Here is a 123,699-nt window from a genome sequence, read left to right as displayed (position 1 = left end):
AGCTGCCTCATCCAAGAAGGCTACTAGTTCCTGTCTCCTCATGTCATATATACCTTTCTCTAACCAGCCATTAAAGGCGTGTGTGCTCCCCAAGTACTGAGATTAAAGGTGTGTGCCACCAGTGTCTGGTTCTGTTTCTCTCCTAGACTGAGTCAATCTTATGGAGTCTGGGGTGATTTTGAACTCACAGAGATCCAGACAGATCTCTGCCACCCAAATTCTAGGATTAAAGGTATGTGCCACCACTAACCGACATCTATGTTTAATCTAGTGGCTTGTTCTGTCCTCTGATCTTCAAGAAAATTTTATTAGAGTACACAATATATCACCACTACATACCATGTTTGTCTTTCTGGGTCTGAGTTACCTCACTCAAGATGATTTTTTTTTTACTAGTGTCATCCATTTGCCTTTCAGATTTCCTGATGTTGTTGTTTTTAAGAGCTGAGTAATACTCCATTGTGTAAATGTACCACATTTTCTTTATCCATTTTTTCCATTGGGGGACATCTTGGTTGCTCCCAGGTTCCTACTATTGCAAATAATGCTGCTTTGAGAGGACAGACTCACAAAGGAGACACAGGAATGAAGACTAGTAGATACATGAGTGAATGAACAAGTGAATGATTAAGTTATGAATATATGGATAGATGGAAAATAATGTAAGAGAGGATGAGTTGCATTACACTTTCATAGATGTCAAATACAGTCAAGTAGATCTATTTCTAAACATTGTTGAAAGCAATAGTAATAATAAAATCCTTCCAACAAGAAAAGACAGGCACACTGATGAATTGTTCTAGACCTAAAAATAATGACTAACATCAATAGTTTTCAAACTACTCAAAATATACAAAGTAAGAGCACACTACCAGACACTTTTTTAGAGCCAATATGGCCATGATACCAAAAACAAATAGAGGCAAATCATGAAAAAGAGGCCATGAACTTGAAAGTAAGCAATGGTAGATACAAGTGAGGGCCTGTACGGAAAAAGAAAAGGAGAGAAATTATGTATTATATTACAACCTCAGAAAATATCTGAAAAAAATCACAAAATTATAAACCAATTTTCCTGATGAGCACAGGGGCATGTAATTTTAATACAATATGTATACACATAATTTAACATACAGTAAAATGATTGTTGACCATGGTTAAGGAATTTTCATGCTAGGGATATAAAGATCATGCATAAAATCTAGATCTATTAGGTATGATAGTAGGTAGAGAAAAGGGACAGAAATGACATTATTATTTTAATAAAGGTGCAGAAACCCTTCTACATGTCACTATCCCTTCATGATAAACACCCTCATAAAACTGGGAAAAATGAATAGACTCAATATAATTAAGGCTAAATATAATAAATATACAGCCACTATTATTCTAGATGGGATTTTTTTTAATTTGAAGGGTATCCATTCTCCTACTCCTATTCACTCTTCTGCTTGAGGTCTTTACTAGGAGTGTAAAACATATTACAATAAAGGGGGAGGAAGAAAGGAAGAAAGCATTCTAATTACCACTATTGCAGATTCCATGATTCTATAATTCAAGAACACAAAAGATACCACCAGAACATGATTACAGTTCAGACAACAGTTTCAAACAATAAAAAGATGTATGTAATAAAAACTCAGTAGGTTTTCTATGTGCCAAAAATGACTTTCACCAGAAAATGTCAGAAAAAAAATTCTACTCACACTGTCTTCCAAAGATGAAACAACATACTTATAAACAAACATGACAGGTCAAAGTCTTCTATATTGAAAACCTTAAAACCAGGAAGGAGTATGTTGAAAGAGACCCTCCAAGATGTACAGAACTCCTATACTGAGTAAGTGACAGAATTAGTATTGTGAGCATGAATATATTACCAAAAATATAGATTCAAATAATTTCCTCCAAAACATCAGTGACATTTTCCCTACTATTGAAAAATACAATCTCAATATTTATATGGAATTATTCAGGATCTTGATGGCCAAGTTAACCTGACAGACCAGATCAATACTATATGAATGTCATACCTAGTTATAATTTAAATTATAGTAATATCAAAAAATAGCAAGACTCTTAATACTCACATATGTCAGGAAATTAGTGAGGGGCCATGTGTAGGGAGGGTTTTGAAATGAAGGAAAATAGAATATAGTGGCATTATGATTTAAAGTGGAATAATGGAACAGGAAAGGTTCAATTGGGGTGAATGATGGGAGGGCAGTATAGAATATGGTATGTGTTGAGGGGTAAGTAACATCAAAGATATTTCAAAAAGTCATTTTGAACCCTACTATTATGTAAACATTCACATGTGTGTATATACATATATAAATTTCCATATATGCATCTATAAAAGTAGTTAGAATGGAGTTATCCTAAAAGGGGATGACAACGTTCCTACTAGATACCACGGCAACAAATCAAAAGCTCAGTGCCAAAAATACAGTGTCTTTTGGAGTTGTTAGCCAGTGAGGTCCCATAGACTGTGAACTGAAAAGGGTATTGCCAGTGTTCTTAGTTATTCTTGAGAACTTGATGATAAAACTCTACTTCTGAGAAGAACATATACTGGGGTCACAGAGGAGAAATCAAACTACGATATTGACCTAGAAACTTCATCACTACTGGCTAGTGTTCATAGTGCTGGAAAGTGCTATGCATGTTACAAGAGAAGAAAAACAGTTATCAGGCATAGTCAGGCATGAAGCTGGTGAGCTATAATAACAGCCTGCCTGGAAAGATTTGTCCATTGGTACAATAATAGCATGAATGTCATGGAGTAACTGACCACCTTTCTTGTTGGATTTAAAGACTACTCCACAAAACAGAACCTGTATCTGGTAGTTATAATAGTTATCAAGGCCCCAAACTTGTGGCTAGACAGGACATAGTTCTAGGGAAGAACTTGCTTGTATTGTTTTGATAATGGAACATAGCATTAAACTGTTGCATTCTCAGATTTGTGCCTCTCTCAGCCCTCATTAGAGAAGTCTATTTTGTGTACAGTAGATGGCAATCAACAGAGAGACCTACAACTGCAGGTACAGATATTAAGTGACGTTTGGGTGTTCAGCTCTAAATGGTGCATCTATAATCACACCCCCATCTCCTAAGGCTCAGTGGTCAATTTGGAAGAGGGGTAGAAAGACTCTATAAAACAGAGGCATTGGCTTACTGGAAGAAAATGGTATTTTCAGCACACAATAGTTGTGACAGAATGAGAAATACTAATAAAATCTCAAGACAAAAACCATGGTATGGAGAGGTGAGGTGGGCATGGACACATTCTTTAAATGTGTAGCTCTTGGTAGGATTAATGTGCCATAGTAGGCACCATAAAACTGAATACATGGGCAACACTAATGGAACTTTGAGGTTTTTTTTTAAAGGAGGAAACAAAGTTGGGTATATATGGAATGGTAGTGGATCTGGGAGGAAATGGTGGCTGAACATAATCAAAACAAAATGTATGAAATTCTCAAAAAAAAAACCTAATAAAAATATTTTAATTGAGCACTGGTTAGTTATCAATTCCTTGATGATTTATTCATACTAACACACACACACACACACACACACACACACACACACACACACACACATATATATATATATAAATTTTAACTTTTCTCAAATTGCCTTCACCAGAAATTTTGAGCTCTTCTTAAATAAGAGTGAGGAAATGAGTATTACCTTTTTCCTGGTTTTAGAAGAAATGTTATCAATTTCTCCCCATTTACTTTAATGTTTGCTGTTGACTTGTCATGTATTGCTTTTATTATTTTTAAGCATATTCCCTGTTTACCTAGATTCCAGGATTTTTACTAGGAAGAGCTGTTGAACATTTCCTGAAGCCCATAACTTTCTTTTGAGATGTTCATGTGATTTGTGACTTTTTATCTATTTGCAAACTGTATTATATTATTTGTTCCCTTCTGTTGATCATTGCGTAATTACAATGACAATCACTTGATCATAGTCAATGATCATTTTACTGTGTTCTTTCGTTCACTTCAGAAGGAGTTTTATTTTCAGGCTATATGCCTTTTTGTTTTTGATATCAGGGTCATGTTGATTTGGTAGAATGAGTTTTATAGTGTTCCCCAACTTTGTAATTTTATGGAAGAGTTAAAGGATCATTAGTGTTAGCTCTGTGTCAGTATTTGGTGGACTCCAGCAGTATACTAGAATCCAGTAATATACTACGAGCACTTCCCCCCCCCCCTCTCTCTCTCTCTCTCTCTCTCTCACTCTCTCGTGTGTGTGTGTGTGTGTGTGTGTGTGCGTGTGTGTGTGTGTGTGTGTGTGTGTGTGTGTGTGTGTGTATAAACGGTTTGTTTGGGCAACCATTAAGAGCAGATCTACTAGGGCAAAAATTTCCTCTTTGATTTATCTGGCCTTTGTTCTAGTCTTCTGCTCTGAAGTCTCTTGGATTTATTCCTTCACAAACTAGTGGCCCACCAATGCCCCAGAGTTTCCCATATCCTTCATTTCTTTGCTTTTTTGCCCTTTCAACTATCTACATTTATTTTATTTTAGAGTGGTATGATGATAGTTGCATATGTTCCTGGGTTTTTTTCTTTTTCTGCTAGTCCCCAATCCAACAACCTAACAAGGCAGATCATGATTTTGTTTTTATTTATGAGTTTAGACATAGAATATTCTTGGGATAGATTGGGCTACTTTCCCACTGTCTCATAGAAAAAATACAAAATTTCAAAATTCATGTGCATCATGCTCTAGAATGTAATGATTATCCTCACTATGTGTTTCTCCATTGTCATCATATAGTGATATATGCACCATAAAATAATAAGTGATGTGAAATATGTGCTTAAAATAGCATAAGTTACTTATTGATATCTTATATTGTCACATAGTCACAAAAAATGTAGCTTCTTTTGTTGGTTATCTGGGATATAAATGCATTATAGATTGTAGATTAATTGATACATATTTGGTGTTTCTCTTTTATCTAAAGGTATTCTATTATACCATCAAAATCATATCTCATGGTCAATCCAATGAATAATTTGGCTGCAAAAATGAACAAAAATACTCCAAACCATGAAGTACAAATGAAGGTAGTTTTCTCACATAGTGAAGGAAGAAAGAGCAGAGACTGGAGGGACCATCGCATTTGGTACAGCTCTTCTACAGATAAAGACACTGATTATAGTGAGTTGTTCAAGTGTGTATTTTAGGAAACCAGTAGTGCACCCCAAGAGAGGCATTTACTACTTCCAAATAATATATTCCGAGCCATAATTAGAAATAAGTCTTTGCTATTGTGTTGTAAGTCACTAATGGCATATTTTTTTCTGTCTTCTAATTTCTAAGTCAAAAAATTCAAAGGAATGCAAAATCCAGGAGGGGGAAAAAACATTGTAGGATCTGTTCACCTCTGCTTTCAACCACTTGAGGGTGACGGAGAAGTACTAAAAAATGTCAGTGTAAACTCAAGTTGATATAAGCCTGGAAAAAACCTGTTCTACCCAGGATGAATCAAACATCTGGAATTGTCTAAGATGATGCTTAGGAGACAAAAATTCAGAGGAACATGGTTGAAGACAGTTGAAGAGAAATTGAGAGCCATTTCTTGCTTGTGTTCTAACACACTTCTGATTACTGAAAATTTTCACAGTACTTACAGACAATGTAAATACATACTACCTGTATTGTCAGTTAGTATACTTCTAAAAGTCCTATAAAGATGGCTTGGCATTCAAAATGAAACTGCCAAATTTATGCTTTTTGATAGATTTTTAGGGACTGTGTAAGAGTCACATTATTTTTTGATTCTAACAATTTTACATATGTAACAATATTCTCGGAGTCTGAAGTAAGTTGTATAATGTATTAGTTAGGTGCTTAACTTCTGTTGTTTCTGAAATATTTTGATTCTGTATGAAATCACCAAAAGAAATTTATACCAATTGACAAAGACTTTAGAACTTCCAAGTAGTTTTTATTTTTAAAGAAGAGAGGGGAAAATTCAAAGGGAGTTTTGCATTATTATCTTATCAGGGGGCATCTCAGAAGTAGATGGCATAAATTTGCTGTTAGCAGTTGTTGTCATGGATGATTTGGTACTTGAGGCCCTCGAGAAAAGTGTTTATTCTGTGGGAATCTTTGAGCAGGCAGCAGAACAGGTTGTAAAAGGTAAAACAGCGAACATCTTCATTGAACAAGCAAGAGAATCCTAAAAGGTGGAAGACATATGGAGAGGCAGTAAATTTGGCAGGTCTGAATGTGCTCTGCTCTGTTTTGGCCCTTAGACAGATGCCAACTCTTCCTAATCGTATGTCTGAGTCCCAGGTGGAACACCCTAAACAGTTCATGGGGCTGCCTGTAGATTATAGGTTTGAAAAAGAAGTAATGATGCCATCCATGCTACTCTACATAGCCAGGTGCTTTGGAAGAAACAACTGATATATGCTTGAGGCTTTATGCTGTGTAACACCAATGCTAAGATGTGATTAGTGTACATGTAGACACAAAATTGGGAAGTGAATTTGTGGTTTCTTGAAACAGGTAATAGTAGGTCTATGGAAATGTTGAGTCCCTGTAAAGCTCCCATTACATAGATCCAATCTCTACACACTTTACTCATTTGGAAGGGAATCTGAAAGGACACAAGCACAGCTTTTAATGAGCTTTTTTAAATGAACTTTTATGAGAGTGTACATACATGAAGGGAAAGGGATTCCTGAGCACCATATGATTATTGAATTAAATCCCTGAGAGCAGGCTGAGTTACCTTCCCCAAGAGACAGTCAGGCTTCTGAGGTCCCTCACACCATTGCTGCAGCTGTATCTCCTTTTGGATGTGTAGCATACCTAATTGGTTGGCCTAAATTCTTTAGGCAGCAAATACTCTGTTTCAACAATATGAGGAAATTTGGTTGGCATTGGGATAGGAGATCCCTCTATGTCGAATGGCTGTCAGAGTCTGGAAGCGACTATGGAGTTGTTTTTTGGAGAATTGTCACCAGTGGTACTATGGCTCAAGTACTAATGCTAGCAGCAAGCATATAAAGCTATACTCATTAGGACAATAGTGGTACAAATGTTTTTTGGTAAATAAATAAACTTCTGATATGATTAAGGCCAATTCCAAAGAAATCAACCATATTTTGTATTTCAAGCCAAAGCACAATCGTTTATTTGAGATGCCATAGACTCTCAAGAGGAGTTAAAGGAGTTCTTCTGTTAAATATATTTGGTGTCTTTCAAAATGACTTCTAAGCATCTAATTTAGGCATGTAGATTACTATAGCTGTCAGTTTAGTTTATAAAGTAGTCAGTGATTACTGGCAGAGATTCATAATAACACTACTAATAATTTACTAATGCTGTGGCATGATGCTCAAATATTGAATAAAGAACCCCTCTTTGTCCATAATCTTTTTGAAAGAGATAATAGAAAGAATGTAAGAGTCTAAGGAGGGGGCAGTAGTCAAGCACAACAATTTCCTCCTGGTCTGGCATGACCATCTGTCATCAGGCAGTCGAGATCAATTCAGAGATATCCAAAATCATTTGGACAAGAATCAACACATAGAAAAGAAGTGACAAAAGCAAGCAAAAGAAAACAAAACAAAACAACCATCCAGACACAGATAAATATGTGGTAATAAAACCGCTATTATTCCCTGAAGATAGACAGACATAGTTCACTCATGAGGGGTTCCGCATGTGACTTCTTGCTGTCCAGTGGCTGTGCATGCCTTGGGGCCATCTGCTAGAATATATAGGAGGAAGAAACTAGCCGAATGTATGACTCCAGTGAGCCAGTTCTCCAGAGACAGCACTCATCCTCTTTGGAAACTTATCAGCAATGGAGCTGCATTTGAGACAACTTTACAGCTGTAAGTACACTCCCCACCCGCCACGTGTCTCTAAGTAAAAATATTCAGTCCTTGAGTTTGCTTTGTTGGAACTCTTTCTTTGGAATCTTTGTTGTTCTATCTGGTATGAAGAGATATTTGTTCATAGTTTTCCAGGGGAAGAATTCAGCATAGACTTTCTACAATCTTTTAAAATTATTTTTCTTGAAGGCAACTGTACAAGGGAAGATGAGACAATTGGATCAGTTATTCTCAACATCCTTTAGCTTGAGACATGCTTGCAATATTCAGGGATAGCCTGTGTTATCTGTATTGAAGGGAGAGAAAAAGTGAAGTGTTACTAGTATCCAATGAGTAGAAACAATGGAGATCATTAAACAACTCCTAATGCACAGGACATCTAGAACAAATATTACAGCTGAAAAGGACAATGTTTCAGAGTTTGAAAAATTGGAAATTATCAAGGATGTAAAGTCAGTGGGTCCAACTCATCTTATCTCAAGGCAGAAGAGACAGAATTTTGCTCCTGGGTATAGTATATGAGTTTTCACGTTGGAATAAATCTGAAGAATCTTTAAGTTCTGAAGCCTGAAATAGACAAATGGCAGCTTGTGTTCTGTACTCTTTTCCAGTGTAGCACAAGCCAAATCACATCACACAAAGAAGAGCAAGGAGTGCTGACCAAGTGCCATATTTTGTAGATGTCATTTGGTAGAAAAAGGGAGATCATAACAAAAAATATTATGTTTGAAATGCAATAGGAAGACATTTTTACATTCCTAAATTTTTTTGAGAATTTCATACATGATGAATATTATATTATTTCACTCCTCCACATCCTCAGAAGCCTTTTCACATGGTCCCTCTAAAGTTCAAGGCGGTTTTTTTCTTTAATTATTATATTTATGTTTATACATACATATAAACAGCCTGCTGGATCCATTTAGTGTTGCTCATATGTCTATGATTTTAGGCTGGACAACTTGGTATTGCATAATCAAAGAGCACTTTCTCTCAACAAACCTTCTGGACCTCTATCTTTTATGTTGATTCTTCTCTTTCTTGTACTGTGTTTCTTCAGCCTTAAGTTTTGGCCTTGTGCTGTACTGCTTAAGGAGTAACAATTTTTAGATTGAAGTCAATCCTAATCATTGTCAAAACGTTTAAGTGTGAGTATTTTTAGACAGCAAAGTAAGTAGATCAAATCAAGCTACTAGAGCTTTCTTATAATGTCTTAGTGACAAAGTTTATTATTTTCAAGGAAGGGCAATGATCTCTAATAAAACTGAGTCTCAGAACTGTGGCTATATTCTCTGTCAGAAAGACGTGTAGTGTGAACCCACGTGTGATCTTTCTACGACTAGGTGAAGGGCAAAGTCCTGATTGTTGGTGTCCCGTTTTCACCATTAGCCAATAATCAGCCATTGGGAAAATCATTTAGCTCCATAAGCCTTTTCCTTCATAAATATATTCAGATTACAATCACGACAAACTAATCTTGTCAGAGAATTATTATGAAGATTAATTTTAAAGAAAATATTCTGAAGTTTTTAATGAATTGTTATTCTATTGACGTTTTATCATAAATTAGCAATTCCAAACTGACATCACTTTTAAGACAACATTCTCCTCATCTTTTGGATTAGTAATCTTCCTGTGTTTATGATCTAAAATACAGAGAAAGCAAACAGATAAACTGTGCTAACCCTGTTAACCAATGCCCAAAATCCTGATATCAGACATGAAGTCAAAAAATTACAAATTCTTCAAGAGTTTGCTATTTGAAAATGAGCTTAAACTCAAAGACACTAAACTGTCTAAAGGGAATGACTTAAAACTACCAGTTGAGAGTTCATTTCACTTCCAGACATTTGTAGAATTCAGAATCATTTCTCAAACAATAAAAAAAAAATGGGAAACTACCTGTTCCTCAAACTATTACACAGAAAAGTGCAATTAATTGCCAAAGTACTCACAGTGGTTTTATCTGCTATTCAAGATACTCAATATAAAGTCATGCAGTGAAGAAATCTTTGGCCCAATGAAACTTTTCTGAAATGGTTGAGCCTTGAAAAACTCAGATTAATGCATCATCCCTAAGTGGCTCTTGTTTCTATTTTGCAGGGACACTCGTGCTGCTGGTGGTGATGAACCTGCTCCTGTGGGAGAAAGCTGCATCAAATCCCGAGTGTCACACCGATGTTTGGGACTGCTGGGAGCCCCTTGTGGAAACCTTTAACAGTGCCATCAACCGAGCTCAAACCATCCATAATCTTGCTGAACAAATCCAGCAAGAGTTTGTATGTCCTTTAACCTTCATGCTAATGTTTGAATTGCACTAGTAAATGAGACACTAAGTGTCACGACCCAAATATCAGAAAATACACTTTCATAGGTAAAGGAAGCACCAACTATTGAAACATGGACAGGGTCAATGGGATAGTTTCATGAAATTTCAAAGAATCTAATGATTTTTCTATGTTTTTCTCTAATTTTATTTTTCTTAAAAAAAAAAAAACTATAGTAGAAACCCTTAAAATGTGGCTAGAGTAAGAACACTCATTTCCTAATATTGCATTCAGGATCACAAATTTCCATTGTTCATCTTTATTTAGCACTGTAGAAGATGTGAATTGTAGTGAACTATATATTTGGAACAGAAATAACCTAATGCATGTGAAGAAGCGAGAGAGAGAGAGAGAGAGAGAGAGAGAGAGAGAGAGAGAGAGAGAGAGAGAGAGAGATCTAGTCTTTCATTTTCAGTGCTACGGTTTGTTCAGTATCAGGGCAAGATTAGAAGTGGGTTGATTTGGTTCATGCTGATTGCTATAAGTCATTTCTCAAGGTCAGAAAACACAAAGGAAGAGAAAATAGGCAAACCTTCAATATGATAGACATCAAGAGAATATGTCTCCGTTTGAAACATGTTGGTGTTTTACTGACTAGATGTTATTTTTTTCCCTTAACATGACTCAGTTCCACAATGAATTCTCTTCTGGACCATTTACGACTATAGTGAGTACTCTGCTTCTTTCTAGTTGCTTCCCTAAAGGAGTCTCATGTCAATGACTTCAACTTAGACAAGAAAGCATTACACTGAATTTTTATTTCCTGTTTTTATGTGACAGTTTCTCTGCATCCTAACCTTCACAAGAGTTCATTAACCTTCCTTGAATTAGCTGATTATTAGAAATAAATAAGAATTCCTAAATTATATATTTAAGTAAATTTAATATTTCATTAATCATACAATGAATAATATGGCACATAAACATTAATAATAATTTTGCATATTTTGCTTCTTCATTGCTTAGTTTTCTAGAAATACTCTATTTTTCATGAGTAATTTTGTCACAATGAACACAATTTCATTCTAAAACTATTATAAATTTTTGTTAAATAGCTATATGTATTCAGTGTTAACTGAATAAATTTGAAATTCTTATGTCTGGGTAAGGAAATGTCAATATTTATTGACAGAAAATAGGAAGATTAATAAATATGTTTGTGACTTTGTGCTGAAACACTAGAGAAAGATGGTAATTAAAACACTTGGTTCTTGATACATTTGTTCCTTTCCCTGTTTGATTTCCAAATAGTAGCTTTTGGAAGAGTGGGAAAACAGGAGAACAAAAGAGGAGTTAAGTTTTTCAGAACTTAGTGAAACCCCAAATTAAGTTGCAAATCCAATAGACACAGAATTAGGTGGTGGGCACTTCCTTAATTCTTTAATTTCTGTTTTTATGAAGTACTTATTGATAAAAATTACATATCCATAAAAATGCATTAATATTCTGCTCATGAACTCATTTGTATAATTTCTGAACTCTAACTAAATTTTTGTTTTTATTTACAGCTTGTACAATTGATGAGGAGTAATCAGACAGTTTACAGGGCAAGAACACACTGCCACGCTAATATCATGAACCCTCCAGTTCATGGAACTGAACACATAAATGTAAGAGTGCTTTTCCATCTTGGGGTTTTAACAAAACACTAGAAGCAATACACTAGATTTGTGGTGCTGCTGGTTATTGCAGCCATTATGATAGATGTGGTAATCATGCATGCAGAAAACAATGGTGGTAAAATATGTTAAAAAATCACATTATATTGTCAATAAACTATAAATAAAATCAAATACCTAATAACAGTTCAACAGATTCTTAAATAGTCCATTTAGAGGATAGCATTTTAGCAATGTCTTGCCACTGAAGTTTCACTCACTATTTTATAGGACACTTTGAGCTTAATTGGCTATTTATGGTTGTAAACTCATATCTACTTAAGTTATGAAAATGTAGCTGTATTTATTATATATTGCTAATGGGTTCTCAATGGTGACATCCTATGTTACTGAGCACTACATCTTCTCTTCTTGATTTTCAAATCTGCCTTAGTTTTATTTCTATTTTTTACCAATCTCTTCCTCTCTCTATGATTCTCTATGCCTTAACTGCAAGGTAGTTGAGCAGAATAGTCTTGTTAGATACAATTATTATTTTCCTTAGGATGCAACAATGTTCCAATTCATAATGAGAAGGTCTACAAATTACAGCAGTTATATTTTATGATTGCAATCATCTCCTCATCTCTCTGTAATAGCATATCTGAATATGGTTTAAATTGAATATTATATGACACCAATAAGGCAAAATTAGGACAGAGATAAAAAGGAAATGTATCTTGAAAGCTACAATATTGCTAAATACATCACAATGCACTGTTTTAGCATTGCTATATTTGAAACTTACAAAAATTTAACAGAAGGTGATATTATTTGAGTAAAAAAGGAAATGGAGGTTTTGAAAAGTTGTATTTACACTTGTATAGATATTAAGAATTCAAGTGTGCACTTTATCCAACCAAAGATCTCAGTTTTATCACATGACATCATTCTCCCATGTATTGCCATTACCATTTGCCTTCTCCCTTCATTAAAACCCTTCACATTTCTATTGTAATTAACAGGCTCCAATCTACTCTCATTTTCATGACCACAGGGGATAGTAACAAACATCAAGTGAGGGTATAATTTAAATCGGATATGAACATTAAATACAGGAGGGGCAAAAGTCTGTTGTGATTCCCATTGATTCTGTTATTAAAGCCAATGTTCTTCATATCTACATAGTGTTTCACCTACACATACCAACAAATATCCTGCTCTCTTAGAGGCAAGGGGAAAGCGCATTAATGAATACCATGCTCTCTTTATTTTATTCTTGTTCTAATGTCTTAAATTCACCTAGAAACCATAAATGAGTTCATTAATGAATGCCATGATTTATTGATGTGTATTAATCCCTGAGGGGAAATTATTTGAGCCACTTGTCCTTAGCTGATGGCATCTATGTTTCCTGAGTATAATCTTATTGGCCTGTATTGAGGTTTACCAATTGATAGGCAAAATAACCAAATAATAAAGATGTCAAAAGGAAGGCATATGTTAGAATTTCATAGGGAAAGCTAACATGGTGACATAACCTCAGAAAAATGCTAATTTATAATCATCCTAATTTGTTTTATTTTGTAGATAATAGACTAATTGTTTCAATTTTACATTGCCACACTATGTAACATCTATACAATGTGTGTGATATATACATGGTAAAAACATGTTTGAGTTCAGCTTTTTCACATAAACATCACAAGCAACTAACCTGCTGTATTGAAATTATTTTTAAATCATTGGTTCTGTTGTGTTTGTATTTTTAGACCAAAAAATATTTAAAAATGTTGATCAATTATGTGGGTGCCTGGAGCAGCCCTCTATTCCATCTAGCGATTGAATTGAGTGCCATGCCAGCTGTCCCTGAAACTATTCTTTCAAAAGCCAATGAGATTGAAAAGAACAACAAAGAACTCCTGGATGACCTTAGGTGGATACTCACTGAGGTAAAAATTTCCTATTAATTATTTTCATTCATAAAAAAGGTGGGTTGTGTAATTTTTTTTAAAAGTATTCTGAAATACTCCTCATTTTGCAGATCATCTTCTCCTAAGACAGTGGTTCTCAACATATAGATTATGAACCCTTTGGGGGTCCAATGACATTTTCACAGGTGTCGCTTAAGACCATTGGAAAATACAGATCATTACATTATGATTCATAACAGTAGCAAAATTACAGTTTGAAGTAGCAACAAAAATAATTTTATGGTTGTGGATCACCATGACATAAACTGTATTAAAGGGTCTCAGCATTAGGAAGGTTGAGAACCACTGCCCTAAGAGGTTGCTGGCAGGTCCACCCTTCCCTGAGATGCTTCTCCTCACCTCCTGCTCCATGGATCAGAATGAAACACATCACTTCCTCATTACACTTAGAGGACACCTTTCCTAGTTGGCGTGAAGGAGCCCAGCTCTTTCACAGTCATCCCTTGGCTCTGCATATTAAGTCACTATGTGATCCCCATCACATGTTAAGTTTTCATACACAAACTGCATGGAGAATAGATTTAATTGAAACATAGGAAAGAATAGTGGTCCATACCAGCTTCTATCAAATATAGAGTACCTGTAAAAGTTTCCTGGGTGAGAAACTGACAGCACCCCTTTCACTGTCTCAAAGTCAAATAACAAACTTCCTACTTTTGCTCTGTTTGCTTCTAAAGGAGAATAATTCATCTGCAATCAATTACATATTAGGGCAGTTACACATGAGTCTTGATCCTAGTTTTTAAAAGACTAACTACCGAAGGTCTCCTGGCCTGCACAAATGAAAATACACACCTTTGATGGAAACAAAATTTCTGAATATATTTCTGTGATTGAACACATAAGAAACAATAAGAAAGGAACATTACTAATATGATCAATAAGTAACTGAGTATCATTTTGATTTTTAGGCCTATCCTACAGCAAAGATAATGGAAAAATTCCCTACCTGGGAACTTCTTCCATTCATAAAATCAAATAATAACAACGATAAATTTTTGGCGATGTTTAACCTTTCCTTCTGCCTACGCACTGGTATATTCCACACTGTAAATCATCTCAAAACATTGAAGTGTCGAATAACTGGGAAAGATTGCTAAGTGCTCATCACCCTGTCAGCTTTGGAGATGGTTCATGACAGTCTATTGCTGAGAAGATTCTTTTTAATTTTATACCTTGTGAATGCATGTGCGGGTAAAATGGGCCACTTTGTAAAAAATGAAAACTCCTCATTAAAGATGCTCAAATCTAAAAACCTATTTGTTTTTTGCTCATTGTATAAAATATATATAATTAAAGTTAGGTTGCACCAATCAAATTCATCACAAATAATAGATATTAAGTTTGCAAAAAAAATAAATCCACAATTTACTTCACAGGTAAGTAATGGAAGTCAAGTAATTACAATCTAAGTGCAAAACTCTCACTTAACTTATCTGTGTATCATAACAAGAAATGCAAATTTTACAGTGCTTCATGAAATCAACACCATCCTTAGGAAATAATGTTCACAGTGAATACATAGCTAAGACAATACAATATTTATGTGACTCCACAGTCTAAACAGGATTTGGGAGGAAGGGAATCAAGGAGTGAATATGATAAAGATACACCAAATTCATGTGTGAAATTTCCAAATCAATTTTTAAAAATTAAAAATTGTTTTAGAATGCAAATGCCAATTGCTCAAGATCTCTTCACTGTGTCGTAAGCCCCGCTATACATCTGCTTCTCCATTACATGGTCATAGATATGTTCTGCATGTTTCTATTTCTCTGTGTTGAACAAGTTATTCTTTATGATCATTTTATTTGAACTGGATACTCTCCTCGTATAATTTGTATATTAAACCATTGTCACTTTAATATGTATATACCCCAGGGATACCTGCCATGGAACTCTGATGAAGCAATCAGTCATCTTTCCTCCCACTTTCTATTGTTAACAATCATTTGTTACTCTCTTTCAACTATACCTTAAATGTTACAACAAGCAGGGCATTGATATTTTTTTTCCTTTTTTTTTATTAAGAGATTTTCCATTCATTTTACATATCAGCCACAGATTCCCCTATCCTCCCTCCTCCTATCTCCCAGCCCTCCCCACAATCAAAACCCGCCTCCCACCCGCCAATGCATGCGGAGTCAGCAGAGCCTGGTACATTCAGTTGAAGCAGGTTCAAGCCCCTCCTCCCTGCACCAAGGCTGATCAAAGTGTCTCACCATAGGCACCAGGCTCCAAAAAGCTGGCTCATGCACTAGGGTTCCTGGTCCCACTGTCTGGAGGTCCCCTAAACAGTTGGAGCCAATCAACTGTGTCACTTGTCCAGAGGGCCTAGTCCAACACCGTAGAGGCTCCTCAGCCATTGGTCCACAGTTCATGCATTTCCACTAGTTTGGCCAGTTGTCTCTGTACCAGCTTTGATATTTTTTGACTCTAGGAACTTTTAAAATTTCCTCTCTGATTTCTTCAGTGACATGCTAAACAGTAAATCCTTCAGTCTCCATGTATTTGTATAGATTATGCAGTTTTCTTGATATTGATTTCTTACTTTATTGTACTATAATCTGAGAAGATACAGGAGGTTATTTTGATTCTTCTGGATTTGGTAAAGACCTGATATTGATTTTGAATATGTTCAATTATAGATTTAGTTTTTGCTGTTGGATGTTCTGTATGACAAATGTGTTAATAAATAAAACACTGACTGGTCAATAGCCAGGCAGGAAGTATAGGTGGGACTATAAGAGAGGAAAATTGAGGGAACAGGAAGGGAAGGGAGAGACTGCCTACAGTGGCTGCCAGGACAATGAAGATGTAAGGTACCAGTAAGCCACAGGCCACATGGCGATGTATAGATTAATAGAAATGGGCTGAATATAAGAATAAGAGCTAGACAATGATAGGCCTGAGATAATGGCCAAGCAGTTTAAATGATACAAGTGTCTGTATGTTTATTTTATAAGTGGGCCAAGGGACTGCCAGGGCTTGGCGGGACCCAAAGAGAAAACTCTCAAGCTACAAATGGCGCCCAAGGGGTTGACAAGAGTTTCCACCTAAGCCCTTAAAAAAGATTCTAAAACAGAGCTAAAAACAGCTTCCTAGTTGTCTCTCTCAAGTTGGCAGGTTCCTGGCATGCACATTTGACTGGCACTATGGCAGGAATGAGGCATCTGCTAGCAGCACATTATGCTGTGTGGTAGATTTAGTCTTTACTAGTATTAAAAAAAAGAGGTTTCTGGGCTACACGCAGCTTTGATAGAAGTATAGACCCACTATTTCTGAGAGTTGATGACTCCCAGAGCTGGCAGAAAATGTACCACAGCCATCTTGGGAAGCTGAAGTGGGCGGAGTCAACAGCCACAGCCCCATTTCAGACTTAGAATGCTGCAGTTTAAAGCAATAGGTTCACAATAAGTCAGATTCAGATAAAATAGTTTACAATGTATGTAGGCTCAAAAGAGAGAGAAAAAGGATTATATACAGTTATATAAACAAATAGATAGTTTTTAAAAATAAAGTCTTTAAAGAGACAGTAAAATTAATATAAAAAATAAGCCATGTAAAGATGGCTATCACACAGAGAATCTGGATCATGTTCTCTTTGATATTTGTAACTGAAGAAAAACATTTGATATTAAAAGCTGTTGAGTTATGCCAAAGTGTAAATTTTAAAGGTACCTTGACTTCAAAATTTGAATATATGGATATGTTGCTTTGGAAGAGGTTCTGCTTTTGTTTCCACAGAAAGCCAGAGGCTATGGGTTTGTTCCAGATTGAGATACATCAGGTTTGACCAGCCAAGACCCCCTAAAAGGTCTTTGACAACACCATGGCCCAGATGATACAACATCCAGAACGGTTTCCAGGCAACTGGCTCAGACAATACAGCCTGATGGACTACCCTATAAGCCTAAAATTTTCTTTGTGTCCCCATAAGATACAGTGCACTCCTCCAGCAGGAAGTAGTAAGAGATGCTACGCCCAAATTCCCAAATACACCAAGCTGATTTGGAGATGAAATTGGTTCACTTCCCCTCTAAACCCAGGCATATTGCTAAAAGAAAAGGTTAAGAGATTCTTGTGTCCCAAATCAGAAGAGCCCTCTGGTGTGTGACAGAGAAAAACCAATATTTTTTATTTAAAATAGTTTGATTATAAATGTGATCGCTTTCTAAAAAAGAAAAGTGGATATAATATAGATATATATGATATAGAGATGATAGGATAAAAGGGTAGATTTATGAACCTACTTTTAAAGAGCAACAACTTGTTTAAAATGTTTTACATTGGTATAGATTTTAGTTTGTTGATACAAGTTTAAACTTAATTTTGTTATATTGTACATATATTTCTATTCTCATTTGAGGTATTATGTTTATGTAACTCATTTAGATTGTAGTGGATAATTAAAAGTACAGATTAATAATTACTCTTCTATGACAGTCAAACTTGTACCATGTTAGTTAAGTTTTCTAGGTATACATAGATATATTTCAGATAGACAGGTAATCTTCAAACACTTCAAAGACCTACAGAATATGTCATTTAAAATATTTTTAAAAATTTAGACTTTCTGGACAATCAGACAGACATGTCTGCTCCTGGCAGCATGACATATCAAATTGAGGCAGGACTAAGCTCCTCCTCTTGTATTAAGTCTGGGTAAGGCAACCCAGCATGAGGAATAGGTTCCCAAAAGCCAGCCAAAGTGTCAACAACAAGCCCTACTCTCATTGCTAGGAGTCCCATAAGCAGAACAAGCTATATAACTGACACACGTATGTAGAGGGCCCAGGTCGACCCCATGCAGGCCCCCTAGCTGTCCAATGTTTGTGAGCTCCTATGAGCCCAGGCTAGTTGTATCTGTGGGTTTCTTGTGATGACCTTGACCCCCTGGCTCATATAATCCTTCTTCCCTCCCTTCAACATAATGTGTGATGTCCTTTTGTAAGCTGTGAATGTGTATTGCTTTTATTGGTTGATGAATAAAGCTGCTTTGGCCTATGACAGGGCAGAATATAGCTAGGCAGGAAAGCCAAACTGAATACAGGCACAAAGAAGGGCAGAGTCAGGAGAAAAGCCAGCTAGCCACCAAAGGAGCAAGGTGCCAGCAGACCTGTAAATGTGGCAATACATAGATTAATTAAAATGGGTTAATTTATGTTGTAAGAGCTAATTAGTAATAAATCTGAGCCATCGGTCAAACATTTTTTTGTTGTTGTTTTTGTTTTTTGAGACAGGGTTTCTCTGTGTAGATTTGTGCATTTCCTGGAACTCACTTTGTAGACTAGGCTGGCCTCGAACTCAAAGAGATCTGCCTGCCTCTGCTTCCTGAGTGCAAGAATTAAAGGCGTGTGCCACCACTGCTCAGCCCAAACATTTATAATTAATATAAGTCTCTGGTTATTTACAAAGGGCCATGTGACAGGGCAGGACAGAAAAGCCTCCATTTACATCAACAGGATTCCCAGAGCTTGGTCCAGTGCTTGGCTGAGGATCTCTTCATCTGCTTCCATCAGTTACCGGATGAAGGCTATATGATAACAATCAGGGTAGTCACCCAACTGATTATAGGAGATGGCCAGTTCAAGCTACCTATCCATTATTGCTAGATGTCTTAGCTAGAGTCATCCTTGCAGGTTCATGGGAGTTTCCCTTGTACCAGGGTTCTACCTGACCCTGAGATGGGCCCCCAATCAAGACATCTCTTTCATTACCCTCCCCCTTAACCTCACCTGCAACCCAATCTGTCATGTTCCCATCACCACCCACCCCCAGTTAACCCAGGAGATCTCTTCTATTTCCCTTTCCTAGAGAAATCCATGCATTGCTCTTTGGGCCCTCATTGTTGGAGAGAAATTGAGAGCCATTTCTTGCTTGTGTTCTAACACACTTCTGATTACTAAAAAATTTCACAGTACTTACAGACAATGCAAATACATACTACCTGTATTCTCAGTTAGTATACTTCTTAAAGTCCTATAAAGATGGCTTGGCATTCAAAATGAAACTGCCAAATTTATGCTTTTTGATAGACTTTAGGGACTGTGTAACAGTCACATTACTTTTTGATTCTAACAATTTTACATATATAACAATATTCTCGGAGTCTGAAGTAAGTTGTATAATGTATTAGTTAGGTGCTTAACTTCTGTTGTTTCTGAAATATTTTGATTTTGTATGAAATCACCGAAAGAAATTTATACCAATTGACAAAGACTTTAGAACTTCCAAGTAGTTTTTATTTTTAAAGAAGAGAGGGGAAAATTCAAAGAGATTTTGCATTATTGTCTTATCAAGGGGCATCTCAGAAGTAGATGGTATAAATTTGCTGTTAGCAGTTGTTTTCATGGATGATTTGGTACTTGAGGACCTCGAGAAAAGTGTTTATTCTGTGGGAATCTTTGAGCAGGCAGCGGAACAAGTTGTAAAAGGTAAAACAGCGAACATCTTCATTGCTTGACTGCAAGGCTGTCAGCCCAGACCAAGCAAGGTAGCTCTCATTAGCTTTTTCTCCAATCTGAACATAATCATCAAAGGGATAGTCATCCAAGTATTAATTATATTTTAGATGCTTATTCATTCTAAATATAGATTTGTGAAAGTACTTATATTATCAAGATTATAAAATAGACACAGATTTTCATGGATATACTTCACTGAACCCCTAATGAATACATTTTCTGGCACATGTGAAATTACTAATAAAATGTTTCTTTCAGGAGTTGTTAGATGGACAGCCAGCAAGTGACTATGCTGTGGGATGTTCTATATGGCAAATGTGTTGCTGATTGGTCAATAAATAAAACACTGATTGGCCATTGGCTAGGCAGGAAGTGTAGGCGGGACAAGGAGGAGAGTAAAGCTGGGAAGTGGAAGGCTGAGTCAGAGAGACACTGCCAGCTGCCAAGATGACAAACAGCATGTGAAGATGCCGGTAAGCCATGAGCCATGTGGCAAGGTATAGATTAATGGAAATGGATTAATATAAGCTGTAAGAACAGTTAGCAAGAAGCCTGCCACGGCCATACAGTTTGTAACCAATATAAGTCTCTGTGTTTACTTGGTCGGGTTTGAGCGGCTGTGGGACTGGCAGGTGAGAGAGATTTGTCCTGACTGTGGGCCAGGCAGGAAAACTCTAGCTACATGGCTACTTAATTTTTGACACAGGTGACAAAGGGGTAATAGAAGAACTAATTTAATTTTTATTATTGAACAAACTGTGTGCCATCACCGTAGACTCAGTCTTTTTTTTTTTTTTCTACCTCACGGAATTTGACATTAAACCAATTTCCCTTCTGATTTTCAACCTAATTAGTTCTCCAAATAATGTGTGTCCAATAGAGCCCAGAACAAATAAGAACTGCTCTGTATGGTCCAAGAGGCAATATTCAAGGGATGACTATGCTAGATATGCTAAGGTAGTTAGGTATCTGTCTTTTTACCCAGGAAAGATACTACAAAGTGAGAAAAATCTGGTTTCTTCTGATACCCCTGGGTAAGAGACTCTGAGTAAAGCATACTTGAGAGTGTAGCGTTGCTAGTATCCCTTTTAACTGTAAGGCTATAACAGATATGAATGCCTACATTTTCTGTTTTCAAGATTTTTCTTGTTTTATTTTTGAGATAATATAATTACACCATTTCTCCCTTCCTTTCCTCCTTCCAAATCCTCTCATATACTATTCCTTGTTATTTTTTAAATTCATGGACTCTTCCTTAATTATCGTTACACGCACATACCTATGTGTACTTACCTATGTATTCCTACATATAACCTGATCAGTCTGTGTAATGTTACTCATATTATGTTTTTAGGGCTTACTGTTTGGTGTTGGAAAACCAACTGATGGACTTTTCCTTGGCAAAGCCTATTTCTCCCACTCTCAACATTCCTTACTTGCCTGAAGTTCTTTGTGTAGGAGTGAGGCCTCACAGACCTTCCCCTGAAGCCCTGACCACTTTGATATGTCTATTGGGGTTGCCCTTGTTCATCTCATGTTTAGGAAGTCATGTTGGTGAACCTCTATGGATGAAGATTCTGACATTCCTAGGAGACACATTCTTACACAAACTCCCTGATCCTATGATTCTTAAATCTTTCCTCCTCATCTTCTTCCATGTTCTTTGAGCCTTAGATGTGTGAATATTTTGCAGATGTATTCATTGGAATTGGACTTCACAACTCTTCATTTTGACTGGTTGTGGTTTTCTGTAAGTCTATATGAACTACATTGCTTTTTAATTTTTTTGCAAAGTAAAACATTTTAAAAATATATTAGTCATTACAAAGAACACCTTATGTAATTATGAAGAAAACAAAGAACAGCCAGCAGATTGCTTACCTCGCTGAGTATTATTTTAATTCCCTCCGTGAGGTCTTCAAATTTTGCCTTCATCTGTCTGGTTTTATAGAGAATAGAATAAGGATCTCCCTGCATGATAGATATTTCATTCACAAGATGATGCAGAGGGTCGGCCCAGGAATACAGTAGATTGTATACCAATTGCAGTAGTACTTCTGGCTAAGTAACCATAATTTAACAATAGTGTTAGAATAAATGAATTGTAATAAATTTCTGTAGCTACTCATATTATTTTATAAATGATATATTTGTATATGTGAAATATGTAGCCATTGACATTTGTTATGAAATTTTGTTGAAGATTACACTCAGAACTGTCAGCAGAGTGCTCTATGAAGTTTCTAGCAAAATAATCCCTCTCAATAAATGAGTTTTGTTGCTCAAACTCCCACTGTTAATGTTTCCTTTATTTTTCTTCATTTATATCATAAATGTTTAAATGAGAATTGAAGATGTACATTAAGTATAATATGTAGGATGGATTGTACTGTGTGGATGTGTAGGGATATATAGTAATGTTTGACTCCACCCTGAGATCAGTTATGGCAAGAAATTGTATATAAGAGATGCTGACAATTGTAAATTGGAGCTGATGTAATATATTGACTTATCATCATACAGAAAGGATGATTTTTAACCTGAGGAATAAAGTACAGTGTTCATTGGACTCTTTTCTCAGATGGTTTCCAGTTACAAAGTAAAAGTAGAACAACCAGTTAGGAATTAACACTTAGTAAAAGAAAAAGGAGCAGAACCAGGAACTACTTAACAGTGAGAAAAGAACAGGTCAGTATCCGCTGTGCTGCCAATTTGGGGTTCATCAGTAACTGTGAGAAATACAACTGTTGTATTGTATTTTGCCTTCATTACGTTAACGAATATTCAACCATGAATGTTAATGTCAATTGAAACTTTCCTACAGACTAATAAGTACAAGTCCAAGGGTTCACAGTGGTAAAAGGATCTTCTCCATGTAAAATTATGGATCATCTAAAATACCACTTAGCATATTTCACTTATAATTTATTAACCATGCTGTATGATTTCTTTATTGCTCATATGATAATCATTGCAGTGCCTTTGATCATCTCCACTATGTGTAGAAATGTTATATTGCTTCAGTTGTTCTGGTAAAGAAATACAAAAGAGTTAAACACTTACATTGCTTTTTAGAACTTGCTCCTTGTTTACTGGAGTTTCAAAAAAATCAGTGGGGCAGATGTCAGGGACCCTATCATTATACCTCTTGCCGTGGGCATACTGGTTATCCTGGAAATGATGAAATATTAAATAAGTTAGAGATTAAAAATTACATGAATGAGCCATTGGCCAAATTCTGTTGCATTTGATAGATATTTAATTTAAACGCAACAGAAGATAATTGACACCTAGTAATGTAAACCTAGCCAACTATTTGTGAATGGAAATGTCATAGAACCTACTACTGCTAGTTCCTAAAAACATATTCTGTAATTATATTCTAAATAAATATCCTTCTACCCACAGATAAGATTAATCTCACCCCTCACCAAAGAAGGTTCTTCTTGAAATAGATGGAGACCATTACAGAGATATACAACTGGTCAAAATGCAGAGAATGAATGACTTTGAGGTTCCCAACCCCAACTAATATATCTTTAATGCAATTCTTAAACCTAAACTCAGAGAAACTCTCAAAGGGGGAGTGGGGTAGAAAGCTTGTAAAAGTCAAAGTCTCGGGAAATGTGCTGATAGATAGCTCCCCTTAGACATGACAGGTAAAGTGAACCCACGAATTTTCAACAATATGACTGACTAAACAAGACCAGCATAGTAATAATACTGGTTGACTTGTTAATGTAAATAGGAGAAATTCCACATAGTTCTATCCTTAGATGAAGAGCTACAGGGGTTTCATGGCTGCTGAGAGAGGGCAAATCAATTCATTCCTGGGATGAATGACCAACAGGTTGTCTAACACTAGGTAGTCAGCCAAATATGCAAAGGAAAATATGAACATATACATGCATACACATACATACATACATACATACATACATATATATATATATATATATACATGTATATTTGACAGCAATAATATGAAGGAAGGACATAGCCCTATCTCTACACCAGAACTCCTTGTTACAAACACATGAATTTGAATGGTTGAAAAATAATTTAATGTGTCGGGCGGTGGTGGTGCATGCCTTTAATCTCAGCACTCAGGAGGCAGAGCCAGGCGGATCTCTGTGAGTTCGAGGCCAGCCTGAGATCCAGGACAGACACCAAAACTACACAGAGAAAGCTCGTCTCGAAAAAACGAAAAAAAAAAAATGATTTAATGCATTTGCAGATTTATAAAGAAAAAAACTGAAAACTTCTCCTAGTGATAACTTACGTCTGTGTAGTCTAATGTTTGCAGCGCCATGGAAAGCAATCCTCCTTTATTGGTTATCTCTATTACCCAAAGTAATGAACACCAGTGGAAGCCAAACTGCTAAACCAGGGGTTCTCAGTCTGTGAGTCTCAACCCCTTCATGGGTCACATATCAGATATCCTGCAGATCAGATAGTAAAATTGCAATTCATAATAGTAGCAAAATTACAGTTGTGAAGGAGCAATGCAATGATTTTATGGTTTGGGGTCAGCACCACATGAGGAACTGTATTAAAGTGTTGAAGCATTAGGAAGGTTGAGAACTACTGCACTAAATAAAGGAATAAAAAAAATCACACCTTTTTCTTAGCCATACATTTCATATGTCACAGGTGTAAATTAAAGTTCAAAATAGAGAAAAATATTATTTCATGTGAGGAAATATCTGACATTTCTTGAGAATATCCTTTTCTCCTGTTAAAGAGTTTAGTAACTGCTGATTTCTTCTCCCTGTGATGGTATATTGATTGAAATTTGGGTCATTATGCTTCCAACTTTAGTCTATATACTACATCCCAACTAGTAGCATGAAGACCCATTTTTGAAAGAAGCCATGAGTCAGAGAGGTACTTACAAATTCAGTAAATATTTCTCCAGCTTGGATATTGATCATCTTAGACATAAAGGTGGCCAATTTAACTAGTCTCTCTACGGACTTCTGGGTATCCAGATCCCTCTTGACACAGGTAGGTGCAGAGGCTGCATTCTCCCACAAGAGCAGGTTGGACACTAGGAACAGGAGTAGTGTCCTTGCTAAACGAGAAGAAAAGCCACTCTGAGATTTCTTTCTCTGAGGTTGTCAACAATCACCCTGTCAATGGAAGCGTTACCTCAGTGGCATCTTTTACACAGTTTGGTAGTTTTAGATGTGCCGAGTAATAAACGTCTTCCACTGTGCAAATTTAGGTAAGTAAATACATTTGCACAGATTTCTATTTTGAAATGTGACTAAGATAATGAATTTTTAGTGTTATTTACAGACATGTTTCTGTTTTTTTTCCTAACATTTGGAGCTTAACATAAATCAAGTCAGGATGATCTAATTATATTTTTCTGATCATTTAAGGTCTTGCAGATTTCTCTTCATTTTGAGTAATAAGACAATTAAAAATTTGTTTCTCATAGTTCAGTGTCTAATACTAGCATATTTGACCCTAATCTGACAAAGGCAACATGCATAGGTTTGCTTTATCTTCATTATTCGTGAAAAATACATTATTTTCCTTTTTATTAACATTGAGGATGAAGAGAATGTTGTCATAAACACGATGCCACTGCCTAATATCATTAACTCAACTCCAAAATGTCATGTATTTCTTTGCAAAATATTTCAGACATTTTCCTCTCAGTTTGATGTTTACAATTAGCCTGTAAATAGGCTTGGCAACATAGTTATAACGAAAAGATAAATAATAAATAAACTGTATTTGTAGCTAGTGTGATTTTTTTTAGTAGTCCCATTATTAGAAATTTTACAAGGCAACACACACACACTGAGGACTTTGCATCTTTTCTAAGGCTTTGTGTTGCCAAGGGTTGTCATTATTACACATAAAGACCTACACATTGTCCTTGGTGACATGTTACTCGCTCCAGGAATTTGATTTTATCTATTTTCTCTGCTCTGTAGAACAGATGCCTTTAAATGTTTTTGCAATGATCAGTGTTGGTTTCGTCAATTTCCTTTACATGTGTCCTTTACATGAAGAACCACGGAACTGTAACACATCAATAGTTTAGAACAGGGTGATACACCATGCACTTACCAAATTAAAAGGCAATCTATTTTGATGGACAAAAGTCTGAGACAAATTATGTTATAAAATGTGACTCTTATGACTATATATTTCAATAGAAACTTTGTTAATAGTAGTGGTAATATCCAACACAACCTTAGAAAATTGATAGGGGGAATTCACAGGAAACATCTACACCCAAATGCTTAAAATGTCTAAATATATCAAAAAGTTGTATAAAATACAGATAACAATCAATTTTATATACAAAGTAAAGATATTGTCAAAAAATTCATATTACCATATATTTTCAAAATACACATGCTTTCCTAAATTTATTTTAAGAGTGATATATATATATATACATTAAAATATGTATATGTACATTCTACCCATTCATCAACTGAAGAATTTTCACAGTCTAAGAAGAAAGGAAGAAGACTCATATTTTGTTTTTTTACTTCATAAAATCAAGTTCATAGTTGTTACCAATTCATTTTTCTTGACATTATATAAAAAACAAAAGTAAGTTAGCATTAGTGTGAGGTTTTACAACATTATTTTACTTGAACCTAATTGTCAAGGTTCTTTAGTACCCACATGTGCTATGCTTGCCTACATTCCTCTCCCGAAGTAACAATTTGGTTACACTCATTCAAGGCAAAGAACTCACAGTCAAGACTCTGGAATCAGACTATGTCACTCTCTTCTTTCCTAAGATATTATTAATTTGACTGATAGAATCTACTGCTCTCATTTCATCTTAATCTGCAATTTTTACTTTTTGAGATGAATCATTTCCTGTTTCAGATATATCTTTTTCATGTAATATTCTAACAAACCTCTGGTTTCTAACCCTTAGACACAGGTAATGCCCCCCCCCCATTTGTACATCGTATCAGTTAAGACAAGAAAAAATGTCTCGGTTGTTTGTCTCAAACTGTTTAGGGCGCACCCAGGCAGGGGGATCGGGATCTGTCCCTGGTGCATGGGTAGGCTTCTGGGAATCCAGTGCCTGTGGTGTACAGCCTTGTGCAGCCTTGGTGCAGTGGGAAGGAGCTTGGACCTACCTAGGCTCAGTGTGCCAGGCTCTGCTGACTCCCTATGGGAGACCTTGATTTGGGGGATGTGGGGAATGTGGGGTGGCTTGGGAGAGAGGGCCAGGGGGGTGGGAGGAGGGAGGAGGGGTATCTGTGGGTGGTATATGGAGTGAGCAGAAAATTTCTTAATAAAGAAAAATGAAAAAAAGAAAAAAAAATGTCTCTAGACATAGCTACATATCTCTACGCTAAGATGACTTCCTTATGAAACCCACTAATCCCAGAATGTATTTTCTTTCTAGAGCAATGACCACAAAGTGTATCTAAAGTCTATGTGGCTTTGCTTCTCCTGGCTTGGTATGAACAAATGACTAATTATCCCAAATAGGGCAACAATTATAGCAATAAATAAACTGCCCAATAACATAATGTTTAAGCATCTATAGAGGAACTCAAATGAGGAGTTACTTACAAGAAAATGTTTGAGTCAAAGAGAATGACATCTCTGAGAAGTCACACCAAAGCTTGTCTGCCAACTCAGGAAATCTGCACCACTGTAGTCCTTCCTTCTGTTAGTTTTCCACCTCCTATATAGCAGAGCAGATTATGCTAGAAGGCAGAAGGAAGTAACACCTGAAATCCAAATCAGGATCCCATGACCTTTCTCTGTTAGGGTCAGGGAGAGCAACCTAGTATTCGTGACCACAGACATAAGTGCATCTCCAGTGTTTATCTTATTTCCAGGTTGTTACTAGTGTCCAAGATATGTTGTACATAGACTCAGCAATCTCTGGTTCATAAATAATGATGGGGTTTTTATACTCAAATGGAAATAGCTATCACCCAGACTTACATTATTTTCTTCAGGTTCTTGTATATTCCTATTACTTCATCTGCAATATTTCCTAAACCACCCAGACATAGCAATAGTATTTATTCTGAACAGTTTATGCCTTGCAAGTCTTTATTAATATTCGGGGAATACTGTACAGAGTTTTACTTGGTAGACAGATAAAGGGTTTAAACACAGTTTAGAAGGCAACTGGTAGGCAACTGGTAGAAACATCCCATCTATTGAACCAAACAACTGCAGAGGTCATCTTATTGGACTATTACCTCCTTAGACACAAACTTTTAAGCTGGATAATAGAAAACATGGGTTCTATGATGCTGAGATGGTCTTAAATCCAATGACAATGTGTTTTGATGACATTATAACAGTTCTACCACTATGGCCCAGTGGTTACATCTTACTTGGCTGAGTGTTCCATTATCATTTTATTGTGCATATCTCACATTGACATTTTTTTCTAGTAACTAGTACGGTTCATGTGGCATGATGAAGGTTGCTTAGTCCTATGGAAATGTCCACTCATTTTCAGCCTAATTTCTTCATAACATGCAGGATGAATATTTAATATCAGCAATAAGTTCTTACCATTTAGTTCTGGCATGCATCAAATTCACTGACAATGCCACTATGGTTTTGATTCCAAGGAGTCTACCCCATTCAGTAACTCAATGGAAGTTAACCAGTCTGTTCTCGAGATTTTTCAACACCCTAATGGGCATCAGTGATATCTGTTTCTACCATGAATTTTTCCTTCTTGCACATTCTCAACTGGTATGAATATGATTCTTTTATATTGTTTTCCAAATACATATGACATTAGGTATTACCATTGTGAATGACTTCCCTATAGATGGTCAGCAGAGCATTTGAAGTTCCACTGCATATGTTGGTATTGGAATTAAGCATGTAAGGCAGTGGTTCTCAACCTGCAGATTATGATACTTTTGGGGGTTTAATGACCCTTTCACAGGGGTTCCATATCCTGCCTGTCAGATATGTGATTCATAACAGTAGCAAAGTTATGGTTATGAAGTAGCAACAAAAATAGTTTCATGGCTGGGGGTTACCACAACATGAGGAACTGTATTAAAGGGTTGCAGCATTAGGAAGGTTGAGAACCACTGATCTAAGGAATCTGTAAAAAAAAAAAAAAAAAAAAACAAACAAAAAACAAAATGAATGGCTCTAACAAATATGAACAGGACTCATCATTTCCCTTTTGTGTGTAAGGAATGATTTGGGTTACAATAAAATAAGGGAAGGTACTAACATATTTAGTTCTCAGTAAGACACTATTTATAGTTAACATGCATTATTAAATTAACTAACCTGGGCTCTTAGGGGCTCACAGAGATTGAAACGACAACCAAGGAATCTGCATGGGACTGACCTAGGCACTGTGCATGTATATTGAAGTTGTATAGTTTGGTCCTCTTGTGAGACTCCTAACAGATGTAACAAAGGCTGTCTCCAACACTTTTACTGGCTTTCAGGAACCTACTCCTCATACTGGGTCACCTCATACTGGTTGTTAATACTCCTCATGATGGGTCTTAATACATGAGGAGGTGCTCAGTCTTACTGCAACTTGATATGCCATATTTTGTTAATATTCATGGGAGACCTGCCCTTTCCTAAATAGAAACAGAAGAAGAGTAGATTAGGGGGTGGGAATAGAAAGGGTAGGAGGCTTGGAAGGAGAGGAGGGGGAGTAAACTGTGGCCAAGGGTTTAAATAAATAAGTTTATAAAAAATATGTAGTAGCTTAACCTTATGTAGAATATCCCATGACATTGTTATCCATAGTCTATATTAGAAGCTTACCACAGAACTTGGAAGCATGGTACAGGTGGCACTGGGTTTGCAGGCATGGAAATACAAGACTATAGGGCTTGTTGACGCTTGCTTCAAAATTCTAGAATGTAAATGACGGAGAGCAACACGTGGTAGGGTCATAGTCCCTTTGAGGTGCCTCTGAAAGGCCATTGTGAAGGAAAACCCTAAGAAGTAGGACAATACCAAGCATATCAGAGATCTGAGGCTCCTGGATTGTCTGCTCGCGAAAATATCAAGCATGGAATAGATCCAGCTGTGACAGAATTCATGTGCATAACAAACATAAGGGATGGTAGGGCAAGGCTAACTACCAAAACCTTTCTGAGCTCAGTTGCTTTTGTTAGATGTCCAAATGCCACTGGCTTTCAGTCTTGGTTTGGTCCTACCATTCCTTGATACAGCCCCCAATACTCCCCTTTGGAGGAGGAGTGTTACTTCTTACCCATGTACATGGGAAGCCTATATCTTGTTTCATTTTGGGATTTTTGTTTTGTTTGGTTTTGTTTTTATTATTTCACAGGCCCTCACTGTTGACCAAGTCTCAGAAGAGATTTTGGATTTTGAACAGTCAGGACTACTAGAGAGTATTGGGACTCTTAGAGGAGTGTTGAATACTTTGAGAGTGAGTGGTGAGATATGATGCCTAAAAAGTTCTATGAATGAGTATCAAATTGACAAGAGTTGATTGATTGTTGATCTAACAGTGCCCGTAATCAGATAATGTAATCCTAGGAGATAGCCAGTTTGAAAGACATAGATTGGGATAACTGAGGTGGGAAAATGTACTCTAGATGTAAGTGGCAACATTCCTTGAGTTGGGATCCAGATCTGACTGAAAAGGCAACAGCAAGGTTAGCACCAGCATTCATCTCTTGCCACTTTCTGACTGTTTGAGGAAATGAAAGCAGCTGCTCAATCTGTCCCATCATGGGAAACTGTGTCTCATTCCAATGCAATACAAAGCTAACTCTTGCTTCTGCAAACTACTTTTGCCAGCTATTTTCTAATATCAGTGATAAAAGTAATTACATATAACTGTAATGCCCTGTGACACATTGGCCGTCCTACCCTGACAGCATGTCCACTAAGGCTACCTTGATGGCTGGATGACAGCTGCTTTGACAGGCCAAGGGTAAGTGGGAAACAAGCCAAGTCTCATCTAAACCACTCTTTCACCTCAGGTTGTTTTCTGTATCTGGCTCCAGGCTGGCTGTAGTTATTGAACTTTTATCAGCCATGTTTGTTTCCTGATTTCACCCAGGGCAGGATGAACAAGATACATACCCAAAGGCTTCCCCATCCCACAAACACATTAGCTCAACTTACATTTGCCACACTGAGGTGATGCTCTGCACTCTGGTCACTTCGTGCTCCACAGAAAGACACCCACCCTGAGCACAGTCCCTTTCATAAGAAAAGGCCACTGTATAAATGTCTGTGGTAGAGGTGACTGGACACGGCTATACGAGCTTAGTCCTTTTCTAGTACATGTTTTTATTTTTTTGTCTCCTTATTCACGGTCTGCTTTTGCTCTCCTTGCTGCATTGAAGAAATCCTGTGAATTCATATTCACTTACCTGTAAGATTTAACAATGCACAATATTGGTGGTTAACGAATGTATAACGTAACAGTGGGTCTTGAGTTAATCTGTTTGACCCTTACCTTCAAGCATCACTGACTATTGCTCAAAGACCTGCCTGAAGTGATTTCTACCCATCTAGATGTTCTTCATCCACAGCAACCTGTCAAAAGCTGCATCCTGTCTTCTCAGAGAACTATCTGATAAGCATTACTTCTTGAAGTCCATAAGCATCACATCTGACTCCTTTTCAATCTTTAATATCAATTATGCTTCAATATTCAAGCCCTCCCTCCAGATGTCTTGTAACATTTTTATTGCTGTGACTTGTTTTCCCATTTTCCCATTCTAGCTATATTGCTTTGGCATTTTATAAGCCCGATTCAATGTGAGTCATCATTACTCAGTTCTACCAAATGCCTTCCTGTTCCTATAGGGGTATGGTCCTGACAGGAGAAAGAATATTCATATCATAACAGTTGGTAATTTGTGTATTCTTAAAACATTTGCATTAGTTCATTGGTAGTTTCAAGTTTTGAACAATCTGTTTTAATCATACTCACCACCCTAGACACCACCTTCCCTATCCACCTAATACATGTCCTTAAAAAAGAAAAGAGTAGGTCAATTCGGACTGTCTCTCAACCATTGCCAGCAGTCTGTTGTGGGGGTATCTTTGTGGATTTCTGTGGGCCTCTCTAGCACTTTGTTTCTTCCTATTCTCATGTGGTCTTCATTTACCATGGTCTCCTATTCCTTGTTCTCCCTCTCTGTTGTTGATCCAGCTGGGATCTCCCACTCACCCAAGCTCTCTTTCCCTCGACCCTCGCCCTTCACTACCCCCACTCATGTCCAGGCTGTTCATGTAGATCTCATTCCATTTCTCTGTCATTGGGCGATCCCTGTGTCTTTCTTGGGGTCCTGTTTTCCAGGTAGCCTGCCTGGTGATGTGAGTAGCAGTCCAGTCATCCTTGTTCCACATCTAGTATCCTGTTATGAGTGAGTACATACCATGTTTGTCTTTCTGAGTCTGGGATACCTCACTCAGGATGATTTTTTCTAGGTCCATCAATTTGTCTGCAAACCTCATGATGTCATTGTTTTTCTCTGCTGAGTAGTATGTGAGGTTGAACTGTTGACCTTGTGTACATCCTAATTCACAAATGAGTCTGTCAGATATGCTAAGCCTATAGGCTGAAGATGATGCCCCAGCACTGCTGAGAAACCTCAGGTGACTGTCCAGGCAGCTGGCTGTTTCTGTCAACTCACAAATTTTTTGGAAGTTGCTTGCATGCACTTTCTGTTTTTATTTTTGTTAGCTAATATTATTTCCTTCTTGGGTCTCTGAGGGAGTTGAAGATTAGTTAGGTATAGTTGAAGTTTAGTTAGTTATAGTTGAAGATTAATTAGGATAGAAAGTGAATTAGATACATTTTGGACTTAACAAAATAGGATAGATAATGAAATTATTTTCTCTGAATTTGTCAAATACAAATGGACTAGACATTGTTTAGACATTTATTACTTGTATATATTGTATATAGTCATTGTACTTTTGTATATAGTTTTTCTTTTGTTAGTTATAACCTTTTTTCTTTTTTTCCTTTTTATTAAAATAGAAAGGGAGAAAAATAAATGTACAGATATGAAAAATAAAAAAAAATAAAAAAATAAAAAAAAAACAAATGGCTGAGAAGTACAGGGTCTACTAATGAGGGATCTCAAGCGACGGCTAGTGGCCTTCCTATATGATCCTCTTATGAGGGAAGAATAGTAGTTAACAAGCCAATTTTTAGAGGTCACTGGAAAGTTGTTATACCTGTTCTGATGAAGATGACAGCTGTATGCTGAAAGTAAAGCATTCTACGTCATATGCTAAGGGCTTTGCATATGATCTCATTTCACTTTCTCAATAACTTGAGATTTCCCACATGTGAGGGACATGGGAGATTAGAAAGACATAGTGTTTTGCCGAAGGTCACACAGCCATTAAAGTCAGAGATTAAATGTCAGTTTGTCAGATTAGAATTTTTATGTATAATTTTTCTAATGTATGAAATACTTTTTAATATTTATTATGTTTTTATTTAAGACTATTTTTAAATTTAAATACATTTTGATCATATTCTTCTTCTCATTCCATTCTTTTTTTTCATTTTGTCTCTATATAATTCTTATGTACTTTAATGTTTGGATTAAATATTAATATACAGTGAAATAAAAGGCCTACAAAATAAAAAAAAAGAGTTTTGAACTATAAAAAAAAGAAAAAAAAGAAAAGAGATTTAAAAAACAGAAAAACAAAACCCTTCAAGAGTAATTTCTGCTACCTAAAGTATTCATGATATTCATGGATATGTAGTTTGCCACTGGAGCACAATCTCCTTACCAGGAGCTACAGTAAGAGAAAAGTGACCAATTAGCAATTAGTCTGCAGCTAGGGATGTAATTTTATGCCTAACTCCTCTCCCTATACTAGGACTTGGTCTAGCTTGGTCTTGCACATGCCTTCTGCATTCTGACACAATTAATGGGAGTTCACTTTGAAGCTCAGCCTCCCTTCTGTCTTCAGAAGATGTTTCCTTACAGTCATCCATCAGCTCTGGTTCCTACACTTGTTTTGTACCCCATCCCTTGTTCAATGATCCCTGAGCCTTAGGTTGTATCTTTATTATATATCCCTTCCAGACTGATCATTTTCTGTCTCTTTTTCTCTGCTCCTTGACCAGTTGTAGGATACTGTGTTAATTACCATCTCCTGCAAATAGAAGCTTCTTAGATGGTGATTGAGAGATACATTAAACTAGGGTTATAAGATAAGTCACCAGGAGTAAGTTTAACACTCTGCCAATTTACCAATATGAAAGTAGCAGGTTTACCACTAGGGACTGTGTCCTGTGTAGTTATAAGTTCTTGCTCTGATAATGGCACCAGATACAGGTTTCATCTAGTGGAGTGGGACTTAAACCATTCAGGAAATAGGAACGCCAATGATATGTTTGCTACTATTGCATCAATGGGCATTTCGGTCTTTGCTACAGCTCGCAAGTTCACAGCTGTGTATAAATGATTACTTTCTTGCTCTGATAACTTCCCTACTGCCTTCCAACACCAGGGAAGCTAGCCAGTAGAGATGAAGCTTCCAGTTTTCTACCAGCTTGTTTTTGCCATGTTCTATGGCACAGACATGTGTTGTGCTCAGTAATAGCCTTATTATTAAGTTCTAGTAGTTAGCCAAGATTAGTGGTTGATCATGTTATTGTAATAGAATTTTCCAAACTTTAATAACTTTTTTTTGCAAAGAACCAGCCATAAATTTCACCATTTTCCATTTTCTATTCTTATTTTCATTGATTGCTACTATTGAGTTTGTTATTTCCTTGTTTCTCTTTTTTCTTACTTTCTTATGAAGGGGTTTTAAACTTTTCCCCTTATTTATGCTATATGCTATTATTTCATTACATCTGGGGATGCATACTGCTAATTTTGAAATAATACATTTTACATTTTACTGGCTTTATCCCCCTTTTTTATCCTTCTTTTTATATTTTGCTCATTGTCAAGGATGTTTTTAGAAGAGGACTGTTTAAGCATTTATGCTTAGGTATACTTTTGTTGTATTTTGTTTATAGAATTTTGCTTCCCTTTCATGACAATGAGAACACCGTCTTTATGTGATTTCATTATGTCCTACATAGACACTTATGATGAACATATTGTTTATTGTTAAGGTTTTCCACGTGTGCTGGGATAGAACATGTCCTTCTACTCACTTCTCAATTTTCTGTTCCAATCACATTCAGTTCAGAGTGTCCATGGCATTGCACAACTACCAAAACTTAATATTTTTCTATTATTTTCTCCAAGTGAAGATGATGTTGTGAAACTAGTCAGATGATCCATTAGTTAATATTTTCAGTGCTTAAATTATTATTCCCTGTATCTTTTATTACCTCTCATGAATTTAATGTATACATTGAAGATAATTGGGCACATACCACCTATGGTACAGTTCATGAACAGCTTCTCTAAACACAGGTTTAATTCCAACTACTGTTTAGACCATTGCTTCTGGCACAGGCCTGAAATCCCAGAATATGAATGGTAGAGGCAGAATCTTTTTTTTTAATTAAGAAATTTTTTATCCATTTTACATACCAATCATAGATCCCCCTCTTCCTTCCTCCCACTCCTCCAGTCTTCCCTCACCCATCCATTCCCCATTCCCTCCTATAAGAAGGTAAGGCCTCCCATGGGGAGTCAGCAGAGCCTGGTCTATTTGGTAGAGGCAGGTCAAAGCCCCTCCCACCCGCCTCAAGGCTGTGAGAGGTGTCCCACTACAGTAGTGGGGTCCAAAAAGACAGCTCATGCACCAGGGATGGATCTTGATCCTACTGTTAGGGGGCCCCTAAAGCAAATTAAGCTATACAACTGTCTTGCTTATGCAGAGGGCCTAGTCCAGTCCCATGGAGGCTCCACAAGAGTTAGTCTAAATTTCATGAGTTCTCATTAGCTTGGTTTGGTTGTCTCTGTAGGTTTCTCCACCATGATATTGATGCCCCTTGCTCATAGAATCCTTCTTCCCTCTCTTCCTCTAGACTCCTGGAGCTCAGCCTGGTGTTTGGCTGTGGATCTCTGCATCTGCTTCCATCAGTTACTGGAAAAAGGCTCTATGATGACAGTTAGGGTATTCACTGATCTAATTACTGGAGTAAGCCAGTTCAGGCACCCTTCCCACTATTGCTAGTAGTCCAAGCTGGGATCATCCTTGTGGATTCCTGGGAACTTCCCTAGCACCTGGTTTCTCCTTATCCCCATGATCAACTTATTTGTACCTTTTTAGAGAGTGAACTCCCAGATAGCCTGCCTAAGGAGACTGTGTCTTCCCAGCACTCGGGAGGTAGAGCCAGGCGGATCATTGTGAGTTCGAGGCCAGCCTGGTCTACAGAGATCCAGGACAGGCACCAAAACTACACAGAGAAATCTTGTCTTGAACCCCCCCCAAAAAAAAATGTGTTTAGGATGGTCTTATTTTGGGTTTGTGCTTTTCACATTAAGTAATATGACCCTGTCTTTTTCTTTTATCTGTAATAATTGTATATGAGTGCCTGTGTATGTGATGAACCTGTATGCATATGTATTACTTTATGTGTATGAATGTGTGTACTTATGCAGGTGGTTGTCACACATCAATTTTCACATTCATGAGGTGCCCCAAATATTGATTTTGAGTGTCTTACTCAATAACTTTTCATCTTATTGACAGACAGGGGTCATTGATATTCCAGGAACTAACCAATTTTGTGAGCGTGAAAGACTGCAAAGGCTAAAGATCCTCTTAATTTTTCTTCTCCTTTGCTCAGTTTAAGGACCTATGACTTCATGTCAGTATTGTGCCTGGGTCCATAGATATGACCCAGATCTTTATGATTCTGTGCAAGCATTTTACCTATTGAACCAGCTTTCTAATAATTTTCTTTGTGATATATTTAATAAAATGCCGATATTGCTTTTTTCTTCTACATGTACAGTTTACCAGTATTGTTTGTTGGTAAGAACAGTTTTTCTATTGGAAATTTGGTATATGTGTTGAAAATTCAGTGGCTCTGTGTGCATGAGTTTCTGTCTGAGTCATTTATATAATTTCATAATCTTTTTACCTATATTTGTACTAGTGCCATGAATGATTTTTTTCTGATTGTTGCTATGACTCTCTCCTATTAGTTATCAATTACAAATAAATTCCCTCTCTATGCCATGATATTCTGTAACTTGAGCTCACAAAGGTCTTATACATGCTGTCATAACTTCTGAAGTTCATTTCTGTAACCACTACATTGTATCAGAAAACAATGATCATTGTAGTCATCCATTTCCTTTGGTTTTCACAATCTTTCTATTCTTTCTTCTGCAATGATGCCTGAGTTTCTGGAGGAAGAAGTTTGGTTTAGGTGTTTATTTTAGTGCTGAATATGCCACAGGACCTTGTTCTTTGCACTTTAACTAGTTAAGGGACTCAGCAGTAAATACCATCTACTGCAAAAAGAAGCTTCTTTGATGATCCTTGAGAGATGTATTCTTCTGTGGGTAGAATAAGTCATTAGAAGTCACTTTAATGCTATGTCCATTTAGCAGTGTGATAATAGTAAATTCTCACCCAGGGCCTATATCTGTCTATCCATAGCATCTTGGCTAAGTAATTATGCTAGGCATGGGTCACTTTTTGTGATTTGGCCCTTAGATCCAGTTGAAAATTGGTTGGTTGTGGATTTCCCAATGGAATTCAATATAGAAACACCACCATTTTTTGTAATTTGTATTTTGGTAATAAAAAAGTTGCCAGTTTTTTTTTTTTAAATGATGATAATGTATTTTGTTAATATTTGAAAAAAATGTATAAGCTGTGGGAGTATGAGTTAGTCTTGGGGGTCAGTTAAGTGTAGAATAATGTCATCTGCAAATAGGAAACTTTGACTTCTGTCTTTCATATTTTTATTTCTTTGTGTATCTTTCCATTCCTTATTGCTATAGGAAGACATCAAACACCAAGTAGAATAAACTTAGAGTGAGTGGATGCTCTTGTTTTCTTACTGATTTTAGAGAAAGTGGTTTTACTTTTCTGTAACTTGTTTCCTTTATCTGACTACCCTAGTACATTTACTGATTTACATATATTCAACAAGGACTGAAGTGACCCTAAGCAGATAATAGTCAATGATCTTTCTGATCTGTCATTCAAGTTTGTTTAAAAGAATTTTATTTAAATATTAGCTTATGTTTGTCTTCAAGGAAATTGTTCTACAATTTTCCTTGTGTTGCATGCTTGTCCACTCTCACTGTTATGGTAATAATGTTTTAAAATAATGGGTTCCTTAGCATTCCCCCACTTTTCACTTATATAATTTAAATGTTAAAGAAAGTAAGTGATTTATAACTTGTTATTACTTGGAAGTAAATTCAGGGATATAAAAATATTAAGTGCACCTATATTGTAAAGAAATTGCATTGCAGTTGTGCAGTGTAGTGTCTCTCTATTATTTTTAATATGTTTTAACAGAAAAGAAATAGTATCACTTTCCCTTCTCCCTTTCTCCCCTCAAGCCCCACCCAGATATAGTCCTTTGAATTATTTCAATGCCCCCAGTCTTAACTTGGTATCATCTTTTTCTTTTATTATCATAGTTATGGGCATATGTGTGTTCATGCACACACACATGCCTATTCTTATCTAGAGTGTTCCATCAAATACAAAACAAGCTTTTTAGTCTAGAGGACTTTCATCTTCCACGGGGTTTTCCTTGCTGTTCTGCAGGCACCCTCCTTCCTTACTCATCGTCACCCATCAGTCTGATCTGAGTAGAAAGGTAGCCACATTGGCACTTCAGACATCTTCAATGGTCTCATGAGTTGGGATATAGATTTTCCACTTATGTATGTTGTTTAATTTCAAATTCTCATCTGCTACATTAATTGTAGATGGTTTTTAGTATTTCAGAGTTTGCAAACGTTAGCATGACATAATGAAAAATTTTAAAGAATGGTTCTGATTATTAAAGGTCCATATCTACCATCTGCATATAAGTGTGATTTGATATTAACATTAAGCACCTAAGAATATTTTTAAATAGTTAAATAAAACTATAATAAAAAAGAATGCATTTTTGTTCAGGTCTTGTTTAGGCAGCAGTGCTGAGGAGACTTTGTAAGTACAGCTTCTCTGACACTTCTAAGAGATGAAACCTGACAGTAACCTTTCTGTTTCTCTGGCTCATAGAACTTTTCTTTTCCCTATTCTCCATTGATTCCTGAGTATTAGGTTCAGCAGCCTGAGAGGGATTAGAACTAAAAAAAGGGGGAGGGGGAGAAGAATACATTTGAAGGAATAATATTTCAGTTTTTATCTGCATGGGAAATAATGAATTTGGACTATAATTGTTACATGTAAACAGAATTATAGCTGAATTCCATGCCTGAATTCCATTCCTCCAATACTTATGTCTATACAAGTATAATACAGTTTACCTTTTTTACTGGAAGATAGATACTAAGTTTGGGTGAGTGTCCTTGTGAGACACATATTATATAACAGAGCAGGAGAATACCACCTTTGAACATAAAACTAATAACAACTTAAGAGTTCATGCAAAATGAGAGACTTTGGGTATAAATATGTTCACCCAGATCTGGGAGTTCCTACATACAGATAAGGGTTGTAAACAGGATGTGGCCACAGGGCAAGCCTGGAACAACCAGACGCAGGAACCAGGTGAAATGACAAAGTTCTAAGGATAATAATGGGCCCACTTACCTTCATTAAGGACAAGCAATAGCAGCTATCAATACAAAGACAGCTGAATAGTAGTAAAGGATGCTCCTCAAGGTGATGAAGACTAATGACTCATGGGTAATGACATTTGTCCATGTTTACTTTCATATCTTTGATAAATCTGATAATATGTTTGTTGTAGAATAGTTTGTTGTGAGATATACTGCAAATGGACACATTTTATCATGGTAAGGAAACTGACAAAGCTGGTCTCAGTGATTTTCCACAATCAGGAAGCAGAGATATATAATGCTTTTGATCTACTTTCTTCATCCTGTATGTTTGGTCTGAGACACAGCCCACAAAATGGTTGATCCCATGTGCAATGTCAGTCTTCTCTCCTAATACAGCCAGTTACAGAATCCCCCACACAGACACACACAGAGCTATTTCTTCTAGATAATTCTAGATGATATCAAATAGCCAATCTTTACTAACCATCATAAATCTAATCCTTCTCATATGATGTGTTGGTTTGAATGAATAATTTCCCTCATAATGCTTCAGTATCTGAATGGTTGTCAGCTTGTGGTGTAGCTTTGCTGAAGAGTGGATCCCTAGGGGTGGACACTGAGACTTAAAGAAGCTTTGCCTACTTCCATTTTTCCCTATATCATGTTTTCTATTATTGTTTTAAACTCACAGATTTCTGTTCCTGCTGCCATACTCCCTACTTGTTGGCATGCCTCCATTCTGTAAACATGGAGTCTTATTCATCTGGAACCATAAGATAAAATGTATCTCCCCTTCCTTATGTTGCCTTTGGTCATGATATTTTACCACAACAACTGAACAGTGACTCATAGAATGGTAGCTGCAGTTTTCTCCGGTCCCGCCCAGGCCCACAGCCACTCTGACCCAAGAAAACACAGAGGCTTATATTAATTATAACTGCATGGCCATGGCTCTAGCCTTTTGATAGTTAGCTCTTATATCTTAAACTAGCCCATAATTACTAATCTATGTATTGATTAAATACGTAGATTTATTTGTGTTCCATGTTCCATGGCTTTACCTGCAACCCATTACATGTTACTCCTTGGGCAGTTCACTGGTGTCTCTCCCAGCCTTCTTCCTATCTCTCTCTTTGAATTTCCTGCCTGCCTCTAAGCTGTCTTGCCATAGGTCAAACAGCTTTATTTATCAACCAATCAGAGCAACACATATTCACAGTGTACAGAAAGACATCCTCCCATCAAGAATGACATACACATATGTCATTTTAAAACAAGACTTTCTACCCCCTTCCTCATAAGCTAAACTTGTCATAACACATAATCCACTTAAGCCATTAATGTATCCCCAAAGTCTTTCATAGTGTCAATATTATTCACCAAGTCCATTGTCTCTTTTGAGACACATGGCAATCTCTTAATTGTAAAATTCAATAAAACTCAACTAAGATATATATTTTCCAATATATAATATCACAAAGAAATCAGTGCAATTGTAACAAAAAAGAATGGGGACATATCAATGGGGGACATACCAAAAACACATTGAATCCTTAGACAACTAAGCATCAAATCCTCCCACTCTAAATGTAGTATCTGTGGTTCATGATGGAATGATTCTGGCTCTAAGGGGCTTGGAGAGCCAAGCCTCTCAATATCCACAGGATACAGTATAAGGCTTTTCCATTAGACTGCTTGCTCTTTATTACTGTAGCATTTCTCAGTGAACAATCAATCCCTCCTCCCAATATCTCAAAAAGCTTAAGGTCCCTATTGCAATTTAGGTTTCACCCCCATCACTTCACAGAATGTCATGCCATGTCCTTCTTTCATGCTCTTTGGTGAGACTGAGATATAGCCTGTCCTTATTGGACTTCGTTTTTCTAGGCTACTTCATAGCAGCCTGGTGATAGTGAACAATATCCATAACAAAGGCATATTGTCTAGAGCTAATGTGTTGAGTAAAAAGGGCTAGTGAAAAAAAAACACCCTGGCCCTGAGATGAGAGCCAAAGAAACACATCCTACCCCTAACCAACTCAGGACTTGAAATCCAGCCAATCCCTGAGCATGAAAACCAACAAATCCCTGAGCATTAAACTCAACCAATCTCTGAGCTTGTTCCAAGCTCAGGATTTGAGATCCTGCCAATGTTCACCCTGAAAATCTTCACCCTGGAAAGCTCCACCCATAAGAAACCCTATATAAGCCCTGTACCTGTTCAGTTTGGGACTGCATTCTTCCACCCTCAAAGAAGCAACCATTCTCCTAGATTCCTCCCTCCCAATAAATATCTTGAGTGAGATTTGTTGTAATTTTGTTCTTTTGCCTTAGTAGAACAGACTTTTACTATAGCAGAGTAGAGCTGTAATGGCTCTCACTGGGGTGGAGTAGAACTGCTACACTTCCTGCAAAGAAACTTTCCCTTAGTAGAACAGAGCTGTAACAACCTTCATCAGAGTGGAGTGGAGCAAAACGGGGCTGGAGCAGAGTAGAACTATAACACTTTGGCTGAGGAAACCTTCCCTTGCTGAAGCAGGGTTGTTACACTCTGGGGGAACTGAGCAGAGTTGGAATACTTCTCTGGAGCTGAGCTGTAAAAATTTCACTGGGGAAACCCTCCGCTGGAGGAGCAGAGTTATTATACTTTCATTAGGTAAACCTTTTCTGGAGCAAGGGCTGTAACACTTTGCTGGGGAAACTGTCCCTTGCTGGAACAAAGATGTAACACTTCTATTGGGATACCTTTCCCTTAATAGCTGTAGATATTCTTGGGCTTCCAACTGCCAGAATACTTTTCTTTCAGAGCTGTAGGTATTCCTTGGTTTCTGATTGCCATATTACCTTTCTATCAGAGTTGTAACACTTACATAACTGAGGTCATTCCTGGAGTACACCTTGTTTTACACCACATTGTTATTGGGAAGAAACAAGTAAAACCAGCATTTAGAACTTTTCATGATGTTATAACTTAACTTTTATTTTTAATCTAGTTTCTAGATTCCTAGTTGATGCTGATTTTCAACCTAAATATTTATTTGTAGCCATGAAATCATGACATCAAAGATTTTGATGATGGTCTGTAAAGTTTTATATAACACTAACATGAAATGTCTAATAGAGTTGAAAAATTAAATAGAAGAAAACTAGAGCAGTTAAAAATTTGAAAGAGGGTACTAGGCATGGTTTAAGTAAGTAGAAAATAAAACCATAAGGTAACAAAATTCCCAAGTTCTGATTAGGTTGCTTCTTATGAATTATTGATTCATTAAGCCCTAGTGGCCGATAACGTAAATCAGACTGTTGAATGAAAGTAGCAACATCTTAAATAGGTTTACTCTTGCTGTGATGAAATATGCAATGTCTGGTTGGGTGGAAAAGGTTTAGTTTACACATTCCATGTTACAATCCATTGAGTGAAGCCAAGACAGGAACTCAAGTAGGGGTGAATCTGGAGACAGGAGCTGATGTAGAGGTCAAGGAAGAGTGCTGCTAACTTGTTTGTTCCTAATGGCTTTCTCAGCTTACTTCTTTATAGAATGTAGAACCATCAGCCTAGAGTGATATAACTCACAATGGGCTGTCCCCTCCCACATCAATTACCAATTACAAAAATGCTCTAGAAGCTTGCTTACAGTCCTGTTCTCTGGAGGCATTTTCTCAATTGACTTTGATTCCTCTCAGATGACTATAATGTGAAGCTGACATAAAACTAGCCAGTAGAATTGACTCCTTGTCAACTTGGCACACAAATTCATTACTGTTAAGCTATAACATTACCTTTCTTGTACATCTCCAAGATTACACATTAATATCAACATTACAAAATAAAACATCTTACAAACTTAAAAGAGTCCCACAGACTTTAAAAAGTTAAACACTTTAAAATTCGGTCTCTTTAGAATTCAAAAGTATCTTTTAAAAATCCAAAACTTCTTTAAAACTTTAAAGTCTCTTGTGATGGCTCTTTATGGTTGTCAAACTGACTACATCTAGAATTAACTAGAACCCCAAAATGGAAGGTATACCTGTGAGGGATTTTTGCTTAATTTGAAGTAGGAAGATCCATTTCTAAACTGATCTTTGAAGTAGGAAGACATAACTTTAATCCAGATCATTTGATGTACGAAAACCCACCTGTAATCTGGGCCACACTTTCTGCTGGAAGCCTATATAAGGACATGGAAATAGGAATCTTTTGTTTTTTGCCTGCTTGCTCTTGGCTTGCTAGCAAGTCCATTCCTTCACTGGCATTGGATCGTACTTCTTCAACATTCCAGCTTATACTGAAAACAAGCTGAGACATCTAACATTATGAATTGGACAACTTCTGGATTCTTGAACTTTCCATTTGTGGACAGTCATTGTTAGATTATCTTAACCACAGTCTGTAAATGATTCTAATTAATTCCTTTTCTATATAAGTTCTATAAGTTCTGTTACTTTAGAGAACACTGACTAGTACATCTCTCAACTGTGCATTCCTGTAAAATCAAAAATAAGTTAAATACTTTCTTACTTCATGTGGGAAGAACCAGGCCACAGTCATAATTTGAACAACACAAAACCAAGCTCCATTTGTGCAAATAACTAAGCATCCATTGTCTGGGATCCACTCATGATCTTTTGGGCTCCTCCAAAGGACTTAGGTCATGATTCCAGCTCCATTATCTGCAGCCTAGATAGTCTCCTCACCTCACAGCAGCTCTACACTACAGCTGCAACTGTTCTTTGTGGTCACCCCTTGATACTGGTGTCCTCAAAATTCTGGGGTGTCTTGTTATAACTGGGCTGCACTTTTACCAATAGCCTCTCCTGAACTCTCTTCAGAGACTCCAGCTGCCAAGTCTCAGCTGCTTTCCATGACTTTTCATGCCTTCAAAACTTAGTAATACCTGGGTGACTCTTATACTACCAAGTTCAGCTGACAGGACAAAGTGTAACCTTGGTTTCCTCTGGAACATAAATTCTGTGTGCTGACCCTTAAAAATTGCTTCCCAGAATATTTCACCTTAATTATGCTGGTTTCTTATCATAGCTGACTCTTCAGTCCCAGCCTAACTGCATCCATTTTCTCAGTCAAGTAAAGGTTTTACTTTAGTGTTTCTGGTATCTTGTTAATTACAGCTGATTCTTCAGCTCTGACTAAACAGAACCACATAGGCTCATATGTTTGAGTGTGTGGGCCTCAATTAGTGGAAATGTTTGAGAAGGATTAGGGCTTGGCCTTGTTGGAGGAAGTATGTCAGTGGGAATTGGCTTTGGGTTTTCTTTCTTTCTTTTTATTATTTATTTATTTATTTATTTTCTTTTTTAAGATTTATTTATTTATTATGTATGCAATTTTCTGTCTGCATGTATACCTACAGCCTAGAAGAAGGTGCCAGATCTCATGACAGATGGTTGTGAGCCACCATGTGGTTGCTGGGAATTGAACTCAGGACCTCTGAAAGAGCAACCAGTGCTCTTAACCGCTGAGCCATCTCTCCACCCCGCTTTGGGTTTTCAAAACCTACAAGAGGCTCGCTCTCTCTCTCTCTCTCTCTCTCTCTCTCTCTCTCTCTCTCTCTCTCTCTCTGTGTGTGTGTGTGTGTGTGTGTGTGTGTGTGTGTGTGTGTCCTTACTCTCTTCCTGCTGCCTGAAAACCAAGATGTAAAGTTCTCAGCTACCATGCCAGCAAGCCTTCTACTGCTCTCCCTGCCATGATGTTTATGGACTAACCCTTTCAAACTGAGCAAGCACCCAATTATATACCTTCCTTTATTAAGAAAGAAAGAAAGAAAGAAAGAAAGAAAGAAAGAAAGAAAGAAAGAAAGAAAGAAAGAAAGAAAGGATGCACCAGCTCCGATAGAGTCTTTGAGTGACTACTAAACTTCCCTCTGGAATTTCACAAGCCAGGACTCCATCATCCACATTTCTATCAACACTCTTATCTTCTAAACTCACTCAGAACAGCTCACCAATCTTTGAATACTCAATGGCTTTGCTCATCTAAAGTTCCAAAGTCTTTCCACAATCCTCCCTAAACCAATCTGGTTGGGTCTGTCACAGCAATACCCCACAATTTTCTGTCTTAGTTAGTATTACTATTGCCATGAAATACCATGACTAAAAGTAACTTGGGGAGGAAAGGGTTTATTTGGCTTACACTTCAACATTGTTATTCATCACTGAAGAAAGCCAGGACAGGAACTCAAACAGGGCAGGAGCCTGGAGTCAGCTGTTTATCCAAAGGCCATGGAGATATGCTGCTTGCTGGCTTGATCTTCATGGCTACCTTAGCCTGCTTTCTCATAAAACCTAGGACCACCATTCCTGGGTGGTACCATCAATGGGCTGGGTACTCCCATATCAATCACTAATTAAGAAAATGCTCTACAGGCTTGAATACAGCCTAATATTATGGAGGCTTTTCTCAGTTTAGGGTCCTTCCTCTCAGACGACTATAACGTCTGTCAAGTTGACATAAAACTAGCCAGCATAAGGAGTATATGCAAGTGTCCACAGGATGCCGTGTGATCTGGTTGTAGGGCACAGAGAAATTTGACTGATACTAGGTCCCAGATCCCATGCTGGCTTCTTTTTTAGTGCCAGATGGGCCTAGATCAGATTATAGTGAAGTAGATTCAATACAGTTACCAAGCCATAGCAAAAATAATTAATGGTCTTGTGGTGGCACAAATTTATAGTTGCAGTATCTCCTGTTTTCTGGTGGGTTTAAATCCCATTTCTTTGACGAAATTTGTATTTGTTATTGTGAGCCTTGCAAGAAATCTGACTGAGAATGTTGTAGGCTCCAGTAGGAAGGCCTTTGATGTTATTCGGTTAAACGATATTCTTATTTGCCTAAAAAAATCTTCTAAACATCTGTTTTTATGCTCTATTCCTGCTCATATGTGTCTAATTTGTAGCAATAAATTGTATAGTGTTCTGGGAACATGGCAAAGACTTATACATGTTAAACTACTCAGAATGAGTGACCATTTGCATTAACCTAGTATTCCAATGTTAAAATAGAAGGAAGAGGAAGAAGAGGCAGAGGGATGAGGACAAAAAAAGGAAAGAAAGAAGAAAGGAGAAAGAAAACATTATCACCCCATTCATAATTCAAGGAATATATTAGAAGATGTGGGGAAAATATATAGAAATCCAAAGAAAAGCTAGAAAGCTTTTTTCAAAACAAGTTGATTTCCTTTGGGCATGAATTCCTATCAGTCTTCTTGGGTTAGAGATGTCTTTTTTTTTTCATACAATTGGGACCCTAGTAAAATGCAGATGTCTAGATTAGTCTGCATGGAAGTAATGGGGATAGCCATGGGATCCTGAAGTTGGATTATAGATAGAGGGGTTAAATGAGGCCCTGGGTAAATGAAGCCCTGAGTGAACCTGCACTTTGACATTGGCACAAGTTACCTACTATTACAAGACCAACTGGGCTCGTAGGAAATTGGTAAAGCCATTATCCATATGGACCAGGCTCAAGTGGAATGGCAAAGATTTCCTAGGTAATAGGAGCATGATTATTTATGAAAGATTTAGATGTGAGTGCAAAGACAAGCAATTGTGGCTTCTTCCTTCAGGATGCTTATAGTCTAAGATTGCTGGCCTGCAGATACCTCCTCCCAAGACTAGCCAACCTCTCCCCCTGTGCTGTACCTAATAAACAAGCTGAGGCTCCAGGTTGCAGCAGTATTAGTCAGAGAACCCCATGAAATCCCAGCTCTACTAAACCTGGGTCTGTGCATCTGTCCTTTTTCATTCCCTACTCACTCCTACCTAGGATTTTGGGACTAAGCCACACAAGTCTCAGCAAGTGGCACCTGCCACAGGGACAGGGAATTAGACACTTCAGCTCCAGCCAAGAGGAATTCACACTGACACTCCTCATACTGAAACTGAATTCAGTAAGAAGAGTGAATGTTCTAGGGAAAGGCATGCCTTTGAAGAATAAATGTTAAAACAAAACAAAAAGGAAACGAAACGCAGTTTGTTCTGCTATCCATGAGGTGTAGAATTTGGTACAAGAGATCTAAAAGATAAGTAGTGACACAATAATATTTGAAAGAGATTTTGGGAGAAAAGTAAAATCTAAAGATAGACAGTTCTATGCTGATGCTTTGAAGGAGATTTTGAGAAACTGTGGAAATAAGATTAAGGGAGAATTTAGAAACCACAGAATGAAGGCAAACAACATTACTGCCTAAAGGAAACCCCTGGGTCTCTAGGGAACAGGCATGTGATCCACCACTGATAATGCAGTTTAGTGACCTGGTCCTGCCTAAGTGGTCGAACTATGTGAGAGCAGAGGCTAGGAATGTTGGCCCTTCCCAGGTGACCTATCTTTGGATCATGTCCTCAGAATACTTGTGAGAGGAGGCCATGGTAAAGACAGAGATACTTGTGTTATATTGTCCCAGACTTCCAGGCTGGGCTGGGCTGGAGCACCAAGGAACTGCTTCTGTAACCTAACTCTAACACCTGCTCTGAGAAAGACAGGGAGCCAGAGGAAAAATATCTTGGTGGTTTTGAATGTTACCTGGCTTTTGATCATCCTGCAGTTTTTACAAAACAAAACAAAATACCTTGCATTTAACTGTGGTTTCTTAACCAAGATTCTCATTCTCCAGGATTTGGAAAATAAGAAAATTTTGCCGGGCGGTGGTGGCGCACGCCTTTAATCCCAGCACTCGGGAGGCAGAGGCAGGCGGATCTTTGTGAGTTCGAGGCCAGCCTGGTCTACAGAGCGAGATCCAGGAAAGGCGCAAATCTACACAGAGAAACCCTGTCTCGAAAAACCAAAAAAAAAAGAAAATTTAACCTGCACTTGGTGGCCCTAATATTTCCAGGGTGCTTTACAGCTGACAAGGTGTACACAAAACAACTGGCTTCTGAAAATGCTGAGAAGACTAAGAAAGAGACTCAAATGCTGAATTTACAAAACAAAATAAAACAAAAAGCCAATTTTGAGTCTTGGCTCTCTTTGCAGCCCATGAAATAGTGGTGTTATGCACTGAAAAAACAAAAAACAAACAAACAAAAAAAAAAGGACGGGGGAGGGGGTGAGGAAAGGAGGATGCCTGTTGTGCATGCAAAAATAAAAACTGCTTTTTCCATTATGGGCTTGTACAAGGTGCCTCCAGACATACACTGATATTAGAGGCAGGTACAGCTTTCCTCTTGTGGAAAAGGACTTAAACCAATCAGAAAGCAGTTTTTATTCCCAAGATTGTCATGCCACTATTGCACCAATGGGATCTCTCCAATTGGGAGATTCATAATTGCTGTAGCTCCCAGAGCTCACAGCTGGTGATATTTGATGGTTACTTCCCTACTCTGGTAACTTGCTTAGCACCTTCCAGCACTATGGATGCTAGCCAGTAAGATGAAGTTTTCTACCAGCTTGATTTTGCTTTGTTCTATGACTTAAGTATGTGATGTCCTCAGTAATAGAGTCTTTCTTACTATCAACTTCTGGTGGGCGTCCTCAGTAATAGACTCTTACTATCAACTTCTAGTGGGTAACTGAGTACAGTCCTTGATCTTGTTGCTCTAATAGAACATGTACACACTTTGATATTTTCAAAGAATTCACCGATTTCCCCATTTTTTTGCTCTTACTTTCACTGATGACTGCTATTGAACTCTTTGTTTCCTTGCTTTTGTTTCTACCTTTTTTTCTTATTTATACCAGGATTTCAAAATTTTCTTTTTTTTTTTTTTATTTTATGCTGCAGACTATCCTTTCAGTATATCTGGGGATGCATGCTGCTATTTTTTTTATGTTTGTGACTGTTATGATTTTTATTGTTTTATCTTTATATCCTCCAATGTTACCAGAGTTTCTGGGTTTTTTGATGAACATTCAGTCAGTTTAAATTAGTGAAAGAAATGCTCATTCGCTTCTCAGAGTCACATTTCCTTGCAGTCTACTCTTGGGTTCAGCATGAGGATTTAAGAACAGCATCGCCAAGAGCACAATATCAGGCAGGCTTGGCTCAAATGGGAGTCCAGGAATGAGTGAGGTGTACGTCAGCAAAGCCTCATCAGATGGTTTAGCTTCAATATTCCTCATTGTAGGGATATTCTTCCATGTTTACTGTCTCAGGCAGCAGGCAAGCCCTCCAGTTTCTGTTGAAGCTGAGGATAGTGGCCATCTCCTGGTCACTCAGCTGGAAATCAAAGACCTGAAAGTTTTCAAGCATCCATGCTGGTGTCACGGACTTGGGGATCACCACCACATTCCTCTGGATGTGGAACCGAATCAGAACCTAGGCTGAGGTTTTCGCCTCCACTAGCCTCATTATCAGCACACAGACATCGGCTCTCAGGAAGTTTTCGGCATGCTGCTCTTTTTGAAATGATACATTTTACACTTTATTAGGTTTTCTGCATTTTTATTCTTTTGATATATTGTTCCTTGTTAAGAATGTTTTAGAAGTTGTTTTTAATTTATAGAGTTAGGCTTTCATTACCAGACCTTGAAAATACAGTGTTTATGTGATTTCATTATTTTATACTTAGACACTTATCATGTTTATGATATTGTTTATTATTGGGATAGATTTTTTTAAACTCCATTTTCTATTTACTATTCAGGTACCTTTGGTTATGGCATTGGCCACTCACCATAACCCAATTATATTTTTCTCAAAGAGAAGATGTCATGACCAAACTATGGTAACAAGATCCATTTATTAGTACCTTCGATTATAGCTTCTTGTATTTTGTATATTGTGAATTTTGTGTATACATTGAAAATAACTGGACATGTACCTCCTATGCATCCCTAAAGAACTAGATTTCGTTCCCAGTACCATTTGGACCATTCCTGCTGTCACAGGCCTGAAATCCAAGAAAATGAGGGGTGTGGCAGGATAGTGAAGAGATCTACTCATCTTTATCTGCTTAGTGAGTGAACTTCTAGATAGTCCGGCTAAGGGTACTGTACCTTTAAAAACAAAAGTGATGGTTATGTTTTCATTCTGGGTTTGTGCTTTTCCCATTAAATAATGCTTTCATGCCCTTCTTCATCTACAATAATTGTGTATGTCATTGTATATGTGACAAATGTGTGTACATATGTACTACTGTATGTATATGAACGCATGTAACCATGTGGGTGGTTGTAACACATCAATTTGTTCATTTGGAGGCCGGTGATTTTGAGTGTGTTATTCGATAGCTTTTCACCTCATTATGACAGGCAAAGTCTTTCATCTTTCCAGAGCTCACTAATTATGCTAGTATATCTGACACAGAGACCCAAAGATCCTCCTGACTTCACCTTTTCTCTGCTGGGCTTAATGCCCTAGTACTCTGTGCCTGACATTTTGCTTGGGTACACGGATATGACCCAGACCTCTTGATTTTGTGATGAGCACTTTGCCTAATGAGGCAGCTTCTTGATCTCTAATCATTTCCTTAAAGTTATATTATATGAAATATTAATTTTTTTTATATCTACATGCACAGTTTACCTAAACTGTTTATTGGTGAAGACATTTTATCCAATGGATATTTGGTATATGTTGAAAAACTGGGGGTTCTGGGTGCATAAGTTTGTTTCAACAGCTTCTATGTTTTTCCACAGTGTGCAAGTCTATTTTTATACTAATGCCATGGGTGTTTTATTTGTGTGTGTGCTTGTTTATTACTATGGCCTATTTTACTTTTAGAATGTTTATATTGATGCATCCAGCATTGCTCTCTTTGGTCAGGATTCTTTTAGCTATTTAGGATTTGTGCGCTTCTGTGTTTATTTTCGGTTTGCTTTTCTAGTTTTGAGAAATGCCATTTGTATTTCATGAGGACTGCATTGAATCTTTAGACATTTATGGAAATATAGACATCTAAAAATATTAATTCTACATCCAATGATCATGGTGATTTCATTGATTGTCTTTTTCAATTTATTCTTCATAGTTTTAGCATATTTGTTGGTAAGATGTGTTTTACTACCTCATTTAATCTTACTCCTAGTTACTTTTTATCTTTAGAGGTGCTATCAATGGGTATGTTTTTATTATTATATTTTATTGCTATATTTTATTTCATTATTGCAATCTAGGGAAGCTTCCTGTTTTTCTGTATTGATTTTATAGCTGGCTAACTTGCTGATGTATATTTTATCATTGTGCTTAGAGTTATTCCTAGTTGTTTATATTTCTTAGAAGACATACTTGATTTTTTAGGATTTGCTTATTTAATATTTAAATACATTTTATTTATTCCTAGAGAATTTCATTCTTACGTTCTCATAATATTCATTCCCCCTTCCCTAGCTCCTCCCAGATCCCACCTTCATTCCCTATCCATCAAACTATGTGTTTCATTCCCTTTAAAAAAAATGAGTTTAATTATTTCTGGCTATATATTCTTGGATCTGTGGTCATCCACTCTACTGTGATCTACCTCTGTCACACTCTATGAAGTTCATATCTGTAATTGTCTTAGTGTATGAGAAAACAATGTATCATTGTATTCATCCACTACCATAGGCTCTTACAATCTTTCCATTTCCCTTTTACACAATGATGCCTGAGTTTTGGGAGGACGGGGTGAACAATAGGTGTCTCACTTAGTGCTGAGCACCACACTATCTTTTATTTCTTGCAAATTGACCAGTTGAGGGTCTCAGTAGTAACTGCCATCTACTGCAAAAGGATGCTTCTCTTGTGAAGCTTGAAAGACGCACTGATCTATGGGTAGTAAGTACAAGTCATTAGTTTAATATTATGCCCATTTAGTAGTTGGTTCACCTCTATTACCTATGACTTGTTTGGCCACAGGTTGCAGGACTAATAATGGTGCTGGTATGAGTTCCTTCTTGTGGTTTGAGACTTAAATCAGAAGTGCTTGGATATGGATTTCTTTCCATGACTTTCCTATGGAGCTCAACATAGAAAAGCTGCCATGTTTTATGTTTATTTGTATCTTGCTAATTTTTGAAAGTTTTTATAAGCTGTGGGAGTAGCAGTTTAGAATCTTTAAGGTTTTAAAAATAGAATCATGTCATCTTCAAAAGAGGATACTTTGACTTCTGTTTTCCATGTTTGTATCTTTTGTGTATTGTATCTTTCTATTATTGGTATAAAAAGACTTCAAACATCAAACATAAACTTCAGAAAGTGGATGCTCTTGTCTTCTTACTAATTTTAGAGAAAATGATTTCATTTTTCTTCATCTACTGCCAAATTTCCTATAAGTTTACCATGTACAGCTAGCTCCTAATGCTGATGTATGTTTCCTCTATTCCTAGTTTTTCAGGGCCTTCTCAAGAAGGATTGTCCAACTCTGAATCTGTAGATATGGTCACATAATTCGTTTCCTTCAGTTTACTCTAGTACATTTATTGATTCACATATATTAAATAATCTTTAAGTACTGCAGTGATTTTAAGCAGAGCATAATCAATGATCTTTCTGATTTGTTGTTAAATTTTGTCTACATTAATCTTCTTTCAATATTAGCTTCTGTTTTGTCCTCAAGGAAATTCTTCTACCATTTTCTTTGTGTTGCACACCTCTCTACTTTCAGTGTTACAGTAATAGTATTTTAAATAATGAGTTTGGTAGCATCTCCTAAGTTTGGAATTTTACTGTAAGTTGAATATTGAAGAAGTCAAGTGATAAAGCATTTGTTATTACTTGAGAGTAAAAATTCAGGGATGTAAGAATATTAGATGAATCTATATTATGAAGATGTTTTATTATAATTGGTATGTAAGTTGTCTCTCTATTTCTTTAAAATCTATTTTTAATTAAAATAGACTAACTAATTTTCCTCCTCCTTTTTCCTTCATGCAGCCCCTACCAGATACCTGAACTCCAAATCCTCCCATGTCCCCTACTCTTAGATTGATAGCTTGATAGCCTCTTTTTATCTGATTCTCATTGTTACATATGAGTGCATGCACACTTACCTTGTATGACTATTCTTCTTCTACACAGAATCAGGAGACTCCCACGTGTACTTCTTTCTCCCTTCAATGAACTCTTTCATTAAAGCCTTAAGAGTCAGAATCATAGCTCCAGGCTACTAATATTTCCCAAGGAACAAAGCTTTGAGATCAGCATAATTCTTACCATATTTTCCACAGAGTAACACCCTCTTATGCCATTTAATGGCATCAGGGTTATTTCAGCATACTACAAATCTGATTTTCAAGATATTTTCTGTCACTGAGGTCTACCAAAGTCTCTTGCACTATAAATGCAATGTTATTTGGAATCCATTTTCACATGTATAACAACAATGTAAGAATTTGTCAGGCATACAGGGAGTGGGGGATCAAGAATACCTGCAAAAGAAGTTTGGAAATTCTTCCACTTTCCTATTGACAAAAGAATGGAACTAGCAGCAATAGAATCTGCCAGGCCTACAATGGGCCTGATGTTCTTATGTCCCAAAATATGGATGTGTGATTAAAAAAAAAAATGGAGACAACTCAAGTGTCTGGTCACCTTGATACTAGGAATGAGCCTTGAAAATCTCTCACATACTCATATAAAAATTGTGTACCCCATATCTACAACTGCAAACACTGTAAGATGGCATGAGGTATTCCCCAGACATGTTTGGTTACTATGAATTAAATAAACCCATTTTCTTTGTAGATAAGTCCCAGATGTTTGGGAAAATAGAAAACTGAGGAAGCCCTTGTATGTACCTTCATGCCCAGGAGCAGCTTCATCTTAATGGCATAAGGAACAAATTCTCCCCAGGTGTTCTAGGTGCTGGAATGGAGGGAATTCTCTCTGCTGTGGTTGTTTTTCTTGAGTTCTGTTACACTTACATGATGGCAAATCTGTTTAGATGGGGGCTTTGGATTTTGGAAAGAGAATGCTGTTTGTTACATTTTTGTCAATAATATTCTAGTTGTACTTTGAAAGTAGGAGATTAGTTGGTGACTCTAATAGTTCACATGTAGATTGTTAGATGCCCTTGGTGACCATTTGTACAATTGTACAAATGTACAATTGCTGGATTTTTTTTGTTTATGTGACAGTAATACTTGTCATATTTAACTTGGGAGACACTTTATTCGCTGTTCTGTATATTCCAGTTTTGCATTCAGTTGTTCAGATTTTAGTTTATTCTCTATCTCCATATTTTAGGCACAACAATTATCTGGAGTTAGCTGTGGAGCTCTTACAATTAGTTGTGATGTGAAATAAACTAGCAATACAGTTTTGAGGATTTAATAGTAGATCAGTTATTACTTTTTACATCATTGTAAAGTAAAGAATCAAATAAATTTTGAAGATCTATATTAATTTGTATTGGCATGGGAAATGATGAATTTATGGTACATTTGTGCCTGCTAAGCAGAATTCTTACTGAATTCCATGGTACCATACATCTCTGCTACTATGTTCATTCTTTTGATAAGTAGAGAATGGTATATTAATGTCCCATTACTCTGAGGTAGTCATCAGCTCCTAACTGCAATGTGCCTGGAAAACAAGCCAATGTTTTGACATTATGATAGTATGAGATGTTCAGACAGGGACTCTTCAGGATATGCTTTATCGTGCCTGGAGTACAGCATGGAAACAGGAGAAGTTTTCAGGGATCTTCGTAGCTGTGACTGGCTTATAAATTGGGATTTGTATAATTGTATTTGACAGGAGGCCAGATGTTACATGTGTTTCTGGAAGTCTTGATTTTAATGTCTGGAGCAGAATTCATTGAAGAGAAGAAGAGGTACAGAACTTAGTAGAGAATTACCTTCTGTGATTAAAGAGATGTCATTGGGTAGGAATAGTTCCAGGCAGTTCCTTGGAGGAATGGGTAATGTTGCCTAAATGCTTGTGCATATAACACTGTTAAATGGACACACCCCACTGCTAAATTATGAATGTATTGAATATCTATTACCATGTAGAATACTTGTGTTTTGGGGGATATTGCAACCAATATGCATTAATATACAGAAATGCTAAAATTCATCAAATTAATGAGTATGTATAAAAGAAATAAAAAAGATTTCAGTTGAGCCAAGAGTAAGAACATGGGTGATTTATGTCTACCCAAGTACAATAGAGTTTACCTTTTATACTGAAAGATGCCAAGTTTGGGTGTATGTCCTGGTGAGAAACATTATTTAACAGAGTTGGAGAATATCACCCTTGAACATAAAACTAGTGGAACTTATGAGTTCATGCAAAATGAGAGCCTTTATGTGTCAATATTGTTCACCCAGATCTGGGAGTTTCTACGTACTGATAAGGGTTATAAACAGGATGTGGCCGTAGGGCAAGCCTGGATTAGTCTGACACAAGGAGCCAGGTGAAATGACAAAGTTTAAGGATAATAATGGGCCAAGTCCCCCATTTACCCCAAGCCTGGCCAAGAAATGGGAGGTAATAGAACATGGCATTTTTCTTGCCTACAAAACTAGTACCACATGTACATTATTGTCATGGTCTGTGGCAAGCTTGAGACATAGTCTGCCCTAGTTGGACCAGAGTCTCCTAAGTCAAAGGCAGTTCAACAGTAATAGAAGATGTGCCTCAAGGTGATGAAGACTAATGACATTTATCCAAGTTCATTCTCACTTCTATCTGTGACAAATCTGATGAAAGCAGTTTGTTGTAGAACAGTTTGTTGTACGGTATTTTTGAAGGGGACACATTTTATCATGGTAGGGAATGTGACAATGCTGGTTTTAGTGGTTTTATGACTAGGAAGCAGAGGGACATAACATTGTTCCTCACTTCCTTTTTCTTTTTTGTTTTGAGACACAGCCCATGAAACCATGTTGCCCACATGTAATGTCAGTCTTCTCTTCTAAAATAGCCAGATACTGAATCTCCCTCACATACATGCAGATTTTCTTCTCCTAGTTGATTTTAGATGATATCAAATGGCCAATATATATTAACCCTCATAAATCTAATCCATATCATGATGTGTGGCTTGAATGAAGTCCCTCATACACTTCAGAATTTGAATACTTTGTTGCCAGTTGGAGGTAGTGTTTGAAGAAGTTTTAGTTGGTGCAGACTTGCTGGAGAGAGTAGGTCATTGTGGATGAGTATTATGATTTAAATAGAATTTCCCAATTCCATTTTTCCCTATTTCATGCTTGATGTTAAAGATGTGAGCTCTCAACTTTTTGTCCTTGCAGCCATACCTCCCAATTGTTGACTTGCCTCTACTATGGCAACATGACTTATCAATCTGGACTCATAAGCCAAGATAAGTTCTCTCTTCCTTATGTTGTCTTTGTCACAGCATTTTACCACCACAACAGAAAAGTGACTAATACACTGATGTATCACTATCTGAGTTTTAAGCCATGGTTTTCTACTTCTTTCCCCAGTCATTCAAAACGTGTCATAACATGAAACCACTGATTTCATTAATTAGTCTTTCACAGTGTCTACACTATTGATAAGTCCAGTGTCTCTTTTGAGACTCAAGGCAATCTCTAAATTAAAAAATTCTATAAAACCAAACAAAATATATAGTACCAATATGTAAAATAACGAAGAAATCACTGCTATTCTAAAAGGGAAGAGTGGGATATATTAATGGTGATTATACCAAAAAAAAAAAAATACTGAAAATCCAGAGGGCTAAGCAGCAAATCCTGTCACTCCATATAAAGAATCTGGGACACATGATGGGGTCATCTTGGCTCTAAAGGGCTTAGGCAGCCCAGACTCACAATATCCCCTGCCCCCAGCACACAGCCTCTCTCTTAGGTTGCCTACCTTCATGCCAGCAGCAGCATTCCTCAGTGATCACTCCCGTATCTTTACAACTCAGAAGCCGGGCGTCTTTTGCAGCTTAAGCTTCACCCACCTCACTTCACACAATCCCCTGTTATGTCTGTTTTTCAGACAGTCAAAACATGCTACAAATTGCCCTCCCTGGATGAACCTCTGGAACATTGCATTTTTCTTGCCTACAAAACTAGTACCATATGTACATTACTATTATGGTCTGTGGCAAGCTTGAGACATAGTCTGCCCTAGTTGGACCAGAGTCTCCTAAGTTACTTCAAATCCTCTCAAAGTGATAGTGAATATTATCCATAGCAAAGACATATTGTCTAGGGCTTAATAAGGTCACATATGGAGAACATCTTGTTTTATAAAATATTGCTCTTTGGAGGAAACAAGTGAAAGTAGCATTCAGAACATCTCATGATTTTAAAACTTGTTAAAATTTTACTTTTACTCCAGTTTGCAGATTCCTAGTTAGATACTGATTTGTAATTAAATTGTACATTTATATTTGTTTTCAGCCATGAAAACTGTGACATCCAGAATTTTGATGACATCTGTAAAGTGTATATTGTTTAACAATGCCATGTAGTATCCTGCAGATACGGAAAGCACATAGAAGAAAACTGCAGCAGCTAGGCATTTGAAAGAAGGTACTAGATATGGTTGGAGTAAGTAGGAAATAAAACCATAAAGCAACTCAAAATCCCAAGGCCAATATAGGTAGTTCTTAGGAGATTCTCAACATTTGAGCCCGATTTGCCAGCCTTGCAATACAGATTATTGCCAATATGTTAGATGCAAATAGTACTAAATTCAGAAGATTTTTGAACAAGGCTTCATGTGTTGTCATTGCATGATATGGAGACATGTGATTGGTGGAAGATCCCATGCTGTTGGCTTACCTTTACAATACATCACACTATTCAGGCTACTGGTAGGAAATTTAAGGAAGTGATATTCTCATATGGTATGCATTCATCTTTTGTTAAATTCATGGTCAACTAGTAACAGAACTGTCCCACAAGACTGGAGATGCTTGGTTCCAGTAGTATTGGGCCCTGGTCCTCAATTGCAGTGGAAGGCCTGGTGGAAAGATGAGGCTAGGGCCATTGTACAATGAAGTAGGGCTAAAGGTATTGAAATCTCCAAAGAACAACCTGAAATGCTCCCCCTTTTCAGTGGTCATTTTCAGTACTCTCCCACTCCATCCCCACTCCAACCTGATTGTTCCTGTTCCCATCCCCAACCACCCTCAGTCCACTCAGGAAATCTCTTCTATTTCCCCTTCCTAGGTATAGTCCCCTCTGTAAACCCTCCTTGTTTCCTAAGTGACAGCACGTGCTGGAGAGGATGCGAAGGAAGGAGAACACTCCTCCATTGCTGGTGGGAGTGCAAACTTGTACAGCCACTTTGGACATCAGTGTGGCAATTTCTCAGAAAACTGGGAATCAATCTACCACAAGACCCACCTACACTACTCTTGGTCATATGCCAAAAGGATGCTCAATCATACCACAAGACCATTTGTTCAACTATGTTCATAGCTGATTTATGTGTAATAGCCAGAACCTGGAAACAACCTAGATATCCCCCAACTGAGGAACGGATAAAGAAAATGTGGTACATTTACACATTGTAGTATGACTCAGCTATCAAAAGCAAAGATTTCAGGAAATTTAAAGGCAAATGAATAGAACTAGGAAAAAAATCACCATGAGTGAGGTAACCCAGACTAAGATTCACAAACATGATATGTTTTCACTCATAAGTGGATATTAGCTTTAAAATAAAGGATAACTATGCTACAATCCACAGACTCATATATCCCTCTTGATTCCTTTGTAATTAGTGACCCCCTTTTTAAATTAATTATTGTTACATACATATACTTATATTCCTTAATAAGAGACCCATTGCAACAAAGAATAGACTCAAAATGTAAAAATTTTATGAATATTTGAAAGGATGGAGTTTAATATGAATTGCTAAATAGTCTTATTAATTAAAAAAAATGGGCCAAAAAAAATGGGCCAGATATTGAGGTGAAAACTGAGAGATCAGAGGAATAGAATAAGCCAAGCTTCATGTTCTTACCGCTAGGAAATCCTCAGCCCAAGAGAGAGCTACTTCCTGTATACTCACAGTTATATACCTTTTTGTGCCCTGCCATCTTACTTCCTCTCTCCACCCAGCTACATCACTTCCTCTTTCCACCCAGCTCTATCACTTCCTATCTGTCTGTATAGACCTCCAGACTTCTATGGTTAACTAGTGCTGGGAGTAAAGGTGTATGTCACCACTCCTGGCTCTGTTCCCAGTGTGGCCTTAAACTCACAGAGGTCTGTATGAATCTCTGCCTCCTGAATGCTAGGATTAAAGGCATGTGCTACCACTGCCTGACTTCTGTGTTCAATACAGTGTCTGGCTTTCCCCAGTCAAGCTTTATTTGTTAGAGAACAAATAAAATATCACAATGGATTCTCAAAAATCATTTCAGAAGCAGGCCATCTCAGTGTGGATTGAATGGATATAGGCTTAAGAATAATTCTTTTGGATAATTTAACACTTCAGATAATTGAGATTATTATTAACCTCGTTGTGTATCAAGATAAAACTGTTGAATCAGTTTATAAAGGTCCCCAAAGTAAGAGTTTTCTTCAGACAATTTCAAGGGTGAACATTCTATCTAGAACTTCCAGGTGAACTTAACAATCTAAATGAGGAACTTCTTTTCTTTACCTCATTAATATTTCTTTCTCCTTGTTATTTTTAAACATTCATTTATATTTGGGGGAAATTATGAATGCACGTCTCAGCCAGATCATTGACATTCATTCATTTTGGTCAGTGATATCTAAATCTGTTAATCATCTAATTAACCTAATAATCATTGTTGAGCTATATTCATACAGGATAATACAGAGAAAGAACTGGAAATTTTCTGTGTGATAATAAACACAGTTCTGACTACAAGACAATGGAGGAGCCAGTGTTATATATCTCATTAAAGGAAAAGTTTCATGTCCTCAGCATTGTCCCTCAAGTGCCTTTGGTAATTTGTGTATTCTAGTATTGTGGTATTATATTGTTATCCTTTCACCTAAGTGTCTTCACATAGTTTGTGTGTTAGAACATTAGTCACACAAAGATTGCCCTTGGTGCTTTCAGGTATAGAAAGTGCAGGAAAGATTGGTGGAATTGTTGAGGTAGTTGGTTGTCCTTCATTCTGTCAGGATAGGTAACCAGAAACTTACTATGCGGAACAGCTCCTAATTCAGATCCTTGTTAAGTGAAATACTGAGTAGAAAACCCTTAGGAAGATCTGAGCTAACAGATACCAGTCAACGGAGAGGATATCTACAATAAGGGATACCTAATTTTAGTCTTGTGAAGAGAGTTATCTAAAACTTCACTTCTCGTTACAGAATTCACCATTTCTTGAATGAGAAGTTCAAGGAAAATGCTCACCTTCCATGTACTCTGTAAATGTCATCTAGGTCTTGGTAGTTTTTATTAATCTCTGGCTCCAGAGAAGATAGCAGCAGGGACTCCTTACATACCATTCATTTCAGCCACCAAATGATGCAGAGGGATGATCCAGGTACCCACCATATTAAGCATCAGATTCCTAGGGACACCAGGCTAGACAAACACAATTTAACCTAACAATAAAATAGAAATAAACTGTTGTTAGTTACATATAATCTTTTCACAAAGAGGCTGAACTAAAATATCCAGTATTTTTACTGTGCATTCCTAACACATTTGTGTGGATGATACACATTGTAAAAATGTAAAATCTAAGTCATTGACCTATAGTTTACTGAAATAAAGGGTTACAAGTTACATAAATAACTGTTTTTTCTAATAAGGGGTCCAGTTGATCGTGTTTTGTTTTCCATCTGAATTCTGTCATCTGCCTTCCAGGTGAGGTCTTTTCTGTTCGATTGTTTGCTTTTCCACAGGAATCAGATTTTTACTGGTTCTCAGTAGGTGCCCACAGGACCTGACTCATATAAACTGTACTGAAATGTATTACCAGTGGCAAGTGACCCAAATCATTTTCACTCAAGTATAAACACACATAAGTAAACCAAGTTACACACTAATATATTTCTTTTGATTTTTATATTATTTCAGAATATTTTTTTAAAGATGCAATGGAAACAGAAAGACATCCATCAATGTAATTTCCTGAATGCTACATGACTCCTTGCCCCTCATCTCTCTCAAAACAGTCCTTTTTTTGGCATGTACATGTGAAGAGCAGTGACATAGTATTGCCTTTAATATCAATGGAAATTATTATGGAGTTTTGACTCTCCATTGTGTGTTTGCTACCAGGATCATATGTGAAACTCATCTCTGATTTAATATAGTTAAAATTGGTGTCTATGATCTAGCAGTAATGAACATGAAAAGTAGGGAGGATCTGAATAAACCTAGCAAAGGAAAATGTATAAAGGATATTGAGAAAAGGAGCATGTCAAATGGTGATTACTTTATAGGTTGTTGAGAGCCTTGGGGCACATGACTAAGAGTAAGCCCCTTTCATGCTCACCATGCAAGGTGTACACAAATTGTATAACCTTTCAAAACCCCAGTTTCCTTATCTAAGCCAGCTTTTGTGAGGATCCAATGTAGCAATGCCAGAAGAGGGCTTTGTAAAGTGTTTAGCAATGTAGTCGCCCTGAAGAAATGCCCTTTCTTCAACAATTTGTCCTCAATTTCCAGTATTGTTATCACATGCTGTTTAACGGAAATCATGTTATGTTATGGCAGGAATTATAAATAAGACATGAAAGCTGACATGATATGTAGACTTGCTTTCTATAACTAACAGCTCAGTTTCATCCTGAGAAATATGACATAATATTTCATAGAAATATTTTGTTTGAGTATTTTCAGTTAAGGCAGAGAGATCACATAACTAAGAAGCAGATGTAAAACCAGGAGAGTCTCAAAAGTCAAGGAGGGCTGGCATAGTGGTCAAAAGTACAGAATGCTGTCAACATAGGAGCTGTTTATAACATATACTAAATGCAAATGGGTGCTGGAGCAATGAGTCTTTCATTAAGAGCATTTACTGCTCTCTCAGCAGATGTAGTGTCAGTTCTCACCACATAATTGACATATCATAGCCATCTATTACTCAGATTCCAGGCTTCCACAGGCATCAGCACACATGCAATGCACAGACACACAATGCAGGCAAAACACTCATACACATAAAATAAAAATTAAAATAATAAAATCATATTTGTATTTCTCGCAAATATAAATATATGTGTACCTGCTCCTGAATGCCCAGTTCATCTCAAAGTTTCCTACATAATGAGCAACTAAAGGATCTGCTACAGTGTTTTTTTTTTGTGAAGTGATATATATATATATATATATATATATATATATATATATATACACATATATACCATTTCATTTTACTTGTAGCTGATGTGATTATATTTGATCTTTCCTTCTCTGCATGCTTTTCTGAATAGGCAATTGCCAAACCTGTTTTAGTACCTGCATAACCTACAGTACAGCAAAGCCATGCTTCAGTTTATTTGTAGAAAAATGGGATGTAGATTCATTTGGATCCCTTTTCCTCCTCCTTTCTTTCTGAACTAGCAAAGTAGTATGACAGTCCTTTTCAGACTTTCATGTGCATATGATGAAAACTTCAGTTAGTTGGAGGTCAGGAACTGAGTAAATGAATCTGTAACTAGAATATTTACATATTCTATCAGGAATGCTATTTTTAATGAGCACTGCATACAAACTGAAATTAAGGAATTAAAGATGTAAACCTTTTTCTTGTTCCATTTGTAATCATATTTTATCATCCAGCTTTTTAAGCAATCTCCCTCTTTACTAAGCTCTTGTTTTCTTCACTCATCCTAAAATTTACCAATTTAAAAAAAAAGCAACCACAGAGACAGCTGACCCAAGCTGATAGGAGTTCATGGACTTTGGCCTATCAGCTGGGGAACGTGTACGGGACCGAAATATGCCCTCTAAATGCGGGTGACATTTATGTGGCTAGATCTGTTTGGGGAGCCCCTGGCAGTGGGACCCAGACTTATCCATGGATGCATGAAATGGCTTTTTGGAACACATTCCCTAGGGTGGGATACCTTATTCAGCCTTGACACAGTGGGGAGGGGCTTGGTCCTGCTTCAGCTTAGTATGCCAGACTTTGTTGACTCGCAAAGGGAGGCCTAACCGTCTCTGAGGAGTGGATGGGGGATGGGACTGGGGGGGGTGGGCGGGAGAAGAGGAGGGAAGGTGAACTGGTATTGGTATATAAAATGAAAAAAAAAGCCCTATTTTTAAAATAAATAAATTAAAAAAAAGAAAAGCACTTCATTTTAGCATCAGTTTTCACTGAGCCTAATGCCATAGTACACACATATCTGAATGTATTCATTTCTTGCTTTGTGTTGGTCCCAACTTATATGTGTTTTACTTGTTATGATTGAATTATATCTTCTTTTCTCAATGGCCATGAAATATATGCATCATCCATGCTAAGTTCCTCGAAATTCACAAAGAAAGTACCCTAGATGTTACAAAACTAGTCATCAAGAAACTGGCCATTTTGTTACAACCATGAATTCACAGCAGCTGAGGTGACCTAGCAAGACCAGCACAAGGTGATGTCAGACAAAAATCTCAGCATAGATAGGGTAGGTGACCTCTAAGTTACACCACTTACTAAGGAAATGTTGGCAATTGAGAATAGCTGGATGAGGGGGAAATCATTCTTGTTTGAGGCTCTGCCCACTGATGGGTTTTCCATGCTCTAGGATGGCACCACACATCCATATACATAGGGCAACATGTATATGACTTGGTAGGTTATTAAAAAATACACAAACATGAACTTAGGAAGTAGGCATGTTGGGGGAGGTAAGAGGAAAGTTATAGGAGGATATGGGCTGTATATATGGTAGTACTCCATTGTATACATGTATGAATTTCTAAAGAAGAAAAAGGAAGAAAATAGCCTGAAATTGGAAAGTATTAATATTTGCTCTATTTTACAAATAAACTAAGATAGAATAATGTCTTATAAAAGTTGGAAGAAGCCGGGCGGTGGTGGCGCATGCCTTTAATCCCAGCACTCGGGAGGCAGAGGCAGGTGGATCTCTGTGAGTTCGAGGCCAGCCTGGGCTACTAAGGGAGTTCCAGGAAAGGCGCAAAGCTACACAAAGAAACCCTGTCTTGCAAAACCAAAAAAAAAAAAAGTTGGAAGAAATGATGTGTATATACATGACACTAAGTCTGTTTTGTCCAAAAATAGTAAAGAGTTGGACGAAATGGTTAAAGGGACTTGAGGTTCTCCCATAAGACCCAAGTTTGGTTCTCTATATGTACATGACAGCTAGCAATTTTTTGAAACTTCAGTTCCAGGGGATCCAATGTCCTCTTCTGGCCTTTGAGAATACTTTATGCACATGGTACACCTATTGTCAAATAGTCTGTGGAGAGACGCCTTGCAGTGGCCATCTTCAGTGTATCACTCAGAACAGAGGCCACATTCTCCCACAGGATCAGGTTTGACAACATGATCAGCAGGTACACCTACTAAATAGAAACAGGAGCCACTGAGGGAGGATTCATTTATCTGAGGTTTCAAGACTCATTCTTTTGGGGTGGGAGGTGGGGACAGCAATGTGTCCTTGGCTGTATAAATTGCTCCAGTTAAGCTAATGTGGTGAAGAAAGGTCCTCCACTGTGAAAATTTAGGTGAATAATTATATTTGCTTTGCTATGTAGTTGACAGAAGTAGGAAAATTCCCTCATTTTTTATTATTCCCTGAGTGCTTGTGAACATTATAGACACCTGGAACTTAGGTTAATTCTGAGCACTCTGCAGATGGTTTCAGGTCTGGAGAGTTTATAACGATTTTCCGTTCCCAGATGCTGCAAGAGTTTATAATGATTTAGCTGAGTGTCTCAGAGTTGCATTTTGAACATGGACATGACAAGAACACAGTTCATCTCTTTGCTTTATCTTTATGCTTGATATGAGTAATATTTGATTGAGGATTACCAACACTCAGTATGAAGAGAATCTGTCATCAAAATGATCCCATAGGCTGAATTTTCTACCTAAAGATAAAAATCCCATGTATTTGTCATTTTATCAAAAGCTTCAGATTCTATTTCTTTAAAATTGAGCTTAACAATAACCGAGAGTAGTGCCTTTGTAACTGTCCTCAAATTGTACTGATGGAAGACAGGGTGTGCATGGGTAAATGATTGCCTCTGAGTCCTGTTATTACCCAGTGGGGGATGCAAAATGCCCACACACTGGAGTGGACACCCCATCTTGCCACATCTTACACTCCTGGGGGCATTCCCTGTGTACCTAAATAGAACATCACCTTTATAGTCCTAATGCCCAGTGTAAGCAGAATTTGTGCCATTATTTATAAAGATCAAAATTTGCCTAGAATGACAGATGATAGAAGACACAGGAAGCTTGATTTTATCTACTTACCCTGCTCTGTGAAAAACTCATCTTTAAGATTTTTGGCAGTGATCATTGTTGTTTTTATTCTCATTTTAATGTTTAACAGGTAAGTAGAGGCTGACTTCTAACTTGTCAATACTTTATCCACTCAATGGGATAAAAGCACATGTACATACTAAAATAAAAATTACTTTTTAAATTTAATGATGCCATCTCTAAAGCAATTCTGAAATTTAAAGAAAAAAGAGGTGTTTCTGAGGAAACTATGTAATATAAGACTTTTCCTAAATGTTGTTGGAAGACTCCAGCATGGTACTAAAGTAATGCTAAGGGTCATGCCTAGAAAAATGCTGACATTCAAATACTCAAAGGATTCCAAAGGTCATAGAGGATAAAATATAAGCAAACAACATTTTAGTTGAAAAATTAACTTAATATGAGAAAATTTAATTATGAAATTATAAATTATATTTTTATAAATTTAATGTTTTTATAACATGTTTCAAAGAATTGATTACATGAAATATATATTTATGTGGATGAATTACCTCCTTTATTATCTAAAGTGTTTTACAATAAGGTAGAATATAAATTCAGTCATATGCTTTTTCATTAGATTAATTTCATCACTATTATGAAGTTTTCTTGCCAATATTACCTACAAAGGAGATTCTTCAGAAAATTCCTTTTCTGTTAGCAATATTGCTTGGCTTTTTACTATACTAAAAAAAAAAAAACCAGTATGACACAGTATGCTCTCATTGAGTACTGAGACTTCAGAGCAAAAATATTTCTTAAACCTTGTCAAGAGAAAAACTAATATATGAAATCCAGTAAATAAAAACCAATACCTTCTTCTGTCTGTACTTTTACAAATATGATACTTTAACTCTTATATTTTCAATAAGATACAGTTTTGAATCTCAGCACTGTGGCCTTTCTGAAAGAGGAGATATATATTCAATTTTAGCATGGTGGTCTTTTTGAAAGAAAGACTGTGTATTGGCATAAAATTCCAAAAATTTTGGATTCTTTCCTTGGAATCAGCCTTAAACTTTATCAGAAGTTTGTTCATTGTGCCAAAAATAATTGTACCACTGTTCCTTGGATGACTATACCTTGCTATACTTACTGACTGAATTAACACCTAGACCATAGTATCATTATTGACAATTCTTCACAGGCCAACTCCATAGTGGCTTCCAGACTCTGAAAGTCAGTTAACACAGAAGATGCTTCCACTTTAACCCTAGACTATGACTGTCTTCAGCATTGAGCCCCACCAGTTAGTTCCAGTGTCCACCTAACTGTAGGTATAGCAGTCTGAGTAGTGTGAGTAACCTCAGAAGCCTGCCTTTCCAATAAGTCTTAGGGAAGTAACTCACTCTGAAATCAGAATTTCATTGAATAAACACAGGGCTCGCAGGTAAATTTCCCTTCATGTATGTACTCTCTTACAAATTATTTAACAGCTGTCTTTAGCATCCTTCCTGATGCTTTACCAAATGAGTAAGATATGTAGGGACTGGATTTGTGTAATGGAAGCTTTACAATGATTCAGTATTTCTGTAGACTTATTCTTACCTGCTTCAAGAAACCATAGATTAATTTCTGGATTCTGCATGTACATGGACATTAATCACCACATATCATGAAGAAGCCTCAAACATGTATCAGTTGTTACTTCCAAAGCTCAAGGTCCTGTGGAATAGCATGGATGACATCATTAATTCCTTTCTAAGCCTATATATTATAATATGTAAGCAGCTCCATGAACTGTTCATGATGCTCTACCTGAGACTCTTACGCATGATTAAGAAGAGATAGCATGTGCCTAAGTGTCAAGAAGGAACAGGCCCTGCTGAGGATCTCTTTCTGTATGCTGTGAGAATGTTGCTCTGATTGATTGTTAAATAAAACGCTGAGTGGCCAATAGCCAGACAGGAAGTATAGTATAGGCGGGAGGTGGAAGGCTGAGTCAGGAGACGCTGCCAGATGTGCTGCCACCATGAGAAGCAAGATGTAAAGTACTGGTAAGCCACAAGCCACTGGCAACTTATACATTAATAGAAATGGGTTAATTTAAGATATAAGGACTAGATAGCAAGAAGCTTGCCATGGCCATACAGTTTATAAGTAATACAAGCCTCTGTGTGTTTATTTGGGTCTGAGTGGCTGCAGGGCCTGGCAGGACTGGAAAAATCTCCAACTACAAGGCCGCATCCAGACCCACCAACTTACTGCCCCTCCAGATGTCTTCCACCTTTTGACAGTCTCTTTTTTGGTCCTATGCCCTAGAGTTGTCCATCTGTTAATAATGTTTTAGGAAAGGGCCCTGGTCTAGGTGAATCATCTCTTTCCTCACAGATTCCCCTTTGTCAATTACATAAGATCAATGTGAAGTTTACAGCCTCAAGCAAAAAATTCTAAATGTGATGTACAGCATGTAGCACTGCTGCACATTTACCTTCAGCGTTCCTGTCTCCAAAAATTTTATAGAGTACTCTCTAAGGTAGAGATAATTGCCTACCCCTAGGACAAGACATATCCTTTTGATGTTCAGTGACCTATCTCCTCATTCTACCACTGTTGGCTTTAGTCACCAAGGATTTTGGAATAGCCATGAATTCTATTCTACTTGGCAAACTGATAAGGAAATCACCAAATCCATTTCCTAAGATTAGGTCCTTAAAGTCTCTGTAATATCATTTGCAGGAAGTCAACATCAGTTATCATATTGATTCTAACAGGTATATTCCCTCTCTAAGAGATCTATGTCCTGTATAGCAGGGATTGCAGTAGGAATAACCAACTTATTCTCTATCCAATAGAGGAGTGCTATCAAATGTTTATAGCATTTTAGAGGCTGTAACCTCTAAACCACGTGTAAACCTCGTAACCACCACATCTGCCATAATGTCAGTATTTCAATTGGAAATTCTTACTAGGTTACACACAGATCTTGCCACATTTGTTTTCCAATGAATCCTTTTTAAATACTTTTTCTTGTCTTGAATGCATTAGTACATTACAAACTATATTTGAAATCATGTAGAAGCCACTTAGATCCTAAAGAGCCTCTTCTGTAGATGGATACTTTTCTCTGTTCCACTTCAAGTCCAGCGGCCCCACAGCCAGTTTTAAAATATTCAGTCAGAGGCTTAGTATTAATTACAAGCTATTTGGTCTATGGTCCAGGCTTATTGCTAGCTAAACCTTACATCTTAAAGTAACCCATTTCTATTAATCTACATATTTTGCCATGTGGCCATGGCATTGTCAGCCTGCTGGCATCTTGTTCTTTGGGCGACTGGATGGCATCTGTCTGCCCTTACTCCACCCTTCTTCTCCCTGTCTCTCTCTTGGATTTTCTGCCTGGCCCTTATCCTACATTACCATAGGCCAAAACAGCTTCTTTATTAACCAATAGTAGCAACACATATTCAGAGCATACAGAAAGACCGCATTCTTCTACTGTAATCATAATCTTATACTTTTCTATAGCTGGAGAGGAGATAACACAGGTCAACTCTTGGGCCATGGTCCTTGACAATGAAACTATTATTTCTTCTCACAATTTTAATATAGTTTTCACCAATGTAAGAATTGAAGCTAAATCTAAGCTATAAATGAAAAGGTGCTTCTTCTTGCCAGGCCAAAACATGTATCTCCTGGATTTATTATCTAGTCAGGTAGATAACAAATATTTTCCACCACATTCACATGACTATGAGGCCCTATGAACAGTTATTCTCTCTTTCACATTTTTGTCTTCTAAAAGCCTCTTGGATGTTTGGAGTCTTATTTTGCTCCCTAGACTTGAAATTTTTTTGATACATTCTCCCTCTCTAGATATTATATATTTGACAATTAACAGTGTCACAAGCATCTGCACATGTGTGCATACATATACAGAGAGATAGTAGACACATAGATGATGATAGAAAGATGATAGATGATAGGTAGAAGCTATATAGAAAGATACAGACAAATAGATGAAAGATGATATAGATAGATGGTAAATATGATGGATGATACATAGATATGATATATAGACAGACAGATAGATGATAGATAGAGGTAGATGATAGAGACAGGAGATAGAGATGATAAATAGAGATAGATAGAAATGATAGCTGAGTGATAGATATGTTAGAAATAGAGATAGATGAAAGATAATAGATAGGTAGATGATAGATAGATAGATAGATAGATAGATAGATAGATAGATAGAGGAGAGGTATAAGTTATATCTAAATGTATTTCATGTTTATGCTGAAAAGAGAAGAGAAAATTACCATGACCAAATATTAAATGAGAAAAACTTTACAGATAATCACAAATAACTCTTGTATCCCAAAATTTACAGGTCAGCCCAGGTGTTATTAACGTCACTTAACTAATATGGATTTTCCTGTTACTACACATGGGTGCATCTGCAGTAGGTAGGTACACACCAATGAAGAAAGAAGATGAAGATGCTTGCCTCAAGAGATTTAGACTCTTTCTAGGAAAGACAAAGAACAAAAACATGAGCACAAATAACACTCTTAGGCATGTAAAAAGGCTACCTGCACTAGAAAAATATAGTACTGGAAGATTTTTTTATTTTTGGTTTTGATTTTGTTTTTTTTCTTTGTTTTTTTGTTGTCTTAATTTAAGCTGTACTAATTTTATTTTTCTTAGTACAGTTTACTGAATTGTGTTGTAGGATGTTTGTAGACTGTGTGGAAATATACATATAATAAAAGGCTGAATGTCCCATGGCTAGTCAGAAGGTATAGTAGGAACTTCTGGGGAGAAAGAGAACTCTGGGAGGAAGAAAGGTAGAGTCTCCAGCCAAGAGAGGAAACAGAAGGTGCAAGATGGAAGAGAGATAAAACCAAGTGATGGAACATAACATAAATGGATTAATTTAAGTTATAAGAGCTAGTTGAGATAAGCCTAAGCTAAAACCCAAGCTTTCATAATTAATAATAAGTTTCTGTGTGGTTATTAGTGAGCTGGCAGCTGATGAAAAAGTACTACTACAGAGTTCAATGATTCTTAGTCTTAGATTGAAGAACTATTTTTAGTCAATCCAGTTGGATAAGCTTTTCAATGCAATTCACACACAGATCTCACTGCAGACATCACCCTAATTAGGCTCCCTTGCATCCCCTAGTGGTGATGTAACCTCTAATTGGAACATGCTTGTAAAGGTATGTTACCAATTCTACATCTGTATTAATTTCTTTTTTTTATTTTATAATTTAATTTAATTTTAAATATCAGCCACAGATTCCCCTGTCCTCCCTCCTCCTGCCCCCCCCCCGCCCTCCCCTTAGTCCACCCCCCATTCCCATCTCCTCCAGGGCAAGGACTCCCCTGGGGATTCAGCTCAACCTGCTAGATTCTGTCCAGGCAGGTCTAGTCCCCTCCTCCCAGGCTGAGCAAAGTGTCTCTGCATAGGCCCCAGGTTCCAAACAGCCAGCTCATGCACTAAGGACAGGTCCCTGTCCCACTGCCTGGGTGCCTCCCAAACAGTTCAAGCTAATCAACTGTTTCACTTATCCAGAGGGCCTGATCCAGTTGGGGGTTCCTCAGCTATTGGTTCATAGTTCATGTGTTTCCACTAGTTGAGCTATATATCCCTGTGCTTTTTCCAATCTTGGTCTCAACAATTCTCGCTCATACAATTCCTCCTCCTTCTCGCCAATTGGACTCCTGGAGCTCCACCTGGTGCCTGGCCGTGGATCTCTGCATCTGCTTCCATCAGTCATTGGATGAGAGTTCTACCACGACAGTTATGATTTTAGCCATCCTATCACCAGAGTAGGTCAGTTCGGGCTTTCTCTCGACCATTGCCAGTAGTCTATTGTGGAGGTATCTTTGTGGATTTCTGGGGCCCTCTCTAGCACTTTGCTTCTTCCTATTCCCATGCGGTCTTCATTTATCATGGTGGTCTCTTTTTCCTTGTTCTCCCTCTCTGTTCTTGATCCAGCTGGTATCTCCCACTCCCCTAAACTCTCTTTCCCTTGAACCTTGCCCTTCATTACCCTCCCCACGTCCAGTTTGCTCATGTAGATCTCATCCATTTCTTTGTCAATGGGCAATCCCTGTGTCTTTCTTAGGATCCTGTTTTCTAGGTAGCCTCCCTGGAGTTGTGAGTAGCAGTTTAGTCATCCTTTGTTTTACAGCTAGTATCCTCCTATGAGTGAGTACATACCATGTTTGTCTTTCTGAGTCTGAGTTACCTCACTCAGGATGATTTTTTCTAGATCCATCCATTTGCCTGCAAACCTCATTGATGTCATTGTTTTTCTCTGCTGAGTAGTACTCCATTGTGTATATGTACCACATTTTATTTATCCATTCTTCAGTTGAAGGGCATCTAGGTTGTTTCCATGTTCTGGCTATTACAAACAATGCTGCTATGAACAGCACATAGCTGAGCATGTGCCCTTGTGGTATGATTGAGCATTCCTTGGGTATATGCCCAAGAGTGGTATAGCTGGGTCTTGGGGAGATTGATTCCCAATTTTCTAAGAAAGTGCCATATTGATTTCCAAAGTAGCTTTACAAGCTTGCATTCCCCTTGCTCCACATCCTCTCCAGCATAAGCTGTCTTCAGTGTTTTTGATGTTAGCCATTCTGATGGGTGTAAGGTGGTATCTCAGAGTCATTTTGATTTGCATTTCCCTGATGATTAGGGATGTTGGGCAATTCCTTAAATGTCTTTCAGCCATTTGAGCTTCTACAGACCGATCTCCCTCATGAACATTGATGCAAAAATACTCAATAAAATACTGGCAAACAGACTCCAAGAACAAATCAAAACAATTATCCACCATGATCAAGTAGGCTTTATCCCAGGGATGCAAGTGTGGTTCAACATATGAAAGTCCGTCAATGTAACACACCATATAAACAAACTGAAAGAAAAAAAACCACATGATCATCTCACTGGATGCTGAAAAGGCATTTGACAAAATTCAACAGCCCTTCATGATAAAGGTCTTAGAACGATCAGGAATACAGGGAACATACCTAAACAGAATAAAGGCAATTTACAGCAAGCCAACAGCCAACATCAAATTAAATGGAGAGAAACTCAAAGCGATTCCACTAAAATCAGGAACAAGGCAAGGTTGTCCATTCTCCCCATACTTATTCAATATAGTACTTGAAGTTCTAGCCAGAGCAATAAGACAACACAAGGAGATTAAGGGGATACAAATTGGAAAGGAAGAAGTCAAGATTTCACTATTTGCAGATGACATGATAGTATACATGAGTGACCCCAAAAAATTCGACCATGGAACTGATACAGCTTATAAACACCTTCAGCAACATAGCAGGATACACAATCAACTCAAAAAAATCAGTAGCTCTCCTATATACAATTGACAAACAGGTTGAGAAGGAAATCAGAGATACATCACCCTTTACAATAGCCACAAATGATATAAAATACCTTGGGGTAACTCTAACTAAGCAAATGAAGGACCTATATGACAAGAACTTTAAGTCCCTGAAAAAAGAAATTGAAGATGTCAGAAAATGGAAAGATCTCCTATGCTCATAGACAGGCAGGATTAACATAGTAAAAATGGCAATCTTACCAAAAGCAATCTACAGATTCAATGCAATCCCCATCAAAATACCAACACAATTCTTCACAGACCTGGAAAGAATAATACTCAACTTTATATGGAAAAACAAAAAACCCAGGATAGCCAAAAGAATCCTGTACAATAAAACAACCTCTGGAGGCATCATGATCCCTGACTTCAAGCTCTACTATACAGCTACAGTAATAATAACAGCTTGGTACTGGCATAAAAACCGACATGTAGACTAATGGAATCGAATTGAAGACCCTGACATTAATCCGCACACCTACGAACATATAATTTTTGACAAAGAAGCCAAAACTGTACAATGGAAAAAAGAAATAATCTTTGACAAATATTGCTGGCATAACTGGATGTCAACATGTTGAAGGCTCAAATAGATCCATATCTATCACTGTACACAAAACTTCAGTCCAAGTGGATCAAAGACCTCAACATAAATCCAGTTACTCTGAACCTGATAGAAGAGAAAGTAGGAAGTAGTCTTGAACGCATTGGCATAGGAGACCACTTCCTAAATAGAACACCAGTAGCACAGACACTGAGAGAATCAATCAATCAATGGGACCTCTTCAAACTGAGAAGCTTTTGTAGAGCAAAGAACATGGTTAACGAGACAAAGCAACAGCTTACAGAATGGGAAAAGATCTTCACTAACCGCACATCTGACAGAGGGCTGATATCCGGAATATATAAAGAACTCAAGAAATTAGACATCAAAATGCCCAACAGTCCAATTAAGAAATGGGCTATAGAGTTAAACAGAGAATTCTCAACAGAGGAAGCTCAAATGGCTGTATTAATTTCTTAATTTATACATATACACCAGTGATATAGAAGTAGTCATTAAAAGTAACCCCCATCTGGGCAGCGGTGGCACATGCCTTTATTCCCAGCACTTGGGAGGCAGAGGTAGGTGGATCTCTGTGAATTCGATGTCAGCCTGGTTGAGAGAGCTAGTTAGTTCTAGACAGCCAAGGCTACACAGAGAAACCCTGTCTCAAAAATCCAAAAATATGGGTCCCCACTGTGAAAACCGACACACCCATAGCCAAATGTTTTTAATGTAGAATTTTACAGGTCCTTCAAAGTAGAGTTATTGACAATACTCCTCAAATTATTCCACAAAACAGAAACAGAAGGAACATTGCTCAATTCATTTAATGAGGCCACAGTTACCCTAATACCAAAACACATAAAGATTGACAAAAATAAAGAAAATAAAAAGAAAGAGAATTACAAACCAATTTCCCTTACGAACAAAGATGCCAAAGTACTAAATAAAATGTCTGCAAATCCAAGAACACATCATCCATCATGATCAAGTAAGCTTCATCCCAGAAATGCAAGGATGGTTCAAAATATGTAAATTGAAAAATGTAATCCATCATATAAACAAACTTCAAGAAAAAAACAACATAGTCATCCACAAAGATACCCCCACAACAGACTGCTGGCAATGGTCGAGGGTCATCTCATTAGAAGAAGAAAAGACTTTTGACAAAATTCAAATTATGTTCATTATAAAAGTTCAGGAGAGATTAGAGATAAAAGGAACATACCTCCACATAGTAAAGGCAGTTTACAGGAAGTCCATGGACAACATCAATTGAAATGGAAAGGAGAAACTCCAAGCAATTCCACTAATATAAGGAACAAGACAAAGTTGTCAATTCTCTATACCTGTTCAATATCATACTTGAAGCATTAGTTAGAGCAATAAGAAAACTGAAGGATATCAAGGGGATACAAACTGAAAAAGGGTAGACATGCCAAAGTAGATGGCGGAAACACCAGGAGCCTTCAAGGCTTCACAAAGTACTATAGGCAACTAATAAATGCTGAGAGAAGGAAAAATAGTCTTCCTCAGTGAAGCATACAGTAATTGCTTATCCAATAACAAATGATCAGCCCTGAAATCCTACATTATACAGACTGAACAGTTGTATGATGTATATATAACATTAATTGTAATATTTATATATAATATATATAACAAAATGAAAAAATAAGCCATAAATTTGAAAGAGAGCAATTAGTGATTTATGAACGATTTTAGAGGGAGAAAAGAGAAAGGACAAAGGATATAATTACATTATAAACTCAAAAATAAATGAAAAAAATTGGGGGAGGAAGGGGGGTAAATATGTTTCCCAATTTTTCCTCTCTTTTTCTGCCTCTGCTGTCCAATGAATTGTTAATGTGGCAGATTTCACACAGAAAATTCTGCTTACTGAGTATTTTTGAAAATTGCCAGGAAGAATAATTCTGCTACTGAGCATTCAGCCCTTTTCAAGGGTTTAGACAGACTGCAGTCAGCAATCATTTAGGGTGAATGCAGCTTTATAGATACATGTCTAAATCATGTAGTGTTTTATTGACATTTTCATGATAATAATGTATGAAGGGACAATCAAATCAGTGGTGATTTCTGAGAACATTGGTTTAGTGAGATTTCCATTGCTGTTAAAAATTAATTACCTGAGAATATCATCTAAAAAGGAGAGAGGTTTATTTGGGGTCATAATTTCCATGACACTGGTCAATTGTCACTGAGGCCTATGACAGCACACTACAATATGTTAAGAGCAGGTGTGGTAGAGGTAGCCTATTTACATACTCATGGTCAGAGAGGAAAGATACTGGGGGTGTGGGTGGGCTAAATATCCCTTTCAGGACTCACACCCAGCGATACAACTTCCTCTACCAGGTTCTATTTCTTAAATTCTTACCATTTCACGGTAGTAGCACAGGCTGAAGACCACAGCTTCAAACCAGGAGCCTTTGTAGACTACCACTGGGACAGTGTTACCCAATGAATTACAAATTCTCAGCAAGCTGGACACAAGTGCAAAGGGAACAGACAGTGTTTGCTTCAATCCAATTCAGTGATGAAGATGAGTGACTAGTTCTTGAGAAATAGAAGTTCCTGCCTCCAGCACATTGCATGCTGAGTAACACCATTTCACTCTACTCCATTCAGTAATGTTCTAAGTTACAATATTTTTGGTCAATTTTGTTAGAAAGTCAGTGATACACAGAAGAATACAGTTCACGAGAAGTTGGTCATAAAGTTAACTGGCCTCATCTCATTCCTTGGATTTTCCTTTTTGTCTGTTTACCTAGTCTGATTGCTTGAAGATTCTTTGCCATTTCCTTGTGCTGCCTTCCTCAGCTGAGCCATGGCTGCTTTGGTTCCTTCCTCTTTGGAGAGTCCTCGATGAGTTACTTTTACTGTGTCTGCATTGTGTTTTAACTTGGTCCTTGACTCCTTCTTTCTCTGTCAGTTCAGCATTACCATAACACTTTAAGGTAAAAGTCTCCATTTCAAACTCTAGTTATCTCCCATTTTAGAGTACAATATGCAACTTTCCCGTTGTCTCACACAATGAGTGTAAACTCAGAATTTATATAAATCACCATCTTAGATTCAAAAGTTTTTTCTTTTTTAAATCATCAAGCATTCATTCCCTGTTATTACTTTTCAGAATACCTATTTTTAAAAAAAAGCTCAAAAATGACTATTTTCAAATCAATGAGTCCCTGTGTCTATCTATTTCTTGTGCCTTTTCATTGGGTTTTTTCTTCTGTCTATTTGTTTTGCTCTATTCTGATGGGATTTTTATTATTGTTTAATCTTCTTATATTTTACTATCATACCTTAACAGATTGTTTTGTAGTGAGAGACAGAAAGGGGGTGAATCTAGATGGGAGGGGAGGTAGAGAGGAACTGGGAGGAGGAGAGGAAGGGGGAATGATAATATTATATATGATAATAATGATGTATGAAAAACAAATCTATTTTCAATTAAAGAATGATTATTTTCAGAGCTACGGAGATAACGTTGTTGAGGGTACTTGTTGCTCTTGCAGACGATATAGTTTCAATATTAGTACCTGCATGATAGCTCAAATCATTGAAATCCAGATCCAGGTTATCTCATTCCTTATTCTGACCTCTTTATGTGTCCTAATATGCAGGAAAAATCCTCACATAATATTGCATCTTTTGTTGTTGTTGTTGTTATTTGAGACAGGATTTCTCTGTTTAGCTTTTGGGGCCTGTCCTGTAATTTGCTCTGTATACCAGGCTGGCCTCGAACTCACAGAGATCCACCTGCCTCTGCCTCCTGAGTGCTGGGATTAAAGGCATGTGTCACACCACCTGGGTATAGTGTATTAAAAAAATAAAATGGCTGTTGCTTGCTTCCTTATGCATTATATTAAAACTCAGCTTTCCTTATTGGAAGTTAGGGTTTGCCTGTCTTATAGAAAGATTTTAACAAATTTGTAGATACATTGTTTTTCTATTTTGAAATTCCTATTCCTACTTTTAAGAAAACATCAATCACACAGTTATTTCCTCACTGTTTTTTGACTGATTTCTCCTTCAGGCAGTATCCACTATCTAACATTACTGCAATAATTTTCACGTTTGTAACCCTCTCCTCACAAGTTCAGCTAAAACTCTGACCAGTTAGACATTTTGAGCCTACTGTTTGGCCTGGGTAGTGTCTGATTTCCTGTATTATTAGATCAATTGGTCTCTACTCTTCCTTTCTTTCTCTTTTGATGCCATGGCTACTATTCCTGCAACAACAGGACCATTTCTTCAAAAGTTACTTTATATTAAAACTAATTAAAGAAAGGACAGACACCCTCATTGGAGAGGGAATGGCTTTTATGTTATTCTGGAATATCTTTCTCACTTTCTTTGCCAACTCTATGTGATGCTTATGGCTGTCACAACTCTTCTCTGACAACTTCAATTTCAGTTAGGTGTCACTTTTGAGCAGAGGCCTTTCTCTATCACATATGAGTGATTAACTGGAAGTCTAAATTTCATGCTTTAAATAAAAACTAAAGAATTTACATTCCTTGCAGTTGAATTGTGATTCATTGTCAGATTTCCTTCCTGAGTAGTCATCTCCTGTATCGAAAATATACATATTGTCAGGAAGATGGCTAAATGAGTAGGCATGGAGTTAGATTCTTTTGACAAACAGCAATTTAGATATGAAATATACATGGGTGTTGTGGATATCGCTCTGTATAAATAAACACTGATTGGCCGGTAGCCAGACAGAAGGTATAGGCGGGACTAACAAAGAGGAGAATTGAGGGAACAGGAAGGTGGAGCAGGAGACAGGCTGGAGCCGCCACCAGGACAAGCAAGATGTAAGTACCAGTAAGCCACAAGCCACGTGGCAAAGTATAGATTAATAGAAATGGGCTAAATATAAGAGTAAGAGCTAGACAATGATGGGCCTGAGCTAATGGCCAGGCAGTTTAAATAATGTAAGAGTCTGTGTGTTTATTTTATAAGTGGGCTCTGGGACTGGCAGGACTTGGTGGGAGCTGGAGAGAAATTCTCCAGCTACAATGGATTTTATCATACACACTTGCCTTTTGAAGAGAAAAGGTTGAGATACATGTGAGAAGTAAATATGCTGGATGCATTCAAGATGAAGTTCAGAGGCTGATAGATTAGTTCAGAGTATGATGGTTGGTTGTGTTTGACTGTGATACTCACAGCTAGGAGAGGAGGCTAATTCAGATGGAAAAAAAAGTCTGTGAAAAAAGCAATTGCTTTACTTAAACAGTTGGCTGATAAGCATCAGGAATTTCTTTTTTTTAATTTTTATTTTGCAATACAATTCAGTTCTACATATCAGCCACAGATTCCCTTGTTCTCCCCCCTCCCGTCCCCCTCACCTTCCCCCCAGCCCGCCCCCCATTTCCATCTCCTCCAGGGCAAACATCAGGAATTTCTATTATGTGGTAGGAATTTTGTTGACTTCTGAAATGGAAAGTGGTCTAGTTTTGTTTTTCTCTCCAGCTCTAGTAATTCAGCAGATGAAGAAATACTTTCTATGCAATGAAAATGTCATGAAAGCAAGTGAGAGGAGAAAGGACACTGGAAAGGAGAAGATGGGATAAAAACTTATTATGTGGTTCTCAAATTTAAGTAAGTTTCAGGTTCTCAAGCAGTTAGGTATCCTAATAGCATGGTATCTGTTTGAGTTAGGGTTTCTTTTGCTGTGGCAGAACAATAGGAATAAATGTGACTCCAAGAGGAAAGCATTTATTTAAGGTTGTAGTTTACAGTCCTTTATGAAGGGAAGATGGAGCAAGAACTTGTAGCACAAATCTTGAGGGAGGATTTGAAACAGAAGGTGTAGAAGGACACTACTTACTGGCTTGCTCAGCATACTTTCTTATAGAATGCCAGACATGCTTATATAGTATGCCCAAAGGTTGCTGCACCAATCATTAATCAAATTGTTTCAAAATAAGTTATGGCAGGGAATCAGACAGGAGATATCGTAACAATTATAAATTATAGCTACCATTATAAGTTGATCTTCCCTTCACATTAAGGTGATGATTTCATCCTAAGGGACATTATATAGTATTTTCTGGGTCTACTGGTAATATGTAATAAATGTAATTGTATGTTCATCTCTTATACATATACATAAATGTATATTTAAACATAGGTGTCCAATTCAGGTGAAAGTTTCAAACAAAATGGTAAGTAAACCAGGTAGGCATTGTTAATGCATTGTTATATAAATGGATAATTTATAGCTATTCTATGGAACTATGTATGCATTTATTCTTTATTATTCATCAACAAGAGAAGAGGACTTTTTTCATTACTCACTCTTCCTAGACTTTCTTGAGGGAATGAGTCCCACCTCTAATAGTGCTTATAATAATCTACAGAATGGCAAAGCCTTACTGCTTTAGTTGTTTATGATAAAACCACAGGTTAGAGACTCACTGAGATCCTTTTGGCTTTCTCTTTTGTTTTTGGTGAGTTGAGGGAAAATGTGTGGTAGCTTTTGAAACTCTGCACAATGGATTATTTCAGCCTGTTAAATTGTAATGTCCGTAGAGGTTAAAATATAAATTGTTAGCTGGAATTAGTAATTTTGCAAAAGATTTCATGACTAGAATATGGAAGCATTTAATAGATGTGCATTTTTAAAGTGATTGTTGTAGAAAGTCAAAATTAAGGAGGAACATAGTTGTTACCTACTCTTTCTCATGCAATCTGTGATCTCATTTTACTTTTCACCTAAGTTTTTACTTGTGAATCATTTCCTGTCTTACTATGCATTATTTTGTCTTTGTACTCGTACCAAAGTCTACTGTTTTGAAATGAAGTCTTTTTAAAAAGTAGGATTTTTAAAGATCACCTTCTCTTAAGATTTGAGGCAAAATTGTAGTAACGTACATCTATACTTAAGTTCTCTTGTTTTCTGTAGCTCAAAACTGATGTGTTTCATTTAATTAGGCACTGCAAAATTATACTCTTCTTTCTAGTAACACTGAACATATACACATTTACTATTCAAAGATAATCATACATCCTCAGTGAAATTGAATTACCTATGACAAAATTAGTTAACAAATCTGGGCATTTTAAAAAATGAACAATGAATAATTTGAAAATATAAAATATTAATTAATATGTATTTATTCCTAAATATATAATTCTTTAAACATTTTATTTGTTTAACTATATTATTTAAAATATCTGTTATTCAAAATTAATAGTCAAATATTTTGTGAAACTTTAATGGATCACTAGAAAGATTAGGAATTTAAAAGATTATCAATTTAAAATACAGAATAAAAAAAGTGAGCTAAAACAATAACCTGAGTATAAATTTATTTTAAATCCAGAAAGATATTTTACGATTGCACTTAGTTGATTTGAGACCTTATTTATTTTCTCCTCTTCCACCCTGACTTTCCTAGAAGTAATAACATACAGCTATTCTAAACCTATTCCCCTATTGCATAAGGTTAAGTAAAAGAAATCTTATACAATAATTCCTAACATTTGGGGGCAATTGAAAGCTACAATTTTGTCTCTCCCATACTTGACACAGTTTCAGTTTAGGTTAGCTCTATTCCATCCGTGGACTTGCTTACAACTAAATGCAATGGATATCTCATCTACTAGACATCTGCCAGATGCTCAGTAAAGAATGCCAAAAGAACTCATTCCCTACCAGCAAAATCAGAACTGCAGAGTTTTTCTCCATGACAACTTTTAGAACTTTATGTCACAGTATATGTATATTTGTATAAATATTTTTAGTAAAATAAATTAGAAAAAGGCTGAGATGTCTCTGCAGCCATTGCAAAGCTGAGATTCTCTGAACTGACTTACTCTATGGCATGATTCTTGGCTGGTGTTTCCTTTACCTGTGGAGGTGATTGTCCTATTAGGAATTTGGCTCAAGATGCTTTCTCATCCCAGTTGCAGTATAGCACCATCACTGGCTCAAAGGCCCCTTTAGGAAAAGCTGAAAGTAAGGGAAGTACTTACAAATTTAACAAACATGTCTGACAGGAAGGCATTGGATAACTGGAATAAGAAAAGGTGAACAAAGAAAAACTCATAAATAAAAATCAACGTAAATGCATACTTAATGCAAATGTAAAGACACATTTTATTGAATGCTCACCATAGCACTCAAGCCTTATCTCTTTTCTCCCTCCTTGATCTTGATTGATTTTGACTACATAACCTATAATTATGAGGAAGAGGAAACTTATTTGGCCAGCCGTCCTCTTGTCTAAGCATTATCTATTAGTATTAACATGTGTTGGAAACGTTTAAACAAAGTTTCTAAACACTTAAGTGTTTCTGAAAATCTATGACTTCTTTTTTCTATACTGAATCTATTGCAGTTTAATTTAATTGTATTTGTTTCACTGTGCTCTTCTTCATTAAAATAACTGCAGTGCTTTAGTGAAGATGCCAGCGGACATTGCATCCTGCAAGCAAGATCAGGAAATCAGAGCTCTACTGTGGTTATGTTTTTCTGAATTGTGTGAAAAAAGAAAAAAAAACTTTTTTTTTTTTTTTTAATTTTTATTTTGCAATACAATTCAGTTCTACATATCAGCCACAGATTCCCTTGTTCTCCCCCCTCCCGCCCCCCTCACCTTCCCCCCAGCGCGCCCCCCATTCCAATCTCCTCCAGGGCAAAGCCTTCCCCACAGACTGAGATCAACCTGGTGGACTCAGTCCAGGTAGGTCCAGTCCCCTCCTCCCATGCTGAGCCAAGGGACCCTGCATAGGCCCCAGGTTTCAAACAGCCAACTCATGCAATGAGCACAGGACCCGGTCCCACTGCCTGGATGCCTCCCAAACAGATCAGGCCAATCAACTGTCTCACCCACTCAGAGGGCCTGATCCAGTTGGTGACCCCTCAGCCATTGGTTCATATTTCATGTGTTTCCGTTTGTTTGGCTATTTGTCTCTGTGCTTTATCCGACCTTGGTCTCAACAATTCTCTCTCATATAAACCCTCCTCATTCTCGCTAATTGGACTCCCAGAGATCCACCTGGGGCCTAGTCATGGATCTCTGCCTCCAGATCCATCAGTAGTTGGATGAGGTTTCTAGCACGACAATTAGGGTGTTTGGCCATCCCATCACCAGAGTAGGTCAGTTCGGATTGTCTCTCGACCATTGCCAGCAGTCTGTTGTGGGGGTATCTTTGTGGATTTCTGTGGGCCTCTCTAGCACTTTGTTTCTTCCTATTCTCATGTGGTCTTCATTTACCATGGTCTCCTATTCCTTGTTCTCCCTCTCTGTTTTTGATCCAGCTGGGATCTCCCACTCACCCAAGCTCTCTTTCCCTCGACCCTCGCCCTTCACTACCCCCACTCATGTCCAGGCTGTTCATGTAGATCTCATTCCATTTCTCTGTCATTGGGCGATCCCTGTGTCTTTCTTGGGGTCCTGTTTTCCAGGTAGCCTGCCTGGTGATGTGAGTAGCAGTCCAGTCATCCTTGTTCCACATCTAGTATCCTGTTATGAGTGAGTACATACCATGTTTGTCTTTCTGAGTCTGGGATACCTCACTCAGGATGATTTTTTCTAGATCCATCCATTTGTCTGCAAACCTCATGATGTCATTGTTTTTCTCTGCTGAGTAGTATTCCATTGTGTATATGTACCACATTTTGTTTATCCATTCTTCAGTTGAAGGGCATCTAGGTTGTTTCCATGTTCTGGCTATTACAAACAACGCTGATATGAACATAGCTGAACAAGTGCTCTTGTGGTGTGGTTGAGCATTCCTTGGGTATATGCCCAAGAGTGGTATAGCTGGATCTTGGGGGAGATGGATTCCCAATTTTCTAAGAAATCGCCATATTGATTTCCAAAGTGGTTGTACAAGCTTGCATTCCCACCAGCAGTGGAGGAGAGTTCCCCTAGCTCCACATCCTCTCCAGCATAAGGTGTCTTCAGTGTTTTTGATCTTAGCCATTCTGACAGGCGTAAGGTGGTATCTCAGAGTTGTTTTGATTTGCATTTCCCTGATGATTAGGGATGTTGAGCAATTCCTTAAATGTCTTTCAGCCATTTGAGTTTCCTCTGTTGAGAATTCTCTGTTTAGTTCTATAGCCCATTTCTTAATTGGACTGTTGGGCATTTTGATGTCTAATTTCTTGAGTTCCTTATATATTCTGGATATCAGTCCTTAAGAAAAACATTTTTCTTTTAGTTAAGTCATTTGGTGTGAATCTTTAAGAAATAATGATTGCCCCATCCTCCTGGCTCTGCTTTATGGAGGTGGATGCTTTCTTTGCTATGTGAAGGTTCATTACTTGAAATTTGGTTTAGGATGATTTCTGTTAAATTATACTGCACATGAACACTCATGGTTGTGCCTGAAGCCACTGAGGTACTTAAGAATACCCTGCCTGTTTCTATAGCAAGGCCATTGATGTGCTGAGACAGTGCACTGGTATCGTCAAAAAGGTCTTCAGTGAACATTTCACCAAAGCCACATCATTTGTGGGTGTAGAGGCCACATCTTCCCACAGGAGGCTGTGGGAAGGATGCCAACAGTGTTGGCAATGTCTCTGATGAAGAGAAATAGAGCTATGCTAAGGTCCATTCATCTGAGGTTATCAGCATTAAGAATATTTCTGCTCTGTGGCCTTCACTGTATTGTTTGTCTTTGTCTTGATGTGGTAATAAATAACTGTATTTCACAGTGATAAATAAATTACATAAACATAGTTGCATAGATATATTAGTTTTAGATACTGGCAATTTCCTACATTAGATTGCTATCAGAAAAGACTTGCCAGGCAATGGTGGCGCACGCCTTTAATCCCAGCACTCGGGAGGCAGAGCCAGGCAGATCTCTGTGAGTTCGAGGCCAGCCTGGGCTACCAAGTGAGTTCCAGGAAAAGGCGCAAAGCTACACAGAGAAACCCTGTCTCGAAAAATCAAAAAAAAAAAAAAAAAAAAGAAAGAAAGAAAGAAAAGAAAAGACTTAGAAATTTTCTAACATTTTCAATTTAAATTAAATTTGAGTGGTTTTTTTTAAAAGTCATTCAGTGTAGAAAGTTTAATGCCTTGGGAATTTATCCTGGTTTGTCACTGGTCAGATTCTCCAAGACTGCTTCTAACTCAGTGTACCTTATTTGCATTTTGACAAGGACAGCACACTTTATCTGTTACTTGTAGCTTCATGCCGCATGAGATTAAACTTGTGATTGCACAATGCCTCATAGAGAAAATGAGGAGAATAAAGTCATGAGAAGGGTACCATATGCTGGCTTTGATAGCTCCCAATAATAAAGCCATGCATCACTGTTTCATGCAAAGGCTACAAAATTGGTTTTTCTACAAAGTTTAGTTTTATATAACACTGTAAGTAGACTGTGCCTTTGTAATATTTTCAAACTATACTGGTGCAAAAGATGACTAGGGTTAATGACATTCCCTAAGTGGAATTAATAGCTGGTGAGATGGGTGAGATGCCATCACTGTAAACTTTTTATCACATATTAGCATGTCCTACACCCCTGGGAACTTGCTTGAACATCTAGATGCCAGAGACCACATCCACGATGCTGAGACTCAGTGTCTACAGAAATTCATGCTTGTAAAGCACAAAATTTACCTTTGATCACATGAGCACAGACACCCTACTGATCATTTTATCTGTATTTCTTACTTTGTAAAACAATTGTTTTAAATTTTTGAGCATTATAATTGTTGGATTCTTCACTAACTTGCTAATTCAACAGATGACAGTGACAGAAGTCTAAGATGTTAACAAGTACACTCTTAACAAAAAAAGAAACAAGACACAGAAAACAAATTAAAAGCATGTTTTAATTTTTTGGCACTGTCCCTAAATGGACTTCTGAAATTAAAATATATATATATATATATATATATATATATATATATGTGTGTGTGTGTGTGTGTGTGTGTGTGTGTGTGTGTGTGTGTGTGTGATTTGCAGCAATCTAAATTCCCTGCACACTTTCATGACACCAGACATGTGTCCAGCGTAACAGGTAAGGCTTGGCAAATGATGCCTGAAAAACATATAACCAACTCCATGTTTTGTTTTGTTTGGTGTGCATGGCCAATTTTGTTTTGTTTAAGCATTTATTGTATGATTAACTTTTGTTTGCTTGGGTTAACATTTTGTGAGAGAGACAATATGAATTTGGGTGTCTAAGGAGATTAGCAGTATCTAGGAAGAGTCAGGGAAGCATATAAAACATGATCAAAATAAATTGAATACAAAATTTTTAGTTAAGAAAGGAGAAAAATAAAATTAAAATTAAACAGACTAAAAATTTTGTAGTATACAATGTAACTGAAAATATTTTGACTACATAACTAAATCATTATTATGGAACGCATAGTGTAGATGTTCATTTTCAACAAATACAATGATTCCATTTAACTACACATTTTGTTGGGACCATTTGCTCCCCAATGATGACACAGAGGTTTATTAATTATGAAAGCTCAGCTGATAGCTTAGGCTTGTTCCTAACTCATTCTAATAACTTAACACATACTTTTAATCTACGTTCTTTTGTGTGACTTGGCTACCTTTACTTTTATTCCTCATGTTACTCCCTCTCTGTCTGGCTGGTGAATCTACCTTTTTCTTCTCAGCATTCACTTTGCCCTGAAAATTTTGCCTAGGTATTGGCCATTCAGCTTTTTATTAACACAATCACAGTGATATATTTTCACACACTATAAAGGAATATTCCATAACATTTCCCCCTCTTTCTCTAAATAGAAAAGAAAGGTTTTAACTCTAACATAATAAAACTATAAACAAAAAGAATGACTATTAAGTAAGAATTACATTTACAATGTTCAGTCCATTTATTTGTATTTGGCATATTTGGAGAAAATACTTCATTATTTATTTTATCTTGATGTCTCCAAAGCTTTATACATAATTTACCTTTTATCATAACTAAGGAAAACTGTAACTACCTAGTCTTTAACTCCATCAAAGACCACAGAAGGATGTAATACTACCTGAGTAAACAGGAAGTGCTCTGTAAGCCACTTTCAAACCTATAGAAATGAGAGAAACAGTTGGATGCTTGGACAGTCACCCAAGGTTCCTCTGTAACCTTGTGGCATCCATCTTTGGTTTATGGGCCCAGAATATTGGACAGACATTTTTGTGAAGCAGGAATTTTTGAAGGATTGTCCTACCTTGTCTTGACAAAGTTTGGCAGTCACCTTCTTTTGTGTTCTGCTTGTCTAATTTGGACAACATTGTACCAGCAGTGGAAGTTAGGGCAGTTTTTTGGCCCAGGTGGTTAGCTTTGCCAGCTAGAAAGCAAACTTCATATGGAGGTTCTTCAATGTTCATCATTTTTTTAATGAAGTAGATTGGTAATTCCAGGAGCAGATATGTCTCACTCTCATGAAAAGCCCTATGTTATTAAAACATTTTAAGTGTCATATTCTGTAGGTCATATTTGAAGTATTTGAAGATCACCTATCTATCTAAAATATATCTCTGTATGACCTTGAAAACATACCTAGCGTGACTACAAGTTTGATTGTTATAGGTGACTTACCTGTATTTTTTTTTAAATTTTTATTTTGCAATACAATTCAGTTCTACATATCAGCCACAGATTCCCTTGTTCTCCCCCCTCCCGCCCCCCTCACCTTCCCCCCAGCCCGCCCCCCATTCCAATCTCCTCCAGGGCAAAGCCTTCCCCACAGACTGAGATCAACCTGGTGGACTCAGTCCAGGTAGGTCCAGTCCCCTCCTCCCAGGCCGAGCCAAGGGACCCTGCATAGGCCCCAGGTTTCAAACAGCCGACTCATGCAATCACCCGGTGCCACTGCCTGGATGCCTCCCAAACAGATCAGGCCAATCAACTGTCTCACCCACTCAGAGGGCCTGACCCCTCAGCCATTGGTTCATATTTCATGTGTTTCTGTTTGTTTGGCTATTTGTCTCTGTGCTTTATCCAACCTTGGTCTCAACAATTCTCGCTCATATAAACCCTCCTCATTCTCGCTAATTGGACTCCCAGAGATCCACCTGGGGCCTAGTCATGGATCTCTGCATCCAGATCCCTCAGTAGTTGGATGAGGTTTCTAGCATGACAATTAGGGTGTTTGGCCATCCCATCACCAGAGTAGATCAGTTCGGACTGTCTCTCGACCATTGCCAGCAGTCTGTTGTGGGGGTATCTTTGTGGATTTCTGTGGGCCTCTCTAGCACTTTGTTTCTTCCTATTCTCATGTGGTCTTCATTTACCATGGTCTCCTATTCCTTGTTCTCCCTCTCTGTTGTTGATCCAGCTGGGATCTCCCACTCACCCAAGCTCTCTTTCCCTCGACCCTCGCCCTTCACTACTCCCACTCATGTCCAGGCTGTTCATGTAGATCTCATTCCATTTCTCTGTCATTGGGCGATCCCTGTGTCTTTCTTGGGGTCCTGTTTTCCAGGTAGCCTGCCTGGTGATGTGAGTAGCAGTCCAGTCATCCTTGTTCCACATCTAGTATCCTGTTATGAGTGAGTACATACCATGTTTGTCTTTCTGAGTATGGGATACCTCACTCAGGATGATTTTTTCTAGATCCATCCATTTGTCTGCAAACCTCATGATGTCATTGTTTTTCTCTGCTGAGTAGTATTCCGTTGTGTATATGTACCACATTTTGTTTATCCATTCTTCAGTTGAAGGGCATCTAGGTTGTTTCCATGTTTTGGCTATTACAAACAATGCTGATATGAACATAGCTGAACAAGTGGTTGAGCATTCCTTGGGTATATGCCCAAGAATGGTATAGCTGGATCTTGGGGGAGATGGATTCCCAATTTTCTAAGAAATCGCCATATTGATTTCCAAAGTGGTTGTACAAGCTTGCATTCCCACCAGCAGTGGAGGAGAGTTCCCCTAGCTCCACATCCTCTCCAGCATAAGGTGTCTTCAGTGTTTTTGATCTTAGCCATTCTGACAGGCATAAGGTTGTATCTCAGAGTTGTTTTGATTTGCATTTCCCTGATGATTAGGGATGTTGAGCAATTCCTTAAATGTCTTTCAGCCATTTGAGTTTCCTCTGTTGAGAATTCTCTGTTTAGTTCTATAGCCCATTTCTTAATTGGACTGTTGGGCATTTTGATGTCTAATTTCTTGAGTTCCTTATATATTCTGGATATCAGTCCTCTGTCAGATGTGGGATTGGTGAAGATCTTTTCCCATTCTGTAGGCTGTCGCTTTGCTTTGTTGACCATATCCTTTGCCCTACAAAAGCTTCTCAGTTTCAAGAGGTCCCATTGATTGATTGTTTCTCTCAGTGTCTGTGCTACTGGTGTTCTATTTAGAAAGTGGTCTCCTATGCCAATGCGTTCAAGACTACTTCCTACTTTCTCTTCTAGCAGGTTCAGAGTAGCTGGATTTATGTTGAGGTCCTTGATCCACTTGGACTTAAGTTTTGTGCACGGTGATAGATATGGATCTATTTGCAGCCTTCTACATGTTGATATCCAGTTTTGCCAGCACCATTTGTTGAAGATGCTTTCTTTTTTCCATTGTGCACTTTTGGCTTCTTTGTCAAAAATTATTTGTTCATAGGTGTGCGGATTAATGTCAGGGTCTTCAGTTCGATTCCATTGGTCCACATGTCGGTTTTTATGCCAGTACCAAGCTGTTTTTATTACTGTAGCTCTATAGTACAGCTTGAAGTCAGGGATCGTGATGCCTCCAGAGGTTGTTTTATTGTACAGGATTCTTTTGGCTATCCTGGGTTTTTTGTTTTTCCATATGAAGTTGAGTATTATTCTTTCCAGGTCTGTGAAGAATTGTGTTGGTATTTTGATGGGGATTGCATTGAATCTGTAGATTGCTTTTGGTAAGATTGCCATTTTTACTATGTTAGTTCTGCCTATCCATGAGCATGGGAGATCTTTCCATTTTCTGACATCTTCTTCAATTTCTTTTTTCAGGGACTTAAAGTTCTTGTCATATAGGTCCTTCACTTGCTTGGTTAGTGTTACCCCAAGGTATTTTATGTCATTTGTGGCTATAGTAAAGGGTGATGTATCTCTGATTTCCTTCTCCGCTTTTTTGTCCATTGTATATAGGAGGGCTACTGATTTTTTTGAGTTGATCTTGTATCCTGCTATGTTGCTGAAGGTGTTTATAAGTTGTATCAGTTCCTTGGTGGAATCTTTGGGGTTGCTCAAGTATACTATCATGTCATCTGCAAATAGGGAAAGCTTGACTTCTTCCTTTCCAATTTGTATCCTCTTAATCTCCTTGTGTTGTCTTATTGCTCTGGCTAGAACTTCAAGTACTATATTGAATAAGTATGGGGAGAGCAGACAGCCTTGCCTCATTCCTGATTTTAGTGGAATTGCTTTGAGTTTCTCTCCATTTAATTTGATGTTGGCTGTTGGCTTGCTGTAAATTGCCTTTATTATGTTTAGGTATGTTCCCTATATTTCTGATCGCTCCAAGACCTTTATCATGAAGGGGTGTTGGATTTTGTCAAATGCCTTTTCAGCATCTAGTGAGATGATCATGTGGCTTTTTTCTTTGAGTTTGTTTATACGGTGTATCACATTGACAGACTTTCGTATGTTGAGCCATCCTTGCATCCCTGGAATGAATCCTACTTGATCATGGTGGATAATTGTTTTGATGTGTTCTTGGAGTCTGTTTGCCAGTATTTTATTGAGTATTTTTGCATCAATGTTCATGAGGGAGATCGGTCTGTAGTTCTCTTTCTTTGTTGTATCCTTGTTTGGTTTGGGAATCAGGGTAATTGTAGCCTCATAGAAGGAGTTTGGTAATGTTCCTTCTGTTTCTATTGTATGGAACAATTTAGAGAGTATTGGTATTAACTCTTCTTTGAAGACCTGGTAGAATTCTGCACTGAAACCATCTGGTCCTGGGCTTTTTTTGGTTGGGAGACTTTTAATGACTGTTTCTATTTCGTTAGGGGTTATTGGACTATTTAAGTAGTTTATCTGGTCTTGATTTAATTTAGGTATGTGGTAACTATCCAGAAAATTATCCATTTCTTTTAGGTTTTCCAGTTTTGTGGAATAGAGGTTTTTGAAGTATGACCTGATGATTCTCTGGATTTCCTCAATGTCTGTTGTTATGTCCCCCTTTTCATTTCTGATTTTGTTGATTTGGATGCTCTCTCTCTGTCTTTTGGTTAGTTTGGATAAGGGCTTGTCTATCTTGTTGATTTTCTCAAAGAACCAACTCTTTGTTTCATTAATTTTTTGTATTGTTCTCTTTGTTTCTATTTTATTGATTTCAGCTCTCACTTTGATAATTTCCTGGCATCTATTTTTCCTGGGAGACTTTGCTTCTTCCTGTTCTAGAACTTTCAGGTGTGCTGTTAAGTCACTAGTGTGAGATTTCTCCAGCTTATTTATGTGGGCGTTTAGTGCTATGAATTTCCCTCTTAGTACTGCTTTCATAGTGTCCCATAGGTTTGGATTTCGTTGATTTTCGTTGATCTCTAGGAAGTCTTTAATTTCTTTCTTTATTTCTTCCTTAACCCATTGGTGATTCAGTTGGGTATTGTTCAGTTTCCATGAGATTGTAGGTTTTCTGTAGTTTTTGTTGTTGTTGAAATCCAACTTTAGACCATGGTGGTCTGATAGAACACAGGAGGTTATTCCAATTGTTTTGTATCTGTTTAGATTTGTTTTGTGACCAAGTATGTGATCGATTTTAGAGAAAGTTCCATGGGGTGCTGAGAAGAAGGTATATTCTTTTTTGTTAGGATGGAATGTTCTGTACATGTCGATTAAGTCCATTTGAGTCATGACATCAATTAAGTCCTTTATTTCTCTGTTAAGTTTCGATTTGGGAGATCTGTCCAGTGGTGAAAGTGGGGTGTTGAGGTCTCCCACTATTAATGTGTTGGGTTTTATATGTGATTTAAGCTTTAATAATGTTTCTTTTACATATGTGGGTGCCCTTGTGTTTGGGGCATAAATGTTCAGAATTGAGACTTCATCTTGGTGGATCTTTCCTGTGATGAGTATGTAATGCCCTTCTTGATCTCTTTTGATTGATTTTAGTTTGAAGTCTATTTTGCTGGATATCAGGATGGCTACACCTGCTTGTTTCTTAAGACCGTTTGATTGGAAAGTCTTTCCCCAGCCTTTTATTTTTAGGTAGTGTCTATCTTTGAATTTGAGATGTGTTTCTTGTATGCAGCAGAAAGATGGGTCCTGCTTTCGTATCCATTCTGTAAGCCTATGTCTTTTTATAGGTGAATTAAGTCCATTGATATTGAGGGATATTAATGTCCAGTGATTGTTCATTCCTGTTATTTTTTGGTGGTGATGTGTGTGTACTTTTCTTCGTTGGGGTTTACTGCTGTGGCTTTATCTATTGCCTGTGTTTTTGAGGGTGTATCTGACTTCCTTAGGTTGGAATTTTCCTTCTAGTGCTTTCTGTAGGGCTGGGTTTGTGGATAAATATTGTTTAAATCTGGCTTTGTCATGGAATGTCTTGTTCACTCCATCTATGATGATTGAAAGTTTTGCTGGATATATTAGTCTAGGCTGACATCCATGGTCTTTTAGTGTCTGCATTACATCTGTCCAGGACCTTCTGGCTTTCAAAGTCTCCATTGAGAAATCGGGTGTTATTCTGATAGGTTTGCCTTTATTTGTCACTTGGCCTTTTTCCTTTGCTGTTCTTAAGATTCTTTCTTTATTCTGTACATTTAGTTGTTTAATTATTATGTGGTGAGGGGACTTTTTTGGGGGGTCTAGTCTGTTTGGTGTTCTATAGGCTTCTTGTATCTTCATAGGCATTTCCTTCTTTAAGTTGGGAAAGTTTTCTTCTATGATCTTGTTGAATATATTTCCTGTGCCCTTGAGCTCCCATCTTGCCCCGGACTTCCCTTCTGAAGCACAGGTGAGTGCCCTAGCTTGCCCCCGACCCCATCCCTGGGCACCAGCTGCTCCAGGGAAGACCTGTCCAACTTGGCCCCAGGTTCTGGCCACCGGGCAGGTTCCCTTCTAGCCCCACCAGGAAAGATCCCCTTCTCCAAGACCCCTGGCAGACCCTGCAGTCTCCACGCCCTGCCCCCACCCCCATCCGCCTGAGCCCCAAGCCTCTTCCTGAGACTTAGAGGCCGGCCCCCAGCTCCCAGCTCCCATCTTGCCCCGGACTTCCCTTCTGAAGCACAGGTGAGTCCCCTAACTTGCCCCCAACCCCATCCCTGGGCACCAGCCACTCCGGGGAAGACCTGCCCAACTTGGCCCCAGGTTCTGGTCACAGGGCAGGTTCCCTTCTAGCCCCACCGGGAAGGATCCCCTTCTCCAAGACCCCTGGCAGACCCTGCAGTCTCCACGCCCTGCCCCCACCCCCATCCGCCTGAGCCCCAAGCCTCTTCCTGAGACTTAGAGGCTGGCCCCCAGCTCCCATCTGGAGGAGAGAGAGAGAGAGAGAGAGAGAGAGAGAGAGAGAGAGAGAGGAGAGCACCCATCCTCCCCCGACTTCCCCTCTGAACAAGAGCTCCCATCCTGCCCCAGACTTCCAATTTGGACAAGAGAGCTCCCATCTGGACAAGAGAGAGAGACTTCCTGAATCTGTCAGCTCTGTCTGAACCAAGTGTGCGGATAAGGCCAAGAACGAACCACAAGGAGATGGGCAGGTGTCAAGGCAGAAAGACATACAACAAAATGAATAGCAATACACCATCACCAGGCCCTAGCCCTCCTCCAACACCTAGACCTGAACATCAGAAATTTGAAGAAGCAGAAGAAAATAGCCTTATGAATGTCATCATGAAGAAGCTAGAGGCTCGTGTAGAGGAAAAGACAAAAAAATGTGAAGAACGCTGTAAACAACTAGAGGAAAGGGCAAACAAATTAGAAGAAATCAAAAAAGTCCTGGAAGAGAACAATAAAATACTGAAAGAAAATCAAGAAAAATCAATGAAACAAATGAAGGAAACAGTCCAGGACCTGAAAAGGGAAATAGAAAAAATGAAGAAGACACAAACAGAGGGAATGCTGGAAATAGAAAATCTGAGAAAACGATTGGGAACTTCAGATGCAAGTATAATCAACAGAATGCAAGAGATGGAAGAGAGAATCTCTAGCGTTGAAGATACAATAGAAGAAATAGATTCATCAGTCAAAGAATACACTAAAGTCAACAAAGTCATGAACCAAAATGTCCAAGAAATTTGGGACACCATGAAAAGACCAAACCTACAAATAATAGGGGTAGAAGAAGGAGAAGAATACCAACTCAAGGGCACAGAAAATATATTCAACAAGATCATAGAAGAAAACTTTCCCAACTTAAAGAAGGAAATGCCTATGAAGATACAAGAAGCCTATAGAACACCAAACAGACTAGACCCCCAAAAAAAGTCCCCTCGCCACATAATAATTAAACAATTAAACGTACAGAATAAAGAAAGAATATTAAGAGCAGCAAAGGAAAAAGGCCAAGTGACATATAAAGGCAAACCTATCAGAATAACACCCGATTTCTCAATGGAAACTGTATTTCTTTATTATCCTAAATAGGTTGTAATAATAACTTTCAAGGACTAGAAATTTACATTGCATTGTTAAATGAGCTCCATAGGTACAATATCTTAAACAAGAGTAAAAACATATGTACAGTAGATTCTAACAAAAATAACCTTAAATTTGTATCAATATATAAATATCCACACCAATGTAAAATATTCAAGACTAGTGGTTGTTCAAAAGTGGACTCAGCAATCTACCCTTTTATCTCATCATTTCTATATTATATCACCCCTTTTACCTTTTAGAAAGAGATCCTTGGATCTAATATCCTTTGTTCAGTTTTTTCCTGACCATGAACAATAACAATTTGTAACCAAAACCCCAAACATTGACAAATATCTGTAACTCACAAAATGACCAAAACGTACCTACCCCATCTCTTAGGCATGTGAGCGTTGTGTTCTGGATACTGCTTCCTGTTGTCTGGGGGCACTGACATCTTTTAAGGGACGCTGAGAAAATTAAGATAATGGTCAAGTCCTGAGAGATCTAGCTATTGTCTTCTCTCATTGTGACTGGAAAAAATGTAAGGCTTATCTGAAGTCTGGCTGGAGTAGTCTGTGAGGCTGGACTACCTGGGCCACCTGTTTTCATTGGTGTCTGGTCCCTTCTCTCTAAAAACACAAAAACTTTCAAAGGTAACAACATATCTGCATTAACACAGTATAGACTGTGCATTGTACATGATCTAGTCAAAGATGATATTTTTGCTTTAAGTTTGAGCAGGTGAAATATATGTCACCTGTCTTATAGTTATTTTAGGTTTATTTCTCTACGTCTGTAATCAGGATTTTCAGGGCATCATCCCTGGTCAAATCTAATCTCTGTCAACCTTGAATAAATCCATGGCCTTCCATTTCCTGTGGAAACAAAACCATAATTTGTTCCGCAATGGAACATATTTTTTGACTTATATTTTGGAGTTAAGACATTTTTAATATATATGGATTGGTTTAGTTTAGCAGTTTTTGCAATTCAATGTCTCTCAGCAGCTATCGTTTGCTCATCAGCAATCAAAAAATTTAAAGTCAATACAATACTATACAGGATCCAGACTCCATGTGTATTTTCCATTTTACATGACTTATCCTTTCATAATATTTTATTTTCTCTTTAAAGACTTTATCTTATTACTATAAACTATTTTTTCTATGAATGACTGTCGATACCCACTTTCTTTTCATTTTTGTGCCTATGCACAGTTTCTAAACACACTGTAACCTGTTTAGAGGGTTTTTTCCTGTCTGGATCTGCTTTACTGTGTATCTGTAACCTTTTCTTCCACATGAGCAAAATCTTAAACCACTATGCAGCGTAGTTCATGGTGTGCTGGTAGCTTAGGCCTGAAGGCAGTGACTGAGAGATGTGTCTCTGTACTGTGGCTTCAGGAGAGACTGTAGGAGTAGGAAGCTGCTTTGGGCTCTGTTTTTGTGTGTTTGGAACCTTTTTGAAAGCTTTCTTGGGTCTTATGTGGAATTATGTACCCCCACATTGGACACCATTTGCAAACAGATTTTTCTTCATGACTGTCGACGCCCCAATAATGACATGGAGACTTACTATTAATTTTGAAAGCTTGGCTGATGGCTTAGGCTTGTTCATAATTAGCTTTCATAACTTAACCTAACCCATTTCAATTCATCTATGTGTTGTCACAAGATTCATGGCTTTTACCTCACCTCCTGCATGTCTGTTCCTTCTGTGTTGCTGGTGACTCCAACTTTCTTCCCAGAATTCTCTCTTCCCCAATAATCCTGCCTAACTATTAGCTATTCAGCTTTTTATTGAACCAGTCAGAGTAACACATCTTCACAGTGTACAAAAAGGTTACTCCACAACAGTTCCAGACTTTATTTTGTGATATAAAAATTTATGTGTATAAATGTTTGTATATATATATATATATATATATATATATATATATATATATATATATTCATATGTATGAATATGTTTTTGTTAATTTTCATCTGAGAAATTTTAATAACCTCAGAGTAAGTTAAATAGGCAAATCCCTTTATTCTTCATTTCATAAAATCTATGTCTCTCATTAATTATGTTTTCTACCAGTGTTACCTACAGAGCTTTAACACCAGAAACTGTAAATATCATGGTATCATTCAGCTTATTCCAGATTAGCCAAGACTGTAAGACAAATATCTACTATCATTGTCTAATTTAGGCTTCAAGATTAATTTTTTAAATCCATTGTTTTATTATTGACAAATAAACATTTACAATTACTAGTGACTACATAACCATATATTAGAATGTGAATACACTAGAATAACTTATGGCCTGCCACTATTACTTATAATTTCAACCATGTCTGGCATCAATAAACATGAAAAATCCTTGTTTCAGAGAACTGTGAAGAAAAGTTATATGTGAAAATCATCTACTGAATATTTGAGTTAAATTTCTTATGTATTCACTCCACATCTGCTGCAATGCTGTTTCAAAACAGTTATACTATACAAGTCATACACAAAAAGGCTAACATTAAGAACTCTATTTAGTTGTAAAGATTTTATCTATAAACACTGGACTTTCAGGGATAAGAATGATTTAAAAGTATTGAGAAAAAAGAACTGAGATGAGGATCTTTACAGAGCAGTAAATACTCTTGGCCACTTATTGAAAGATGTATCAACAAAGAGCATAGATGGTGTAGAGAGATAATGAAGGTACTTAAGCAGAATGATTTCTTACTGCTTCACATTAATGAACAACTCTTTGGGGGTCAGTGGAGAAGCATTGCTAATATAAACTCAAGGTGTAATACCTTCAAATGTAGCATAGCTTCCTGCATTTAAAACTATTGCCGAAAGCATGCTTCCAAAACAGAAGTAATGTTTTGAAGTCAAATAATCAAGTAAGATAACTCACGTACAAGTCTAAGGAAACATAGCAAAAATAATTATCTTTCTCCTTTCTAAAGTTGTGACAGTTTGAACTCATTGATGCTTGTGTTCTCAACAACTTAATTTTTTTTTTAATTTCTGCAACATCCATCTCTGAGCTTTATTTTTCCTTCTGAAAACTTCTCTGACAGTTGAATGTTTTAAACATCCATTATTTTTAAGCAATTAGATAACATTATTCTATCTCCTTTCTCTTGTGTGTGACAGTGTGGTTAAGTGAGCATTCACATGTGTGTGCAAGTATATATACTTATATATATGGCAGAGAAGAATCTCAGGTGTTATTAGTTAAATACTAAACCACATTTGTGTTTCATGTTTTTAGGATGAAGCCTCTCACTGACCTGAAACTTGATAAATAGATCAGACTGGCTGGTAAGCCAGGCTCTAGGACCCATCTGCCTCTGCTGATCCAGCACAAAAATTTTGATCCCGAACCACATCTGGCTCCCACTGTCCCATTTCTCCCATTACTCAAGTAAGACATAGAATGCTAAGTATTTACTACTACTTGACATAAAGAAAAGCATTTCCATTTTTGTGAACCCATGTAAACAGTCTACTACCCTTGTAAATATTCTTCCTAAATGGCAAAATTTTCTAAGCCTGGTATTGTGCTACTTGAACAAATACAAATGTTTGTTAACACAAGAGACATGAGACAGGATTCTAATGAAAGGATTCCATGTAATAACCTTGAAGAATCAAGGGGTTGGTCAGATTGATTCAGAAGAGCATGGCTGAGAGCTTACTTACAGAGGCATGGTAGACTCAATGACAGCTGCATCTCAGAGAAATTCCACCACAGTATGTGGGCCACTGGAGAAGGCTGCAGCATTGAAGTCCTGATCTCTGTTTGCTTTTTCCCTCCTATATATTCTGGAAGATTGCCCCAAGGACACTCACAGTTTAAACACGAAGGAAATAAACATCAACACCCTAGGTATTTTATCAATGGCTCTCCTGCTTTAAGTAATGTCAACAGCATCATAACTATTACCACATACCAGTGTATCAGTACATCCCTGCTATTTTCACAACATGAATCGGATCCACATTATTACAAAGCCAAGTGGACTTCATGAGTTATGAAGAACATATTACACCAGATGTAAATTGCTATTTTTTATCAAATAACTCCTTCCTCCAACTCTTGAATTTTTCTGTAACTTTCAGTGTTTTTTTTCCCTCTTAGAGCTGTTAAGATATGTATATGACCTTTCCCTGAATACTGGGTTACCATAACACAATATTATTCAATTATTCTCAGTTTACATGGCCAATACTTTTTGTTAGTAACACACTGACTACTGTAAAGTATCTCTCCACAAATTAGGCATAAACTAAAGCTTTTAAAAGTCAATATGACAAGAATATCATACAAGGAAAGAAGAATAATTTCTTAGTGTATTATGAACCCTTACAATGTACATGTTTTTGCCTGTCTTAGCATACAAAGCATGAGTTTCCTCCTATAGGTTGGCCTTTAACCAAATCAGGAAGCTATTGCTTGCTGCCGAAACTGTTGTACTGGAATTATGTTGGTGGATATGTCTTGTCATGCTTGCTTCTAGCATTAGTATGTAGTGAGCCCTCCCACGTGTCCCTAGTCTCTATGAAGCTCTGAAACCAGTCAGCACAGTCAAGCTTCAAGGTCAATCCCAGTCTGATTTTTCCATGTAGTGGAAGCAGAGAATGAAATGCCTTTAGCACTTGAGTCCATGTAATTTACTCTGCCATGTATCTAGCGGTAACCTCAACAGCCTGAATGCGATGAGTCTTACAGACCTTACTCCCTATTCACTTCAGGCACTGACATTTTATTAAATAACCTTATACCTGTCACCAATGCCTTTTCCCATATATGTGTACAACTGCTTACCAATTATTTAACCATTGGCTTCATCTGTTAATGCATCAGTTTTCTTGTGATTCATTACCAAATAAATACAACATTTAGAGGTCAGCTTTACTTGTAGATTTGAAAAGTGTCACACAGTCCCTGAAGGCCTAGTACTTCCTACTTCATGAAAGTCAAAATGGCATCTGGATTTTATATCTATGTGCATGCTAAATAAAATCCGCTTAGGTGTTTAGTAGAGGTAGAGCTGATCCCATTCTTATATCTTTTTATTCCTTTAAAAAGAAAACTTAGGTGTCATTTCATAATCTATCTTAGTTAGCAATTATTCTTCAAGAGCTTGCTGTGACCTCACTAACACCCCTAGGTGCAGTTAGTTTATGCCGTAGACAGTTCTCTGCTTCTGGCTCCTTATTGTCCTTCTGTATGGGGACTTCTTAACTGAAGTAAGTATTTTCTGGTAGGGTCTGGGATTCTGGGACAACAAAGATTGTCTAACATTTCTTATCCTCAGGTAAAAGTGTCCAATGGCATATGTAGCAGATGTCCTGTTGAACACCCTTGTACAATATTTATATGTTCAGGACAGAATTATCCACAATGTACTCTTTGAGGAGAGTATCATTGTCCACACTTAGGACAAGTTAAATTTTGTTCATCTTCACTTCTTTGTACTTATCCTTCCATGAATGCCTGTAGTCCAGAAGATTTTGATTCAAGAATGTACCTCTGATTAGATTACGCTTACGACATTTTTAGGTGTTTTCTCTGTCTTTCCTTTTAAAAATATCATTAGAATACATACTGTATATTAAGTCATTTTTAGATAATTCAAATTGTAGACTTCCAATTTCCATAAATGTAATGCTTCCACACTTCGTTTTATGTAATATAAGCATTTGTATCTATATGTGTATATACATACACATGTATGTATATGTATATGTGCTTATTAATTTTCAGATAAGGAAGTTTTATGATCTAAAATTAAATGAAACAGTCAAATTCCTTTGTTCCCCATTTCATAAATTCATGGCTGTCATTGATCCTCTTTCCTTGCCGGTGTACCCTGTAGAACATTGGTATCATCATATGTTAATATTGTAGTGTCACTCAGTCTACCCCAGAATGGCAAAGACTGTATTACACACATTGTTTACCTTAGGCTTCAGCACTGGATGTTTTAAAAGTTGACTCTAGTAGGCAAACTCACAACACCAAAGAAACAAAAGCTGTTTTCCTTCCTTTTAGAGTTGTAGCAATGTGAACATGTTGACTCTTATGCTCCCAGTAAATTACCATTTCTTTATCTCAGCAACATTAGCCTTTGAACTATATTTTTCCTTCAGAGTCCACTGGCATTTGACAATTTTTAAAAACAGCATCCATGGTTCCTAAGCCATTAGGCATCATTATATGTATCCTCTCTCTTATGTGTTTTTTGGTGGGCAAGTGGTAAAGAGAATTATTTCATTTTGTTTTGTTTCAATACTAAATATATCAGTGGCTTCAAACTTGGTAAATAGATATGCCAGGCTGGTTAGTCAAAATCAAAGATCCACCTCTCTATTTCCATTATCAATGAGATTATAAACCTTTGCCACCATAGCATCCTTCCACTTTGCTCTTCCTTCTATTATTTCAAGTAGAGTCTGGTGGTAAGAGCATGAGTCATCTGACCATATTGTGACTGTAATGAGAAAGTGTTAAATGAACCCATGAGAGTCTGTTGAAGGGTATCAATGGATTTATTAAGCTATAAAATGGGGAGAAATACACTCACATATATAGAACAAAGTAAACAGCCATTGATGTCCTCCTCCATTCTGCCCAGAGGTGAATGCAGAACCAGCTGTCCAGTTTCCAACCACCTTCAGAGAGACCAAACACATGCCCCCCTCCTAAGTTTTAATCAGTCATGTACACAGAGAAAACCATGCCTCTATTGGGCCAGATACCCTAAGATTATTGGCAGAGCTAATTCACACACCATTTCTCCTTTTTGTCTAAACAGGAAGGTTCTAAAGCTAATACAAACTTATCTACAATATGAACAATTATCAAGTATCGTCTAAAAGAAAGAAAAGGTAATAACAAAAATAAAAATGGAACTAAAACCAACAAGAACATGAAGCAAGAAACATATACTAAATGTCCAAACCAAAGGTAATTGGCAAGTTACAAAGATTACTCCAATAGCTGTCCTATGCTGAAGAAGTTAAATTTTGCACTTGAAATGCTCTTAGCTAAAAATATGAGAGGATTGTACCTACCTAATCTTCAACCCCATCAAAGACTTGGAAAGAAAATAATATTATCTGAGTATGTGGGAAGTGCAAACAAACAACTTCTGAACCATGTAAGGTATGACAGAAAGAGCTGGCTGCCTGGACAGACACCCAATGTTTCTCTGCACTGTTGAGGCAACCATTACTGGCCACAGGCATAGAATATCTAACAGACCATTTTCAGAAACAGGAAATTTTTAAAGACTGTCCTACCCTGTCTTTCAATGTACAGCAGCCACTTTTTTCTTTGTCCTGTTCGTCCAGGTTGGACAGGGTTCTTACTGTCTGCAATTGACGCAAGGGCAGTTCTTTGACCAACAGGCCACTTTTGCCAAGAAGAAGACCAACTCCATATGGAGTGTCTTCGATGTCCATCATTCTTTAGTGGAGGGGAGTACAGGGAGGGTCAGGAATAGATGGGTGTTGTCAGGAGCAATCATGTCTCACATCAACAGAATTATAAGTTAATAAAACATTTAAATGCCATATTCTTTAGGTCTATGAAGTATTTGAAGATTACCTATCCATCTGACATATATCTATGAAACATAACTAGAATATCTAGAAAACCTAACTAGTATATCTACAAAACCTAACTAACATGGCTATATGTATGACAAGCATGGGTGACTATTAACCTATAATTCTTGCCAACCTAAATAGCTTAAAGGCTAAGGCTTCGTATTATAAAAAAAAAAAAATAAAACATCTGTAGACAGATATACAGTATAAGAACAATGACCTGGAATTTATGACAATATACAAAAATATCTTAATCAGAGGTAGAAATATATAGTACAATATGACATCAATACCTTCATTTGTATTAATATACAAAGCATTCTAAACAAAAGTACAACATACATACAGTATGACAAACATAATTTTATGTTTGTATTAATATACAAAAATATTTTAAACAGGAGTAGTAACATGTACAATATGACAAATATAGTTTTGTATTTGTATCAATATACAAATTCTCTTAAACAAGAATAGAAATTTTTTTTACATTTGTATCAATATACAAAAATCCATATCAATATAAACTATATAAAGCTGATAGTTGCTAAATTAGTTTACAAGTAGATGTAATAATCTACTTTATTATCCTATTCTATCTATTCCCCTTTTTTGTTTTCCAAAAATGATTCCTGAGGATAAACAGAGATTCCTGAGTCTAAATTGAGATTACTAAGTCTAAACTTTATTGTTACACCCCCAACCCTATTACAACTTATAACCAACCCCTTACAGATGACAATTATCCATAAGCCAGAGGAAGCAAAAACCTGTTGGAAAAGGGGGCGTTGTTATCTTGGAATTGATTCCTGCTGTCTAGGGGGTGACAGTATCTCTGTGGGATCCTGTAAAAAAAAAAAACTAAAACAATGGCTAAGTCTCATTAGGCTATCTGTAGTATTTGTAGCCAGTCTCAGAGTAATGGGTAAAGCTTATCTGAAGTTTTGGCTAGAGATGTAAGATAACAGAGGTGTAAGATGGGGGACCCTCTCAGTCAGTCACCTTAGAATAGTATTGAGATAGTCTTGAGCAGTTTGTAGCCCAAAGCCGATCTTGAGTGGTTTTATCAGCTCAATGGCATCGTTATGAACCAGGTAGAATCGTTGTTGTGGGGCCACATCTTACTTATGGAGACTTCAGAGATCACTGTTAGGAAAATTTACTGTTCATTTGGGAAAGCTTAAACATTATTGATATCAAAATGGAAAGTTTAAATTTTAGGATAGCACTATATCTAAAGAAAGTTTCCAAAGAGTCAAGAATAAGTGTTAGGAGAAACAGGAATTTGACAACAGCCTCTAGATTTTTGGTTTTTTTCTGTCCCATATCAGGTGGTTCTTCTGATTCCTATTCCTGTAATTGTATAAATAGTGAAGTTAATTCTATTTTATCAGGAATAAATTCAGCAGTTTCAATATATAAAACAATTCTTTCTGTATATTGAGAGTCAGTAACTATATTGAGAGGTTCTGTAAAGTCCATTAGTACCATAAGGATGACATACAATTCTGACTTGTGTACAGAATCATAAGGGCTTTGAGCCACTTACTTAAATTGTCTAATTTATATACTGCCTTTCCTGATTTATTTGCATCAGTATAGAATATAGGGATTCCAGAGATTGGTGTTCTCCATACAATGTGTGGAAGGACCCAACTGATTCTTTTTATTAATTTAATTCTCTTGATTTTGGGATAAATGTTTTAATCTCTCCCAAAAAGTTACTGCAAACTCTTTACCAGTATTCATTATCTTTCCATAAAGAGGAAATTTTTTCATTAGTTAAAGGTACTACAATTTCTGCTGGGTCCATTTCTGTCAGTTGATAAAGTCTTAATTTTTCTTTTAAAATCAAAACAGAAATCTTTTCCATGTATGTCTTTTATTTCTTATTCTGTTTATGTGGTAGAAATATCCATTCTAATATAATATCTTCCCTGTGCATCAAAATCCCTGTAGGGGATTGCCTAGAGGGTAATATAACCAGAATTCAGTTAAACTTTGGATCCACATGATCCACATGTGCATTCTGTAATTTCTTTTCCATCAAAGCCAATTCTCTTTCAGCTTCAACTGATAATTATCTTGGATTGTTTAAGTCCTTGTTCCCATCTAGGGTACTGAACAAATTACTCAGTTCATCAGGACTTATCCCAATTGTGGGCCGTAAATTGGAAATGTCTCCTAGCAATCTTTGTCATTATAAGTTGATCTCTACTGATTTATACTTTGTGGGCTCTAAATTTTTGTAGACCTATTTTATATCATAAGTAATTAATAGTATCTCCTCTGTATTTTTCAGAAGCAATTTGTAATCCCCAGCAAGGAAAATGTACACAAATTATTTCCAACTATTTTTGCACAAAATATTGGCACAGAATGGGGCTATTTAATATTCCCTATGGGAGAATCTACCGTTATTATCTCTTAACAGGCTGAGAATTATTTTAAGCAGATACCCTGAAGGCAAAATTTTCCCCATCCTTTTCTTGTGGAGGTATAGAGAAGAAACGGTCTTTTAAATCAATAACTATAATAGACCATTCTTTAGGTAACAGAGAAGGCAGAGGAAGTCCAGGCTGTAGAGAGCCCACCAGCTGAATAACTTTAGTTGTGGCTCTCATATCCATCAGCATTCTCCATTTTCCACAATTTTTTAAAATAACAAATACAGGAGAATTCCAAGGGATGGCAGATTCTTCAATATGTCAAGCATTTAGCTGCTCCTGAACTAGCTGTTCTAAGTCCTGTAGTTTCTCTGATGCCATAGGCCACTGCCCAACCCAGACATTGTCAGTTAACCATTTTAGGGGTAGGACTGTTGGTACCTCTGAGAGCTCAACAGCTGTTGTTCCCTGTTTTTGTACAGCCTGAACTGTCAATGACTGTTTTTTATAGTGTCTTATAATTTATACCCAGAAATATGAATTGGTTTATGGTCCATTTCTGAGATTGGAGGAAAATTAATCTGGGTATTCCATTGCTGTAACCACAACAAAAAAGCAAAGAAAGTTGAAGACTGGTCTTTCTTCTTCTTTTTTTTAATCTTTATATTTGAGATTTATTATACAATGACATTGTTTCTCCTTTGCCTTTCCTCCCTCCAAACCCTTCCGCATATCCTTCCTCTCTCTCTTTCAAATTCATGCCTCCTTTTCAGTTAATTGTTACCATATGCATATGTATTTGTACTCCTAAATATAACATGCTCAGACTCTATAATGTTACTTGTCTGTAGGTTTTCAGGGTTGACCATTTGGTATTGGATAACTAATTGGTGTGCACTTTCCTGGAGAAGATTATTTTGCCCACTCTTAGCATTCTTTAGTTGCCTGTAATTCTTTGTGTAGTGAGTGTGGAGGCTCACAGTCTTTCATGTCATTCATTTGTTATTAGTCTTATGTGGAGTAATATCATAAAAGGTATACATTGTAGAAATGTAATAGTCAAGCATAGTCTATAGTTTCTCCAAGTAAAACTAAATATGCATTATTTAACTAGCTACTTTACCCAATGTTAAATCAAGTTTATAATATTTTGTTTTCCTCTGGGAGTCTACCACTTGTCCTCCTAGTAAGATCTGTATACTTTAATTTCTCTGTTCTTCCATGAGAAAGCAATATATGTTGGGACTCAGAAGGTTGTCATAATAATGAATTCCAATAAAATTTATGCCAATATTTCAGTGGCAAGAAAATATCTTTTCTATGGGAATTCTTCTGTGTAAAAAATGTCAGTTCTCAATGTTGTACTTATCTGTGATTTTTAGATTATTTAAAAACATTATAATGAAGATACAATTAAGATATCCTGGCCTTGGTATATATGCTTCGTTCAGTCTACATAAAACCCAACCTCTTGCCTCTAGATGAGCAGTCTATTTATAAGAACACACAAGAGTCAAAGAGTGGTATAGCATTGTCTTTAATAACAGAATAGATAGGATAATTGTAGAGATGTCAGAGCAGTTAAGAACACTGGATAGATACTCTTCCAGGAGACCTCAGTTTGGTTCCTAGAATGTAAATCGTAGTTTATAACCATCTGTAACTCAAGTTCTAGGGAATCTGATACCCTCTTCTAGCTTCTGCAGTCACCAGGCAATACATGGTACACATACATACATTCAGATAGAGCATTCATAAGCATGAGTTAAAATAAAAATAAATTTTAACAAAAGAAAGATAATTGATGGCAAACTCAATAGAGTATGACTTCTCACATTGTGTTCACTACTAAGATCATATATGAAACCCATCTCTGATGAAAATGCTGCTGTGAGGAAAAAGAAAGATTTGAAAGTATTCTACTGACCCACTGGGTTCCCACAATTTGGCCCTGAGACATTGCATCCAGGACAAACGTGTGAGCTATTCATACATTCATAGCTATTCCAGCATACATGCAGCCTGTGGGCCCCAGCTTTGTAATGTTTAATGAATAAAATTATTTTTGCATTTTCTATGCACATGTGAATAAAGTTAACAATATGTGTGTAATTCAGTTCAAAGTGTCCTGGGCAACAGTGAGTATATCCACAGGTGTAGACATTGGTAAAACAGGTTCTCTTCATAGAAAATTCATGGATCTGCTATAATATTACTTAGCCTTTAAATTTCATTATAGTTAATCTACTATATAATGTGATATTTTTAATTTCTGCCTTCTCTCCCCTCTCTCTTTCCCAGCTTTTCTTTTCATATAACTCACCACCCAAATGTGTGCTAATATAGTTTTGGTATTATCCACTGGAGTGTTGACCAACTACAAGTAGCCCTATGCCCTCACCTTTCTGAAGGCATTATCCATCAGTATCTCCTAAATTATGGGGTGGAGCCAATGTCACTTCCCCACTCCATGTTTAACTGCTTACTGTCTTGCAGTAAGCCCTTCTTATACAAGAAAGCACAGCTTGGGTCTGATCACGTCCAAAAGACACTGCTTTACTCTGGTACTCCCCAGCCTTTGCCTCTTAACAGTTTGTTCTGCCATCCTCTTTCAAAGTGGTCTTTGAAACTTGGGTTTTCATAATACAGATATTTCATTAGTAGCTAAGCAATTTTTTAATACTTCTTCTCTGGACTTCTATTACTTAAGAATTTTTTTGTTAATTGCTGTGCACTTAACTCTCTAACAAGGCTTAAGAGCTTCAGCTAGTCTATGAATACAGAGATCAAAATTTAGAAGGAAATTTGAGATTGAACAGTTTCTTAGACAAGGGGTAGGAGCTGTACTTACCTGTGACTGTATGGATAAGTTTTAGAATGTAGTTAGAAATTATTCTGGTCTATTAAATTGTAGGGTTTAGATGAGTGCAGGAAGCATGGGGACAAGCATAGGCATTCACCAGGCTAGGTCAGATAAAAGGGTGTACCAGCCTGACTGGACCTAGAGAAAGGACAATGGCATGAGATGACAGAAGAAGGTCTGATGGGCCAAAAGGACTACTCTTGAACACAGGACATGAATCTTAGCCCAAACCTGGAGCTTGGGAAGGCATGGACATGGCTCCTAAGACTAGATTGGACCACTGAGTGTGGTACTATTTGGTCCTCTTTGAGTGCAGTTGACTTAGGGATAAGAAAAAAGATATAACAAAGCTGAACCAGAGTGCAGGCGGTCCTGGCCTTGCAGAACCTGTTAGGTAGCTATGGTATGTGGCAACAGGGTGGGTTCTGGCAAACTGAATGACTTTCTTGAGGTATCCCAATATCCCCATTACTTAATAATGTGGAAATACTTATAATTGTGAATTTATTCTCTGATTCTAATAACTATATCAACATTAATATTAATTTACTGTGATTCTAAAGTAAGTTGTGAATTATTCCAATTTCCAATCAAACCTCTTAAAGCATTTAATATACTTAGTACTAAATAAATAAAAGATAACAAATTTTCTTTTTAAACTTTGACGTATATACAGTTTATTTTTCTTTTAAAAAACACACATTACACTCAAGTATACCTTCAAAGTGTATAAAATTAAGACTATTTAAAAGGATGCAGCATCATGAATAATCTCCAATTCTTGAGGATGAGCAGATGTCACTATCAACAAGCACCACACACCCCAAGAGCATGAGAGAAAGGTCAACTGTATTCATATCAACATGCAAGCAATAGGATAATTTACAAAGAGCAAAAAAGCGGAAGTCTTCATCAGATGACTGAAAGTCTTCAAGACCAGACCAGAAGGTATCATCCACATTTTCTATTGTTCCAAAAACCTGATGACCAAAGTGATAACCAGTCAGTTATAATTAACACAGCTTGTGTTTGCTTTTCCTTTCCTTCCTAGATGTTAAATTACATTTAGAAAAATGATAATAATATTAAGCTTTTTGCAGGCCAGTGTCTTTTTTTAGGATAGCTGCCTCCAAAATATACTGATGCAAGAGTGGTGAAAATGTTAGGGGGGTAACCATCTGCTCATTAATTGGATAAGATGAAACCCATACCTGACACTGTTAATGAGGCTTAGAACCTAAGACAAGATAGGTCACAGACCTAGTGTAAAACCTATTACTATTATTCGGCTAAATGAACATAGCAATAAAATATTGTGATACACATAGATGAGGATCTTTCAAGCCTCATCAGAGAAGTTTCTTCTTACAGTATATAGTTATTAAAAAGAGGTACATAACTATTCAGTGTGCAGAGATTAAGAGACTCTGAACCACTCTGCCTTAAGTAGGATGTCTTTATCAAACCCCTCCCCTCAAGGATCCAATATCTACACAGGAGAGGAGGGAGAAAATTGTTAGAGGCTGAGCTTGTGGGTGACTGCAAGGAAACAGGGTCTTCTAGACACAACGTGACTGATACACACACAAACTCATACAGACTGAGATAGTATGCACAAGGCCTGAACAGGTTCAAACCAGATAATATTCCAGGACTGAGAAGGGGAAGCAGACACAAAGTCCTATCCCTAAGCAAAAAAGTTATTTGCTATTGATAACTGACACAAAAGGGAAATAATCAGTTTTGTCCAATGGAATAAAAGCAAGTTGCGTGCACACATTTTCTTACATTTAATTGACTTCAGATGAAATCTGTGTTTTTATGACTCTGAAGAAAAAGGAACAGGATTTGATACTTGAGCAAAGACTTGGACTTGACCTTAGTAATTAATGCTCGTTAGCAAGGTATAAGCATGATAGGAGACTCTAATGAAATAGTCAGGAATATTTCACTCTGCCCAGACCTACAGGTACTATTCATGCTACTGTGAAAAAGCCATACTTTAATGTTTATCCATTAGTTCTGAGAATGTCTACAAAATTGGGTGTCAAATTTTGTTTTTGCAAAGTGAGGTTTTCAAAATTCAATATCCATTGTAAAAGGTCATATCATTCATCAATGCAGCAAGTGAAGGTAACACTGCTCACCTTGTTGAGTATACTCTTGGCATCCCCAAAAAGCTCTTCATTTTTTGTCCTAATGTCTTTGGCTATTGAAAGGATGTCATCATACATTCCTGGCATACTTCCAAGTATGGTCAGGAGGTTGTCAAGAGTGTCGTTCCAAGCCCGCACTCTACTGAGTATCAGTTTTGGAAAGTCTTCAAGCTAAGCAGCATGTTTCAGCAATTATATTAATAAGTGAAATAAAGAAGGATTAATTAGTTTTGGTTTTCTATGAGATATCCAAATTAAATCTCCATTAGTTATTTTTATGGGAAGGTAGAGTGGTTTAGGGTAATAAAAATAATATAGATTAATAAAGTAAAAATGATTAACCTATAATTTGTCATCATAAAATAATGTATGTATATACATATATATTATTTCCAATTACACATTTAATTGATCATGTTATGTTTTCTATATAAAATTTGCCATCTGATCCCCCTGTAAACTCTTTTATACTTTATTATTTTGCTTGTCTGGGAGAACCCAGGGATTTGCTGGGGCTTAATAGGTGTTCTGATTCAAGAAAAATAGATTTCCCCCAGTATAAATGGCAAGACATTTAACATAGATTCATCACACAAACAAACTAGATTGGTCAAAATCATAATTATTTTTAGGTTATTTTAAGATATTAATAAAAATATTCCATGAAGACAACCTGGCATTAATAAGTGTGATTTCCTCAAACTAGAGCAGTCCCTCTCCTTGCCTCTAGCAGAGTGGCACATTTTTGGAACATAAGTAAAGAACAACAGGAAGTCATTGTTCTTAATAACAGCATGAATAGAAATAACAATAGGATTTTGACTTTCCATTGTGTTCCAGACTCTTACATGAAACTCATTCCTGGTTTAAAGTGCTTCATGTGCTAATATCTTTAGATGTTAAAGAGACAATGAAAAGGGTAGAGAGAAATCCAGTGGAAAGAGGAAAAATACATGAAGGAAAGGCCCAGATCCAAAGGTTTTGGCAAGGCAGGTAACTGGGACCATTGCTGCATATGAATAAGAGTGAGGACTTGAGTTGGATGGAACCCGACACTCATTCTGACAGAGAAGGCTGATGGTCCAAGTTCTAGAAAATTTTCAAAGCCTCAGTCTACTTACACCATCCAGCTTTTGTGGATGTTAATTGCAGCACTGTCAATAATGCACTTTGTGAAATTCCTGGTCTTAGAGTACACACCTAGATACACTTTTCTTCTTTCACTTTGCCTTCTTATTTTCACATGATGCCTAAATCAGTTCATTTGAAGATAAGTTATGGAAAGGAATCATAAGGAAAGATCCTAACAGTTGTAAATTAGAGCTGCAGTGATACGCAGACCTTCTCATTACAACTGAAGGCATGGCTCATTATCAGGAGCATCAGGTCGTGTTTATAGCGCTCCCTTGTTCAGGTGCTTACAGCTAAGACAAAGAAGAAATCATAGGAGTTGGAGGAATGAATAGGAAAATAAGAAGCAGAAGTAGAATCAAACAAGTCTTGAAAATCAAGAAGACTGAGCATGGTGGTCAGTAATGTGAGATTTGCTGTGGGGAGCCATTCACTGGTAACAGAAAAGCAACACTGCTGTTACTGTAGTTACTGAGTAAAGTCTAGAGGTGAGATATCATTAAACCACAACCCTCTAATGGACCATGTATGGACCTGCTGTAATATCACTTAACATTTGCTTATTTATTATGAAGTATCTAGCAGGACTTTTCCGTGTTCATTCTCAACCTATTTCCTGCAGGCGTGGTTACCACATCTATTACAGTACTTGCAGAATGACAAAGCAAAGTTAGCCTACTGTTCTATTTTCATGTAGGTTTGGTTTCCACTTCTCTTTCAGTATTTACAAAAATCTGCAGCATGACAAAGTAAAGCGAGCTCTTTCAGCTTTTTAACTGAAAAGCCAAACTATAGACTTACAGAGATCTTTTGGGCTTCTTCCACCTTTTCTGGAGTTTTGATGGAATAATTGTGGCAGGAGGTGAGAGTCTGAGCCAGTAACTCCTTACCTCCAAGAAACTCAAGCATCTGTACATATCAAAATTAATATTCAAATAATTGGTTTCTGAAAAATTAGACAATGAATCCACAATAAACATATTAATGCACTCTATAGATGTATACTTTTTAAAAAAATAAATCTGCATAAAATCTAAGATTAAAAACTTAACAAAGTGAATATTTTGATCCTTTCTTTCTTAATCTCATTTTGCTTTACATCTTAATTTCAAACCTCTTAACCCTTTCCTCTATTTATTCTTCTCTTATTTTTTATTTTCTCTAAATCTTTGTTTATCAAAGAATTTTATTTATTTTATTTTCTTATAAAATAACAGAATTGATAAATATAAAGTGTCTTAAAGATCATCTTTCTCTAGAATCTAGGCCCAGTATCATGGTATACTGTATCTAAATTTGTTAATTTCTTGCTTCCTGTATCTCCAAATTGATGTGTCTTTTAACTGGACCTTTTAAAATTGTATGTTTTCTTTCTATTACAAGTGAGTATATACACCAGTACAATTCAATATTAATCATAAATCCTGACTGGAATTGTGTCATTTGACAAAAGTAAATATAAAAACACTGATCATTTTTAGGAAATAGTAAACAATGAAATAAAAAATATATTGATCAATGTATAATCTTAAATATTATATTTTAAATATATTATTATTAACTTGTTATTCAAATCTGATCATCAGCTACTGTGCAAAAGTTTAATGGATTACTAGGAATGTTAAAAATTTGAAAGAGGGTCAGTAAAGAATGAGGAATGAGAAACTTATGAGTAAGAACACAATAATAACACATCTATTGCAAATGCAGAGACATATCTCTTGATGCCCATTGTTCTACTGAAGCCTTATAATTTTTTCTCCTTTATATTTACAGACCTTGAACAAATAACATATAGTCATCTGGAGGAGAAAGCCTATGTTTCCTGTCAACCAGCCCCCTCTAGTACTGGATATCTCTAACAGGATTCCTAACGCTGGGAGTTCCTGAAAAATCAATTAGTGTTTTTCCTCCCTCTTGACATGGCTTCCATTTGGATTGGTTCTGTTTCCTACACCCAACTGACTCAAATGCAGTTCAAACTTCTTAGGTATCTGCAGTGAAATAAGTGAAAAATATTTCTTGTTCCTTAAAAGCTAGATCTGGATATCAGAGTTCTTTTCTATCCACAGTGATTACACTTCTATTTTACAATAATATTGTTTTAATTAAAAAGTAAAAAAATAGAAAATCACACAAATCATTTTTTTTCTATTTATTTTCTGTTTTTCTTTTTCTTTCAAATCATGTTCCCTGTAGCTTTCCCATTCTCATTTTACTGATTACTGCAAGAGGCTTCTTGTGTAATAGTACAAGAACATAATATCACTATATCCCTGTGGAGGTGTTGCTTGATATTTAGTCTTTTGAATGTCATTAGCATGAAGTCTTTTGTGACAGAAAAGGTGGAAATAAGTGAAGCACTTACGAATTGGTCAGATGACTCTGATGACGAGCTTAGCTGAGTCCAAATGAGGGGAGTGGCAAAAAAAAAAAAAAAAGTAGCGAGTAAGGAGACAACATGATTGCATATTTATTAGAAAAAGCAACATTCTCTGGGTACCCATTTCTGTCCTGAAGCCATCTCTTGTCTCCTGCATGACCCTGACTGACCTTGAACAGCCCTCAGGAAGACAGAGCTGTTTCTTTCTAATCCAGCCTTCCCAGTGAATAAACTGGTGTTCCAGAAAACTTCAAACCTGATCCTCAGGATTTAGAGTTTATGAGAAGCTTATATCTTGTTGTTATTTGCTTTTTCTCCACTTGAATTACAACAGTTTAGATTCATTCTGTTCCTTTCCTGTGCTTCTTCTCTATTGGATGTCTCCAGTGTGCTAAGTAAAGATGGCAACAGAGACTAGCTTTGTAGAAGCAAGATCATGGAATCAGAGTTCTCTCTTGGATACAACTATTAAAGTATTGTGGTCCAAGTGTGAGGATATTTTAAAATAAACAATAATTTTTGAAAAAGCAGAAAAACCTTAGAAATCCTTGTAATCTTGCAAACCAGAGATTTCCTGGAGCTGTCCCATTTTTATTCGACATTTTATTTCTTGGCACTTTATTTTACCCATGGAGGTATATTACTTGAACTTACATTTGAAGTTTCCCCATGCTAAATTCAAGCAAAGTCATTGAGATGAAGGCTTAGGGGAAAGAAGATAGAAGTAAGGGAGATACTTACAAATTTGTCAAAAAATTTTGCAGAAGACTCACTGATAGTCTGAGACAGGGTGAGAAAAAAATAGTAAATTAAAAGACAGCATAAATACATATTTATTGCAAAAAAAAGACACATTCTTTGGATACCAATTTCTATGCAAAAGCCATGTGTACTTTCTCCTCCTTGATACTGACTGACCAACACACAGCTCTCAGGAACAGAAAACCATTCCTTTTCTAAACCTCCATTCTAGTTGAATAAACTCATTCTTTGTACCTCCTTAAACAAGGACTCCCAGCATTTAAAAGTTTGAGAAGGTAATGTTTGGTTTGGTTGTTCGTTGGTTTTCATTGTTTGTCTTTTCCTCTTGACACACTATCATAATTTAGATTAGTTTAATTCGTTCCATGGACTCACTGTAGTGCATTTCTTCTCTATTGGATTCCTGTCGTGTGCTAAGCAATAATGCTAACAGATACTGGCCTCCAGCAAACAAGGTAAGGAAATCAGAGCTCTTCCCTAGATGTGTCTATTAGATTTTTATGCCACAAATGGAAATTTAAGAAAATTTAAAGATAAGTAGGGGAAATTTCAAAGCTTAACCCATTCTCTTACATTACTTTTTAAATAAAGGTTGTTTTATTTTATTGTTAGAAAGGTGCATTATTTGTAACACATCTTTATGTAAGCTGTAAAGGAAATTTGGCTCATGTTAATTATAAATGTGGTACAGGACAATCTTTGACAGGGAGGTTGCTTTATGAAAAAAATAAGTAAAACAGATATAAGTGAAGTACTTACAAATATCCTGCGCATTTCAGTGTTAAGCTTACTGATATTCTGAGACAGTACCAGGGCATGATCAAACAGATCCTTGAGGTGTAGCTGATCATCATCAGTCTCATCACTACTCAAAGGCACAGAGACCACATTCTCCCATAGAAGGAGGTTTGATACCAGCAGCAGCAGAAGGGCCCCTACTAACAGAAACAAGAGCCATTCAGATCCAGTCATCCAAAGTTACCAAAAGAAATTCCATCGTATTTGCCCAGTGCCTTCCCCTGTGTGATCTGATACTATATAGCAGTGGTAGTGAAGAAGCATCTCTCACTGTCAAATGTAATTAAATTGTTATATTTGCACAAGTATATAGTGTCAGAACTTCACAACTTGATGACTTCCCACAGCCTGAGATTGATCTCAAAAATAGTTATGAAATTTTCATTATTGGAAGATTAAATTAATTGTCTTCTAGTTCAGTGTTGTAAGAATTTTGAAGAATTTATGCTGGTTTTCAATGATCACTTCCTCCAAGACATCACTTTTCCTTTACTTTTTTTAGATTAATATAGTTGCATTATTTACCCTTCCCTTTCCTTCTCCCAACCCCCCTATATAATTCTCCTTGCTCTGTTTTAAATTCATGGCCTTTTTTCTCATTAATTGTTGTTAGGTACATATATGTATGTACATTCATACATACATAGAAAAATAAGTATGTATATTCTTAAATATATATTGGCAACCTGTATAATGTTACTTATATGTGAGATTTTCAGGGAGGACCATTTAGTGTTGATAACTGATGGGTGTGCTTTTCCCTGGGGAAGATTATTTCTTCTGCTCTCATCATGCCTAGTTCTTTGTGTAGGCTTGAGCTTTCCTGGGCTTCACTTCATTCATGTTAGTATGCCTATTGTTTTTGTCAATATTCAACTCATGCTTAGGCAATCATGTTAGTGAGACTTTATGGGTATAGCTTCTGACATTCCTAGGAGATTCAATCTTAGTGCAAACTCTCTCTTCCTTTGCACAAAACCCACACCTAAGGCTCAGAAGTCATTGCTGAAGATGGGAAAGAGAAATATGAGTTTTTCTGACTAAGTGTGCAATGTGTGCTTTTGACAGGGTAGCATGGTAGCTTCCATTTTATCTTCTTGCCTGAAAAGAGTAAACACATGAGTGACTGTCGTGTAACACTGATCATGTTGGGATTCCTGTATGAAAAGGCACCTCCGGACTGGCTTTAGTATCTTATGGTAATTATTCTATGAGTTTGTCATTTTACAACAATCTGCAGAGTGTCTTTTCTATGAAGTTGAACTTTCTGATACCCCTCTGGGTAGACTGATCCTGTGTAATGTCATCAAACCATTTTGTGGAAAGAGAAAGCTGGTAGAATTCATTGATTTGTCCCTGTATCTTGTATCAGCTGTTGTATGGCATACTGTCAACACAATGAGCTTTGCATTATGCATTGTGAGTCAGTACACAGCCAGGGTCTCTCAGTTATAACTGGGTCATAGGGAACATATTCGTAGTCTTGAGGCTCAGTGTCAGCAGATGTTACTTGTAGAGATTAAGTTTTACCTTTGAACATTTGATCATGGAAACCCCACTAATCTTTATTTTATTTATTTGCCTCACTCGATAAAATAACCTCTTTTAAATGAGTTTTCATGGTTATAAAGTACGTTAATGTCATTATCAAATTACATTTTTATAGGTGGACAATATAGAACTCTAGAATACCCATAATTAATGCTTTCAAGAGGATGAAGCTTCACGTAACTATCAAATTGAAAAATTTGTTATTTTTAGTGAACAAATCTGAAAATTATAGAACCTTTGATAAATGCAATTTAAAATGTTCAAAATAAAATTGGGGTACTGGTAAGATTTATTAATAGGAAAAAGGACTAGGCAAAAAAATTCAAAAACAATTAAAACATTAGAAAAGATTATGGAGGATACTAGATGTGGAACAAGGATGACTGGACTGCTACTCACATCACCAGGGAGGCTACCTAGAAAACAGAACCCCAAGAAAGACACGGGGATCACCCAATGACAGAGAAATGGAATGAGATCTACATGAACAGCCTGGACATGAGTGGGGGTAGTGAAGGGCGAGGGTCAAGGGAAAGAGAGCTTGGGGGAGCGGGAGATCCCAGCTGGATCAACAACAGAGAGAGAGAACAAAGAATAGGAGACCATGGTAAATGAAGACCACATGAGAATAGGAAGAAACAAAGTGCTAGAGAGGCCCACAGAAATCCACAAAGATACCCCCACAACAGACTGCTGGCAATGGTCGAGATACAGCCCGAACTGACCTACTCTGGTGATGGGATGGCCAAACACCCTAATTGTCATGCTAGAAACCTCATCCAACTACTGAGGGATCTGGATGCAGAGATCCGTGGCTAGGCCCCAGGTGGATCTCTGGGAGTCCAATTAGCGAGAATGAGGAGGGTTTATATGAGCGAGAATTGTTGAGACCAAGGTCGGATAAAGCACAGGGACAAATAGCCAAACGAATGGAAACACATGAAGTATGAACCAATGGCTGAGGGGTCACCAACTGGATCAGGCCCTCTGAATGGGTGAGACAGTTGATTGGCTTGATCTGTTTGGGAGGCATCCAGGCAGTGAGACCGGGTCCTGTGCTCATTGCATGAGTTGGCTCTTTGAAACCTGGGGCCTATGCAGGATCGCTTGGCTCGGCCTGGGAGGAGGGGACTGGACCTACCTGGACTGAGTCTACCAGGTTGATCTCAGTCCTCGGGGGAGGCTTTGCCCTGGAGAAGGTGGGAATGGGGGGGTGGACTGGGGGGAAAGTGAGGGGGGCCGGAGGGGGGAGAACAAGGGAATCTGTGGCTGATATGTAGAACTGAATTGTATTGCAAAATAAAAATATAAAAAAGAAAAGATTATGTAGTATAAAATGAAACCACCAGTTATTTATAAGCAAAATAAAAAATAATTCAGATAAATACATTTTAAATTATTGTTTTTGTTCTTTAGGGTTATGATAATTACATCATTTCCTTCTTTCCTCTCTTTATCTCAAACCCTCCCACATGGTCTTATTCTTTTTCAAATTCACAACTTTCTTTTCTTTAGTTGTTACATGTATATACATATATATACATTTATTAGCATATATGTATGCCTTACTAAATACATATATACAATGTATATACATATATACACATTTATATGCATATATGTATGTCTTACTAAATACATATATACTAGTCACTATAACAATATTTGTATATGATTTTAGGATTGACCATTTGGTATTGGGTTAAAAATTAGTGCACTCTTACCTCATGAAGACTATTTCTTATTGTATAACTAAAACGTCAAAAATCATGATGCTTTCACTAATTTGTTTTATGTATGGTAGATATACATGTATACAGTAAGTACATGTAAAGTCCATCCATTTATCAAGTGAAAGATACCCACAGTTTAACCTGAGCACAGGGAGATAATGATACTGGATTTTTTACCTCATAAAATTTAATTCGTGTTTGTTACCAATTCTTTACTTAGAAATTTTATCAAGAAGAAAAGGTAGTATTACCATAATATCCCTTTTGAAATATATTTTGCTTAAATGATAATTTTAAAGTTGTATAGATACCTATCTGTTACCCTTGAACACTAAGTCCCCACATTAGAAAATACAATTAAGTTCATTCAAGTCAAGCATCTCCTAGCAGAGATCCAGAAACCAGGACATGGTACATTCTTCTTTCTACAGTTACTACAAATTTAGTAAGAAATCTCCTTTTACGTCATCCAGTCAAATGTCTCAATTTCTGCAATTTACTTTTAGATGTTGATCATTTCATACCATGGTCATCTGAGGTTGTATAAGCAAAAGACTTGCTCTTACCACTAGATACTGATAAACTTCTTTTCTCAATTAAGAAAATTCAAAATGTCTCTAGACATTTCTACATGTCACCTGGAATGAAGACTCCTTTTAACAACCACTGATCCAAGAGTGTGCAGTGTATTTGCTTTCTAGAACAATGACTAGAAAGTATTTCTAAGCTTTATCTGATTTTACTTGTCCTGATTAAGCATGAACAAATAAATGTCTGTTCATTCTATATAGGGTAAAAGTGACACCAAAAATGTAAATTCTCCAAAGGCTCTTGTAAATCAATGGAGTGTCTCATCTTATTTAAAAGAACAAAAGGAAAGAGTTACTTACAGGAGCTTGGTTGAGAGAAAGACAGTGGCATCTCTGAGGCGTTCTGGCACAGCTTGGCTGTTTCGCTGCAGTCCTACCTCCAGTAAAGATTCCACCTCCATATATAGGCCAGTGAACCACCCTCAAGGCCACACACTGCTAGGGGGCAAGAAGAAGGAGCATCTGTAATGAAGGTGAGGGCCATATGACTCTTCAACTTCAGGAAGTACAAACATCCGCACCACCATGATGACTCAAGGAGTCAATATGACCCTTTTACTTTATTTTGGGACTATTACTAGGGTCCAAATTAAGTTGCAAATCACTGTAGACTTCTCTTCTCCATAAAGGCTCTTATGAATTCCATGTGCTACCAAAGTATCTATGTCCCAGACTTTTACTTTTCTTTGAATACTTAAGTGTTTCTGTCCCTTTATCTTAGTTAGAGTCCCATTTATGTCACTGTTTCTGAGCACTGCAACACAAAGCCTCATTCAGAACAGTTTACCATTTGTAATTTTTTTGGCGGGGAAGAGTATCCAGGGAATATGGTAAAGTGTTTGTTTCTGCATATTAGGCACAATAGGCCAGTAATGTAAGGTGCAAATCCAGAAGTGTAGAGGATTTCTCTCTCTCTCTCTCTCTCTCTCTCTCTCTCTCTCTCTCTCTCTCTCTCTCTCTCTCTCTCTCTCTCTCTCTCTCTCTGTGTGTTTACAATGATTGTTGTTCTTTTGGTGTTTTTTTCCCCCTTTTTTGTAGCCTAAGTACTTTCACTTAACAAAACATCGTATGAGGTCTTCAAGTTACAGCTTAAAATATTCTAAGTCACAGATTTTCAGCCAGGCTTACCTACATAAATATAGGTTCTGTCTATGGAACTGGGCCTAAATCTAATCAGAATGTAATTGGCTGTACCTATGACAGTTGTATTACAATTGAATTTGATTGTTAATTACATTTATTTGTTCTAAACAGGTCCCTTTATGATATTTCACAGCCGTGGTCAGCATGGTGTTATCTGAAAGTAAAGCAAGAGTATGGAATCTTCATTTCAGTCACAGTTAGATGTCTCTTTATTGTGCAACCATATCATGTGTTATACCATTCCCTAGTATGTTCAATTTATTATTGATGCATCCATAACATTGACAGTGGTCTATATTGCATGGATAAACACTTCCTTAGAAATCATCAGCAGAGTCTGAACAGAATCAGAGTTCTTTGAGTAGAGGAGGAGATACAAGTGATGGTCTTTGGCTGTTATATAGAATCTGGTTCTTTGATGAAGAACAGGTCCATGAAAATCACAGAATTTGTTTAGGGCACTGAGGAAGAGGGAGTAGAAATGGAAATATAGCTATAAGAGTGAAAAGTGATTTAGTACCTCCTGTTAGAGATATATGGAAAGTGTTTTGCCCTGATATTATATAGTACACTTTTTTCTGGAAAAACAAAATGTGTCATGGTCAAACTTTATTTGATATCATATTGTATGCCAGAATAAAAAAAAAAAAGAATACCTGAGCATAAGAACTGTAAATTAAGCTTACCTTTTAAAGGACAGGAAAGCCTTGGAGTAGACATTGTTCTTCTATCACTGGACCCTTTCATCATACTGATCTAACCTACAGAGAGGACTTGGCCAAAGGGCAGTCAAGAGGTCATGAGAACCACGATTACTCTGAGGAATGAGGCTGTAAAGAGCAGACCTTGTCCCTTTTCGCCTATGACTAGGATGATCTGGAATTTCACCCGTATTGTCCATTCCATGGAGCACAGGAAGAGCCCCAAGATAATAAAGTCAAATGCCTCATTGAGAATGAGAGTCACTTATAGAGAATTAAATGGACTAGTTATTCCCACTCAAGCTGCTCTGCTCATCATTCTAACTCATAGAGAGCAACCGAACAAAGCAAAAGGTTTATTCATTGTTTTAGTAAGAGCATGTTAATATTTTATACATACCCTTAATTACCAAATTACAATACCAACTAGTTTCTACAATACTAGGTTTCCATACGGATTTTAAAAAAAATATTTAGTTTTGCCAGGCAGCAGTGGTGCATGCCTTTAATCCTGGCACTTGGGGCAGAGCCAGGCAGATCTCTGTGAGTTTGAGGCCAGCCTGGTCTACAGAGTGAGATCCAGGAAATGCTCCAAAATTATACATAGAACCCCTGTCTTGAAAGCCAAAATTTAAAAAAAAAAAAAGAATTTAGTTTTAGTTAACCTTCCTTTCCCCTGCCTTCTTTTTCCCCACATCCTTTAACATGTCTTTCTCCCATTAATCCTCTTTCCCCTTAACACTTTCCATGTTTTACTATTCCTTCTCTGTCCTGAAATTTTGCCATTCATTTCCTAGACCTTTGATTCTTTCATGAATTCTAAAGATACTTCAATTTAAATGCCCATATTTAAAGTTTCAAAGATAAGGAGCTAGAGGAATGACATAGAGGTAAAGAGTATATACTTTTCTTCTGTGGGATCTGGGTCTGATTCTCAGCATCTACTTCCGACAGTGTAAAACTGCCTGTATCTACAGTTCCAGGAGAATCAAACTCTTCGGGCCTCCATAGGCACCTTCTCTCATGTGCAGATACCTAAACCCCATAACATATATGCACATAACTAAGAAATAATAATAATATGTATTTTAAAAATTCAAATATAGGATCCATACATGAAAAAGAACATTTGGCATGTGTCTTGTGGGTTTTGGTTACCTTATTAAGAATGATTTTGTCCATCTACATCCATTTTCCTGCAAATTTCATTATCTTTAGAGCTGACTAAAAATTCATAGTGCATATATATCACATTATATTTATCCATTCATCAGTTGATAGGTCTAAGCTATTTTCACTTCTTGTTTATTGTGAATAGAATGGTAATAAACATGGATAAAGAAGTATATACTTAGTAAGGTATAGAGTCCTTTGGATATATACTCGGGAGTTGTATAACTGGTTCATAATGTAGACCAACTTCTATATTTTTTATGAACTTCTACATCAATTTCCATAATGGATACCCTATACTATATTCTCACTATGGGGCTATGTGGTAAAAAGACCTCTCTTCTATGTTGGAGACCCTATTTTATGGACTGTGACTCAAACTGAGTAAAAAGAAAAAAGAAGTAAATCAATAGCATTTATCTCTCTCTGTTTATTGATTGTGGAAGCAATGTGTCAAGCCATCTCACAACCCCTGACACACCAAACTGTGTCCACTTACATGTAAGCCTCCAGAAACTTCCTTAGAAACTTCCTTGTTGGGTCTTTGACCATAGTAGAGGAAGGGAGAATTTGTACAAAGCTTTTACCCATTACTCTTCACTGCCTTGAGGCATTTCCACAGGACTGTCTTGGTACAGGAAGTTAACATTGTCTCTGTACTTGCCAGGAGTAAATGGGAATATGATTACATTTTTACATACAGAACTTGGGTTGCTGAGGATACCTAGCTCCATGCTAGCACTATGGCTACATCATTTTTTAATCACCCATTTCTGTCTGCTGAAAAGTTCAGGGTTTTCTTAAAAATAAAAAGGTCTAATTTACCATGACCATTTAAGTTCAACTTAATCTCATGTCTTTGAGTAATAGTCTCCATTTGTGGTATGTATCATGTCTCCCATCAGGACAAACTACCTCAAATTTAATATCTCTCAGTAAAAAGTATACACTGTATATCATATTTGGAAAGCATGACAACTCTAGTTTTAACAAAATAATTTCAAAAGAATATATATAATACACACGTAATACATATGTGTGTATGTGTATCAATATTAATTGAAGAACAAAAGACCATAAATCTGAGAGGGACTTTGCAGATGTACATGGGAAGGGTCAAAGGAGGTTAAGGAAGGGGAAGTGGTGTAATTCTCTATCTCCAAATCAATAGTTGTTACTCACTATCTGATGAATTCTAAAACCCTATATATGTTCTTCTTTACTTTACTGAATGCATTTATTTCTGTGCAAAAAGTATTTAATTTCATATAATACCACTTGTTCATTACTGGTACTATTTCTGATTACTGAGTCATTTTTTATATATTTCTTACCTTTATCTATGTTCGATGTCATATTGTTTTTTTAGATTTCAGGTGTTATATGTGTTATTATATACTATTGAATTTCTGTATTAATTTTTATATATGATGAGAAATATAGATCTAGACTCATTGTTCTAAATGTACATAAAAGTTTATCCAAGACATTTATTAAAGAACCTATATTTTTCCCCACTATGTATTTTTATTGCTTTGTTAAATATTAGATGGCTTTATCTCTGTGAATTTACATTTGAGTATTCTTGTTTTTATTTATTTTATTTTATTGTTATTTTCTATTATGCCTGTGTGTTTTATTCCTTACATATATATTTATGCATTATGTATGTGCCTGTTGCCAAAAGAAAACTTTGGATTCCTTGGAAATGGAGATACAGGTAGTTATAAGATGCTGTGTGGGGCCTGGGAATTGAACTATGGCTGTCTGGAAAAGCAGTCAATGTTCTTAACTGCTAAGCCATCTGTCTAGTCTCTCACTTAATTTTTAACAATATTTATTTATGATTTATTTATTTTATGCATGTGTGTGGACATGTGTATGACACACTATGCAGCTGGAAGTCACAGGAGGGCTTCTTGGAGTCTATTTTCTCTTTAAACCACATGGGTTCAGGGATCACTGGTCATCAGCATAGGGGACAATTGTCTTTACCCACGAAGTCATCTCACCTACCCTATTTCTGGAATGTCTGTTCTCTCTCTTTTGTCAGTTTTTTTTCAACCAGTAGCTTGCTGTTTTCATTATTGTAGTTCTATAGAAAAACTTGAAAT

The 123,699-nt window shown here is 37.0% G+C and overlaps 3 protein-coding genes across 4 annotated transcripts; 1 reads left to right on the top strand and 2 right to left on the bottom strand.

The window, feature by feature from the left end:
- Positions 1 to 8,219: 8,219 nt before the first annotated feature.
- LOC131910844 (prolactin-8A8-like) lies at positions 8,220 to 14,896 on the top strand. The gene is made up of 6 exons (XM_059262724.1): positions 8,220 to 8,324; positions 9,938 to 10,156; positions 10,833 to 10,871; positions 11,713 to 11,820; positions 13,575 to 13,754; positions 14,708 to 14,896. Exons 1-6 carry the CDS (start codon positions 8,220 to 8,222, stop codon positions 14,894 to 14,896), a joined length of 840 nt encoding a protein of 279 aa, XP_059118707.1.
- A 5,237-nt stretch (positions 14,897 to 20,133) lies between these two features.
- On the bottom strand, positions 20,134 to 102,067 carry LOC131910842 (prolactin-2B1-like). The gene is made up of 5 exons (XM_059262723.1): positions 101,906 to 102,067; positions 25,159 to 25,374; positions 23,327 to 23,434; positions 22,145 to 22,324; positions 20,134 to 20,319 (listed from the first exon to the last, which is right to left on the bottom strand). The coding sequence occupies exons 1-5, from the start codon at positions 102,065 to 102,067 to the stop codon at positions 20,134 to 20,136; spliced, it is 852 nt and encodes a 283-aa protein (XP_059118706.1).
- Positions 102,068 to 108,225: 6,158 nt separating this feature from the next.
- LOC131911256 (prolactin-7A1-like) lies at positions 108,226 to 118,899 on the bottom strand. 2 transcript variants are annotated; one of them, XM_059263236.1, is made up of 7 exons: positions 118,869 to 118,899; positions 114,656 to 114,834; positions 113,876 to 113,914; positions 113,120 to 113,152; positions 111,553 to 111,660; positions 109,612 to 109,791; positions 108,226 to 108,444 (listed from the first exon to the last, which is right to left on the bottom strand). In XM_059263236.1, exons 1-7 carry the CDS (start codon positions 118,897 to 118,899, stop codon positions 108,226 to 108,228), a joined length of 789 nt encoding a protein of 262 aa, XP_059119219.1. The 2 variants fall into 2 exon arrangements, with proteins under 2 accessions (XP_059119219.1, XP_059119220.1); XM_059263237.1 differs by having other exon boundaries at positions 114,656 to 114,831.
- Between the last annotated feature and the right edge of the window lie 4,800 nt (positions 118,900 to 123,699).

The sequence above is a fragment of the Peromyscus eremicus genome, chromosome 5 (assembly GCF_949786415.1).
Source record: "Peromyscus eremicus chromosome 5, PerEre_H2_v1, whole genome shotgun sequence".
In the NCBI taxonomy this organism is placed as follows: Eukaryota; Metazoa; Chordata; class Mammalia; order Rodentia; family Cricetidae; genus Peromyscus; species Peromyscus eremicus.
This window is presented reverse-complemented; position numbering and strand designations above follow the sequence as displayed.

Bases quoted from the DNA above. Each gene is read 5' to 3' on its own strand.
- LOC131910844 (XM_059262724.1), top strand. From the start codon at position 8,220: ATGGAGATCATTAAACAACTCCTAATGCACAGGACATCTAGAACAAAT. The intron at 8,325-9,937 runs GTAAAGTCAGTG...TGAAAAACTCAG, and splicing joins AATTGGAAATTATCAAGGAT to ATTAATGCATCATCCCTAAG. The intron at 10,872-11,712 runs GTGAGTACTCTG...TTTTATTTACAG, and splicing joins CTGGACCATTTACGACTATA to CTTGTACAATTGATGAGGAG.
- LOC131910842 (XM_059262723.1), bottom strand. From the start codon at position 102,067: ATGGACATCGAAGACACTCCATATGGAGTTGGTCTTCTTCTTGGCAAA. The intron at 23,435-25,158 runs GTAAGTACCTCT...CATCATTTCCAG, and splicing joins GAGAAATATTTACTGAATTT to GATAACCAGTATGCCCACGG. The intron at 22,325-23,326 runs GTAAGTGTTTAA...ATGGTTACTTAG, and splicing joins AGCAAGTTCTAAAAAGCAAT to CCAGAAGTACTACTGCAATT.
- LOC131911256 (XM_059263236.1), bottom strand. From the start codon at position 118,899: ATGCCACTGTCTTTCTCTCAACCAAGCTCCT. The intron at 113,153-113,875 runs GTAAGTATCTCC...ATTTGGACTCAG, and splicing joins CAAAATTTTTTGACAAATTT to CTAAGCTCGTCATCAGAGTC. The intron at 111,661-113,119 runs GTAAGTGCTTCA...TGATATGTACAG, and splicing joins CAGAGTCATCTGACCAATTC to ATGCTTGAGTTTCTTGGAGG.